The sequence below is a fragment of the Maylandia zebra genome, linkage group LG6 (genome assembly GCF_041146795.1).
Source record: "Maylandia zebra isolate NMK-2024a linkage group LG6, Mzebra_GT3a, whole genome shotgun sequence".
Lineage (NCBI taxonomy): Eukaryota > Metazoa > Chordata > Actinopteri > Cichliformes > Cichlidae > Maylandia > Maylandia zebra.
Window position 1 is genome coordinate 36,560,996 of NC_135172.1, and position 144,179 is coordinate 36,705,174.

The 144,179-nt window shown below is 41.0% G+C and overlaps 1 protein-coding gene and 1 long non-coding RNA gene across 3 annotated transcripts; one reads left to right on the plus strand and one right to left on the minus strand.

Moving 5' to 3' along the window:
• The first annotated feature begins 31,392 nt into the window (after positions 1–31,392).
• Positions 31,393–112,038, plus strand: xylt1 (xylosyltransferase I). The gene is made up of 11 exons (XM_004538933.5): positions 31,393–31,757; positions 74,544–75,120; positions 80,457–80,629; positions 80,729–80,931; positions 85,943–86,023; positions 87,258–87,474; positions 87,839–88,015; positions 93,791–94,056; positions 98,628–98,826; positions 104,389–104,722; positions 108,926–112,038. Exons 1-11 carry the CDS (start codon positions 31,479–31,481, stop codon positions 109,246–109,248), a joined length of 2,829 nt encoding a protein of 942 aa, XP_004538990.1. The 5' UTR covers positions 31,393–31,478; the 3' UTR covers positions 109,249–112,038.
• Positions 112,039–113,617: 1,579 nt separating this feature from the next.
• Positions 113,618–118,663, minus strand: LOC143419052 (uncharacterized). Of its 2 annotated transcripts, none has more exons than XR_013099027.1 (3): positions 118,518–118,663; positions 115,505–115,606; positions 113,618–113,637 (listed from the first exon to the last, which is right to left on the minus strand). It is a non-coding gene; the product is annotated as an uncharacterized LOC143419052 (long non-coding RNA). The 2 variants fall into 2 exon arrangements; XR_013099026.1 differs by lacking the exon at positions 118,518–118,663 and adding an exon at positions 117,212–118,063.
• Between the last annotated feature and the right edge of the window lie 25,516 nt (positions 118,664–144,179).

The following is a 144,179-nucleotide window of genomic DNA, read 5'->3' on the forward strand; positions in this document are numbered from 1 at the left end:
AATTTTGAATATAACACGTTGCTCCTAAAATTTATGTTTGCCAAGCTCGATTTTGCAGCAAAAGAAATCAATAGAACATACTGCGTATGTGTGTGTGTGCGTGCGTGCATGTGTGTGCATGTGTGTGTGTGTGTGTGCTCCAAAAATAACAGTCTATTGTGTTAAGTAAAAGTAGAAAAGGACAAAAGGGAGGGCAAGAGATGTGTGAGGATACTAGTGTCTGGAATCATAACTCATCTGTGTACATGCATTCATGGTGTGTGTACCCACACGCATTGCCAAAGCAAGAAAAATGAGCAATCAGCAAAACACAATCACTCACAGAGACATGTTTTCGATCTCAAAGTCTACCTCAGGAAATGAGAAGGATCTTATCTGAGTTCATCTGTTAATAAAATCTGCCTTTAAAGCCAAAAAATTAAATTTAAGCATTTACCGATAATGACTGAGGATGATTCACCGATTCACTAATTACCATTATCTTGGCATGGTGCACTGGAAATGAACAGAAACTGCTCTAATAAACCCCACGCTGCCAAATCTGCATTATATCTGCTCCTAAAATAACCTTTCCTGTGTATTTGACTTCCAGAGGCAGCACAAAGTTTGCTTTGATATTTATCATACTTGTGACAAACAAGAACAGCAAGGTATGATAAGCGGTAGATTATCGAGTTGACATCCGAGACGTCTGCTATGGTGGTGTTTGAATATTCTGGCACATTCTTACCACAGTTTTTTTTATACTCTTTTTTTATCCTCTTTTTTTTTATACTCTTTCCACATATTGTTAAGATGCAGATAATAATCCTGGTGCAGAAAAGCAGACAAGCATTGGATCAGATGTGCAGCGGGACAGCTGTGGGCACTTTCTAGGGAATTCTCCTTACATGAGTGATACATCTCCATAATCTGTGAATACCACATGGTTGCAGGATATACAGAAATCTGCAGCACGGGCCTACCGACTAAAATGAATAAATTACATGCAGCAGTCACATATTGTATGAGGTGTAGTTACAGTTACAAACAAGAAAAATATCCGCAATTAATTTTTTTCTGCTGTGTCAAAAAAAATTGGATAATGTTTTCACTTGAGCAAAAGAGGAAGTGAGTAAAAACAAAAGTATCATGATCAGCTTCTTTACAAGACAGATACGCACACAAATATGCACATGCATATATGCACAGTTGGGGCAGATATTAGCTAGAGAGAAGACTTAAACCTAAAAAACGCTTAGCACGGCCGCAGTGGAATACGTATCAGGATCATTTGAATATCTTATCTTTTTTCACCTGCAACCAGGACCAAATCTAATGCTCTGAAGCCCCACTAGGATTATTGTGCACAATTTTTATTGAATTATTTACAACATTGTAGAAGAAGAATAGGATTTTGCATAAAAACTTTTGCACCTCGGAATATATTAAAAAACAAAAGGCAGAAGAACTGAGCGTAGCGAAGCTTTGCATGGTTACGCCACGCTGCCTGTTCCTATGGAGACATCAAAGAACTTCTCATCACAGGAGGGAAAGTTTTGAAGCTTGTTAAAATTAAACGGTTGAACGGCAGTTGTTGTATCATCATATCATCATCCTCATGAAACATACACAGAGAAATGCTGTCTATGTAAGCAGGCTTCACACTGTTTACATGTATCCTGACAGATGATGGAGAAGAGTGCAGTGCTCTGACTCTACATCCTCATAATATAAAACATTCTCATAATCGAGGGTTCATAGTTATATATTTCTTTTATGTTCGTTTATGATCAGTATGTTAGTTATAAATGACGTGGAAATAACATGGAAATGTGCTATATACACTTGTCGGCCACTTCATTAGGTAAAACTGTTCAAATGCTCTTTAATGCACATTTCTAATCAGCTGAACACATGTTAACAACTCAACAACCATTTCTAGGTTTCAAAGAGAAAGGTCCAAAAAAGAGAAAACATCCAGTAAGCGGCTGGTTTTGGGGTGAAAATGCCTGTTGATGCCACAGATGTCAGAAGAGAATGGACAGACTGCTTTGAGCTCATAGGAAGGCAACAGTAACCCAACTAACTGCTCCTTACAACCAAGATATGCAAGAGAGGATCTCTGACAAGTTTGAAGTAGATGGGCAACAGCAGCACACCATACCATGTGCCAGGTGGATCACATCCCACGTCACAAAGGTTAAATCATCTCTAAACTTTTTTTTAAGCATGGCATTAAGGTCACTGTACTCAAATGGGCTCCACAGTCACCAGATCTCAATCAAATAGAGCACCTTTGGTCTGTGGTAGAAAGGGAGAGTCACGTTATGGATTTGCAGCTCGCCTGTGTGATGCTATCATACCAGTATGCCCAAAATCTGAGGAATGCTGCCAGCATCTTGTCGAATCTGTGCTGCTAATAAGTATTAAGGTAGTACTGAAGGTAAAAAGGGTTGAATCTGGTAATAACAAGGTGTACCTAATGAAGTGTCTAGTGACTGTATAGTTACACGTCCTCAGAGGAACACAATACAAATGCATTATTAATAATATACTATAAAAATAAAATATTACATACTCTGTGCACCAATATGTACAGTTTAGACATATGTACAAGCATGCTATAAGAAAAAGATACACATGACCACCAGCCACCATACAAACAATACAGTAGATATAAGCAAATACAATGTGATAGCACATTAAGCATGAATAGAAATACCCACCATTTTCGCTGACACACGCACCTGTATATGCAAATAAATCCCTCCTCCCTTGAGACTCTCCACATAAATACTTACTAGGTAGCAGATTTGCCTGGGGTTTTCGGTGCACCTTTCCTCTTAACCTTGATGTTCTCTCCAATTCCCACACATCTGCTTAACACATGTAGCCCTGAGCATTCACTTCCACCTGACAAAAGAAAAAGGAGCGATGAGAAGAGAAGGAGAGAGAAGGATTGGGGGATCAGGCGTCTCCAGAGATTGTGATTGGCATTCAGAAGCACAGCTTCCAGTCCGCGTGCCCAGCATCCCTTAGAGCTCCACCTGGCCTTCACAAGGTGTGGAGAGTGAGCTGAGAGTCCTTAGATGTACTTTATATACATCTTTAGTTTATTCCTGTCAGAACAACCTTTCGTGGATGGTATTCAGTAAGAAGTGATTTTTGTATTTTATTTTTGGTAACCTGGCCTTCAGTTACGCTGACTTTTAGTCAAGCTTACTTGTCTGGATCTTGATACATCTTGATGCTTCAATCATAGGATCAGCTAACATTTGCTATTAAGTTATAGCTTGTAAGGAAAACCACAAGTGTTGCTTAGAGGGTTTAATTGTAGCCAGGAAGAATAAGAAAACTGATATTTGAGCTAAGCCAGTTATTATTTATCGTTTGACTGTAATGTAGATAAATGTTAATAAAATATTTGTTAAATAGAAGCTATTTATGTTGAAGCTTGTATTTTGGCCAGGGCCGTCTTCTTCCTGCATGGATCCAAAGCCTGCTAAACGTGACTCTCCAATATTGTTCAGACTGCAAATGAAAATCAGAAAAACTTCTGGTGTCTTCTCTGTATATCATTTTAAGATTTTAAGAGTTTTTCTCCCCACATATCTGTCTGCTATAGATAGAAAACAGTAGTGTAAGCTCACAACTGCTAAAAAGCAAAACATGGCTAGACTTCTTTCTGGTCAGCTGTAGGTAATGAAATATGTGCCTGAACCTTAGATTCCCATTGGATGAGGAAAAAACGGCATCATATTTTAGTATGAGTAACCAAATTATTGTCATTTATTTATTTTTTCACAACGTAGACAGTTTTGTTTTGCCTCATTACTGATACCACATACTTGCTGAGGGTCTCAATTACTAACTGCAAAGAGGTATTTATTTCTGGAAGACATTAGAGACCTTAAAAGGCAAACAAGGTCATTTTTCTGATTACAGAAAAACTGATTCAGATGGAAATAGCTCAAGTTTCAGGTGGAACAATGCTGGAGTACTTCTGCCACTGTATATGTGAACAAGCTCATATGTGTGTGTGGTTGTATGTGTATGCAGGAGGATGTTATTGCTGAGGGCAGAAAATCAAAGGGAAGAGAAAACAATACAGGCTATTCTTTCCATTCTGTCCCGTGGTGGTTCTCCGAGGCCCGCTTCTCCAAAAGCCTTAATATTGTCTTCTTTATTTCTCCTTTTTTTCCATCTTCTGTAATTTCTTCTCTTTTTCTCCGTATTGCGTGTACATCCACATTTTTCTCCTCTCTGTAACTTGCTTTATGTAGAAAATGACTGTTCAGTCAGGGATATACTGCATGTAAGAGAATACTGCTTCAGCCTGTAAGTTAAGACAGTGTCTAAAGTGAAAGAAATTAATAGTGACATGCCCCCAACACACACACACACACACACACACACACACACACACACACACACACACACACACACACCTTGTACAACTCATTTAGAACATCTAGCTAGGATAACACATCCTAGGATAAATGTTCCCACTCTCAAACCACTTCACCCCAAAGTATCCTCAGTTTCTCTGTGTTTCTTATCTGACTTTGATTGAGTCCTCAGTGCATCCTTTTGCCACACTCCGGTGTAATATTACTTTTAAAAGAGCAGAACGAGGAGAGAGCCCTCACAAACAGACTAGTTCCCATCCAACCGTTTGTAGCTTCCATTAACCCGGACTATGCAGCCTCACTGGTTTCACACTACATTCCCCTTCATTCACATTAACACGCCATTGAGTCTCAAAAAGAAAAGGGTAGGATGTAATTGCCTTTTGAGCGATGTTTGTGTCATTATCTTGCTTCAAAGTCAACTACTAACAACAACCATTTAGCACCACACACTCAGAAAGCTTCAAAAGTCTCAGCTGGTAATTTGGAGCATAGATAGTGACAATCAAAGGACAGACTTTGGGTTTTAAAGAGTCAATTTCAACAGTGTTTAATGCTGATCACAGGTTCCCTGTAGAGTAAATAAATATTGGAAGGAAACTTTGGAATGCAGGATTTTTCAACAGCCTGCATAGCTTTTTAGGAATTTAATATGTCTGTTCTTTTACCATTCTGAAGTTGCTCTTAAGTTAGTTTTCCAGTCCATATAATTCTCAATTATGCATGATTTTATTTTGGGCATGTACTAGAATAGCTTTATAACATTAGATTGTGAAAACCACCGTATTCTTCCCACAATGTACCACATTTCACCCTCTGTCTGAAAGGTTCTACTGGCTTTTTTACAGCACTAATTTTAACATGGTGTTACTAATAACATAAATGAAGGTTCTGCTGGATCTAGTTATTAGTAACAGCTGTGTTTACTTGCTATTCAAGATTCAAGCCTTATCTACTCTGTATGTTCAGTGAAAATGAGGCAAAGGAATACCAATTATGTCTATTCCTATCCTTAATGCCATTGTACTGGAATAAATGAATAGAAGTAAATAAAAGCATTCACACCTGATTTTAGACAAAATAAAACATCACAGAAGACATAGCTTTCATTATAGATGTGATTAAATCAGTTTAGCTAGGGAAAGCCCTGTAGCCAAGAAAGCCCTAGCACTCTGCTCTGTATGCTGTTAGGTCTGCTTAGAATTTACAGCTAAATGTGACAGAACATCCTCAATCCATGACAATTACAGAATTAGGGAACAAAAGATAGAACAAACAGGAAGTTCAGAACCTAGAAACTCTCTGGTCCTAGAAACATAGTTGCTGTAAGTATAAGTACAGTTTTCTGAGAGCAGAACTCAGCTGTGCAGATGTCGATCAGCATCAGACCCAAATTAAGGAGAAACACTTGCAGAAGTTGCTGTGTTACACAATGCATTCACGTAATGTTGTTGCTGTTTTTTTGGAAAGTACTTGCATAATCATGACTTAATTTTCTCATGTGCTAGTAGGGAATTATTTTCAAAATATCAAAAGCTGACTTTTGAGGCAGCACTTTGAAACACAAGGTGACACAAAACACATTAAACTCCACTTGTTAACTGGTTTCTAATAGGGATCTTTAAGTATCTACAATCTTCCATTGCTTTGACCTGTGGTCATATATTCAAATCTGACGTGGTTTTAAGTCGTATATTTTTAAGAAATTAACTTAATTAGTTTAAGTTCTGAATTGTTATATTGACAGTGGTAATAAAAACCCTTAAAGGCAAGAGTATATAGGAACACTGTGGTTCCTGAAACATTATATAAATATAATTAAAAAAAAAACACCTTTTGCAGTTTATATAATTATCATTCGTGTTACAAGCATGATATACTGTACATATATCTGAGCTTATTCAGCTACAGATGTATCTGATATGAAAATGGGATTTCCATTCATCATAATGTGATACACAACACTGTAATAGCTATGTCTAAGCTAGGTTTCATTATAAGCCAAGCTGACTCCAACAGTTGCATAAACACAGCTGTTGTTTGTTTATGTTTAGAAAGGCTTGCAAGCACCAGTTGTTCTTCAATTCCAGATTCAAAGGATAACGGAATTATGTGCTCAATTTCTACTCCAAAAATCTGCCGAAGCACTGACCAGAAATAGACTGCTGTTTGTCAAATTAATGAGGGAGTCGTTTGCCAACAACAGACATGCTCAGCTGGACTCCCTTATCAAATAACCATAGTTCAACCCAAAACACAGCTTTGGTTCTACCTGGAATAAACAAAGGAATAAATCATATTCATATTCGATCGGTGTTCTGCAACAGCGTGGCGACCTGAAACTTGTCGTCCTTGTAGCCTGAGTCACGTGCTCCTATAGCATTGGCACATATGTTGCAGCATGCATATTTTAATGTATGTGTGCTAGACTGTATAGTTTGAGTGTGGTTTTGCTGTGCTTTGAATGCTAATCTGCTCAGACAACAGGACCAGCCGGGTCCAGGGGCTATGGGCTAAGGACAGAAGGACCTTGACAGCGCTGAATCTGTGTGAGTGTAAAGATGCCTCCACCCACACTGACTGGTCGGCCTCTTTCACCACATGACTGTCAAGACAATTATGATTGCTCCCATAGCGTAGAATTGGATAAATAAGGCTTGGGGGAGACAACTGGCTGAAATGTAGACAACCATCTAAAACGCAGGCTCAGAAGCAAGTTGGCCATTTTTCAAATACAAGAGGAGAGTCTTTTTTTTTCTTTTCCTTTTCCTTTTTACATTAAAGTGAAAAGACTAAGATAGAATAAAAAGACAGGAAAGCCTAATTGAGTGATGGGACAGAGAAAAAGATAGGACCTTGACAGGAGAGTCTGAGATTAAAGAGAGAGAGAGACAGATGGAGAGAGTGTAGAACAGCACACTAGTGTTATACAGTATATTGCTATTAAGGCACTGTTGAGTTAAATGCCTCCAACAGCCCCAGTCTTAATATACACACACAAGCAAATCTATACACCAACCTCTGCACTTATGCACCTGCACTCCTTTTGCTAAAAAGCCGGCTCCAGTTATTACACGATAGATCTTTGGCCCCTTGCTAGAACTCTTGCTAGAACTGAGCCACCTGGATATCAGATGAACTAAAAAACGTATCCTCCTACCGTTGTGCAACACAGTGAAAGAAATGACTCAGTCAGGGAGTTAGAACTAAGATAAAAAGAATGCACATATTTGCCAGGTCAATGTAATAGTAGCAGTCACCATCACAAAATCACATGCATCATCTCTAATAGTGCTCATTTATCACAATGCTCACTAAGGAAAGCCAACCTTATGCATGCAGTTCTCCCTGCATTGACTTATTGCTTGTTGTCAGTGTGAGAGGCAATTCGCAGACAAGATTCGTCACTGACCTCATCAAGTGCACAAAGAAAAACAAATTGTCTGAAAATGTAGCAGGTTTATCATTAGTTGACATGTGGCCTATTTTCCACCACCTCTTGTCACTCTGTAATTTGAAGCATCGACGCCGCAGTCTGCCGCACAATGCACAGAAATGTAACAGCGCTGCTCCACGGAGAGCGGGCGTTGACTTGTATCTAGACAAACAAATCGATAAGCAGTCCACTCTATTCCATTATCGGGCAGAAAAGTTAACCACCAACGCCAACAGTGGGAGCACAGCATCAGTGGAGACTAGCAAGGGGGAGGAGGAACAAAACAAAATGAATTCCCAATTTATTTCAGAGCAAACACTTACAATGGCATCTTATTGATTGAGGACAAGTTGGGTGGAAACTATTCTGTCAGTGTTTTAATGCTGAATTCAGCAGAGCTTTCCCTGCAGTGCCGCCACTACTGCTGCCAAAAATATCACATATGGCATTTAAGCTCGACCTTAGTTCCGGCTAAAGTTTAGTCCACACTTTAGATGAAACTTTGAAGGCATGTTATGTGCAAGGCTGTACTTACTGTAAATATCGGGAATTAGACTTCTCTTTCAGGACATCTGTTGTCAGTTTAATGGGGAGCATGTTAATTTTTATGTCTTTCAGATTAATTTAATTTAATCGTTCATGAATGCATTACTTATGCTAGAAGGACTCTATAAGAACAGATGTTGATGGATAATTTATCCACAATGGAAATGCTACTTCCTGGAACAACCAGAAATAAATGCTATTATTTAAATGAGTAATTCTCTAAAAATCTCTTGGAAATGCACACTGTGTGCTTGTTGTCTAAGGGAGCCTAAGGCAGTGAGGTTGTAGCCTCTGTAGGAGAGGTCATTGCTAATCACCCAAACCAGTCGGGGCATTTAATCTCTCTCACCTAAGCAGCAGAAAGTCTGGCCACTCTAAGGGCTTTTGTAGCCTGTGCGTATATTTTCCAGACTGTCTCCCTCATTATTTTCCTGCTTTCCCTCTTGCCTTTCTTTTGTTTTTTAAAAAAACAGAGTCTTGCTTCTTCAGAATCATTGCCGGTGTTACTATTTTTACCAATCTAACAAGGTTGCTTGGTCGCAGAGGACTGTGGGGAGTGGTGAAGAAAAAAATGCTCACTGTGATCGAAGGCGAATACATGGAACTTCTCTTATGCCTGCCCTTAGAGCAAATGGCCCTGGGGCTGAAAGTAGAGCCCCTGAGATGGAGAGAGACGGGAGGAAAAGAACACAGAGCAGGAGCGCTAGCTCCTGCTACTGTCTAGACGATGGTTAGTCAAACTCTTAACCTTGAAGACAGATGAAAAGAATCAGCCTGGAGCTGAGTGAATATGAAGGAAAATCACAGTTTAAATCAGACTTGTGTCCTTTCATTTGGCGAGGAAAAGTTGGAACCTTTGAACAGTTAAAAAACTAAAAGGACTAAAGACTTTGATGTAGCTACTAAGTGAAGTGGAACTTGTGTGAATTGTTCCTACCCTCTGACCATGTTAATGCCATCCAGAAGCATCAGGTGATTTAATGATTGAATTTGTAATATTTTTGTTTACACAGAGTTGTGTTATATGTTTTCTGCTTGCTTTTAACTTTTGAAATTACCCATTCCTATATAGTTCTCTGTATTTAACAAATGATATGAGCCTGAGATTAGTTTTAATTTAACTATGAGAGTTAAAAACCTCTGTGTTATACAGATACATGTAAACAGATAAACGAAGTCTAATCATGGCACTTGCCTAAAATGAGTGGAACCTCACTCTGAGAGCTCAAATATTCCCTGTGGTATGCAAGATATTTGAAGTGTGTTCTTTAATCAGTCATAGGAAGAAAAAATAAGCAATTAGTGCCCTTGTATTTACTGTGCTTTCTAATTCTTAAAATTAAATTTAGGGCTTCTACATTAGTACGAATGATTAGAATATAGGTGGATGATGTTCTGTTTAGAACTTCTACATCTAAATTCAGGTGTTTTCATGACAAGGTCTACGCCTTCAGAAAGCAAAAGCTATAAATGCCTATGTGGCTAAACTGCCCCAGGCTGGTGGCTTGCAAGGACTGAAAAGAGGAACAAATAAAAACACCTGAGAGTATCCTGCATCTGGGGAATTTTTCATGGAAGAATGGTTTACATGGGCAGAAATCTGTGCCATCAGAAACTGAATTTGAATAAGTTAAATTTGAATTTGAATTGCTCAGATTGAATCTGAATTGTAACTTGAAAAACTGCTTTTAAAAACTGAATGTGAATTAGCATGAATTAGACTAACTATTTACTTTAGCTAAAGTTATTAAGTTAGCTAAAGAGTTGGGATGCTGTGTAAGACATAAATAAAGCTAAAATACAAAGGTTTGGACATTGTTTTGCATGTTTCCCTACTGTATGGGTCTCTGCAAGTATACAGGGCTCTGAGAGGGAACAATAGGACAACTTTGGAATTCTACTAGAAACAGTCGATCATATTTGTTTGTCAAAGCTGAATCCAGGGCAACCTACGCTAAATTAGCGTTTTTAGCTAACAGCTACAATAAGCATAAAAGTTACCTTACAGCTATCATTTGTTAACATGACGCTTGTTCTTATACATGTAATACATTTATTACCAACCTGAGAGTTTATCCGCTGGTCATTCGACATGACGAATGACTTCTGAAGTCTTAATTCAGCTCAAGACGCTGTAGATTCCCATCAGTAACACTTTCTAGTAAAACTTAGTTCTATTAATCATTACTCTTGAACCGGAACCGGATGTAAGTCCCAAAAAATGAATTGTAGAACTGAAACTGAATGGTGGGAAGTGAATCTGAAATTATTCGAGAACTAAATTTTTAAAGGATAAAATACAGTTTCAAAGCAAATGAATTCATTTTCAAAATATAAAATTCAATTTCAATTTAGTGATAATCATTTTCAAACCAATAAATTGAATTTCAAATTAGGCTAATTCAAATTCAGTTTTTAAAAGCATTTATTCAAGTTACAATTCAGATTCAATCTGAGCAATTCAAATTCAAATTTAACTTGTTCAAATTCAGTTTCTGATGGCACAGATTTCTGCCCATAGGTTTAGCTCCTCTGGGCTGCACCTTGGCACAGTCCAATGTTTAGTGCTTTAGAGCAAGAAGGTCCAGGGTTTGAATGTGATGGCCATTATCTTGCTCAATGTAAGAGTTCTCTTACTTTGGTTTATTCCCACAATCTAAAGATTATTACCATGTGAATGGCTGTCTCTTTATATTAAATGGTAAATGGCCTGTATTGTAGCACTTTATTAGTCCCTAAGGACCCCAAAGCACTTTACACATCCAGTCATCCACACACACATTCACTCACGATGGCAAGCTACATTGTAGCCACCGCCACCCTGGGGTACACTGACAGAGACGAGGCTGCCGGACACTGGCGCCACCGGGCCCTCTGACCACCACCAGTAGGCAACGGGTGAAGTGTCTTGCCCAAGGACACAACGACCGAGACTGTCAAAGCCAGGGCTTGAACCGGCAACCTTCCGATTACAAGGCGAACTCCCAACTCTTGAGCCACGATCGCCCATATTAGCCCTGCGTTACACTGGTGACCTCTATATGCTCTCTTGACCAACATCAAGAGAGCTTCAGCCCTGCTAAAACCCTGAAATGGGAAAGACTATAGAAATGGACGAAGAGGAAAAAATCAGCAGGCTTATATTAGAAAATATTGGACAATTATGGAAGGGGGAAGTTGGCTGAATTTTTTGTGCACAGAAAAAATTAAAAAACAAAGAACTTATTTCTGTTGAATATATGACTAAAATGGCTCTTTTCAAAGGGAGGGATCCAAGTGAGTGAATATCTGTAGAAAGTAGGGGTGCAACGATACTCGTATCGATATTGAACTGTTCGATACAGTGCTTTCGGTTCGGTACGCATATGTATCGAACAATACAAAATTTGTAATTGATTTTATCAACTTTCCTTCCGACGATGCTGTCTGTGTTGAGCGCTCAGTGAATCTGAGTTCGACTACTCCGCCTAGGCTGCACTGTCGAGCGCAGATCCACTGAGCGCTCAACACAGACAGCATCGTCAGAAGGAAGAGAGCAGGGCAAGCTAGCGAGACAGAAGTTAAGCTCTCCTTGCAACATGGCAAATTGAACCTCCCCCACCCTCATTCAGATCTGGTGTTTGGAATTATTTTGGTTTTCATGTGACGTATGACCCTGAAGGTAAGCGCGTCATGGACTAAAGTACAACAGTATGTTGGATGTGCCACGCAATGCTCAATTACATGGGTGGGAACTAGTGTGTTAGCGCAGTTAGCTCGTTAACGTGTTGGCCGTCTAGCCCCATGCACGGGGCGATCAGGGGTAGCTCGTTAACGGAGATTTGCCGTGTTGTGGCGTTAACGTCATTTCGACGAGATTAACGCTGACAGCACTAGTGGGAACACAACTAATATGACTGCACATTTACGCCGACATCATCCTAGTGCAAAGACAAGTGGAAGCAGACAAAACAACAAGCATGCATGCTACAAACTTTACCCGAGTGATTTAGACAGCCGTTTGCACATGATTCTCCTTATGGGGACCTGATATGTTTAATATTGTGGTGAGCTCAGACAAGGTGGAGACGGAGGTGTCGTTTGGTCTTGCTTCACGTGAGGTGAGCTAGCCAGGGAGCACAGCCGTTTATTGACATCTGCAGAAGAACACTGCCGCTAGCTGACTGCTCAGCGCGGCAACCGCACAGCAACAACAACAACAACACACAGGGCGCCCTCTGATCCCGGAAGGACACACCGTCGCAGCGAGAGGGCGTCACCCGTCACTATGGCAACATAAACAAAACATAACTGTACAAACAGAACCCCGAACAGCCCTGACCCGCTACATAGCCCCCACCTAAGGGGTCAGTCGTCCCCGACGACCCCATTACCCCACACAAAGTCCTGCAAATGTCCAGGTGCCTTCTTTTGGCGCACCGGCCGGTCACGACCGGCGGGGGAAAAGTCACTCGGGTCAGAACATAGGGTGCCACCATCATCCCACTTCTGACACCAATGTGGCGAGCTCAGACAAGGAGGGGGCGGAGGTGTCGTTTGGTCTTGCTTCCCGTGAGCTAGCCAGGGAGCACAGCCGTTTATTGACATCTGCAGAAGAACACTGCCGCTAGCTAACTGCTCAGCGCGGCAACCACACAGCAACAACAACAAAAACACACAGGGCGCCCTCTGACCCCGGAATGACACACCGTCGCAGCGAGAGGGCGTCACCCGTCACTATGGCAACATAAACAAAACATAACTGTACAAACAGAACCCCGAACAGCCCTGACCCGCTACAGAAGAAGCGTATAGTATAGCTTTTATTTTTGGAAAGAGCCATTTCTCTGTAATAAACTCTCTTTTCCAAAGATGAGTGATTCCTCAATCAGGCTTGCAAAATCGCTAGCCCGACGTCCCGGGGCTAGAACACCAGGAAAAGTATTGTAGACCTGCACCAGACTGGGAAGAGTGAATCTACAATAGGCAAGCAGCTTGGTGTGAAAAAATCAACTGTGGGAGCAATCATCAGAAAATGGAAGACATACAAGACCACTGATAATCTCCCTCGATCTGGGACTCCACGCAAGATCTCATCCCGTGGGGTCAAAATGATCATGAGAACGGTGAGCAAAGATCCCAGAACCACACGGGGGGACCTGGTGAATGACCTGCAGAGAGCTGGGACCAAAGTAACAAAGGTCACCATCAGTAACACACTACAACGGCAGGGAATCAAATCCTGCAGTGCCAGACGTGTTCCGCTGCTGAAGCCAGTGCATGTCCAGGCCCGTCTGAAGTTTGCCAGAGAGCACATGGATGATACAGCAGAGGATTGGGAGAATGTCATGTGGTCAGATGAAACCAAAGTATAACTTTTTGGTATAAACTCAACTCGTCGTGTTTGGAGGAAGACGAATACTGAGTTGCATCCCAAGAACACCATACCTACTGTGAAGCATGGGGGTGGAAACATCATGCTATGGGGCTGTTTTTCTGCCAAGGGGACAGGACGACTGTCCTGCAAATGTCCAGGTGCCTTCTTTTGGCGCACCGGCCGGTCACGACCGGCGGGGGAAAAGTCACTCGGGTCAGAACATAGGGTGCCACCATCATCCCACTTCTGACACCAATGTGGCGAGCTCAGACAAGGAGGGGGCGGAGGTGTCGTTTGGTCTTGCTTCCCGTGAGCTAGCCAGGGAGCACAGCCGTTTGACATCTGCAGAAGAACACTGCCGCTAGCTAACTGCTCAGCGCGGCAACCGCACAGCAACAACACACAGGACGCCCTCTGACCCCGGAATGACACACCGTCACAGCGAGAGGGCGTCACCCGTCACTATGGCAACATAAACAAAACATAACTGTACAAACAGAACCCCGAACAGCCCTGACCCGCTACATAGCCCCCACCTAAGGGGTCAGTCGTCCCCGACGACCCCGTTACACCACACAAAGTCCTGCAAATGTCCAGGTGCCTTCTTTTGGCACACCGGCCGGTCACGACCGGCGGGGGAAAAGTCACTCGGGTCAGAACATAGGGTGCCACCATCATCCCACTTCTGACACCAATGTGGCGAGCTCAGACAAGGAGGAGACGGAGGTGTCGTTTGGTCTTGCTTCCCGTGAGCTAGCCAGGGAGCACAGCCGTTTATTGACATCTGCAGAAGAACACTGCCGCTAGCTAACTGCTCAGCGCAGCAACCGCACAGCAACAACACACAGGACGCCCTCTGACCCCGGAATGACACACCGTCGCAGTGAGAGGGCGTCACCCGTCACTATGGCAACATAAACAAAACATAACTGTACAAACAGAACCCCGAACAGCCCTGACCCGCTACATAGCCCCCACCTAAGGGGTCAGTCGTCCCCGACGACCCCATTACCCCACACAAAGTCCTGCAAATGTCCAGGTGCCTTCTTTTGGCGCACCGGCCGGTCACGACCGGCGGGGGAAAAGTCACTCGGGTCAGAACATAGGGTGCCACCATCATCCCACTTCTGACACCAATGTGGCGAGCTCAGACAAGGAGGGGGCGGAGGTGTCGTTTGGTCTTGCTTCCCGTGAGCTAGCCAGGGAGCACAGCCGTTTATTGACATCTGCAGAAGAACACTGCCGCTAGCTAACTGCTCAGCGCGGCAACCACACAGCAACAACAACAAAAACACACAGGGCGCCCTCTGACCCCGGAATGACACACCGTCGCAGCGAGAGGGCGTCACCCGTCACTATGGCAACATAAACAAAACATAACTGTACAAACAGAACCCCGAACAGCCCTGACCCGCTACATAGCCCCCACCTAAGGGGTCAGTCGTCCCCGACGACCCCATTACCCCACACAAAGTCCTGCAAATGTCCAGGTGCCTTCTTTTGGCGCACCGGCCGGTCACGACCGGTGGGGGAAAAGTCACTCGGGTCAGAACATAGGGTGCCACCATCATCCCACTTCTGACACCAATGTGGCGAGCTCAGACAAGGAGGGGGCGGAGGTGTCGTTTGGTCTTGCTTCCCGTGAGCTAGCCAGGGAGCACAGCCGTTTATTGACATCTGCAGAAGAACACTGCCGCTAGCTAACTGCTCAGCGCGGCAACCACACAGCAACAACAACAAAAACACACAGGGCGCCCTCTGACCCCGGAATGACACACCGTCGCAGCGAGAGGGCGTCACCCGTCACTATGGCAACATAAACAAAACATAACTGTACAAACAGAACCCCGAACAGCCCTGACCCGCTACAGAAGAAGCGTATAGTATAGCTTTTATTTTGGAAAGAGCCATTTCTCTGTAATAAACTCTCTTTTCCAAAGATGAGTGATTCCTCAATCAGGCTTGCAAAATCGCTAGCCCGACGTCCCGGGGCTAGAACACCAGGAAAAGTATTGTAGACCTGCACCAGACTGGGAAGAGTGAATCTACAATAGGCAAGCAGCTTGGTGTGAAAAAATCAACTGTGGGAGCAATCATCAGAAAATGGAAGACATACAAGACCACTGATAATCTCCCTCGATCTGGGACTCCACGCAAGATCTCATCCCGTGGGGTCAAAATGATCATGAGAACGGTGAGCAAAGATCCCAGAACCACACGGGGGGACCTGGTGAATGACCTGCAGAGAGCTGGGACCAAAGTAACAAAGGTCACCATCAGTAACACACTACAACGGCAGGGAATCAAATCCCACAGTGCCAGATGTGTTCCGCTGCTGAAGCCAGTGCATGTCCAGGCCCGTCTGAAGTTTGCCAGAGAGCACATGGATGATACAGAAGAGGATTGGGAGAATGGTTTCAGCTGACCACATGACAAAGTATAACTTTTTGGTATAAACTCAACTCGTCGTGTTTGGAGGAAGACGAATACTGAGTTGCATCCCAAGAACACCATACCTACTGTGAAGCATGGGGGGTGGAAACATCATGCTATGGGGCTGTTTTTCTGCCAAGGGGACAGGACGACTGGTCCGTGTTAAGGACAGAATGAATGGGGCCATGTATCGTGAGATTTTGAGCCAAAACCTCCTTCCATCAGTGAGAACTTTGAAGATGAAACGAGGCTGGGTCTTCCAACATGACAATGATCCAAAACACACCGCCCGGGCAACAAAGGAGTGGCTCCGTAAGAAGCATTTGAAAGTCCTGGAGTGGCCTAGCCAGTCTCCAGACCTCAACCTCATAGAAAATCTGTGGCGGGAGTTGAAAGTCGCTGCTCGGCGACAGCCCCAAAACATCACTGCTCTCGAAAAGATCTGCATGGAGGAATGGGCCAAAATACCAGCTACTGTGTGTGCAAACCTGGTAAAGACCTATAGTAAACGTTTGACCTCTGTTATTGCCAACAAAGGTTATGTTTTGAGTTATGTTTTGAGTTGTATTTTTGTTATTGACCAAATACTTATTTTCCACCCCAATTTACGAATAAATTCTTTACAAATCCTACCATGTGGATTCATGGATTTTTTTTTTCACATTCTGTCTCTCACAGTTGAAGTGTACCTCTGGTGCAAATTACTGACCTCTGTCATCATTTTAGGTGGGGGAACTTGCACAATCGGTGGCTGACTAAATACTTTTTTGCCCCACTGTATCTCACAGCAGAACATGCAATCAGTACTGTTCACTTGAAACAATTCTAATCTTATCTTTAGAAGACTTAGTGTCCTTCTGCTAATGGCTTTGGTGACAAATACAATGAAGAACATTTAGATACTTGATGGTTTCCCTTTTATAGACATACTCTGTCCAAAAGTCTTTGCAAGTATCTGTCATGTGAAGGCTGTGTGCAGGCAGGAAAAGGACTCAAAGGGCAGACACTCGGAGACAAAAGGTGATCTTAAATACAGCTTTAACCCTCTCAAGGCAGGCGTTGCCGATTTGCAACAGTTAAAAACTAACAACCTGATTACCCCACATACATATGTGGTACCACTGCAGGACTTGGTTGTGCATTAGCAACAAAAAGTTTAATTTGAGCCTGAGACGGTTAATGGTGAACTAACAAAACTAAGACTCCAAGGTAAACTTACACAAAAAGAACACACAGCAAGATAAGGGTAGATCACAACACGGACACAGAAACACAGGGCTTAAATACACAGAGGGAGCAATCAGGGAATGGGTAACAGGAGGGAAACACAGCTGGGGCAAATCAGGCCTAACGAGACAAAGGAAGCAAAACCAGACGCATTTACATGAAACACGGACTTTCAAAGTAAAACAGGAAACATAACACAGAGACGCGAACTTGACAAGGGGATACAGCTGACAGGGGAGACAGAGCAACTAGAGAACACGGCGACATAAACCATAAGACAGCACTCTAAGAAACCAAAGACTAGAAATGATAAATAATATAATAAACTCAAAGCCCTGGGTCACCGGCTCAGGCATCCTAACACGATCAGGTTATATGAAATCCAATATCCTCCTGTTTACATAGAGGTCACACATGGTCCAGCTGATAATCACTTCTGGCTTCCATGTCATATGAATAATCATTCTCAAAAAACAGAGAAGCGGATTCCAGTGCAGAAAAAAAAATCATTTTTTGCCTGTCAGACATGGAGATCCAGTCATATCAATTTAAATGTGGTCTGTATTATGTCAAACTAGCAAAAAAGATGAGAGAGGCTGGATTTGGGAAAGACAATTTATTTGGTGCTTTAATGAAGATGCATAGAAGCAGATTTTTCTGTAAAATGGAAAGCAAATTCACTGAGTGACTCGGGACAAACAGAATACCTTTAAGGTCATAGAATATCAATATTAATAGATGTAAAACTACAGAGAGCTGTGCTATTCCCCAAAGGTTAATGCTACTGACAGGATACATGACATAACATCCATACAGTCTGGCTAAAGATGAAAACTGTAGTTAAAGGTGCCCTTTTTCTGGTGCCTTATGGTGACAATTTGTGGCACAACTAATTACAGGATGGCATGACGGAAAGATACTGCCATGTGTTCAAATGGTATTCACATTGTGTTCCAAATGCTCAACATTGGATTTGGCTTTGCAAAACTACTTCCAGGGTACTAGTGAGCATTTTTACTGATGTGAAAACAGCTGACACAAATTATCTACTGTCATGTGCTGCTTGTGAGAATGAAAACAATGGACTACAGCCAGATCCAACTCTACCAATATTTTCTGGCGTTAATCTTGTGAGAGTAATTTACATTTTTTCAGTAGCTATTAATATTAATAGAAATGTATGATTGCTCGTGGTCTGGTAAATAATTCCGAGTGACCCTGCTCATCCTCTGACTCTTAACCATCACAACATCCTTTGAGCTGTTTAAAAAATGAAAACATTTAAACAAAAGTTTGCTTTCCAGTGTAAAAAGCCTTAGCCTCTTTTCATTTCTTGTCAAAATTGGACTCTTCCCTTCCTTCTGGGGGACTTTGTCATGTAGAGCCTGATTGTGCAATAATACTGCAGAGTGGAACTGCGCACCATTACTCTTATGACAGCTAAGCCTTCTTGAACCGCCTTTGCAGTCATATGAGGGTTTAACTTTCCATTTCTGCCCTGCAGTTTTATTGGAAAGTTTTCTTGCTCTTTCAGGTCTCTACTGCCGCAGTTCCCCTTAACTGCCATTTCTTAATGACATTTTGGACAGTGGAAATTACAAGCTAGAAGTGTTTTCATATCTTTTTATAGCTGTTCTGCTCTGTAGGCATCAATTAGCTTCATTTTCAGATCAGCAGCAAGAGGAGTTCATGGTTGTTGAGCGTTACCGCAAAGTTTGAAGAGTCAGATAAATTTTCATGCTCTGTAAATGTCATTCACTGTCAATTTTTAATGACAAGTCACCTAACCAGTGAATTAAGTGTTTTACAAATAGAATACATGTCGCGCAATTTTTCAGTTCATGAAGTAAAAGTGTATTTTTATTAATCACAGATAGACTGTGCTGCTAGTACAGCAGTACTTTTCTTTTTTTAAAATGTTTATTTATAAGATTTTAAGTTCAAAGTTACACAACGTCACACCAGACAAAGGACATAAGATTCAAAAACAATAACATTTAAGCACAGAAAAAAAAAAGAAAAACCAGAAACCAAACACACAAAAACAACAACAACAAAAAAAAACAAACAGGAAAGAAAAGGAAAAAATAAATAAATTAAAATACACCAGTTAGCCAGTACAAATCAAAAGTTCAAAAGAAACACCATTGTCCAAAGAAGATGATCTTCTGTGTGAGTTTAGACAGGGCAACAGAGAGTTCACCAAGACCAAAAGATGTGGGAAACAAGTCCAGGAAGGAATCAGGGTCCGGCAGAAGTGCAGTTTCACACAAACACAAAGTGCAGTCAAATGGGTTAAAGTTTATGTTGAATTCCCATTAATATGATTGAGAAAAGGGCCCCAGATTTTGACAAACTTAAAATGGGTGTCAGCCAAACGATAACGAACCTCTTCAATATACAAACAAGCAATCATCTCACGTAGCCAAACCCTGAACAATGGAGGAGATGGTGATTTCCAGGCTCTAAGAATAAGTCTTCTAGCTACAATCATGCCAAACATTAAGGCTTTCTGAAGAGGACGTCTGAGTGCCAATGAGGTTAGGGAGCAGCCTAGCACTGCAAGTACACCATCCGGCTCTAATTTTAAGTCATAAATCCAGTTATATATATTAAATATCTTTGCCCAGAAACTCCTGAGTGTGGCGCAAGACCAGAAAAGGTGACCAAGGGTTCCATCCATTGCTTTGCATCTATCACACAAAGACGAAATAGACGGAAAAATGCTGCATAGCTTTGTTTTAGAAAAATGCCAACGATGAAGGACCTTGAACTGTATAAGTTGTAGTCTGGCATTAACAGAGCATTCTTTAATCTTCTTCAACCCATTGGCCCACAAAGCATCTGATACGTCTACTTCCAAGTCCTTAACCCAAGCATCCTTGATGTGGTTAGTAGGTGGTATAAGTGTAAAAAGTGTAGGTAAAGTAAAGTAAATTGGCTGATTAGGTGTTTGGAAGTGGGATTTTTCAATGTCATTGGAAACACTGTGAAAAAGTAAAACAAAAAAGTGGGAAGGATAAAAATGCACCCCAACTCCACACTGATATATAGAAACACGAAGGACAAGCTGTGCTAACCTTTTCCAGCTCTCCCAAAGCAGTGGCAGCAATGAATTCGTTTTATGGATCCTTAAAAATGGTGTGTTATGTTTGTCATTTGTCATCAACTAATGTGGTCTTACAGATCACTAAAGATATATAAATTCCTGTTATATAAAGAAACAGGAATACCATAAGATTTTGCATTTTAATACAAGTTTGTATAGTTACAGTGAACTTAAAGGGGAACAGAGTCTATTCTTAATAGCAAAACAACCAAAGTAGGTGGGTCTTTTCTTTAACTATATATATAGCATGCTAAATATAAACCCTGTTGCCCAAGCAAGTCAACATTTCTCTTGGATCAAAAAATGTCTTAATGTTGGCTAGCATACACAGCATCTACCTTTGTTGCTTAGCAACAAAAAGATTTTATGGAACTGCAAAAATGATGGGCTGAACTTTTGATTTGACAGTTTTTCTTTGAAGAGGACATCGGAAACCAGAATGGTTGCTATGGTATTTACTTCACGTCTCCAAAGGCGCACAAAAATCTTGATATAACAAACACGAAAATTAGCCCAATTCCAGCAACACATGAAATCACCACTCTGATGTGCAAATATGTTTCCACATCTTTTGATGGTCTCCCACTTTAGAAGCTATGTGGCATTAATGCACTGTCTTGTAGAAATTTTCTTGTGCCCGACTTCACTTTTTCTTATCCATTTGCCCTTTTGAAGCTGTGGATTCACATTGTACTGGATGGTCTTTTTCCCTGGAGGTGATTTCAGCTTTGTACCTGATAAGAAGTGCTGTGTTCCTCCAGGGTAAGCTGTCTGATGTGAGAGAAGCTTAGTACCCTGGAATACATCCATTTCCTCAGGAAATACACTCACGTTCATACACATGAGCACACACGCCAAAGGAAACCTACAGCTCTTCACTGTAAGGAATACAACAACTTGAAATTATGGTCCAAATAAGCCAATCTCAACAGCAATCTGTACTTATTTACCACAAGCACTTCACACAAAGTAGGTTTCTACAAAGGCAATATTTTGATTCTGCCTTCAACTATATTTTCTTTTATTGTTGTTATATATGCTTTAGGATAATTCAATTCAATACAATTTTATTTTTTAAAACGCCAAATTACAACAACAGTCGCCTCAAGGCGCTCTATATTGTAAGATAGAAACTACAATAACACATACAGAGAAAAACCCAACAATCATATGACCCCCTATGAGCAAGCACTTTGGCGACAGTGGGAAGGAAAAACTCCCTTTTAACCTCCGACAGAACCAGGGTCAGGGAGGGGCGGGCGTGTGCCACAACCACTTGGGGTTAGAGATGGATGACAAGATAAAAGACAGATAAAAGTGGTAAGAACTAGTCTTGTGTTGAACAGGCAGGCACAGTGTTAAGAGACTCTGATTGGACTTATAAAATGGGTGCACAGGAAGATACTAATGGCAATGTTGCAGCCAGAAATAAATCAGCAATGAGAGATGAAATAACTGTTAGCGACACAGACTGCACAAGTCCAGAGCTAAACTGGTCTTAACTCTGGTGAAGTCTGAAATGTTTTAGATGGTTACTTATACAACCACAGTCTGGAATGGTCACTAGAGTGGCCTTTTGTCAAGTGCAAAGCAATATGAAATGTGACAGTTTTAGAGGTAAATCGGCCTTTCGGCTAAGTAGGTATGCCATTTTCTTAAAGCAGACCATCTAAAAATCTAAAAAACACTAACTAAAAATCCAACTCACATATTTTCTACACTGTAGTGTTTTTTTTGTTTTTTTTTAAAGGCACAAGTTAACTGTCTTTTTGAGAAGGATTGCCTCATCCTTTTCACAGATATTAATAATTTAAGTCCTAACTTATATGACGATATGAAAAAAAGTCCTCATCTTGTTTGGGGTAGGCTTAACATATTAGTATTTGCCTTTTCCACAAAGAAGCAACTTTCCTTAGCATTTAGATAAGAGGTCATTTCACAGTTAGGTTTCCTGTAGAAGAACGAGGGACTCTTTGACCTTGTCCTTTGTCCGATTCTGTAAATCCTCTCAGTGACCGTTTGCTAAGCTCACCCACTTAGTGTTGCAACACACATGTAATTTACAGTGAATGTGGTGCTATATTTAAACTTGGAATGTACAGTAATTAAAGAGTACACAGAGATCTAGAGAAGAAAAAAAACAACAAGACTGCATGCAGCATTGTTCATGAATTTGCAAAGTGGAGCTGTTAGTCTTTTTTAGAAAAAGAAATGCAACTGTCTTTTAACCCCTGGTTGGTTTTAATGTTTGAATGCATATATAGACAACACAGAGCTAATATTTGCAATTTAGCATTTGTGTTTCTAAGCTGTGTCTATTCACCAAAAGGATTTTATGGTGTAGTGCCTCTCTGTAACCCCTATTGCCCTTGCATTGGCAATGCAAGAGTCACGTCTGGACTAATTGTCTGCATCAAGGCATGCCTGGGTTAGCTTGGGAGATGGTTTTCACCAGACCTTATAGCCTCTTTGTCTTAATAACATTTAAAACAAAATCTGTGTTTTTAAGAGCTTTCAGGACAGTGTCCACTGTAATATTTGGAATGTGAGTTGGGTCAAGAGGAATCAGTTAATCAAATAAAGAGCAGAAAAGAGCAGCTAACATTGTTCATATCTCTGATAGGGAGCGTCTTGGATTCTATTATGCAGATACTCCCTTCCTTCCCTTTCTTTTTTGATAATATTACCAATAGCTTTATTGAATCAAATAATAAGCATAATGCTAAGCTTTTTGTTTGTAGAGGGCCATTTAGTCGGTGGGATAGCTAAAACCAAAATGAACAAAAAGCGTATCGCTTAATACTGAGCTCAAGACTGACATCACCTGAAATGTGTACCATAGACCATATGGCCATGTACCATATAGCATTTTATTACATGTTAAACAAGTAAAGTAAATTAAAATAAACCTTTATTGATTGTGAAAAATTTTTTGCAAATATAAAACTGGATTAGAAGCAAGGTGTTCTCAACTTTTTGATGATGCCATTTTCAGGCTTTGACACAGCAGTGATTACATGCGATGACACGTCTTATTCTTTTAAGCATCTTAAACATTACACGGAGAGTCTAGCAGCTTCTTCTCTCCTGTGCATACCGTGGCCTCAGCTATGTATGAACAATGTCTGCTGCTTTAGTCTCTTGTCATATCACGGTGAGAGAAAAAAGACTCCCACTGGTCCCCTGGGGCAGCTCTGTCAAGGACACCTGTCTGCTACTGTGTTTCGCTGTGTTCGACTGCACTCCAGTCAGCACGCTGGCTGATTACATAAAACACTGAGTGCAATAAAGTGTCCTACAGCAGGACGCCTAAGGCTTCACCAGTCCTGTTGTGCAGGGCCCATCCAAGTTCCTCTCCCTCCTGTCCCAGACTCACTCCACCAGCTGTCTGCTCATCTGTCCTCCTCTCTGCCTCGCTGTTATTTATTCCTCAAAAGACACAGGCGGGCTGTTTGAGAGGACAACTGCATGCTTGCTTCAATATCCCAGCAAGTTCTTCTGGTCAGTCGATGTGTGTGTGCCTGTCTGGTAGAGTGACAAAGAGGTCGGCTCTAATTAAAATCAGCATTTGTTGCCGCCGGGAATGGTAACCATCGTTGTGGCGATAGTCAGCCCACTTGGTCCCCTAAGCAACAGAGCTAATGAGACGGGAAGACATGGCTCTGCTGCCAGAGGAGCAGTGCCGCTCTCCATCTCATATTATTTTTTTCTTTTCTCTGGCTTTAATCTCTTCATATTGAGTTCATAAATGGTTTTGTTTTTCCTGCTCGCTGTCTTCCAGTGATTATAACATCATCTACCTCTCTCTTTTACTCTTTACTAATTTAGTAGACCTATAGGCACACTTGCCATGCTTTGATTATGTTTTCTATTCTCCCTTCCATTTTCTGACTTCACCCCTACTTTCCAATTACATCTATTTTCGTCCTTTAACTATTCTTCATCTGGCTCTTCTTTCATTTTGCTCTCATTTGTTGCAGTATGTGCATCTCCTCCCTCACTGCCTTTCCTTCCTCCTTCCTTGTTCTCATCTCTGTCGTAATTAACACCTTTACTTCTCTGCAGTTTGCAGCCTCTCTTCCCTCCTCCTGTCTCTCACTCCTCAACAAAGTAAGAATTAACATTTATAAGATGCTCAAATATTTTTGGAGTGCCTGCGTGCATATAAAGAGATTTTGAAATTCAGTGCAACAGTCTGCGGTCTGGACCCTTATCTCTGAAATGTCCAAGTTAATCACTTGCATGGCAATTCAAATGCTTCAAGAAATCTGTATGATCAGAACGCAGATTAGGTGTTTCAAAATGCAGAAACCTACCGAACTTTACTTTTTGACAAGGACTTCACTCAAGCTCCATTGACATTACTTTTCTTCCCATCTAACTGCATGATAGAAGCAAAACAAATTCATTTTCCTCACATTTTCCTTGAAATGGCCCGCTTCTTTTTAAAAGTCTTTCCTAAGCGAAAAGTCTTGTACAAGACAAACTTGGAGTTAAGCTGAAAATAAAGATGGAAGCCTGAGGATGGTAAGAATGTCTTATTGCCTTGTCACAGCGTTAACAGCTCACATTCTTTGTCTTGTATCAAGCTGTGGTTTGGGACTGCGTGTGCTTTGTGTCTGTGTCAGTCAAGGCATTCCTGAAGATGAAAAACTGCAGTGTGAACCTCAAAAAGATTATTTCAAACCCACTACAGCATATACTTTACTTTCCAATTCTGTGCAGGATATATTCACACAATGACTAGTGTCAGAATTTTTATCAAGAATATTTTGTCCATTCTACTTCAATTATGTTGTTTTGACTTTCATTTAGCTACCAAGTTGCCAGAAAGCTATAGCCACTGTCTGTGTCCCACGTGTCTTCTTATTTATTCACCTTGGTGTTGTGTTACTCCAAAACAAAGAAGAATGAATAGCTCTCACGAAAGACTCGATTATGAAATAAAGTCGCTAGTGATGTCTCATATATCCAAAAGCTTTCTGATCCTTAGTGCACAACCAGCACTTAGGATTTAGCCAGGGTCAAAGAAAAAATCAAAGCACTATAGAAGTACATTATTGTTTAACGACATGTTTAACTGACATGAATAACTAACCCAATTTCAATCCCAGGTCCTCAAATAAATTGATTATAATGGATGATGAATATAATTGGATACAGTTTTGTGTCATTTTTCTTTAGTGCAGAGGATAGTCTGATAATTAGTGTATTCCCTCAATATTGGGCACATTGAGTGTTGTAGGACACAGCCATGGAAATGCTGGAAAATCTTGTTCCAGCTGGGAACAGTTATTCTTTCAATATGCATTCAACATAGTATTGAAAATCAACACTAAAGCCTTGAAAAGAGCATTTAAATATCTCTTTTCAAGGCTTCCTGACCACTCAAAGCTATTTTACATGCATACACACCAATAACAGCATAGGGGGGCAATCTGGAGTTCAGTATCTTGCCCAAGGATACCTTAAAACATCAAAAAGAGGAGGTGGGGATCAAACGACTGACCTTCAAATAATTTGGCAAACCACTCTACCTCGAGAGCCCTCGTGCAACCGAGGAAGTGGATCTCATGTGCAACTTCTTGGATGTGGACAAATGGGAAGGTGTAAAGGTCTAAGTAAGTTTGACATGAGCCACAAGATTGGGTTGGAGCCAAACTGCAAGGCCTGCGGGGTGCTCCCAGGCAGCAGGGATAAGAGCCTACTAACAGTGGTTCAAGTAGGTAGGCACAAACAAGTGATGGGGTGTTGGGGGATGCTGGAGTCCACGGTAGCTCATACTCCCAGCTTACAGGACATAATGGAACTGCTGTTAAAGTAGATCCTTAATAATACAGGACACATTTAGAGGTCTCAAACAGCCCATGCCTAAGTGGGCCTGGACTGTTTTGATATATAGCACAGTAGGTTTTGGTAGACATAATGTTTTGACACAATTTTTTTAAACTCTCCGGACAGTAAACCATTTTAAATTTGCCTTTTGAAATGTTTTTAATAGTCATCCTCATTTTTCTTTAGTCGCCTAAAGCTCAATCACTTATTCAACACCACAGAGTAAACATGATAAATGCTTCAAGTAGGCAGCAGGCTATTTTTTCATTTACCAATTCTCAGGGTCTGATGTAACTGTCCCTGGTGTGTTATGTCTTGAAAAATACTCCCCACATAGCCCAGCAGCTTGCATTAAAAGCTTCAGTTTATGCTTGAATGTAAGACAGATGAAACTGGAACCGTTACATCAAATAGAGCTGTTCATTTTGAGTGATTAGACAAACTAATGGTATGGCTGCTTGAGCTTTAACATCAACAGGCTCGGTATGTTGGATCAATAGTAATTGTTGATCACGATGTCGCAGTTGTAAGCCACAACACTGTGAGGGTTTTACTTTCATCATCACTCATTCTTGTGATGTGTCTAATCAAATTTAAGTTTAATAATCAGTGTGTGAGTGGATCAAACAGCTGTATGCTATGTAAAAGGTGTTGCTTTTAGACCAAAAAACAAGACAAAGTTAGTGACTTGCTAATAAACACTGTCAAGTATTTGACCCCACCATGGCTAAAATAAGCTGAAATTAGAGGGATGCCTCCCATGGTGTAGTTGTTAGGGCATTTAAGGTTGTTGGTTCAATTCCAGCCAGAGACAAAAATCTGCCCTTAGGAATATTTTGGAAGAGGATCTAGTAGAAGTCTGCCAATTCAAACATGCAGAGCTACCTTCTGTGGTCAGCCCTTGTGGCAAGTACCTGAAAGTAGGCCCCAAATATGCTAGATTTTCTTTTTATTAGAGTTGGAAAAAAAGTATAGAAATAAGTCTGTGTAAATGTTTGCTAATGTTAGATATAACTTTTAGGCTTAACGGTGTTCTCTAGTTTTTTTCACTCTCCCTTAATGCTCAAAATTAGTGAGTTAAGGCAAGAACAGGTAGGAATATGAAGGCTAATCATGATCATAATTATGTAAGATAGCCAGGCACCTTTATCATAAAACATCTGACTGGGAAATGTGAATTTTTCAGAACTCTTCTCTTAAAGAGATGTATATCACAGCCACAGGGAAACTCAAGGCTAAACATCTAGTGGGAAATTGAAGGGATTGTCCTCTTCTTCTCTCTATAGTAAACTAACCAACAGAGAGAGCCTTGTTTTCTGAGTCACCACTGGTGGATGGACTGCAGCTTCATCTCATGGTCAGTTTGCAATACTGGGGCCAGTATACAGTCACCCACGTAAATTACAGTCTTCAGTGGACTTAATGAAATAATCTGAGAGTACATTCTGCATATAATTTAAAAATGTTACATAATATCTTTACATATATAACATGTTAAAACTATTCTCATCCCCTATATGATTTAGGGCACAGCAAGGAATTTATTGTAATGCAGGCAGGAAGTGCACATAAATGTTCTAATATAAAATAAATATGCAAAACAAAGAAATATGCATATATTATATATAGAGACCATATGTCTAATAACTTCTAAAGGAGAATGATCATTTTTAATGAAAGGTCTGTTCGTGTAAACAAAGGAAATTCAATGGCTGTGTGTCAATTAAACTAGGACGTATCAGAATTTGCATTTCCTGGGTTTGACCCAAAAGAACCAACAGAAAATGTAAAATCTAAAACAGTTTGGATGTTTTATAGTGAGTGGCCGCCCATAGGTGTGCTGTAATCCATGTTGGATGGTGTAATGAAGCCCTGATACATTCATCTCCCTGTGATTGGCTGATTGACTGAGCACATTTACTGAGTGTGGTAGCACTTCCTACGGAGCCCACTGAGCCCAGTGGGTAGGCCACTGCTGAAATTCAACACTCAATGAACTTGATTTCAAGATTAGTTTGGATTCAGCTTTAAGTTTTTGCACCCTGTTACACAGTACTCAGCCCTACTTTTGTTATTTTTTTATTTTATTGACTCATAGGTGAAGGTTTGTGACTGCTTTTAGTGATATATTGCATTTATTCTATAACAGGACCAGGTCTTAACCGTGGTAGCGTGAATGTAATCCTACTGTAGAAACGGAGCATAACCAAACTGCAGGTGTAGGTGTAGGTGAAGTATGGGGCTGTGTATCTAAGCTTTCTATCTCTGTTACTCAGAGATAGAAGAGCCAGTAGAGCTCAGGAAGCGTATTTAACACCCATCTCTGAATCACTCCGAAGAGTTCAACTGAAAGTTTGATTGGTATAAAAATATTCGCTCCTCAGAGTGGGACATGAGAGTTATTTGTGAAGCTTCCTACACAAACTCTCAGCGAGCGAATCTCCTTTTAAGTGTGAATGACATCATCAGTGCCAGATTCTTTTTCTTTTTTCTTAGTCTGAATGTAAATGGTAATTAGTAACAGTAGGTGCAGAGTTTGGTGCGGGCTTCTGGTTACTCGTCAGCATTACAGAGCTTTGGATTTTTTCATGGATTCATTTCTAAGGTGTACGTACGCCTTAAGAAATGGTTTTATGTAAGTGATTAAGTGACCTATCCAAGATGAGTCACCAGTCTGAGGAGAACTTTTTGAAATTAGGCTATGAAATTACTGAATAAGTGTGTCACTGGAGTGAAATAAACACAAACACAGTTGCTAGAGAATCAGTGACACTGTGGCGTTGTCACTGGAACTCAAATGGCAAGATTTCCTTTCTTCATATTAACCCATCATAATACCTTACCTAACTAGCTGTATCACATGTTAATTCAATTCAATTCAGTTTTATTTAACCAGCGCCAAATCACAACAACAGTAGCCTCAAGGCGCTTTATATTGTAAGGTAGGCCCTACAATGATACATACAGAGAAAAACACAATAATCATATGACCCCCTATGAGCAAGCACTTTGGCGACAGTGGGAAGGAAAAACTTCCTTTTAACAGGAAGAAACCTCCGGCAGAACCAGGCTCAGGGAGGGGCGGGGCCATCTGCTGCAACCGGTTGGGGAGAGAGATGGAAAACAGGATAAAAGACATGCTGTGGAAGAGAGCCAGAGGGGTAAAGCTAAACTATAAAGCCATTAAAGATATGTCCTTCTTTATGAAAATGCTAATCATTTGAGCATTTCAATGTCACTTCTAGTTGTTTTGAAATGTATTTAAATTCTCCTAATTTTGAAGCCATTCTGGAACAATAACAGAAACTTTTTGTGTAGTTATGTAGCAGCATTGTCTAAAAATTGACTTATAATTTAATGGTTATGTGGACATTAAAAAAAAAAAACAATATGTAAAAAAATAATAATCAGTCAAATCTGATCCGATAACAAAAAAACAAAAAAAAAGTTTAAAATGTTTGCTAATTTTGCTGTTTTAAAAGCTTTGAGTGCTTTCACTTTCAGTTTGGTTGTCTCTAGTGGTTTCTGTTTTTTTCTCATGAGTGAGATGTTAAACGCAATAAGCTGCATGTAAATTTAAGATAATAATAATAATAATAACAAACTGGTGCCATTTGCATGAATATTCGCCACCTGCTGATTGTTAGGACAGCTCCACTCTCCAAACACAGGCATTTTTCACATAAGTCATTTTGGCATGTCACAGCAGGGAAAGCACAGCTGTAAAAGAATAAAATTATTGATGACTGAATTCTATTCAGCTTCCTCAGTTCCAGGCTCCTGGTATTCTTCATGCTGGGTCACTGTTGTGACTTACTGGAACACTTGAGCCATTTTTAATGTTTTTAGCAACACCTACGCTTTTTCTACAATGGCAAGTCAAAATGCCTGCTGTGTATAAAAAGGCCTGTTGGAGGAGATATTATTACTTTCTTTCTGTCATTTATAAAAAACCTGGGAACCATGGAGCGTTTTAGAAGAGAGAAAGAAAGTGTAAGACAGAGAGAGTGGCCAAAGAGAGGTTTCCTCAGAAATACTGTACAAGTCAAAATAAAATAAACTACCAACGAACTGAAGGATGGGAAAATAGTTTCATCTTGAATCTATCAAAGGGTTTAGAAAAGCCTTGGTAAGATGGTGAATCCTGCTCTCAGTCTATTCTGAAATCGTAATTATGTTGCTGGTATGAAGGAAGAACGTTAGAGAGAGCGAGAGACTCATTAAATCCATGGCAGAAGGTGTGCTACAGTAACCAGTCAATGAGCACTTCTCTTCCACACAGTAACAATAAAAAAACAAAAAGTGGCTGTGTGGACATAATCACACAGCCAGTACTAAAAGCATAAATCTGTGCTAGACTTTATGAATTTCTAATATCGTCATAAAGTCCAAACTGTACATTTTCTTCTCGGGGCAGCCACCATCTCCAGCACTCTTCCAGATCTTACTGGGTGAAAGATTAGTGTGAACAGCAGGTGGGTCTATTGGTTAAAAGGACAGTTGACCAGATGACCAGCCCCCATAATGAAAATTATATTTCATTTTGGACTGGGGGCAAATCACCAGCTTCATTATTCAGCTGTAGCACATGGGGGAGGACAAATGTAATTTTCCTATTGGATCCCAGCTGGGCTGCAGCAAATGTAGTGCAAAGGAGATAATCTTTCTAAAACCCAGAAAGGCCCTAAAAAATTCCACTGGGGTGCATTAGATAAAAGCTGCCAGTGTCTGACAAGAACCCATTTAAGCCTTACTAATACGGCTGTTTTCTGCCCTCTAATGATAGTGACATCGGCCATTTCAAACATTTGCAGGTAGCTATTTGGTCATTACCTGAATTCCTTTAAAAGATGAAAAATGAGACTTCAGTTCCTCTCACGGACAGTGAACAGCAGAGACAGCCGTACAGATGCCGGGAGCATCCTCTGCTGCTGGAAAGCTCACCGAGTTTCACCACACGGTGGCCCTGTGTCTCCTTCTCGACGCTTCTCCTCGCCTCAGCCGCCGTAAAACCGAGACTCCCTCCCTCCTTCTCCACCACGACCTCCTCCTCCTCCTCGTCCTCCCTCTACTTCCACTCTTTCCTCCCGTCGCGCTGCGCAGAGCCACAGACGGTCCTCCAGCTCCGTGCAGCCCGGTGCGAAGATGGTCGGCGGCTTGTGTGCTCGCAGGCTGGCCCGACGGTCGCGGTCCGCGCTCATAGCTGCCCTCACGGTGCTGCTGGTGCAGACGCTGATTGTGTGGAACTTCAGCACCCTCGACTCCGGGGAAGAAAGAGAAAACGGAGGGTCAAACGTGCGGGAGAAGAGGGACCGGGTCGCGGGCAACAAAGCCGCTGGCAGCCACTATTTCCAGCACGGGGACAAGCAGCGGCAGCATCTCCCTCCGCCTGGGAGAGGGGGGTCTCGCCACACACAGCAGCCGGTAAGACAGAGGCGCTGCCGATGTATTCATATCGTATCCCCCGCGAAAAAAAGACTGTCTCGCCGGGGATGAATGGGGTTGGCAGGCAGGTCAAACATCTCCACGCACACGGCAGGGCCCAAATGAGTGTTTGAATTGTTGTCAGTAGAGCAAAGGCTGTCTCGCAAGGAAATGATAGGATGTCAGATGCAAAGCGAGCCCTTTTTTTTTACTCTACCAGTGCTGGGAGACTGGCATCCTCGGCTGGATGCTCGCTTTGGTCTGGAGCCACACTGCACCGTTTGAACGTCCGTTTAAATGAACGCACTCGTGTCCAGACTTGAGTTTGAAATGCCAAAGCTGAGTATGAAATCTGGAGTCAGCCCGCACACACGCTGCTCTCTCCAGTGTGGAATAATAGCACAGAGGGGTAAATCCTTCTCTAAATAAGGCTGTTTTAATAGCAGAGTCAGTGGCTGAGGTTGTAGCCTATACCTGTCATGCTCTGTTTGGTATTTCAAGTCAACTACAGTTGCTGCATGGCTCAGCAGCACTGTCTCAGCAGGCCAAATAGAAACATAACCTAATTTGCAAAGTAGTTTTGGAGTGTACAGAGAGCCTGTTTGTGAAAACAGGAACAGTTTTATTGGTTGTGGCAGCGTGAATCACGAAGCACAAGACAGACGTGGAGCCGAAACAAACTCCCAGACCAGCATAATGAACATCTTCAAAACAATATGAATAAATCAATAATACTAAATCAAGTTAAGTTATTGCCTGTGGGAGTGTACCCATTTACAGTCATTTAGAGAATCTAATTTCACGTTTGACTCTTTGAAAATCTTTAAAAAAAACTGGCTTCTACAAATCCAAATATTTATTTGCAGGTTCCACAAAATGACATTTTTTGCCAGAGGCTAACATACTGAACGGTTCCACAGTTCTTCCACACATCGTTTGATTAATTTTCACAACCTGATGTATCAGATTACATTCTCGAAAACCGAGCTTCTGACTGGGGTTCTTGTCAAGCAGCTAGGTTGCCCTGAAAAAGTTGGACACCGTTGTTCCTGGCAAGTGTGCAGTAGTTTCCCTTCATAAAGCTGCCAGTCATTCATGTGTAGCCCACTCCTCATCCACCATGCAACCAGTAGATAACAGGCTTTGATGTAGTTTGATACACTGTGTGACAGCCAGTCTCTCAGAGCCGTGCACTGTATCATCTGTCTCCTCCGCAGATTTTCTAGTGATTCACTCGCTTCATGTGGTGGGACACTGAGTTCCACCTGCCGGCATCTCCGCAATGCAAAGTCACGCCGAAGCAAGGTTATATTTGAGTCAGTATTCTATTTTTTGACAGAGAATCCTCTAATGAAATATCCCTGCATAACTCCTGTGTAGACAGTGGTCCTTCTTAGTGAGTTTATCTTCTAACGCTTTATGGTTTTATATCTATTTTAATGTGTTGTACATGTATGACATAAGAGTAACAGTTGGGTGTCAAGACCTTTTTTTTCCTCGCTGCTTTAAAAACAATCTGCCAGATGTATATGACTGTTAAAGCACATACAGTCAGCCTGTATCCAGTCAGTACAGCCTATGAGCGCACTTGCTCCATGCCTGTCGGATTTCTGCTTGCTCTCTCCACTTTGGTGGCCCCCCCGGATTCATAAATTCAACTGGTGCTCTCGGCCACATACACTGGTTAATCGCTGCATTTTTTTTTTCGCCTTGTGGCTGGTTTGTGTGTGTGTTTTTGTGTATGTGGCTTGGCATGGCAGAGTTGTCCAGCCTAAGGCTGATGCATAATTACCTGCTAACTGATGCTATATGAGTCACCACATCAGAGAGAGGGGATAGCAGCATTTTGATCCAGAATAGAATGAGCCACAAGCTACAGTATGACAATAGAAGAATTTCTATGTGATAACTTGTGTTGGATGGAAACATTATGCATAGCTTTGGATGTGTCATCCCAGCAGGCAGGAGCTACAGTTGTCATTAGTGGTTGTTTCCTGTCGTGTCTCTTCAGGGAAATTCTGCTCGAGAGTGTAGACATTTTCTTTTCTAGTCCAACAGACACCACGGCTTTCCTTCACAAATAACTGGATTTAATCACGAGTGATATTATGTCAGCTCTGAATTTGTCTTTTCACGCACGCTGTGGCTACCTGTTAAAGATTCATGACCAAAAAGTTCTGCACGTATTAATTAGTCTGTCTTGTTTTGCCTGACATCGGTTTATTACAAGAATTAGTATCATGATTATTATTAATAGGTGCTTATTAAGGCGGTGCTGGTGATAGATGTGAAAAACTGTTAATGTGCCAGAATTAAACCAATCTACCTTCAGCAGCAGACTGAGGAAAGCTCTGAAAAGAGTCTGGCTTCACATCTGGTCGTCAGCGGTTTCTTTCCATCTGCTGCACTAGTCATATACTATCATCATCCCCATGTGCCCAGCGGGTGTCCACCTCACACGTGTTGTAAAGAGTTTTCCCATTAGTCATGGTAAGACACGTAACATTACCACTGATGTACACTTTTTCCATTGTGCTGAGTTTTCCTAATGGTTTCCAATAGCAAATATGGCATTACAAACCATCTGGAGATGTCTTTTTACTGTTTTTTCAACATGTTTCCACAGTGTGGTGATGATATATGATGTGCTTAACCTCAAATTATTATAAATTTTATTGTAATATAAAGATATTCAATACAGAGACACATTTGGCTTTGGTGTATATCCAATTTCTTCAAAGAAGCAAAAAACAGCAGATATGTTAATCAAATTGTTTGTGATTGACAAGGCCTTGTTAGTTCTGAGTCGGAGCAAAACACAAGTTTTGCTCTCAAATTAGGGAAAAATTTTTGGGAGGAAGCTTCCGATTGCTGTCCTGTGAGCTGTATCTCTAGGTGTTCACATCCTTGGCCACACTTTGCTTGAATATCAATATTTTATTGTCATTAAAATGGATTTAAAGAGTGTCAGAATTAACATCAAGTTTAAAATGGAAACATTTTTTCTCTAGTCATGCTGGGACCAACGTTCATCTTGCCATCATGCACACCGCCTCACATGTACACCTTAGATTTGTCATATTTAGGAGCTTTGTTAAAATCCATTGTTGCTACCATCTATCCTCCAACTACCACCACCACAACCAACACTGTGTCCGTGATCACACTGCTGACTCACACTGACACACATACACACCAGCACGCTCAACAAACACCCAAAATGTTGTGTGCGTGCAGGGAAACAGTTCCCCACAAACACCCACATGCACTTAGAAATTTATAGCTACACACAGAGTGTGCGTCATTTTTTTGTTTTCAAATTTCCCTTTTTGAATGTACATATACATGTAGTGCTGTAGTTTAAAGAGCAGACAGGATAAACGATTGCATTTGTGCTAATGTTGTCTATATTTATGAGCAAATGTTCATTTTTTTTTTCCAAGAAATGTCCACTGCTTGTGCTTCTTGTGCCCCCTTTTGCTAGCAAACACTGGAAAATAATGATAAAAAGCTTTTTAAAAAGTGTAACATGAAAGAGCAGCTCAGATTTACACCACGGTGAAACAAATAATAGATTAAGATACAGCCGCTCACCTAACTGACAGTAATGTTGGCTTAAATCCCCCCAAGTGAAGCAGTAAAGAACTGGCAAGTCTGCAGAGAGAGTTAAAGATTAGACTGTGTGCTGTGTTTACATTCATCCATCCATCCATTCCATCCATTCGCTTCCGCTTATCCTTTTCAGGGTCGCGGGGGGCGCTGGAGCCTATCCCAGCTGTCATAGGGCGAGAGGCAGGGTACACCTTTTACATTCATTCACATGTTAATTGTCATTCATGCAAATTTGATTTTTGACTGTGACACTTCGGGCATGCACTGTAAATCACTGTGAAGTAATACAAAAGTGTGATTGTATTATGAGTTTAGGGTCAAAATATTCATTTGTCCTTCCCTGAAAGTCTTTTGTTCACTTTGTGATAAAAGCTGCTTGTTCACCTTCTTCCATTTTTAAATTCAGTGCTTTCTCACGTTGCCTTCCTGGCAGTATCACTTGCCCCGGCGCTACTTCATGCACCAGTCACTGTCAGTGCTGGGTTTTGTATCCTGTCAAAGCCATTTTCACAGTGGTAATTGTCAGTTAAATTGGCACTCCCCTAAAGTAAATCGTTGTAGAGTGCGAGCTATTCTGTTTTAAACAGACCTTTGAACGTACATAATTACAGTCCATGAAGATGCACTGTGTGATTTAAAAATTCAAACGTCTCAATCATTACATCAATAAAGTGTTATTTTGTTAAACCTGTAATGAGGCAAAAGTAAAGCACAGCCTGCCCGTCAGTGCATCCAACTGTGGTTGTGCTTTTACACACAGGGAGTTTCTTTTTTTAAGTGCCTTTAGTCACAGAGAGAGGTGGGAACATATTCAGATCTAAGGGAGGAAGTGTGCACCTCAGACTTGAAAGAGACACATCGAAAACCCAAGACACTTTGATGTTGAAGTGTAATTTGTATACGTGACACCGGTGCTTCTTCCAGCAACGGAAAAAACATTTTATCATTATCATAATGCAATACTCTTAAAACCCTGTCATGTTATTTCACTAAGCTGAGCCTACTAAAAGGCAAAAATGTCAGTGTCAGTGTGGCATCCTAAAACTTTGATTATGTGCTCTGTAGCATGGAGACTGAAAGTTTCATAGAATCCACAGCACAGATATTTCCCTGTTTAACACTCTTCCTAGCACACATTATGCATGTATTGGAAGCTTTTTCAGTGTAATCAGTTTGCACCATTCGCTCCCTTGTCTTCCTCTTCTCCACTGACATTGTGCAAAGGAGGAACAGCCATTTAACTATTCAACAGGTGTCACAGCATGAGAAACATACTTATCAGGAGCAGAACACAGAGAAGAATGACTCACACAGTCCTGTCAGTCATCTTGACTCTTGCTTAGGAGATGAGCATCAAGCGTGTTCCATTAATTAATTATTTAACAGTTCAAAGGGCTAACAGCATCATGAAATTAACTCACTGTCCGGTAGGTTTCTACTATAGTTTACAAAAAAAAAACCGGAATCAGCAGCAATAATTTTGATAATTGTTTAATAGATCAACAAATTTATGCAAGTGCATTTCTTTTATTTATTTTCATTTTCTCAAATTTAAGCGTAAGAATGATGTTTCTTTTGTTCTGTTGGTTGGAGATGATGGTCGATCTCCATGCAAGATGACGACGCTGACATTTTATTCAATCAAAAATTAATGAAAAATCGAACTGATGAGGTTAACGTCCGTAATGACAAGGCAGATGCTTATCAGACAAGCTTCGCAGCTTTTTCCTTAATGACTGTTTTTCTGGACAAGAGGAATGAGAATCTAAATGTTATTCTCCCGTTTACCGAAAAACTGTCAAACGTGTCACTCCAAAATCGGGCTGAATTTTGGGGAGTCCATGAGGGTTAACACCAACTGCGGTAAACCCCTAAGAACTATATACCTGTCATTGATATTTTTTTTCATATTGCATTTGCATCTGCAACTTATTAGTTAGTTAGCTAATGGGTGGCATAGTAATAACTACAACCACAGCAATGACATGAAGTCAGTGACAAAGGGGACCTGGCTTTTGCCCTAGAAAGTCCAAAACTATGGACAACCTGCCTCTTATTTATTTATTTAATTCACTTTTTATTTTTTTATTATTTCTGTATATATTATTTCTGTGAACCTTATAATCAAGTCTTTTTTTTTTAATAACAATTCAAGCCCATGCATTTTCTCAGCTGCATGAAAGCTAAATATAAACTGGATTTACTGTCAGTCCATTTCTACATGTGCTACCCAGCTATCTGTTGTTTACACAATTGCTTCCCAAGTGTTTTTATAGTACCTCAGCTAACTTTTACATTTTTTTAAAAGAAATATGGGAGTTGTTGATGTTGCATCAGGTCAAGCGCACTTAAATCCATATGTATTACAGTACACTCCATCAGGTTGTTCTTTTGCTGATAGTTCCTTTTTCCTGCAGTGCACACACAAAAAGTGTGAACTTCCTCCAAAAGCTATTTGAACTACAAAAGCTTTCTCCAGTCCTAAAGTGCTTTGTGAGTCTTTGTGTCCTGTGTAGATGCCGTTGTGTTGGTTATGTTTGTTCACTCGTTTATGCAGGTTTTCCCATAAATTTGAAAGGGATAAAGTTGAAAGAAAATCAGCTTCGGTGTCTCTCAGTGCACTCTCAGAGTAATGTGCCAACACATTAGACTCTGTATATGGATGTGTTTCTGTGTGAGATGTGCTCTGCTTGATGCCTTTGTTTGCCTCATCTGTAAAACTGCACAATCAAAGCTCATAACTACTGTTCATGGTGCTTCCGCCACGTCAACTCAAACAAAGCTCACTATTATCACTCATTACAGCTCTGCGTCAACCCGACATTTGCATACACAGAAATCACTACACACCACAACTTCAGACCAGCCAACTCTCCTGCCTCAGTGTGACATACCCCACCCCACCTCTCCGTCACCCACCCTGCCCTTCATCCTCCCATCATCCGTTGCCTGTCGTTACAGATGGTTTCATTCCCCAACTAGAGCTGGGCGATAGAACGATAACGATATGTATCGCGATATAACTTTTACTCGATAGAGAAATTAAGCTATCGCGATAGACCTCGCCGCTCTTGTCCTCTTAAAAAAAAAAAAAAGGTCAGCCAATCCAAATTAAGTAGCGCAGAGCCGAACCAATCACAGCCGCAGCGTCACGTCGCGTGACTTGTTACGTACAGCACAAGTGCCAAGCCGCACGTGTGTTTGTTTGGGAAGCAGCCAGCGCGTAATGGAGGAAATGAGTGCGCCGACTAGAAAAATCAACCGAGCGTAACCAAAGAGAAAACAGATAATGGTTCCAATGCCGGAGAGATTGTCGAACGGAAGAGCCATAGAAGTTCCGTAGTGGGAAGGTATTTCGGCTATTTCAAGTCTGACAAAAAACAGAGTAGCGTGCACTGTAAATTGTGCCGAAAGCAAGTCTGGAAATACAATAAACTGGTGCATGCGTCACACTGTGCGCCACGTTATTGTTTCGGTGAAATGAATTTCTACAATACTGTTACTGTTAATTCTACTCTCTGCAGTGTTTAAATGCTTACATATACACACAGTTACTGTCCCTCCACACATACGACTCGGTTCTGCTTCTATGCCGCAGCTTTGTTTACTTTTTCCCACCGAGGCTTCTAGACTTCTGATTGGCCAATATTTCTGCACGGTTAGGAATCTAGCGCCACCTGCTGCTTTGGCATGTTCATAGCAGCGTTTTCCTTCATTTCTGCCTTTATGTGTGGACGGGATTATTTTTTAAAACGAAAACGGAAAATCTCCGTTTTCAAAAATACCCGTGTACGTGTGGACGTAGCCTCAGTCTCTGACTGGAAGCGCTAATTCGTCATTCGGCTTTTGTCAGACTAAAGTAACTGTTAAAACTGTTTGAAAAGCTCAGCTATACAACAAGGAGAGATTGAGAATTTCCTTTTAGTTCTCAGTTTATTTGATATTGACAAAAGTTAGTCAGTTTTGTCTGTTCTTCTGTAAAACAAACTAAGATTTATTTTTAGAATTAATATTTTGTTTCTAAGTGGAATTGACAATTTAGTCTGTTTTGTTTGTTCTATTTTGAAACTTAAACGCTTTAGCGGCTGCCTTTTGTATAGTTTGCAATATTTGCCTTTATTTATCTGAAAAAGTCTCATGTTCCTTAAGTACATCTACCCTGTTGAACTTATTATGGGAAATAAATATTTAAATAAAAACAAGCTGCTGATTATTTCACATTTTACTTGTGAGCAACGGCACATTTAAATCTTACAAATATAGTTATTTGGCTTATATCGTGATAGATATCGTTATCGCCTGAAATGAAAAAAACATATCGTGATATGAAAAAATCTCATATCGCCCAGCTCTATCCCCAACACATTAATAACGCATCATCCAGATGAATAAAGCTATAAAATACGTAGCGTTGCCAATAATCCCACAGGTAAGAGGCTTAGCAGACAGCCTTAAGGGAGGGAGAGACAGAGAGACGAACTTTGGGGGGGGGGGGTGAAATTAGATTTATCTAAAATCGGGTATCCATGTTAATATTTAGCACAGAGTTTAAAGGCTGAATATAAATGCACACATACACGCACAAACACTGGTTTGGACTAGAACCTCGCCATATGGAGGGATTATTATACCAGTTTTTTGTTTTTTTTTTTAATCTTGCTGTTTTTGAGTTTCAGGGTTATCCCTTTAAAAAGAGCGTTTATTTTTTGTGTAAACAGTAAAGAGATGAATGCCACCCACTGAAAAACTCAGATTCCATATGTAAAAATGTTTTTTAACAAACAATGAACAATCAGTCTGACAAAGCTAGATGTTTGAAGCTCAGTTAAACAAAAGTAATACATATTACCATGCACAGTAATCAGAGATTAGCAAAACTCAAGCGCAGTCCTGTTGATTTTCATTTACTAACGCTTAATAAATTACAAATCTCGTGAGAGTCTTAGATGTAACTGAGAAATATTCTGCCAATTTTTTTACACGATCATGGTTGATTGGCAATTTGCTGATTAATAAAAACAGGTGTGAGCATCTCTGAAGCAGTGCTGTCTGAGAAAATAAACTCGATGATGACAGATCCTGAGGTCATAAGCGCTATCTTAGTCTTTCTGATTTGATGTTAAAAAGCCTATTTTACATTCAGCTTGAAGAAAATTGGCCATTAAAAGACTAAACGCTGTGAGAAATTATCACCCACTATTTTTTTTTAAATATAAAAATCATCTCTGCCACCGGTGCACACAAACTGTTTGAGTTCAGTTTTTGATTGATTTAACAACTCATTTCTGCAACTCTGCAGCTGGTTTCTGCTAAAACACAAACTCAAGTAATCTTTATCTTTTTTCTAAAGGAACATACAGTAAGTGATTTGCTTTCCTCCTGGTGTAGGCTGTCAAGTAGACATGATGAGAAACTGCAGGTCAGATTTTCTGTACTGGCACTCACGTCTCTTTTCTTGCTGATGTTTTGGCCTTGATGACACTGCACACTGCATATGTAGCATCTCTGTTGGATACCCTGCAGCATTCACCATGAATGAGCTTTTGCTGTGGCTCATTAAACAGTATGGAGATTGTTCCTCTTTTAACCCTAATGGTCACATCTTACTTAGGATGACAGTCTTGTCAATGAGGAAGCACATGACAGACTGTCCACTTCCCTTAAATCGTTGCAGCAACATGCAACACACTGGTCCACATGTAAAATGCAAATACATTAACATGTAATCATGCCCACACGTACTAATGACACTGACAATGAGCCAGCGCCTTGCTATTTCCTCCTCAACATGCCATACACTAATCTCCATGTACTGTGTTATTGTAGTAAGACAGAGGGAGGGAGGATGACAGAAAGAGAAAAGAGCACATGGCGGTGTGGTGAAGACACAGGGTAAAGACATGATGGCTGGGTAGAGATAGGGCTATCCGGTCTGTCAGGGAAAGCTTTTGTCCTTCCAGTCCCGTAGAGCAAGAGAAGAAGAACTGACAGCAGTGCTTTTATTCCTCTTCCTCCTCATCTTTTTTTTCTTCTTCTCACAACTGGAGCTGAATGCCAACAGCCCAGAAGACTTGTCTGCGTGATTAAGAGAGAAAGTCAGAGGGGAAAGAAAAGAGAGATAGAGACATGCAGAGAAAGAAAGACAGATATGTAAGACAGAAGAAAACTGGAAGAAGAAATGTTGGATGGAAAAAAGAAAAGATGAACGTCTCATCCCTTCTACAAATCCGATGTCGACTCAAATCCCAGCGTAATCCTCTGGGGAACCCGGTTTGGTTTGAAGGCTTGTTAGTGTAGCTTGAGTCCCACTGGCATAGACTTCTGTGGTTGGAGACCGTTTCTGGAAACTAACCTGAGCCCAAATAGTCTCCACTCCTTCAGGGTTCAGGTCTGTAATTTTTCTCTCTGTTGGTAAAATCTTAGATTTAGTGGAAATCTGGTGCCAAGACAGTGATCAGCAGGTTTTATCAACCGTAAATATATAATAAGAGCTCTGATTTGGGATTAGACTGAGGAAGATGTTTGAAAGAATAATCTCAGCTTGATGTTTCAACACAACTGACTTGGTGTGACTCCACTGGTTTACTTCTTCACTCTGACTGATAAGTTGTTCCATTAGGATATTTCTTTGTATTAACCATGGATAAAATTCTAGCATGCAAGCTCCATGCATGCAATGGGGCAGTCACCTACCTGGTTTACTTTAAATAATAAAAATGCAAGCAGGTGAATATTAAAGAACAACATCACATTATTTGCAAAATAATGCAAAAGTATGATTTAAATTCACCTATAAGTATCAGTATAATATGTATCCATTCATGTATTCTTCCCCTTGTGGGGGAGTTGTGGGGGAGCTGGAGCCTATAACAACTGTTGTAGGGCCAAAAGTAGGGTACATTCTAGACAGATAGCTAATTTGTGGCAGCGACAGAGACAGATAAGACACAAATAGAGACAGATAACCCTTCAAACCTTCATTCGATTTAGAATTACCAATTAATCTAACCCCCTGCATGTCTTTGGACTGTGGGAGAAAGCACAAGCACCCGCAAAGAATCCACGCAGAAATTGGGCGAACATGCAAACTCCACACAAAATGGATGGAAAGTACCGTCCCTACACACTGCTCCCCGGGCACCCAATGGCTGCCCACTGCTGAGTGAATGGGTTAAATGCAGAGAGGAATTTCCCCACGGGGATCAATAAAGTACACTTTCTTTTCTTTCTATGAGGCAATAGTGCACCACAACACTGTGCTTCCTACCCCAAATCAGTCTTTTTTATTTTTTTCTCTTGCTTTAAAATTTTCTTTGCTCTTGAATGCTTGACAAACAAAGACACAAACGACAGAATAAGAAACACAAAGCTAAGCAAGCCAGAGTAATTAGGACACAATTAGGGAATTAGAGAAATGAATGAGACAAAGACAGGAAGTATTATGATTAACAAAATAAAACAGGAAATGCCAAACACAGTAACAAACAGCACACTTTGAAGCAGGAAGACAGAAAACTGGAATGGCCAGAATGGTTAAAGACTAAGAAACCTGAAGGAGGAGAACTATAAAATCAACACGAGATCATAAACATAACAAAAACCGAACTAGGACTATTATTTGTGTGAGTTTTTTCTCTCCTCACGAGTGTCCCGGTTTAAGCTTGAGTTTGGTCTCCAACAGCTCCTAAGGTAAATACCATTTCCTGTTTAACTGCATTGACCAGCTAGTTATGGTTTGGCCCGTGGCAGGTTGCAGGTAGAGTCATACATTCAACAGAGCTGAAACCTGAAAACCTGCTGTGTTGGAAATCAAGTTGATTGTATCAAGCAGTCAAGAATAAAAATTGTTGAAAAATAGTCAAATATGGTGTGATGGGGGTAACTGAGTCACATTTAGTCACAAATTGGAGAACAGTCATTACAAAGCAGAGGGATTAAAAAACAGTTAAAGGCATTTGAAAAGGAGTTAAATCTAGATATGAAAGTCTGTAGTAATTAAGAACAAGAGCAAGTAACACTAAAACTTAAAATTAAAATCCACAAAGGAGTTGCTGGATAGTCAAATGTTTGGTTGAAGCCCTAGTTGTATTAATTCAACAATATTCTGAACATTATTTAGATTGCACAGAGTGGTTTAATTAATCTCTTACAAATAAATATTTAGAAAAGCAGCATTAAAGATACATTAAGGATATGTTAGATTAAAATTAATGTGCTCAGATTACACTAACATAAAGAGGTTATCTCCTGTGATAAAATCGTAAAGTGCGGCGATGTTTGAAAGAACAAATCATAATCGTGATCATGACATGTTATGCGGGAGAGTTTATTGCCAAGGTCATATTAAGTAATCCCTCACCATGAAGTCAATTGTAACAGTTCAGCTGAAGCTGCCCTTGCTGTCGGGTAGCCACTGTACAGGAAATTCTCAGGTACACTAGAGACAGCAGGGATGCACCAGTAGATGCAAACACCTACATAAAATGCCTACATGTGCATACACACTCCCACACACTCTTCAGTGTCCCTTCTGTGCTAAAGGCACGCAACAGCAGAATGCATAAAATCATTAAAATGGTCTCTGTCCTGAATCACAAAAAACACTCACACATGCAATCTGCCTCTCACAGACGTACACACCCCTACTGCATGGACACAAAGGTTTTCATCATTCTGCTTTCTCCCTTGGCTCATGCATAACATACACACGCTTTGGGAGTAAATAAAATTATAAAGCACCACCTGAATAGCTGCTCTTCAGTATTCATATTAAAGCACCGGGAACAGCCGGAGAGCTGGTACCCATTACTGAACAGGTGTTTTCTCCATCAGCAGCGCATTTAGATCCTGTCTGTCCTTCCTGCCTGCTTCCACTCTGCCGAACACTTTAAGTGCAGAGCTCATGAGATTTCGACGCAGACGCTCCCATATTTTTCACCATTCTCCTTAAATACTCGCTCAGTCTCTTCATACCACTCTTTCACTCCCCGGTCGTCCTCTCCTGCCTCCTCTTCTTCTCCCTTCTCAAGTGGGGATGTCTTACCGCACTGCTGAGTCGTTCTCTGGTCCTCCAGACGCCGCAGGCCTCCCAAATCAGCTTCAATGAGGAGCCCTGCAGAGGCTGTCGCTGCCGGGGAGAAATTGCGGTGTAATTGAGCTGCGTGATAATAATACGTTCTTCTCTCTGATTTCCTACCAGCGGTGAATCATCAACACCATCATCATCATGCCATCACATCAGCAACGCTCCGTAGACGCTTCCACACTGCCACCGCCTGAGTTGACCTGCTCTTTCACTAGACTCTCTTTCTTGTCGATTGCTCTCGTTCCACTTATTTTATTCCCATTTCCTCTCGCTTTTACTTTCCCTCACTTTGTGCTCTCCACTACTCACCCTTCTCATCTGTCTCCAGCTATACTTCCAGTTTCTGTTCTACTTCATTGGATACAGGGCCTCAGAGGTATAGAGAAATTACACTGTACAAAAAAAAACATGTATATGTGTGAGCAGGAAACAGGGGGCAAAGGAAGAGAAGTTAATTAGGAAGTGTGATTGTGCAAGCGTAATATCAAACACATTTTGGATACATACTACATAAAGCATTCATGATTCTATTTCAGTAAACAGGGAAGCTTGGTCATTTTTTCACAATAGCACTTAACAATTAGCTCAAGTGTTGCATGTTTTTCACTCTCAAGACCCAAGCTCACGTGTATGAGTTATACTTCATGTATAACGGCCTCTGTGTTTCCTGCAATGGCCGTTACAGGGAGTTTGCTAAAGGTGAAAGACTGGGTATGCCTGCATATCAAAAGAAAGGGAGAGGAAAGGTTAATCCATACACATGCACTTTGTTGTAAAGGAGAAAAAGAGAAGTTAAACGGAGGTTGAGAATTTGCCAAGGCAGGTTTTAGACTTGCGTGTGTTTGTGTTTATATCTGTGTTTGAGCAGGAGTAGAGTTTACACATGGCTTTCAGTGTTTTAAGCATCCTCAGGAGAATTGGCTTTCCATAGAGGAGAACCATTAGGAAAATCATTGACTGCTTATTGGTGTCAGCACTCTGCTAGTGTTTGTGTGTATGAGCTCAAACAGAGAACAATGCTGCTCTTTTTTCCTCTCGCATGCCCCTCCAAATAGCCAGCCTGAGATTTTCTTCTTTTTTTTCTTTGTCCTCAAGTTTCTTTGCTTAATTGCCGTGGCAACTAGGCCTACAAGAACAATTTTAGACAATTCTCAGTTTAATTGGTGTATAGATGATACCTCTTTTTTTTAGAGGTCTGGGCAGAGCTTCTGTGGGGCTTAAAAGGAAGTACACCAATCCTGGCGTATACATTGGATGGATGATTTTCAGCGTGTGACCAAGTTGGTGTGTTTATTCATATTAGGCTCGTGCACATTTGCTCCAGAGGTATATAGACTGTGCAGATATAATTTTCTTAACTGCTGAGAAAGAGATTTGGTCAAGGCAATTATATTTCAGCCAGGGCATGTCTGCTTGCTTAGCACTCAAGTCTATTTGCCTAAAAGACACAAATGACTGCAATTTAACAGCAATAGAGGGGGAGTGTAATGAGTTGGTAGCTATTTGCCTGATGTGAGTGTGTTGCTGTAAGGTACAAAGAACAATCAAAGGCATAGAACTATATTTTCCCTGGCATTATGTCCAGTGGCAGTGAGGGAGATTAATAAGCAGGATTATTAGCTTCTCTAAATTATTGTGCGTTTTTTGCTAGACCTTCTGTGAGTATTACATTGCTTTAACTGAAATTATTCCTGCACAATCCTGTTTAACCAAAAATGTCAAAATTGTCATATGTGCTAAATAGATAATAGCATGTTTATGAGTGAAGGATTTTGTTACCTCTGAATAAAGCCTGGCTTTCTGTTTCTCCCAGTATACAGTCTGCTTAATCTTTTCTTTTTATAACTCAAGAGCAAGAAAATTCACAAGCAGATCTTCCAAAAATGTCAAATATTCCTTGTAAATTGCCATCCTGGTTTTGATCATCCTTGTTTGTGTTTTGTTGGTGTTTATGGTAGTCCATGTCCACAAATGCATTATGTCATTTTCTGGGATTTGGTGCAAGGATGTTGCAAGAATGGCTCTTTGTCAGATCTTTGATGTCTAAGTCCACTTTTTTCCCCCTGCTGCCTTGACACAGGCAATTTTAAGACGAGAGCAACAAGTGAGACTTTATCTGCTACTACTTCACATGATCCCCTCTAGCATGTTCCTTATCAGCAGATGGAGGCTGCTCATTTAGGTCATGGAGATTTTAATGCTCAAATTTTCCATTATACCAAGCGCCATCTGCTAATAAGGATTGCTTAATATTGTCAAAAAGCAGCAGAATATGTAGGTAAGAGGACCTTGAAATTAAGCTGTAGTTTGAACAGGACCTCCAGGGCTGAAAAATGAATGGAAGTGCTACAGAAACTACAGTTTCTGGAGTGGCCACTTTTCGCTGGCTCAAAAAAAGTAAGGTAATCCTCTTAGATGTCCACCAATACAACATTAAAAAGTATGCTTACAACCAAGGCAGTTGTAGTTTTGCTCTCTATAGCTAATATATATATATAGCCCTTAATACCAACTGTGAAAGGAAGTACTTTTACATCTCACGCAATAAAAGTTGCAGTATTAGGTGTGTGGCCGTGACTTACAGGTAGATGCAGTGCACTGCAGTGGTTTCTGTCTTTTAGGTGCAGTTTATCCCACCTGGTGACAATGCAGTCATCAAAAAAGTGAAACCTAGTTAGGTTATTCCACCCTAATTTATGTAATTTGCATAAATGCAAAGAGTGAGTTAGCTTTCCACAACAAATGTGAGAACAAATTGCTTTTTGCAGTTTCTTCAACATAATAAAGCGACAGCATGTTATAGGTCGCTGCATTCCTCAGTTATATCTTTTTCCGTGCCCAATAGGAAGAGTAAGAACATCCCAGAGAAAGTACATGCACAGTAAATGTGGCGTGAATAAGACACGGCGGGACCACGGAGCAACGTTCAGAGTCATCTTTATTTACATCTCACCACACCACAACACCCCCAAACCCCTCAGTCCCCGTGTTTTTAACTAGGCGGGCGTGATTAAGGATGCCGTGCAGGTGCGTCCGCCCTCCCTGCACGGCACCGCAGACCACGCCCCACCACAGTAAATTATAAATGCACTGTGTGGTAAGCGTCAGAGAGATGCCCGAGATCTCACTGTTTGTTACTTGTAAGGCCTGTCAGTGTGTGCTGCATACTATATATATCATGTGCAGAAAACCTGCACCTTATTATGTTTAATGGATGAGAGTTTGTGAATTTATCATACCCCTGAGTATGCGCTCTTTAAGGGTGTATGTGGGTAGGTGGATGCAGCGTTGAACGTCAGAGGTCAGGGAAAGCTTTAGTCCTGTCTTGATATGTTCGTGTGTGTCTGTGTGTGTCTATGTGTGTGTGTTCATGTCATGCTCTGCATGTCGTCTCAGCCTCCAGCTGACTCGTGATTCAGAGGACACAGGCTGCGTGCCATGCACTGTCTTTGACCCTTTCCTATAGCAGCTGTTAATATAACGCTGCAGCTGTGTGTATATTTTTGTTGTAATGCTAGTAAATATGGTAAATGGGGCTAAATATGTATATTTGCCACACACTTGTCACAATTAGTATGTAGCCATTGTGATATGTGCATATTTTGCTGCTTTCCATATCAGTGTACAGCTGTGTGTATTTAGTGCCTGCTGGGTCACCCCAGGCACTCTACGCTCATACCAATACCCTGCTTTGGCTCCCAGGGGCCCTAGAGGATTTTTGCTGGGATATGTTGACAAATTGATACTGCCGGACTGGCTAACTGCTTCTACTGTGGTTGGCACCGGCTGCGATGTACTCTGAATACCAAGCGACCATGAGCCGTAAACACGTTCTTCTGTCGCTTTGTTTCCTACAAATACGCACATAAACAACATGACATCGCTGAGCAAACCCTGACTTTCAGATGGACCCAGCTTGCGGAAAAAGCTCCAAATCCAGACTAAAATCTGGATCAAAAACTTAATCCTCAGCTCTGGGGTATCTTATCTGACTCGCTCTGGGGTATGACTTTGGACCATTGCTCCCTTCCTCATTGCACTCTCTTTCTCTTTCCCACTCTCCCTTGTTCTCTTATTTCTCTCCAGCTTACACTCTCAAATTTTGGACAGCTGTTTCACGATGTGAAAAAGGGGGAAGAAGCTTTAATTTTGCCAATAATGCCTCAGTCTGTGCATCTGCTATGTCAGAGTGATTAGAGCAGCAGAAGCTGTCTTTACTATGATGACAAGCCCATATGGTTTCCGTATGTACTAGTAGGCATTAGGCTAGATCTGTCACTTTCTATTAGAATTTGTTTTGCATGGTAATAGAATCATTAAATCTCTCCACAATACAGTGGATAAAGGCAATGTTTGCACATTTTGGTCTTTGATATTTTTTGGCACTCTGTTCAGTCTTATCACTGTTTCTGTTCACTGTGTTTTTGTACACTTGTATACTTCTGTATGCTGGACTACTGGGAAGCACTTTGGGTCAGCTCCTGTTGTTTTTCAGTGTATTTTAAGTGACTTGATTTTGTTGGAGGGCAATAAATGCCCCAAACAACAATGCAAAGGTCTGTGGGTTAATCCAAATTATGTTTGTGTCTGCTTAGGGAGGATAGTGGCCAGTGATTTGGTCAGTAAGTGACAGATTTTTCTTTGTGCTTTTTTAGAGTTTGGAACTCTTAAATCTAATCCCCTGAACACATACAAACACCCAACACATGCATACAAAGCAGTCTTTAGATTCATAGTGTGGCTGAACCCAGTGAACCTAGGCTATCCCTGCACTCTTAAGTAAAAGTACTCGCTGCATCGCATTCACACACACATGCACACAGGAGACTCTGTGTGGCTCTTTAAACAGTTTCCTCTCGGAAAGAGGGAGTGTAGCTCCCGACTGGTTTCGGTTTGCCACACAGTGCATCACTGTAGCTGGCTAGCGGAGCCTTCGGCTTCTGGTCCTTCAGTTGTACCAAGAATCAGCTATCCCCCACCACTTGCCAAGGCTAACCACATAATTACTTGTCTGGCAGAATCTCTTCGAAATGGAGTGCAGAGACACAATTCGAGCTGCAAAGAGCTGCTTTAGCTGAACCCTCAAGCACATGAGACAACAAGGCTAGAGCTCAGCCTTTATAGCCCTCACTGTGTGGTGAAGATAGAGCAGGCTTTCTCAGCTTATCTCTCTTAGAAGGTCATGTATTAGCAATCTTTGGGCCTTGTAGCTCTGTTTCATTCTTATGGATCAGCACTGAGCGCAGTCAACAGCGTAACAGTTTGAAGTGCTCCGAGTTGTGGTAGGAAAGTCTGATTGGTGGTGGTTGGACTGTGGTAGATCAGGATGTGGCAGGCATTCCTCTAGAGGACTGTGTCTCTATATCAGAGTACCAGAATCGACCAAACAAACTCTGCAAAACGATTAAAGTATTTCTACTTAGTTAGTAATTTAAAACGTTGTTTTCATGGTAATATCAGGTGTATATTTATTTATCTGTGTGGCTGAGTGTACAGATGTCTGTGTCTTTTCGTAACTACAAGTGTGCAAGTGGATATGGAAGACTTGAATTTCCCCTGGCTACATCCCAACTCCATAACAGGAAAAGAAGCAGCAGACAAAACTAAGCCAGGAAATTCTTAAATCCAAAGTCTCACAGTGCAGTCAGTCCTTATGTTTTTTCCTGAGAGCGAGAATACAACTGTAAGGAATACAAGACCCAAAAGAACTTCCTTAGTGGGTCAACTAAATGAGTTTTTATATTTAACCTCCTAAGACCCGAACTCTTTCATGGCATGCATTTTTGATTTTTCTTTGCTATTTGGGTTGATTGGGACCTGATGAATTTAAAAACAAAGAATTACTAGATTTTTATTTTTTTTTACCGAATTTTTGTTTCTGAGAAAAATGAGATCCACATATGAGGACATTCATTTTAAATTTTGATAGAACAGTGACAGTATAATGTCCTCGTAAGCGGATATCAGGACCTTGTAGAGAAAAATTACGTATTTTGGTCCAGGCATCCCAAAATGTGATGCCAGGTCCTGGGAGGTTAATTCACCTTTCTCTGCTTGAAAATGCAGCATTTCAGTTACATTAAGTGTAGCGTGAGTGATATGACCCTGATACTCAGAAACGAGATAAGAAAGGAGTATCAAAAGGCCATCAAGCCCAAGTTGGATTTTAATATTCACAATCAACAAATCATTACTAGATCAATAATCTAATTATTCACTAGCTAGCTAGCTGGACAGAAGAGGTAAGTCCCAAACAAGTCCTCTGTCCTCCTGACTCTCAGCGTGGAATTCCATACTGACTTTTTTAAGCTTTTGGTCCATCTCTTAGCATCATGTTACACTAGCGTGTTTACTGCATTAAAAATTCTTAATGACCTCAATGGAGGGACCCATATCTGGTGTGGACATTCACAGATTGAATGTCGAAACCAGTTTAAAACTGCTTTCATGTGGTTATGATTATAACATCTCTCATCTCTTTCTTTGCAGTTCCTAATTACAGTTTATTGACTTATGTGCCATGCATCATATCACTCGACCAAAACATCAGCCGAAACATGAGTGGCAATAGACAAAACAGCCGTACACGCTACCAAAACTACTAGTGACGGTCGCATGGAGACATTTTACCACGACCTAACAGTCACCATACCAAACAGTCATCTGTCAGCGTGGTGTTTTAGGGCACTTACTCCTACTGACTGATCATTAAAGGGAATTGCAACCAGAAGAGAACTGTTTCTGTTCTGTGTTAGGCCCCTTCAGCAAAGCACTTAAGTCGCAGTGTATGTCCTGCTGCGCCACTGGAAAACGTGGTAAGGATTTTGCCTTGTCTGATGCTTTGCAGAAAAGTAATTTCCTCTTGTTTCCATTGAGGCTGGAGATAAGCCAGAACTCCTGCCACACTCAGAAACAACTTACAGATTATACAGAACATATTTTCTCTTATAGTAGAGAACAAAAAAACTCTCAGAGTACAACTACACACACACACAGAGGTGTGCATAGTGCAGGGAGCCATAGGAACTTTGTATAAGGTCTCAAGGAGACACTTATGCAAAATATGATGTCACGCCTCCACACACACTGCAGACACTAACCTACATTAACATATATAAGCACATATACAGCACAGACCATAGCCATTTTAAAGTTGACAGAAGCACTTCCACTATTTATTTCCACTAATCTTTACATTTTTTTCTAATACATAAATACCGAGAAGACATTTCTTTATTTAAACCCACTTTTTAAAAATGTATTTCCACGATTCAATTATGTATTTACCTCTGCTGTATTTACTTTTGGCAGGAGCAGGTCGGAAAACTACCGTACATCATTAGTGAGATAACCCACTGAGCAAAACTGACAAGTACGAAAAAGGAAATGAAAAGAGAGAGAATGAGAGAAGAAGCAGGCAAATGACAAATATGATGAAATAAAAAAGTTTTTCGGAATAACGCTGCGTGGGAGGAGATTTGGAGTGACCTAATTAAAATGTTGGAATCCTGAGAGGAATAAATTAAGAAAATGTCAGTTAGGCTGAGCCGGAGGAGGAGAGATTAAGAGGCGCAAGCTCATATACTGTCTGATTTCTGCTCTTCTCCTCTTTTATCACTGCTGCATGGGAACATTGGTCTTTAATGACAACACAGTGAGCTGTTGTTGTCTCAGTATTAACTGGTGGAGCGTATGGAGAGAAGTTTCAGTGGTGCATACAAAAAAGAAGGATGCTGCAGATTCAGAAGGGGTTAAGGTGTCATGAAAAAATCAACTGAATAGGCTGTAACTCATCTGATATGAGTGATGTTCTGTTCTTTAAACTTCCTGAGAAAACTCTGAAATAAAAATGAAAAGAAAGGAGACAGAATGCTACGAGCATCAAGAAAATAGTCCCACCTTGCAGTTTAAGCAGCTTACGTTTCCACATCATTACAGCACAACAGTCACCGGTCTATAAGCATCATCTAGCTACTGTCCCCACTGCCATCCAGGATACATTCCCTCTGTGAGAAAGCTCCCTCCATATGGGCCCCGCCTTTTTCTGCTGTGCTGGACAGGATGGGACCATACAGGTGTTGTTGTTGGACTGCACGGGTCGCGTCTTAGAGCAGATGACAGCGATGGTAATGTCTCGATTGTCAACACGGGGGGAGAGAGATGGCATGAACAACGAGAGGCAGCCCAAGAGGAGGAAGGGAGGAGAAGGAAGAAAGGACAGCTGGTACCAAGATTGGTGTTAGTTAAGGATGACTAAGTGACATGTTGACAAGAGGCTGATAAGCGGACTCCATGGAACAAAGATGAAAAAGGCGAGTATCAGTAAGCCTCTGATGCCAGTGTGCTTCCATAAAGTACAAGATCTTTGATTCTACTTCCCTTTGAAGTGATCCGTGGAAATAACACCATGTGGCATGCATTAATTTCAGCACTGGGTGGAAAAAAAGAGCAAGTCAGGCGCAGCATCTCTAATGCGGAGGCTTCACAATCGTCATTGACTTGCACAGCTACGGTAATTTCCATGTGCTCTGACAACATTACACCCGCGTGCATCCTCGCACTGTTTGGCCAATAAGAACTCACTTTATTTTCAATTGCAATCAATTCTGAGAGCTGGATTCGATAAAAGTTTGAACAATGCAAAACTTCTGCTCCGAAAAGGATGTTATATCTAATCTATTGGGCAATAATCGCTTGCAAATGAACAGCAGTTTCAGTTTACATTTTCAAGCAAGCTGAAATGAAAGTAAATTACCCCCCAACACTTGTGCGCCACACTCCAGCACTCAGCCCTGCACTGTGTAATCCACGCATGGAGTGTTTGCTCAGAAAGCATCTATTTCACTGCTGTGCGCCACAACAACATCACCAGGTCATTTGTTTCAATCTAACAAGAGATGGTTACAACAGTAGGAGGGTAGTTTTTTCCCCGTTCTCTCAATTTCTCCCCAAAACTCATGTCAGCTGGAGGAGGCTTTACATAATTTCTGTCATCATCACTTACCACAACCTCAAATCTCCTGTTGACTGTTAGGTGTGTGGTGCTCTGCTCAACTTTACAGCAGCAGCAGCAGGGTCGGGACTGGTAGTTATTGGTGATACTGTTACAATGGCTGTGGGGCTACACTCCACTTAAGCTGTCACGCCTGTAATAAACAGCAGATTTCAGTGTGAAGAAGCTCATCTGTGGGTGTGTGAGAGTCTGAAAGAGAAAAATGGAGGGTAAGCTGAAGTGTAACACGGCACACACAGTACCTAACAGGAAAACCGCTGTCCTGACCATTGTGGGCTCAGGTGTCATTATCCGCATCGGCCACAACAATCGATCGCTTTTATCCCGTGGAACGTGACAACCAAAACAACATGTTAGCGACAAATAAGACGAGACAAAATAAGAAAGGATATTGTCTTTACCCACAGGTTGGGTCATAACAGCACACATTTGCCGGCATGCATTTGCCAAATCAAATAGGTGTCTTTATATATGTGGTTTGTTTTTTTGAACCACCGTTTTGTCCGATCAACAACCCCTATGTGTTATTACTAGGAAATATCACAGCACTGCACTTCACTGAAGAAAGTGCACGAAAAGCTTTCATTTTATTAGCTCCTGCAGAACTTTTGAATCCACCAAACAAGGAGTTTAGATTTTGTCGTCAGACTATGCAGGGATTTATTCAAGGAACGACTGAGCCAATGGAAAGGATTTTTCAAATTCACTTTCATGTGCAGAATCTGCTTATTGTGAAGGCTCCTGCTCTGTAGGTTGATTTGGATTTACTGGGTTTATTTAATATTCTGCAATCTGTTCTGGTTCATTTTGGTGTCGGAGTGTGAGTGGGTGGTCTCGCGTGTCCCTTGCTTGTCTCTGGCGTCAGCACCTTACAACACTACACTACGTCCTTACACAATTACACTGCCGACACTGCGGATTACTACGCTTTATGTGCACCTCTTGTTTCTGATAAATATTTCATCTTTGCTAACATTTTGCATGACCCATTTTTGTCACAGACCATTAGCTGGTTTATGACATTTTGAAGACAAAGTATTGGCTTTGAGCTAAAACTTTAAAAAGGTATAAAACAGAAGAAGAATAAAAACTGTGGGCTGTTGATTCAGAGGTGTATGTGCCACGAGTGCAAAGCCCAGATGGGAGTCGTAACTATATGTCACCCGTATTACACTATCAGCTGATGAAAACAATCATAAATAAAAATGAATGCATCAGATTTGCCACAGCAATGAGATGTTGTGATTTATGAGTTACAAAGGCTCAATTGATTTTGTAATCTTATCCTGCGGAATATGTTAACATGACTGTACTTGAAAGAAGCACTTATTCACATTTTATTTAGCAGCAACGTCATACTAATGAGGCTCAATGCCGTTTGATCATAATGATGATGATGTTGTCTGGCAGAGCTCAGAAAGTTTTTCTTCCCCCCACTAATATTTTTTAATCATTTTCTCTCATTTGCACAATTCCCTGCATGTTTTTCTCTCCTGCTGTACATCTGTGTCTCATTTGTTTCTTTTTTAGTTTCCTGCTCGTGTGTTTCCCCCCCCCCCCTTTCACTTATTTTCACACACTAGCTCTGTCGCCTCAGCACTTCTCACACTGCGTGTGTCTTCTGCTCGGGGTGTGTGTGTGTGTGTGTGTGTGTGTGTGTGTGTGTGTGTGTGTGTGTGTGTGTGTGTTTCTTTTCGTAGTGACATTTCCGTGCCAGGTGTGACAAATGGCAGGCAGAGAGGAAACATTTATTCCCTGTGGTGAGCTTAATTAGCCTATCAGCTAAGCCTTGGCACCAGCTTGTTTTGAAAACCACACAAACACACACACGCAAGGATGCACACGATATCCTCAAGTAAGGATCACCAACAAGTGCACATGTAGGCATGCACACAGCACACATACAGCAGACAAATCACTTCAGTATATGAACTGCACAGATAATTGGACAGTACAATTATATGATGTCTAAATCACTGCTCCAGTCCATATTTTTCCTCTCTGACTTTACATCCAGAGGGACTCAGTTGTAGCCAACCTCATCTTTTCTCTATTAAAAGGTTAAATCATTTACAAATTATAGCTCTCTTCTAGCCATTAGCATATGGTGGGTGTGTAGAGGCCATACAAGGCCAGCAGGAAAGGCTAGAGGAGAGACAGTGAAGAAAAAGCCTGTGTGTCCCTGCTGTGTGCGAGTCAGTGCAGTTTTACATCACACATCCATCTGCGTGTATCTTTGTGTTCATATGTGTATATGTGGAAACATCTGTCCATGCCAAACTGTACAGCTGGGATGGGGGCGATGAAGAAATCCTGGTGTCCAGCAACCCCTCTGTTAAGCAAGATGGCTGTAACGCATTGCTGCTAATTACACACACACACACAAACACAAGCTCATAAATGTGCTTTCAACTAAATGAGTGGTGTCTGAGGGCTTTTCTTTGTCTCTTCTGGCCTCAATCTGTGGACAAATTACAGACATTATTGGCTGCAAAAGAGACTCCCTGTCTACCTCCATCTTTACCTCTTTCACACTGAGCCGGGCTTGGCATGTCCCTGCGCACCCCTGCTGTGGAGAAGGAAATGAGAGCCAGAAATGTTGCTGATGTGTCCTGCAAAGCGCTGGGTTTTTAGGCTTTGATGCCAGCCAGGTGGTGGAGGGGATATTAAGGTGCCCTTTAAGGGTAGAAATGGGGGAGGTGAACATTGTAATTTGACCAGATTGTGTTGCAGCTTGTTTTGGGTGTGGCCTGGTCAGGCAGCCCTGCTGTCTACACACGTCTTTTGATGTTGGGTTTAAAAGGTTTGGTGAGATTTTAGAGAGACTCCATGGTGTTTTGAGGTGGGATTAGTTTTGAAAAGTCAACACTGAGGGGAAAAGCTTACTTGTTCTCGAGAACCTTGGCAGTTAATTTAACAGTTTCCACAGAATCTGATGTTGCGTCTATGTAAATGATGCCAAAAGTGTGTTTTAAATATATGCAAAAATAGGTTGATCTTATCGGTATTAAAGGCAGTCCACTCATTCCACTCAGAGTTTGGCATGAATAAAAAGTCACATATTGGCGGGACAGGCAAAAAAAAAAAAGAGAAAATCCATCAATCCATCAAGCAGTGCTGCTTCATAGCTTACCAAAGTCGTGCTAAAACAAAAAATGTTTTGACAGATTTTGAGCGCTGTGTACCACATAAAATCGGTTCGAGGTCAGTAAGCACAACCAGAATTCATACATAAGGTGCACCGGATTATAAGGCGCACTGTCAATTTTTGAGAAAATTGAAGGATTTTAAATGCACCTATTAGTGTGGAAAATACGATATATATTTCATTCTCTTTTTTTTGAGACACCAGTTGAACACTGAGAACAGCACTCTCCCATCTCACTTTAACTTTTACTTTGATCTCTGTAAATGTGTGGAGGGCAAACAGTTTCAAAGGGAGGATCTCACAAAGACAAGCTCTGATTATGACACACAGCGGGAGTGTGATGTTATTGTCTGCTAAGAATGGCATAACTTTACAACATCTTTACAGAGCAACTTGTTTGTTGCTAGGTCAGTGTTTCAAATCTCTCTTATCTGATCTTTAATCGAGCGCAATGATGCCTCAAACTCACCATTATGTTCTGTATTTCCCATAAAATGCCAAGAAAAGTGTTATTTTAGAGAACCTTTGTGACCCTGGTAAAACTGTAGTTAAGCAGTGAAATCTCTAGATTTTATATAAGAAAAACATTCTGTTACAAATTGATGTCTTTTTTGTTTTGTTGTTTTTTTCAAAGCCATAGTGCAAAATTTTCATTCTGTAAATTCTATTATTGTGGCCTGTTGATTTTTTTTCTGTGTGTGTTTCTGATAACTGTGAAAACTGCTTAAAGGCTGAAATCACCTCTGTGCCTCAGGATTGTCTCTGTTGGACAGTGGGGCCTTCAATCATTTAGAAGTTTTAATGATCTGGGTGTCAGGCCTGAAGATCGTATCAGCCATCTGTGCTTTCGTTATTGCTAGCTTAGGTTCTTAACTCCTCACCTTCACTTTCTTCCCCTCCAACTGCTTTCCCTGTTTTGCTCTGATCTTTATCTACCTGTCATTCTGCTTGACAGATAACTTCTGGACTTCTGTGACTTTAGACAGTTATTAACTGCATTCCTCTAAAGCAGTAGATTGTTATTTAAGTCTATTTTATTACATTTTTAGAGGCGACAGCATAAACGTGTTACACATTGGCAGTGTGTCTCACAGGATCACAGCTGTTTGGAGAAAAGTCATTCGTTTGTGTGCATTTTTTGTTCAAATGCAAATCTGACGTGACTTCCAAATGAATTGATTATAATCATTTGGAAAATTATATTCAAGACGAATGTTTAACTGCTCAGCATGCAGAATGCATTAAGCAAATGTAAATGTAACAACTGAACCATTCACACTTTTGAAAAAGTAATTTTTAGAGTTTTTCTGCTTCAGTAAACATTTGTGCTGCACCCTGACAGATTTGCACCCCCAATTCTCTCAGCAGATATCCAACCAGAAACTTCCTCTGCACACGATTTCTGATTCCTGCATGACAGCACCAACTGTTTTCTGTCTGTCTGAGATGAAATCATTATAAGGGACCAGACTTAAATTATCTCCTGGGGAAATAATTGGCCCTCTTAAGGGGTCTTCATTCATACTGTAATGCAGTGGTAGGCAAATAGCAGTAAGGGAACCCAATCTAATCCTCCAAGAAAAATATTTGCCACGCAATAGTGAAGCCGTTTCTTCTTTCATCGTCTAATTCAAGACCTTTGCCTATTTTTCACAAATCTACTGTTAGTTAGCAATGTTATACCACCCAATATATAACAACAAAAATGACTCTGTAACAATAAATATAATTTCATGTTTTAAACATAATTATGAAGCTGAACAACTAACCACAACTGAAGTGAATAAATTAAGTCACCGATTATTTGTTATCTACTGCGGGAACTTGCAGTTCTTTTAGGGCGGCCTGCAGGTTTGTGCGTGTTCAGACTTCACAAACGGCCTCTGAATGACCTCTTTCAGGGCTGTTTTTTGGGTAGAATTGGTTCAACTCAGAACAAACACCATTTTTGGAAAATAAAATAAAATAAAAGGATCAAAAGCAACAGTAAGAACAGACTGCTTCTCTCGCTCTTGCCATCACAATGCAAAATTCGCCATGTAGGTGGACTAAACAAACAGGAGTGCAGAAAACACTATTTCCTCCCGTTTTAGACATTTTCATTAAGTCTTGCCGCTATCTAAAATTGACAATTTAACATGTGTCAATTCTCCCTGACCATGTAATTATTAGCTCTTGCATAACCTTGTGAGGGCCTCATATATTGATTGCTGAACAGCGATATAGACTTTTGCTTTGAGACTTGAACAGATGATGCTTTGTGTCAACTCATTTTGACCCAATGAAAAGATTGCAAATCTTTTTTCGTTGGCGGCATTAGAAAATACCAGTTTATGTCTCCTTTATAATATTTAAATAAAACATTATGATTGACACCTGAGGGAAGCCAAATAAATCTCTAAGCTTCTTTATCCCGAAGGATCGTATGATTCAGTCATCTACCTTTAGCTCAGGAAGTTGTCTAATCTCAGCTAAATGGTTTTGCATACATGGAGAGATAAATACTCTCAGCTATAACTCCTCCTTTATCTTTCCTGTAGCAATCTGTAGTTTGGCCTGTAAGAACAAGCAAGAACATTATGCATCCTAACTATCTTTTCATCACCTTTTCACTGTGAGTCTGTCAGTTCTCCAGAATTAATTTGCAATCCGGGTATAAATGGACAAGATAGGAACGTAACTTCTGTTCATAATACGCATGTTTGTTGTATTAGTGCGACCCAGGTCACTGGCAATACAGCTATACAGTAGTGCAGTTAAGATAGGTGAGGGTGTGGATAATTTCTACAGAGGCTATATAAAGTGCTAGTGGTTGTGAGTGGTGGTTCACTCCATGTTATTATTGTGTGTTTGAGGGTACAGTTGTCCATTTTGTGTGTGTGTATGTTCAGTCCATGAGTTTAACGTGGGTCAGATGTCAGGAGGCAGAGTTCAGGAGTCTGACAGCTGTGGAGAAGAAGCTGTTCCGGTACCTGGTGGTCTTAGTCCGGAGGCTCCTGTAGCGCCTCCCAGAGGGCAGGAGGGTGAAGAGTCCATGTGATGGGTGACTGGGGTCTTGTTTTTGCCATTTGCAAAATCGTTCCCCAGCAAAATATCTACTGTTATTGCATGGTCCTTGATGTAGTCATGTACCATTCTTTACATTTACACTGAGTAAAGAGGAGAACAAGTTAAAGCATGTGTGGCAAGAGATGCAGCTAAATTTATCCGTGTAATTAACAGGTGCCTTTCATCCCCATGACAACATGTGTATTAGTCACTAGATCAAAACAATTTGAACTAATACCCCGAGCTGTGATTATCTCACACAGAAAGTGTTTGTTTCATGTTTGTTAATCAGGAAGCAAAACCTATAAAGAAAATTATGAAACAGCAGGGAGAAAATTAGGCTGTGGCACAAGAAAAAGGTGATTTTTTTTTTGTTTTCTGGTGCCAATCTGTTAGCACTAATCCAGGAACCTTTTAACAGATTAACAGTGTTACACAAGGAGTATTTGTTGGTTTACTGTATGTTTCCATGAGCCTGTGCTGTTCTCATTCTGTTCTCATTGCAATAAAAGATCCCTGTTTGAATTTCAAGTTGAAGCTTACATGTTCGCTGTGTTCCCCGTGTCGGTTTTCACTATAAAAGGAGGACGCATCCACCATGACATCACACATTTTGCAGCTTCAGCATTAGCGTTTTGCTCGCCACCATGTTGGGTTTTTTGTTTTGTTTTGTTTTTTCTTAGAGCCAGCATTTGCCTCTTATGTATGGAAGGGTGAAGCGCTAATTTATCAGTTAACAGAAACTAGCTTGGTTCGAAGGCTACGTTCACAAAGTCTGCAACGCACAGATACACATATTCCCTAATTAGTGTCACGGATTGACCTAGTAAAATACTAGTATTTCCCTCACCACTTCTAGGGGGTTGCTACTTCTTAGCAAACCACAATATTAGTCAACCAGTACATGGAAATTGGTCCAAAACACGCAGACAGCACACACACAGTGGACAGAGCCAGTGGATGAGACAAGAGTCAACTCCAGCTGCCTGTCTCAGAACTGCTGTCAGTCAATGCATTTTTTGCTCCTTCTGCGTCATTTTCATTTATCAGCTCTGGAAGATGCCCCGAGGATTACTCTGGGTGCTACAGCTTTCTTCTATAGGCTAAAGACTTATATGTTATTTTAATAATAATGTGTACTTTATTAATCCTGTAGGGGATTGCTTAGTCCTCTGCATTTAACCTATTCACTCAGTGAAGCAGTGGGCAGCTACCAATCCACCACCCGGGGAGCAGTGTGTAGAGACAGTACCTTGCTCAGGGTTACCTCAGGTTTGATTTGAACCCCCGACCTTCCGATCACGGGGCAAACACTCTACCTACTGAGCAATCCCTGCACAACATGCTGTAAATAAAAGCAGTCAGAATATCAAAAAGGCGTACCATAGCAAGAAGTAAAACCGGGGAGAGTTCCTACTATAACCATTGAGTAATACTACCCCAGATGTGACTGAGCTTTCTCTGCAGAGCTATTCTGTCACCATATTTTATTCCACTGACTGCCTGGACCCTGTATAAAATACACCTCTTCTAAACGCTATAGCAGTTTGTCTTATTTCCCAGAGGCTCTTTCTCTGTATTCTGCACATTGTCTTATTTTTTGGACATATATTAAATGCATTACATCATTCATATGTGTGACATGGCCTCATACAGATAGCAGACGAGCCAAGACATGTGAATTTCTCTCTGGGATCAATAAAGTTATCCTTATTCATAAATAGTCCATCATTCTAAATATACCATAAATGTGTATGTGAGCAAGAATAGTTTTGCCCCCATGGCCCACTGGCAAACCAGGATAAAATGGGAATTTAAACCAATGTATTAGCCAAATTGCATTTTCATGTTTGTTAAAGTGAAAGAGAATCCAAATGATTATAAATTATCCTCAGTATATCTTTTCTGTATATGCAAGACTACAAGAAAGAGGCAGCAGAGTTCGTCATCTGGAAGTCTGCAATTTCACGGCAATCGATGAAAATAGTTTTTGAGATACTTCAGCATGAAACTGGTGGCTTGCCCAACCATTTGTCAGATTGACGTTGCCATTCACAGAGCCTAGCCGTGTGCATGACTAAATACATTTCTAAAAATTCTGAATATTTCTAGAAGGTTTGTCATGGTGCAATTTAGGCCTGTGCCAAATACCCTTTTTTGAGCTTTGAAGCTTCGGGAGTCATCAGTAGTGAACATTTGACGCTTGTAATGTTACTGTGAAAAAAGCATGATGAGGTGTTGCTTTTGTTGCGATTTCAGCTGTTTTTTTATGTGTAAAAAAAGTTTGAAGCAACAAAATGTTTCTTCCTGCCCCCTTTTTTTTGTCCTTTTTGGCATCTCCGATAAAAACGTCACTACCTGTTCTGTCACAAAAAGCAACAGACACAGCTCTTTAACTTAATGCACATTTGCACCCAAAAAAGTCCAGTTGGTCACCAGGGAGTTTTTGTGTTTTTCATGTTACGCAATAATGTGATTCTAGAGGCCTGTCCTGCAGAATTTGTGGTTGCATAGTGGAAGTGGAAGTGAAACCGTAATGCACGGCCTTGATATATTTGCACATCATTAGCATGTTATTCTGAAACACAAGGCACAAGAGTGAATTTGCACATGCACGCTGTATTTAACCCAATCCTTACTGTATATCACAGTCATGAAAGGGCATTGTTTACTGTAGAGCCATATCCAGTCTGACTTCTCCAGTAGGGTCACACTAGGGTCATGGTATACTGCATCACTGCTATGCCACACACAATCCTGGTATTTCAGCTGTTTTCTGACACACTCACTGCAGAGCTTACATCATAATTTCACGTGTTGCTTCCACCAGACTATTAATGCTGTAGAAAGAAAGCAAATGTCCCAGCCCTTTCCTTACCGTTCTGCTTTTTCTCTTGGTCTTTATCCTACACTACCCCCCCAACCTCTTCTATGTGTAATCTCTGTTTATCATTTCCACACCCTTCCTCCCCTTTTCTGTTATTCTTATCCCCTGGTCTCTTTGGATGGTATGTAAAATGTTTGTGAAGGGCCCTTGGTCCTTGTATCATACCTCCTTTGCATTACTATACATTAGCAGTAAGATCCCTCTGTGCTGTTGGACCATGTGGTCTCAATGCATAGAAGAGACCCTGTCATTCCTTTTAGCGGGCACCCATGATGTCACGGGGCCTTCATCTTTCACACACACACTATACACAGAGACGCAGCCCCTCCCCCACCCGCTTTTCTTCTCATCGCCGTGGTGAATGGAATTGCATGGCTGTGCAGTTCAATCACTGTCAAGTGCAAAGAAAAGGGGTCTCTTGTGCAAAATTTCATGATTCACAATTGATTAAATAGGGGTGTCATTTCATGGCTGAACAGGGAGGTGTGCAGTGGGGGGAGTAAGGCGTTTTCATGCCCTTGCAAGATATGGCTCAGAAATGATGGGGCCTATTCAAAGCTGGAGATGTAAAGTTCTGGGGGTTTATTCACAGAGGAAAATAAGAGGTTGGTATAAGAGAGAGAAAGGGTAAAGAGACACAGTGGGAGAATTGCCAGTATCTTCTAACAGCCTGTTAAAGGACTTTCATGCTCTTGTGAGATATGGGCCTAATATACTGTATATAAGCTGTGTGATTTAGATTCCTGTTGTCATGTGTAAATTGCAAACATTCACCCATCTGCGAGGTAGAGGAGGACAGGGGACAAAACGATGATGATGGTTTTAAAGGACTGAGCATAGTTAGACACCAGACAGTCAGACATTCATGATCAATATGTGAAGAGCAAATTTTGAGCATTAATTCAAGTATTTTACACCAATTCTTAAGTAAATGCAGTCATTAACATTTAAGGATTGTTTAATTTGAGGATGAAAATCAGAAGATGACTGCCTGGCTTCACCAAATGCTTTGTTTCCTCCTTTGAGATGCTGTGCCAGGCCTTTACTGCAGTCACCTCCAGCTGCTGCTTCCTTTTGCATTTAGCGTTTCATGTAATACCTGAAAAACATATTGTACTGGGTTGAGATCAGATCAGAAGAATAGCCCATTTCTTCGCCTTGAGAAACTCTTGGGCTTCTTTTATGCTTTGTCTCATTATCATTTGCAGTGTGAAACGCTGCCCAACCAGTTTTGCAGAGTACACTCCTGTACACTTCAGAATTGACTTTGCTACTTCTGTCAGCAGTCACATCATCAATAAACGCAGCCTTACATACCCATGCCAACAGGGATGTGGTATGCTTGGGATCATGACCTCTTTTTCTCCTTCTCCATACTTTAATTTCCTGTTATTCTGGATAAAAGATAAACTTTGTTTCAAACTTGCTCATACCTTTATTAATTCTCTCTGTCTTTGTGTGTCTTTCACTTGCAGTGACCTCTATTTGGAGCTCATATTTAAAAAATTATGATAAAAAGCTAAAAATACAAATTCAACAGTTTGAATCAACTTCCGACACTATGTCTGCTTCATTTGTCCTGAAATAACAAAGGAATAGCCCTCACCTGCTCATGAAACGGTTTGCCCACTTAATTTTGAGCCTGTTAAAATAGAGAGGACTATAATATTAATTATATTGGTTGCGATTCCTAAAAGGTTAATGGTTAATTTTTGTAAAACCCATGAAAGCTTTTTGCAGCTGGAAGTCTATTCTTCCGTGAAACTGGATTGGTATACAGAGGCAAAATCGGAAAAAGGTGGAAAAGGTCTTTGTCCAAATTATGGACCCAACTCTAAATGTTTGACTCAAATATTTCCAAGCTATCAGAATTGACATGAGGAAATATACAAACTTGAGGGACAAATATATTTGTCAAGAAACAGCAAATAGTGGGGACACAAGAGGGGAAAATACTCCCGGCATTTTATTTATTTCTATCAGCTTGCATCAGGTCAAGACCACAATGTAATTACCACATAATGCACAAGCACAAGCATAAATGCTAGCAATGGTGTCAGCCACTTGCATAGGTTATGTCACATGGTATACAAAGTTTCCCTGAAGAAGTCTAAATCAGTGCTTATTCATCTTATATTGAGCTGTAATGCAGCCATTGAGTCCATCCTCTAATTGACACAAGCCGTCATAGCTCCCTTGTCGCCCCTCTTTAATCAGCCTGTCTTTTCATTGGCTGTCCCTCAGTAAAATGTTTGCTCATGGCCAACGCTAAGTGGCTGAGATAACCATATCGATAATGTCCACTCTCACTAGCATTATACAGTCAGAAGTAGCAACCTTAAAAAAACATGTTTCTTTGTGTCATTTTTTACGACATTTACTAAAATATTTGTAACTTTTTATATTTAAAACACAATTATAAATGTCAAATCTAAATTTTAGATCTAAATATTATATTTAAATCCAGCGATTTAGCTGAAAACATCGGAAGAGCCATTTTGTCGGCCATCCAAAGGTTCAGCAGTAGTGCACCCTAAGCAGCTGCAGTCTCCACAATCGCTGCAGCACATGTCCAGCTAAATCACTGGACATGTTGGTAGGCAAGAAGTGAAGCAGCTCATGGCGGTGAGAAGTGACCGTCAGGGGAGAGCAGACACACAACCTGACCACTAGCGGCTATCAGGTATAAGTATAAGTATACAGGTATAAGTGGTTAAGAACAAAGCAGCCATCGAACAAAGAACAAAAGAACAGTATAGGTCAGAAATACCATAAAGGGGCATATAAGTACAGTAAGGTGACCTATCATATAAAAGTTAAAAAAAAAAAAAAAAAGTATGCACATACAATCTAGCTACATCAATTGAAAAGCTGCATCAAAAATTCAAGTAAGGTGTGAGCTTTATTTAAGTCTAATGAAGCCTTCCACAGCAGGACTTCATTTTTAAAGCCAGGAAAAATCAGAGTAATTTTCAAGAAGCGACATTTGTGAATGAAAGATTTTGCAACTATAAATAAGTTGTTAATCCCAAATTCTATTTTTTTTTCTCTTTGTAGGCTAAATCTAATTACTTGAAAGGTTAGAGAAGGGCAGTCAATATTTTTGGAGGTTAACCAGTACTGAAAATCATCACAAAAAGATGTGGAACTTTCACATGAATAAAAAAGATGCTCTGTAGTCTCTATATCAGTATTGCAGAAATTTCATGCGTTCGTATCTATATTGAATTTCTTGTGAAGATAGTCATTGGACGGCATTTACAATTTTAAAGTAATTTTCTTTTGCTTTAGGTGGAATTGGAAAAGAAAGATACTTAGTCAAAATTAGCGGCACACTTTAGTACCGGAGGTTTACATAAAGCTTTTATTTTGATATTTCCGTTGACCCGTACCATAAATTTGCATGTTAGCTAAATATTTAGTTTACCGTAACATTTAGATTTAACATTTAGATTTAAATATAATATTTAGATTTAACATTTACAATTGTGCTTGTAAATGTTTGTAAATATTTTAATAAATGTTGTAGAAAAATGACTCGAAAAAACACGTTTTTGTAAGATTTTGAGCTAAATGTGGAAAAATGTTGCCGTTAATTTCAGCGTGTTTCAGTTTACAAACAGTGCCCCATAGCTTAAACCTATTTTGTCCCAGATATTTTAATCACAATGACTACCAGCTTAGAACAACCTGTCTTAAGTGTGGCATTGTCACATTTAATAACGAGTTACTGTAAGATTTTTTTTTGACTTCATAATCCCATAGATAGTTAGCTGGTTTTACAAGTTATCTCATGTTTGCATTCACTGTTTAGTCTACATAGTTTTTTGCCACATTTTGACTAGTTGTGTGATGCTAGCTGTTGGTTTGGGAAGCATTGCTATCTCAGTGTTACATTTTTGAAGAAGCCTCAACTCGAGTAAGGGAGCAGTGCGAGGATTTCAGGGTAATGGGCCGTAGTTGCTGACCCAAAAAAACATTGTCTTACATTGTCATTTAAAAAAAAAACAATGACTGTACAATAACTGGTGCGTTTTCCTCTTTTCAAAGTCTTGATTTAGTAATGCTAATGGTTTAGTAAGCTATTTTTTGCTGTTTGCCATGCATTGAAATATTTTGGTGGAAATTAATTTGCAAATTGCACTTTTCTTTTTTCTTTTTACAGTTCTTTCTGCTATACATAAAAACTGAAACACTCCCAGCATTACTCTCAGTACTCTGCCGGGCTCTTGCTCCTCCACAGACACAAACACAGGCAGTCCTCAGGACAAATGTGACTTGCACTGAACAAGGCTCACATGTGACTGGTGTGCACATGTGTGTGTTCAGACATCTGTGTGTACAGTACTGTGTGGTGCGTGTGTGTGTTTTTATTAATCCATCTGTGTAAGCTTCTGAGCTTCCAAGTAAAGATTTTTAACAGGAGAAGGCAAACCAAACCTTATGAGACTCAGGCGTGCCAGCCTTATTTTTGCCTCATGCTTTGGGGATTTTAGCTCTAACATTGTTCTCGGTATGAATTTCATTGTTGCTGTACACAGTCAGAATAAATCTTTAGGGTTATTTAAGGCTATCTCTCAACTCTATTTCTCTTTAATCCACTTTAGGAAGAAAGTATGAGAAAAGAAAAATGTTGATATAAAAACAGTTTTTTATAATTTTTCAAATGTCGAAGTCACCTAAGGTCATTTTCACAGCATTGAGTGGATTCTAAATTATACTGTGTCCATTAAGTGACTCATTTACATTTTAAACATTTATCTGATGTTGTTATCCAGAGTGACTAATAGTAAATGCAAGAGATGAATTAGCTTAAATTCCTCGATTTCAAATGCCCAAAACAACAAGCAATAAGGATTTTAATGGTGCAGAGTGTAAGCCAGGAATACAAATCTATAGTAATACATGAAGTAAGAAACAGAGAACAGCAAATGATTTCCCGCATTGCAGGAGGAAGGTGATTAAACAGCAAGGTGGGTTTATTGAACATGGCTGAATATGGTGGATAAAGGCCAAAAACACCCAACTGACAAAGAGACAGGAGGGGGATTGGCCGTTAAACTTTTCTGTCATGTTTTATTGACACAACCTTTGTCTTGTCCTCTTCATTTTTAGATAATACTGTTAGATGACCGATAATTCAGCTCATATGTTTATCCACAACAAAACTGCAGAGTTGGTTGAGAATATCGACACTATCCTACGTTAGATAGAAAAAAAGACATCCTGCAGGTGATTAGTTTAGCTCTGCAGAGCTGTGCAGGTCTGGAAAGAGAAGACAGCATTTATTGAAGTATATTAAACAATATGTTTGACCTGCTTACAAATCTGGGACTTTAAGTATTTGCAGGTACCTTTGTTAACTTCCCACGCTGTGATTGGTCCCCCAGGATCACACTGTCATCACAGTGATCCTCTGTGAATTCCTGAGGTGTCTAAAAGATAGAATTCAGTGCAGACGACCTGAACTGGTGTTTTCAGTAATTGTAGACAAACCAAAGATTTTCAGACAAAGAACCTGGCAATGATTATGAATCATGGTGGTTTGCTATTGTTTTGCTTTTTCAGAAGCTTGCGGTCACTGTTCCAACAATGAATTCTGCGTCATATCAAAGACTGCTTAAAGATTATATGAAGCCATGTGTCCGAAGTCTGAAATGGAACCAGAAGAGGGCCTTTCACCGGAATAATGATCCGCACGCAAGCAAATCCACAAAGGAATGGCTCTAAAAGAAGATATGAAGGGTTATGGAATGGATTAGGCGAAGCCTGAGATTTGAATCCCATTAAAATGTTGTGGGAGATTTGAAATAGGCAGCACATGTAAGAAAAGCCACAAACATCTTGTAACTGGAGGAATTTAGCATGGAAGAGTGGTCGAACACTAAGCAGATGTCAGAGAACGGTGCACAGTTATGCGAAACACCTAAATGAAGTTATTACTGCTGAAAGAGTGGAAAAAAGCTATATATTGGGCTTATAAAAATCCACCGTGGAGTAATGGCATGATTTGATTCTTTATATATATAAAGCAATCAAAGGACACAGTTCTTTGAGTGGGCTGAGTATTGTGGATACACAAGAGGGGCTCTGTGGAAACTATTGTAAGGGATCATAATACAAGTACTGTTATGGAATGCAAACATATTGCGAAGTAAGCAAAAGTATTTTTTAATTCCACTGCGGCCTTAAAGAAACCCCCTGGAGAGTCCCCCAGAGTTAATACGTTTCTTTATGTGTATCTTGATGGCGAGCTTCTCATGCAAAGCTTTCCTGTCCTAATTTTTTTTTTAGAAATAGAAACTTGTCTCTTCCTTCTGTCTGTGGTTTCAAGTGGAGAAGTCTGTGCTTTTTGTCTCCTTGCCTAGCTTAAATTCATGCATTCAAATATAGCCAGTAAAATCATATAATTATATTACAAACATGTCCATCAGGAAGGAGCAGGAAGTCTACTGCAGTGAGTTCACCTCTGCCCTCGTGTTCCGAATACCCACAAGGTTCAGCCTCCGGATCATTACATCTGGAAAATATTTAACATTTACTCAGCTGTTTTACATGTATTTCTGCTTTCTTTTCAACTAGAGCAAACTTCCTTCCCTTCTCTGAAAGCTCACATCATTTTTTTTAGATGTTTGTAACACATTTGCACTCACATACAAAGACACAGTCTGCTTCCGATACTTTTGCTCCAGGGACTTGTGCGCACGTCAAACCCGAACTATTCATTAGGAGCTGCTGCTAATCACGCGTAAACTTGTGACCAGCATCTTCCAGTTTTAGCCTCCGGGAAAGAAGAGTGTTGAAGGGGAAATAACAAAGAGAAAGGTACTGGACAGAATACACTGAACATCTTTTGGGATACAAACAAGTAAAACTGCCACATGAGATTTTTTTTTTCTCAAGTAAAACATCAGAAAATATCTCTTTGTAAAATGTGACTGTTCTCATTGTGGGTTAAACTACATTTTAGACCCTTTGAAAGATTTCAGACACTTTGTTTTGAATTGAAGGTCAACCTTCTTTGCTACTTTATAAAGAAAAAGCTTCTTTTCTTACCCCCTCCACAGCTAATAAGCTATGATGAGTAAAATCTCTAAGAAGCATTTAGGTTGTCCCCACTCTACCCTGCGTGACTCTCCACGCTCTGTCCTGAGGTGTTTGAGCAGCTGTGAACTAAGTCTGTCAGTATATCAGTCTCCCGTGTCATGCCAGATGCCACATCTTGCTCAGAGTATTGCAGGGATTCAGTTCAGGTAATTAATCTGAGCTCGTTAACCACATGGAGGGCAGGTCGTAGCAGAAGTTGGCTTATAAGCTGTTTAGTTGACATAGCAGCCACTCACTCACGCATGGGCAGTACTGTACTTCTTAAAAACCTCAACTGCGTGTTTATGTACATTTTGCCCACAAAGCTGTCAATACACCAGCTTGTGTTGACAGAGCGCAGCTTCCTGGCACACACAGGAGCTTGTCTCAGCTCAGGCACCATAGGAATGATGTCTTTTAAAAGAAGCGGGCTGGGAGGGTGGGGTGAAACTAGGGCTGCCACGATTTGTCGACTAGTCACGATTACGTCGACTATCAAAATCGTCGACGACTGATTTAATAGTCGACGCGTCGTTTGAAGCTTTGTAAGATCACAAAAGACGCAGGAATAAGTGGCAGGATTTAAGAGTGTAATAACGGACTGAAACAGAAGATGGCAGCATTGCATGTACAAGGATGTCAGCTACCGTTAAACCCTGAAGAAGAAGAAGAAGAAGAAGCAGCTGTGTCCCAGAATTCATAGCGCGGCCCAGCGCAGTTTCCAACAATGGCGGCAGTTAGTTAGTTTTAATGTTACTCTTATTATTCTTTCTGGGTCACAAAATAAACGTTTAACATATTTTCAGGCGAGAATGTAGCTGTGTAAACCTCAAATATCTGCTCAGTTTATCAGGACACCACATATTTTCAAAAGCGCTCCGACGTTTTCGGAGACATCTGTTACCCACTAGCTCGTTAGCGAGCCGGGGGCTAGGCTCACTAGCGCCGTGAGAACACCGGACTCCCCGCAAATCGTTTTCAAACCCACCGCCGTCTTTCGCGACTCAGGTTAAATATATATGAGTCACTTAGATAACTTAAAATGTTATTGTTTGGCTTTTTTTTTTAGTATTTTATTTGTTCCTGAGTAAATCAGTTTGTCTGAGATTAAAGTTATAGTTTTTACACAGCTGAATAAACGTCAAGCAGACAACTGATTATCAGAAGTGTGAGATGCTCCAGAATATACTCCAGTGTCCTGTTATATTTTAGATAGCAAGGAGTTTATTAAACTTCACCGAAACAATCTGCAAATTTCATTAAAATTTAATAAACTATCATCTTGTCTTTATTTTTAGTTAGCACAGACCTTAAACACTTAAAGCTGTAAGCTAATGATAGTTATATAAGAGCAGATGCTGCTGGTGCAATAAGCTGTAGTTTTACGTCCAATGGATGATGATCTGATTAGTCGACTAATCGCAAAAATAATCGGTGACTAGTCGACTATCAAAATAATTGTTTGTGGCAGCCCTAGGTGAAACTGATATGTGCTGCTACCTTGCTCTTCTTCACATCTACCGTGAGGCTGCAACAGCAAATGATGGCATTAGGGAGGTGGGGAGGGTGTGGAGCAGATGAACTGCTTTCCCTCCCAGAGCAAGTGATGATACGGCAGAGGGGAGGAGGACAGGGGAGAAGCTGGACAGGTGCTGAGAGAGAGATATGTGCTTTTTTTCTTCTGCTGCATGGGAGATTGCAGGGAATGGAGAGAAAAGGAGAGAGAAAGAGAGCAAAAAAGGACAGGTGAAATATTTCCCCCTGTGGCAGAGGAAATGAGGGAAAGTGGAAAGGGCCAGCTCTGTATTGAGAAATGGACTAAGCCATCCCCAGAGGGGGTTCTGAAATTCCCAGCTCCACAAGGCTTTCTCTAAATGTACCCACTAGTGATAGATGATTTTTACGTTTACCCCCTCTGCTTTTGCCTCAGTCCTCAGCAGAGCTCAGGAAGCTCACTGTCTGCAAGTGTGTGTGTGTGTTCACGGGCCTGCGCAACCACCTCACTGCATGCCAGACAATCCTGGCTTCGCTTCCCCGACATTCCCAAGGAGCAGAAAACATATCCCCTGTAACAATCGATAGCTCCCCCCAGCTCCCCGCCCCATCTGCAGCCTAACGCAGCTCTGTCTCCAATGGCCGCCACCGCTATTAATTCTGTGCCCCTCCGCTTCCTGCTTAGTGCCTGGTCCCTGAGATTAAAGAGCAGCGCAGCTACTGGAGTCCTTTACTCACAGGAGGAGGGAGAGGGGGAGGGAGAAGGGAGCCCAGTGTAAAGATTGTTTTGCTAGCTTACAAACACCACTCATTTCTACTTTAGACCACACGGGACCAACCGTGTGGGGCTCTTTGCAGTGTCAGTTAATTGCAGGAAATCTAAACCTGTGATCTTCTTCCCATCCCTTTAAGTGTGTGTGTGTGTGTGTGTGTGTGGGGGGGGGGGGGGGGGGGCAGTTATGGGAGGTAAAAGAGTTAATAGTTTAAATAGAGTAATCCTATGCTAAAAACTAATGCCACACATTTGCTCAAATGTGATGATTTGCTGTGTTTGTCTACATGTTTGCAAACTGAATATATTTGGCTTTTGGAGTGTGGATGCTTCCACACCTGACTCTTGCTGATTCGGCTGTTTGTCTTTATTATTCTCAATTCGAAAGAACTTTAAAGGTTGCTTCTTCTTTTTTTTTCTTGATGCTACAAGACAAAGCTCTGATTAAATAATGGAAGAAATCAATCAATGAATGCCAACTGTTGAGCTCGATTTGAAAAGTTCCCCCACACAATTATTAAATAGGAGTTTTCTTTGTGAAGCTTAGCACAGATTAGCTTTGATCAGTAACTTCCTGGATCCACTGAAACGGAAATCACCTAAGAAACAACAATTTTCATAATAGTAGTTTAAAAAAATCACGCAGCTAGTATTTGGACTAAATCAGATGATCAGCTGAAGTTTCTTACTTTGCCTCTGCTCACTCAAACGTTATTCCAATTTAACCGTGTCCCTCATCTTCTCATGTCTTTCACTGTAGGAGTCAGAGTGGGAGTATCCCCAGGGCAAACATATGCTGCCTCCACTTTGCTTGCACACTCAAGTCTACATTTCTTTTTTTTAATCACAAGAAGCTTGCCCAGTCTCCCATAATCATGAGTGCACACATACTCATTCTACCTCTGCAAACAGCCAGTGACTTGCACTGCATGGATTAGCCTTCTAAAGCATTCCCTTTGAAACTCTGCAAGTAAGGATTTCTTTTTAGGTGATCACTGGCCTAAGCAGCTGTTACACGCAGGATTAGCAGGTTCTGCCATTCAGACAAACATGTTCTGTTTAAACTGGCAGGGCGAAGGAGGTAGAGAAAGACAAGGAGGAGAGGAGAATGGGCGAGGTTACCGGAAGGAGCGGGGATGAAGTTGAGAATAATAACAGGGAAGCAAGAGAGTGGTAGTAAAGGAGGTGTGAGAGACGTGAAATGGGGAACAGATGATGAGAGAAGTGGACCGATATGTGGAGCAGAAGGGATGAGAGGTGAACGGAGCAGAGCAGAAGTGTGGAATCGGGATGTGTGAAGAGAAGTGTGAAGGGCAGGACAGGGGGAAGAGGCAAAGATTTCAGGAGAGGAGAGGCAGAAAGCTTCAATTCAGTGTTGTTAGAATCAAATCTCTGCCAAGGAAGAAGCTTAAAAGGAGCTGATGATAAGCACGTTGTCTTCGCCTTGTTTTCACCCAGGTTTTTGTTTTTTGTCTCACCTGTATAATATCAGCCCTCCTTCTGACTCTCTGAGTGTGAAAGTGTGTCATCCAGCCACCTCTGTAATTGCGCTTCTACAAGGTGTTTACAGAGAGAGAAGGTTGATGGGCTGATAACGGGCCTTGCTTTAGGGCCGGAAAGACATTTCCATGCCGAGCCGCCGGCTCACAATGGCTTCTCGCTTGCTTCTCTCACTTCACCTCCTTCTTTTCTGTCTCACATACATCTTATTGCGCCCACCCCACCCTCCACCTCCCCAGCAATCTTTTCTCTTTTCTGTGTCTGTAAATGGAGAAACACATCTGGGATCTCTGCTGTTCTGAGCTTTATATTTTCACGGCTGCTATTGTCATTTCTTTCCCCCTCGCTTTTTTCCCCCCTCTCTTGTGTGCCTAGCAAGGGGGATGACAGTGGCGTGGCAGGCAGGCAGCTTTCTTAGTTTTTCATTTGAAGCATCACAGCACATTTCACTGGAACGCGCCGGCTCTTCCCAGGAGAAGAACTCATGCCTGGTGTCAGTGCTCCTTCCTTGCACTCCCCACTATCAGTCATTACCCTTTTTCCTCTTTCTGCTGTGCCCCTCTTTTCGCTTTCAGGCTATTCTACTAGAAAGATACTGAAATTGTACGTTCAGACATGTGCAAACACTATTTGGTAAATGTAGACAAGTTCAGCTTTTCCAGTCAGATGCCACGACGCTACAATTTCTTGGGATTCTCATGTGGCTCCAGTGAAAAAACTGTACACATGTGCGCACACACATACACAAACTGACAGTCATATTTTGGCTCTTTATCCCTACTTGGTAATCTGTTTACGGAGTGCTGGGCCCATTTGAGGGAGAATTTAATTGAAACCGGGGCTAATCTGATGATGGCACAGAGCAGCAGCGCCCTCGGCCCTGCTTCACCTCCAGTTAGGTTGCACCTTGTAGCCCTCACACATAATACCTTGCTACTTCATTTCATGCCTCACGGTTCAATGCAGTGCTGCCCACTCTTACATGCCACATTGATTGTTAATCCAACACTTGATATGCGCTGTTTTCACTCAATTCTGATCTTGTTTTCCTTGTTTATGTCCCCCTTTTCTTCTTCTTATCCCCCCTCCCTCCTCCTTACCCGTTGCTTCCCTTGTCTTTCTCCTTCCTATCTATGTCCAGGATGGATATTACTCCCACCGCCCAAAAGAGAAAAGTAGAGTCGACAGCAACAATGAGAACTCTGTGCCCAAAGACTTTGAAAATATAGACAATAGTAACTTTGGTGCACGCTCACAGCCGCACCGACAGCCTGCAGGGGCCATCAGCAGTAAGCAGCAGCGGGAGCATCTGCAGGAGAAGGCCCACGCCCAGCAGCAGGCCTGGCGGGACAGCTCCCCCGGTCTGGGCCGCAGCTCAAATGAGGTTCTGCCATTAGGCCACCAGCCACTGGCAGTTGGCAACAACGCCTCTTATCCAGTTGGTGGAGGACCGCAGCAGCGCTACCATGCCTCGCAAGCGCAGCAGACCCAGTCACAGCACAGACATCAGCATCCCCACAGGAAGCAAGCAACTGCAGCAACTCTGGAGGTGACCTACGACCAGCCACCTAAGTGTGAGATCAGTGGAAAGGAAGCCATTTCAGCTCTGTCTCGAGCCAAAAGCAAGGAGTGTCGGCAGCAGATCGCTGAGGTGTACTGCAGACACAAGGAGGGGCAGTTAATGCCTGAGAAGGTCACTCGCTACTGCCCAATTGAGGGTAAGTTTTTCATTTTGATTGAAAGAACTGATTGTTTGATTTTAGTGAAAGGGGAGTCGTGCCAAGCTGGCACAGTCACAACTGTCAAACGTCCCCTTTTTCCACTATATCTGTTTGGAGCTCTTAAAAAGCTGCTTTCCAGATCTGAAATACTTCTTTTTTAACATTTCATTTTTATGACTAAATATACACTAATCATGACCTTGAAATAGGTACATATCAAGAAGTTATTGAGACTGTGACACTCAAAAATGTAACTAGTCTCTTTCAAGAGTTCTGTGTGGATTTGACTGACTGGCAGCATAAGCAAACAACCCCACAACACATATGTATTGTAATTGTTGCTAAACTCAAGCCCCCAGTCAATCCAACCAACTTAATATCAGTTATAAACACGAGGACAATAAAAGAAATCAGGAAATCTCAGATATAAAATAATCAGGGACATTTATCACTTTGTAGATAACCCAATTTATTGCAGTAAGTAGTCTGAATGAAAAAAATGGGTTTCCAGGATGTTCAACACCTCGCAGTTTAATTATTTACCTGGGATGTATACTTTTATATTAAAACTGCTTTAGGTTTAAGTAAACAAAAAAAAAATCTGATTTACTTTAAAGGATGAAGGACATTTATTCTCGCCATCATACTGTAAAATACACCAGAACCAATCAAATCAAACAGCTCTATGACATATAGAAATGTATTAGATGGTGAGTGGGAACTGCTCTTATTCTTTGAGTATTTCTAAATCTCAAATTTAAGGACTACTCAAATAAATTCAAAGTCAGATAAGTGATCGAGTTTGAGCTGATTTTAGGGCTGTTCGATATAACGATATATATCGGATGACGATATAAAAACGTCTATCGTTTCATTTTACGCTATCGTTTGTTTCGTGCTGTTGCAAAATAAACTGTTTACGGCAATATTTTGTCATCGTTTTGATGGTCACTGTAGTGGCTATATTCATTTCCTAAAGTTCTCTCCTTCTCTTATATTTAATATAACCACACTACAGACGGACAAGCGCCTGTTTTTATGTATTGTCGTTAGCAACAACGACGGTAAAACCATCACGTGTCCGCTTGTTTATTTTCCACGTAAGCCTTTCACAATAAAGCTCAAGATCCTGTTGAGACTTTTCAAAATAAACCGAATCACGTGAAAGAGCAGATTATTTACGGATGAGAATGAAAAAAGAGCCGTCAGGTGCTAAAAAATAGACCTTAGAGTCAAACGTTAGAACAGGCTTTTCCCCGCAGCACGCCGTGTAATAAATACTCACAAAGAAAACGGCGGCTGTTACAACTTATGTCTAGAAATGTGTAGTTTAATGCATTGGTAAAACACTCGACTCCAGATACACTATGCCCAGCTGGAAACACTTCACATACCTGAGATTCACAGAATTTACAGAAAATGTTACATTTTTGTGATTTATATGGTTATCGGACGATAGATGTTTTATATCGGGATATGAGATTTTGGTCATATCGCACAGCCCTAGCTGATTTGTCTAGCAAACAGACTTTACTTTTTTATTATTTTAAAATATACCAACAAAGCTTGGTATAAAGGGTGTAGTCTGACAGACATGGATGGTCAAATAGTTCCTGCTCTTGTAATTGCAATTTCTCATCAAAAGCAAGAGCTGTCCTTTTTGCTGATGTCTGTGTAATTGGTGAAGTAAATTTGTTGGAGGAAATTGAGATGCTGCCTGTATTTGATTCAAATTGGTTTTCCATTTTCATTTGTTTTTTCAAGCTGGCCACAAAACATAGGTTCCCCTTGGTTTTGCACACACACACAGACACACACACAATTTTTCCTAAGAGTTTATAGACATCTGCAGTCTGGTTGTAGATTCTGTAAACAAAATCTGTTGCGGCTGCAGCCTTCAGTGAGCACCACGCATCAGCGGCCATGTTTAAGTGAACATCACATACACACCATCACATGTGCCCGCATGGGAGTGGACTGAATACAGCATGGACAGCAGGGGAGGAGGAGAAAGCTATTCAATACCTTGTCTGTCAGGCACCTTCCCAGCCCTCGTTCATGTTTTATAACTTGAAGAGGCACGTATCTAACTGTAGCTACTTTTGTGCATGTCCCGTCCCAGGAGCAGGAGAATGTGCCTCCGCCTGAGCTTGTGTCATCGCACACAGCAGCTCACCATCTCACTCAAACTGATAGTTTGATCAAAAGAGACATAGATATTGAAAAGGGCTTTCCCCTGGTGGCAGGGCTGTGACAATACGACGACAAAATTAAATCACTTTTCTTTCTCTCTGTCTGCCAGCCTGCTGCCTGCCAATGTGTTATTCACAATTCGAGTCCTAATCTCGTTAGCCCAAAATTGTCCAATTTGATTTAATGTGCATTCTGTCCTTGAGGCCTTTGCTAAATTAGCAGTTGTGTCAGTTCTTTATTTGCATCATTGAATACAGGAGGAATGTGTTCACGCTCTTAGCTTCCCGTGTGTAAACTTTTTCTAATAATGATGTTACCCGGCTACATTGCTCCAGCAGGGAAAGCAACTGGCAGCTGATGCATCATAACAATCGAGTGATATCATAATGGCTTTGTAGTGAGAACGATTCCATACTTAAACATGCTATAATGAATGTTTTTGAAGGGAAAGCTCTGTAATGTGAATGAGCTCCAAATGAATCCTGTAAGTGCCAGAGCTGCACTGTGTGTAACAGAACCTTTATGTGTGTTTGTGTGCGTGTGTACATATTAATTTGGAGAGGATTTGTCAGAATTTGAATATAAATTAGTTATTTTTAAAAATAACCTGAGTAAACATATCAAACGTGGTCCAGTTCCCGAGGGAAAAGGGAAAATACTTAATGTATTTATATAAATAAAATCCGTCAGTGTGGTTTATATCCACAAACCTTGCTTTGTGGCTTGTTTCAAGCAGCTGGCACTATCCCTGAGACATTTTTAAATGCAATTTGGTACAATCCCTTTGGGATATAGCTCGGCTCTTGTTATAAGTCCTCATATAAGCAGTTAAGAAGGGGTGGGTAAGAACTCCAAAGTTATACGAGATGATGGAGGAAGAGAGTGGGGTGATAGCAGATGAGGGAAGGGCAGTTTAAAAGATTGATGATGAAGGAAAAGATGATGAAGAGTGATGAGTTGAAGAGGAGGCCTTCTGTTTTCTTCTTTTTTTTTTCTTCCTTTCTTTACAGCGAGTGCTGTGGTGGCTGCAGGTACATAGTGTGATTTTTAAAAACTCGACACGTGAAGCTCTTCTGCGGATAAGCACACGTTTGACAAGTCTGACAGCAAAATTTAAGCACACACACACACACACACACACACACACAGCCATGCTCATTAGTTCAGCTAGCTAGCATGGCACACACTCTCAAAGTGCTTTGTGAAGCGACTGGCCAATTATCCGTGTGCAAAGCAAACCAGTGAACCTTCTTAGCTGGCCACCAATTACTGTTCAATCTGATACGGCCCACAGCAGATTTTCCCCTGAGCAGTCACTCACACACACACACACACACACACACACACACACAAACGCACGCACGCACGGAGACAGAGAGAAACAGCAGCAAGAAAGATGTGTGAGTGAATGACAGGAGCCATGGCCAATTGGAGCTAAGGGAGCATATCATTACCTTGACCCTTGTTGTCAACCCTTAAACACAGCCATATTGGACACCTGGCCTTAAATTTGAATGAATAAGATTAGCTGGAAAAGAGGGACTTCTTAACCCTGTTTCTAAAGAGTATACATGTCAGACACAGTAATTAAAGGACCTCATAGCCAGATGCAGGCAGGAGCCAGGATGGGCTTTTTCTTTTTCTTTTTTTTAGGAAAACCTTACCCCAGGGGAAAGAACAACCCCCAGTATTCCCTCAGCCTCCTCTGCTTCTATAGCAAATACAGGCTCTTGGGAACTGAAGTCCCAAATTATAGTCATTAATCTCCTTAAGACACGTTCTGTGAACAAACATGTCTCGAAAGCTGCGTGTATGCATTTGCTGTAATAACTGAAGATTCAAAACAAACAATGTGTGTAAATGTTGGGGGGCTTGACAGTGTAGAACAGCTTGAAGGAAGGTTTTTTTTTTTTAAAAAGATAATTTTTTAAAGTGGTTTTTTTTTTAGTGGTTAAAGGCAGTAAGAAACCACACAGTGGAGCTATGTGAGGTTAACAACGACTTTCCAGAGATTGCTGGAATTGTTCTGTTTGAAAGTGGCCTGGCTGGCCACAAGCAGGGCTGTGTTTGTTTGCACGCTTATTGTTGTCATTTGTGCAAAATCCCATTCATCTTTTGGGAGTTTCGCTTTAGAGGAATGGTGGCATATTGTCAAACGATGCTCCACCCTGAAAACCCGAAAATCCCAGTGGATTCGCTCGTAGGATTCCTGTCAAGGGGAGGATAGTCGTTAGAGTGGTTATTGTCTGGCTGAAAACTGTCATAGTTCCAATTTAATTACATAATAAATGGATGAATGGCTTTGTGGTCCTTTTGTTGTGTGGCTGAATTAGCTTTCTAACATTTCTGTTCTTTTTTCACTCACTTGTCAGTACCACAGATCTGACCTAGCTTTCTTGTAGATGTGCATATTTTGACTCTAATCCTAACCTAGTGGTATCAAAATGTGTGATTTTAGCCCTGTGATCATTTTTCCTGGCAATCAAAAACTTTTTATTTTCAAAAACTAACTAAATAAATGCCTTTTGTTCTACATTTAAAGGTTAGAGTTAGGTGAAGTGTTATTGCTCATGTCTAATAAGAACACAAACCTCAGAGGGTTATGGCTAAAACTGTCTAAAATATGCATATGTACAAGAAAGCTATAACTCGGTCAGTGTTTTCTTCTTACTCTTACTGTATATCTTCATATTTACAAGAAAAAACAGTCTTTCTCTATCAGGAAAACCGTTACTCAGTGAGCATTCACTTGTGACATAGCCGTTTAATTATTTTGAATATGCTAATCATTACAGAAACTTGTACTCGCTGTGTTGCTTAGCAACCTTGTTATATAGCTATTTCCTTGAATTGTTTAATAAGAGAATGACATTTAATTATCATTACTATTTATAATCATTATGCTTTGCATTTCTTCATCCTCTGAAGATACGTACAGGTGCTCCCCATCGTGTACTGACTGATACACTGTTTGCACGGCCTCTCACAGCTTCCATGAAATAACAGATTTGATTTAGTAATTAAACATGTAAACAACCCACGAATATATCACTGATGAAGGATCCATGCAGTCTTGTGTGAATTAAAAGTGCAACAGATTTATAGGAACGTGAAGACATGGTGTCTTTTTACATGCATAGGTAAAGCCAACGTGAATATCCAGTGGGATGAGGACTCGGCTGAGAGCTTTCCATCAAAACCAGTGAGAATAGCGTTCGTACTGGTGGTTCATGGACGAGCCTCTCGCCAATTCCAACGTCTCTTCAAAGCCATCTACCACGCCTCTCACTACTACTACATACATGTCGACCAGGTAAGGCGCAGATGGCCATTTTCTTTCATTTCCAATAAGTGAAGCTTCTAAAATGTATGTGTACCGTTAGTCCATGTTTGATCAATCTCTTTGTTTCAGCGCTCTAACTACCTGCACAGGCAGGTACAGGCCTTGGCTACCCAGTATCCCAATGTGAGGGTGACTCCATGGCGCATGGCCACCATCTGGGGTGGAGCCAGTTTGCTGACCATGTATCTTCGCAGTATGGCTGACCTGCTGGCCATGAGAGACTGGAGCTGGGATTTCTTTATCAATCTCAGTGCTGCCGACTACCCCATAAGGTAACAGCAGAGGACCTAATAATTAAGGCACCTCAATAAAGAAAGATGTGAGATGTTTGAAGGAAAAGTAGTTACTCCTAGTGACTCCGTAAAGAATTGTCCTGCAAGGAAAACTGCAAAAGGTGCAAGCATCCACTGAAGGTCAGAAATCTGTGCGCTTGGTTTTCTCTTTAGGAAGCCATGCACCACAGTAGTAGTTCACAGCCAATATGGAAGAAATTCAATACACAGTAGTCTGAGCTCTTGTGGTTAACTGTGAGCTTTAAATACAGAGTCACTCCAAAGCAAACAAATCAATGGAGCCGAACCTCTACTTTCTCCGACAGCATTCATTCACACCTTCCACATCTTCCAAGTGCCTGCTTCAGCGGTGAACTGATTGCAGTTTAATTGCCAAGGGTCAGTGCCTAGTGACTCTCCAGGCCTGTTGTGCACTGTATAGTCTAAAAGTCATCTTTTTACTCAAAAACCTCCCACTTAAGAAGCTGCAAAATGTAATTAAAAGCTACAAAGTCTCTGTGAACTAGAAGTGAAGTCAGGGAAGTAGCCTACTGGAAGAGAAATTTCATGACTTTTAAGTTTTTTTTAATGTGAGTTTATAGTCCTTCTGGGAGTTGAGGGTCTGCTGGGTTTTTGATGTAGCTCTGCAGCAGCCAATTAAAATCCTCCTATTAAGGAGCGAGTTATCTTTTCTGCACAGCCAGATGTCCACCAGTTGAATTTAGACAAGCTGTAATGGCCAGTGGGTGAAAGGAAGCTGGGTGTGATGTCTCTACAGCTGGAGCCAAGACGCTGAAACAAATGTGGATTTTGTTCATGGGTGGGTTCAGTCTTGTTGAGTTAGTCAGTTTCACCATATCGATGAATGCTGCTGACATGCTGTCCATGTGCGTTTGCCTTTTCGTGCGCGTCTATGTTTCTGCACCACTTTGTGCAAGCCTGACTTTCTGTCTTGCCGTCTGGATAGTTCGGTGTGTCTCAGCACCTGCCTGTACGCAGTTGTGTGTGTTAGGCTCTCTGTGTGTCTGTCAATGCATGATTAAAGGTATTTGCGAGTGTGCGTGCTGTTTTCTTCCCATCTTTTGTCTGCTCATTTGCATTAGGGTGATGTTGTTGAGAAAAGGGCTGACGTTGGAGGTTTTAAGCCCCATCTGTTGGGAGACGAAACGATTGATGGAGCGAAAGAAGGAGCCGAGAGGCAGAAATTGCAGGGAGTGGCGGAGGAACAAGAATAAGTTAGAGAAAGGAAACAAGACGAAACGGCATGATTTGGATCCATGCGATATAAAATTATGTAAACTGAGTTGTATCTTTGCTTAGTAAGTGCATTTGTAACCACAGCTTGGATTTGACTAAGTCTATGCAGTGCCCATCTACAGAGTTAAACTTGCAAATATAAACCTTTAAGTGGCACGGCTGGGTCCCAGTCAGAGAGTGAGTGCTGCTCAAGTGTCTTCAAGCAACAAAGTGAAGCCCATTCAGCTGTTTTTTTTTTTTTCTTTTTTTATGACCAGACAATCCCTTCTCATCTCTTTAGGAAGGAGATCCGGAAAAGAGAGCCGCTCTTCCTTAGGAATAAACACATCAGCATTACATTATCATTATGGACTTAGGTTACTAGCGCAGAAAAACATGTTGGAATAAGCAGATGTCTCCCTCCTGTGCAATGGCAAACCAATACAGCCACATGAGTTAATTCATCACAACCCATAACCCATTACACAAATTGATTCTATTAAATGTATCCAAGGAAAACTCAACCATCTGCTCTAAAATTTCCTTAAGATGCAAAAACTTTGGTCACACATTTTTTTCCCATATTGATCGCACTGTGTTTTTGCAGGCAGGAATGTCAGGGGCTCCCCTGCCCTGTGCTGCTCTGACTATAGCTGTTGTTATCAGTGGGACTGGAGACAAGCATTATTTCCCCTCTAATTCCCTCATAATGTCTGTCCTGCCGCATGGATGGCTCTCAAAGGCAATCCCACAGCCCCTCACACCAGCAGAGGGTCTGTGTGTCCAGGGGGAGATATACCGTGTGGATGTGTGTTTGTGTTTGCCTATGTGTGTCTGTCTGTCTGTGTGTGTGTGTGCATGTCCAGAGAGGCCAGAGGATGAGTTACACGCTTGCTTTGTCAGAGAATACAGTCCCCTTTCCCAGCTTTTATCTACACACTCTCCCTGCTTTTTACCTCTTTTCTTTAAAGCCTCTTTCATAGACTTTACAGCAGCTTTTAAGCAGACTGAGCTTTGTGAGGCAATGACTGGCTGCAGGCATCATATCTTCTAATCTCTTTCGCTTTGTCATCCACGGCTGAAAAAAAAGTGCAGCATCTCATACTTTACCATTGCTCATTAGGTGATAGGTGTCATTTCCTGCTGCGAGAAGAAAATAGAACATTAGCCCATTTACAACAACACCAACCCTTTCAAGATCCTGCTGAAAACATCTAGTTCTTTTATTTGCTGAAGTTTTGTAAGCTTCTACAGGCCAGATCCACGTATGAAGGATCCATGCAGTCTTGTGTGAATTAAATGCAACAGACTTACAGGAATTTATCTGTTAACATGCAGAGTAAAAAGACACTCTGCGTGCATTCAAACTGTTTCAGCTGTTGCATTCAGCCATCCCCTCTTGAGCTGCATATTAAAAATGTTGGATTTAAAACAACACATAATAAATATAACAGTATGATCACAGCTGTCATACAGTGGCATAATAATTAAGTTTAATTGGCCCTTTTATTTAAAAGGTGCATATTTTTTCAGTGACAGGTGGGGTCAAAACTAACAGCGCTCTGTGTGTGTGTGTGTGTGTGTGTGTGTGTGTGTGTGTGTGTGTGTGTGTGTGTCTGTGTGTGTGTGTGTGTGTGTGTGTGCAGAGCAGCCACAGGGCCGAAAGTAAGCAAACTAGACCCAGTGGACAGGGTGACCACTCAGGTGGCAAATCTGGAGGTTGACATGAATTCCCTGTGTAGTGTGCATGTCTACAAGCATTTGTTCGTCTGTGAATTTGCATTGCATTGTCACTTGTAGTCACAGTAGCAGATACACAACGCGTAAGCATTTGTTTGTGTGTGTGTGCGGAGTTGAGACGGCGAGGACTGCATGCGTCTGTACAGCACATCATCAGTTAGGGTTTATGGCTCAGGACCTCCTGAGATAAGCCCCCCAGGCTGTGAAATTGCTCCTTGAAGAGAAAATGACATTAATATGCGCTTGTCCCTCCCCCCACTGATCCTTGAGCCTCCCTGATCTTTTAGAAAGGCAAGCCAAGCCATCATGAAAGGCTCCACCGCAGATGAAATGTTAGAACCACTGACTGGGGCATAGCCTGTGGAGCAAAGCTTTTAGCCTGTCTGGCCTGTATATGAGGAACTAGACTGCTCTACAATGTAAGAGCAGCATGAAGTCATTCATCAAAATCATGGATAGCACAATCTTTTGTATAATCCTAAATAGCTTTAACAGCTTGAAGGAACTCAGAGACTGATCCTGGGAGCAGCTGAGGCCTTTTCTTCTAATTGATTGATATGTGACTTTAAGCCCTCAACTATTTCCTCATTACAGTAAAATTCCCCTCCGCTTGAAAATGTGTTTTCATTGTTGTTACATCACTTAAATGTTCGAGCACCATTGTGCTGAACTGGACACAGGAATGCTGTCTAACATGAATCTTCTGAAGGGTAAAGTTTGCAGTTACAAATACTTTGCGATGTGAAAACTCTGACTCTCCAGTGAAAATAACAATGCCTAATAAGTTGCATATTGCATATTTTGCGATTTTATGTGTCATTAAAAGTGTGTGGAGATGATCAATAAATAAGACCTTGATAATACAGCTGATCTGCTAAACTGGGACTGTGGGTGTAGTCGATCAAATATAATTGTTATTGGTATTACATAAATCACATTTTTTCCCCTTTTTTCCATGTGACCAACTAGAGAACTGTAACACATATACTGAATGTTTTTTATGTGAGGCAAGCAGTCAGCAGAAAAGAATTACGTGTTCATGATGAATCACAACAATCACAATCATTTTCCATGCCTTTAAAGTTACCATGAAACACAAATGATCGTTTTTCCCTTTGTAATGTGACGCATTTCAGAATGAGACTGAATTTATGGGAAAGGGCATTTAAATCCGATCACATGTGTAGAAAAACTCACATTAGTCACCTCCGTGTCTGGTCCAGAATGGTTTCTCTTAATATATCATATTTAAGCTGCAGCACCCGTGAACTAATAACCAAAAGAAAAAAATACAGTTATGTCCGTAACTGTAAAAGATGTAATTTTGTTCAACTTCCTCTTGTACTGGAGCAATTGTGTATATAAGAATATGGAAAATGAGTGTTGTGTGTCTATAAAACAAAGAAATAAAACAAAATATCAAAATGTGGAATTATTTCTTCACTTGAAATTAAAATGGCACAAGTGAAAAAAATCGCTTACTCAGAGGCCCTGGCTCTACTCTGCATCTGTTTCATGCCTCCTGCCTAAACCAACAAGTTTTACTTTTCAGAGGCGCCCTGGGGGGACAGGGGCATAACTTTGTAGATTTCCTATAGAATCTTTTCAAATTAAAAGCCACCGCTTTGTTTTGAGGGGATAAAAATACTCAGTGACCTCGTACTGTAACTGGTTATGGCCACAATGATGCTTCTGACCTCCGTGAGGGTTAAAAGATTTAAAAGGTTTGATGACTCTGCTCCGAAATAAAATGCAAAAGCTTCTTTACTTCTTCTATGGTGCAGGACACCATAAATATCTATACAGGATTTCCTGAGCACTGATTTAATGTCTACTGCAAAGTTAAATTCAAGATGTGTAATCAGAATTGTGAAAACAAAAAGAAGTCAGTGCTATCATGTGTTTTTCATTTGTTAAAAGATAGTTTGCATAATTCTCCTCCAAAACTGATATTTGTGCTTCAAAATCAGTGTTTCCAGCTGGATGCTACCACATGTTCCTAGTCATAAGTAAATCATTATCTGTTATGTTTCAGGACCAATGACCAGCTGGTGGCCTTCCTGTCTAAATACAGATACATGAACTTCATCAAGTCCCACGGCAGGGACAATGCAAGGTGAGATGCAAATTCTGAAACGTAATTTTAATTTCTCCACAGCAGCCCACCCTCTCCCTTACTCTCTGGCTAGCTCCGTCTGTGTTTCTCTCACACACATACAGCACCTATGTGCACGCCCGACGCGCTCCTGCCAGCATGGTGTGGTCACTGAATCATAATACAATTAGCTCCCATCTGTGGCTTCATTAATTAACCTTCTTGGTGGGGTGAGCCAGAGAGGTGGCTGCCAGAACGTTTGTCTCTGCTGACGCCACCCTGCCTGCCCCCCCCCCCCCCCCCCCCCCTAGCTTTCAGCCACATCACACCCCGCTGGCAAACCAGTCATCACCAAACACTGTGGGCAAAAATACCCCATAGCACATGGAAAAAAAATGTCCTGCATGAGTCAGCATGAGTCAGCACTACCTTTTTGTGTTTGCAGTCAGTATTTTATCAGTGCTGTATGATAAGAGTGCAGCTGTTTTGTTCCTCGTTTAACCCTTTATTAACAATTTGAGTGTGTCTGTGTGCCACAAGTTCACCCACTGTCACCTTTCAGAAGGTGAGTGTGTGTGTGTATGGGTGATGTCACCACATTTATAAAGTCCTTTATAGCCGAGCTATTATGACAGTCTTCACCTGGGGCACTTTCTTGGGCGACCGTGGCTCAGGGGGTTGGGAAGCACATCTGTAACCAGAAGGTCGCCGGAAGGTCGCCTGTCCTGGTCGTTGTGTCCTTGGGCAAGACACTTTACCCTACCGCCTACTGGTGATGGCCAGAGGGGCCGATGGCGCGATATGGCAGCCTCGCTTCTGTCAGTCTGCCCCAGGGCAGCTGTGGCTACAACCGTAGCTTGCCTCCACCAGTGAGTGAATGAATAGTGCAATTGTAAAGCGCTTTGAGTGCCTTGAAAAGCGCTATATAAATCCAATCCATTATTATTATTAATTTTTCCAACTTTATTAAATACTAAGATTTTATTTTTAAAGAGAAAGTGAGACTTTCTAAGTTTTGTGTCCTTCCTACAGGAAGACGGTTGCTCTTTGCTATAAATGAGCAGAGCTTTAAAAAAATCTGTTTACAAGAAAGAAATTGGAGGAAAATATAAATATGCTGATGCAACAGTAACTGACCTTTCTGAGCTTGTTTTTATGTAAATGATATCTCAAAAAAAGAAAAGAGGACTTCACAACAACAAGCTCTCACATAGTCACTGATATTACCAAAAGGTTGTTCCCGTGTGCTTGCTAGGTTCATCCGTAAGCAAGGTTTGGATCGTCTGTTCTATGAATGCGACACCCACATGTGGAGGCTGGGTGACCGTAAAATCCCAGAAGGCATCTCTGTGGATGGTGGGTCCGACTGGTTTCTTCTAAACCGCCTGTTCGTGGAATATGTTATCAACTCCAAGGACAATTTGGTCACTAACATGAAGCGCTTCTACGCCTACACTCTGCTTCCTGCTGAGGTAACACACACTGACAGAAGCTGCTCTCACAGGTTCGAGTGTCTCTTAATCTTTGACTGACAGGTAAACACTGCTTTGGACTTGCACCGTGTCATATATAGAAAAGTTTATTCTGTTCTCGTTTCATTGCCTGGAAAAGAATTTGACAGCAGAAATAAGATGAGAACTGAATGATCTCTGTGGGGAAATTGAATGTTTATCACGAGCTACTGTGAATCTCCTTTCTCTGCTCCTACTCTATTTCCTCTTGTGAATTGGATGGTGTAAAAAATAAAAGGTATACAATTTTCTAATTTCGTCTTTTTGTCTTTGCTCTCCGCCTCCCCCTCCCTCTCCCTATTCATTTCTGTTTCTCATTTTCCAGTCATTCTTTCACACTGTGCTGGAGAACAGCGCCCACTGTGAGAGCATGGTCGACAACAACCTGCGCATAACAAACTGGAACCGTAAACTGGGATGCAAATGTCAGTACAAGCACATTGTAGACTGGTGTGGATGCTCTCCTAATGACTTCAAGCCAGCAGACTTCCATCGCTTCCAGGTAGTAACGATACACAAAATACATTTAAACAAAAGCTCTTTTGTGATCATTCAACAATAACTGTTAAAGGAGTAATTTGTAGAAAGGATTCTCAATAACAAAATGTTTAATCTTTTTAAGGCTGGGCCTTTGTTTTTTCATTTTTAAAGACAGTGTTTAAACATTGGTAAAAACAAATAATAAAAGGCTTAACATAGCAGTCTCCTTATTTGCATCGTAGCTAATTTTCAGTATCACTTAAGAATAAGGCGGGGTCAGTCTTTGGACCAATCACATTTGAACAAGACATGTTTGCATATAGTTGAACAGATGGTGTAGAGAGCCAAAATGCAAGATTGAAACCATCACCTATCAGTTTTATTTTTTTAAATAGCTGTTTAAAATATATATTTACTGAGCTGCAGGCTGAATATGAAGCCCTGACATTTTTTGCTAATGTCTCCAGAGGTTAAGTAAGTGTTTGCAGATTGCTTAAAACCAGAAATCATACATCAAAATGACATACTTGACGTGCAGTTACAACATATCTATGGCATAGATTTAACGAGTGAGCATTTCAGGTACAGTAGTGTCTTATGTTTTTGCATAAGATTGCTAATCACAAAGTGCCTAAAGATACAATTTAGAATTTGTTCTTTGCTAACTTTTCTAACGGACTGCAACTTAGGAAAAAAAAACACCAGCAATGAGAAAAACGCTGCAAAACACAATGGAAATAGAACAAACAAAAACGGAAATAGGAAAAACGAAAACATAAATAGGAAAAACGAAAAAAGAAATAGGAAAAAACAGGTTTCCAAAAGCATGAGGGAAGTGTTTCTGGGGAGACAATAACCTGACGGACCAGTTGCAGGAACCAAAACATGCTAAGAATAGCACTGGGAGACACTTAAAAGAAGTGGAGGATCAATCAGTTTTGTGAAGAAAGAAAAGATGAGAGGTAAGTGTGTTAGCCTAACTAATAACCTAAAAATCTGCCATCAGTATTATATGAATCATGAGATTAAAGCACACTTACCTAACATATTTTGGTTCCTGCAACTGGTCCGTCGGGTTATTGTCTCCCCAGAAACACGTCCCTTGTGCTTTTGGAAATCATTTTTTTCCCTTTTCTGTTTTCGTTTTTCCTATTTCCGTTGTGTTTTGTGTGCTTTTGCAGCGTTTTTCTTATTCAAGTCAAGTCAAGTCATCTTTATTTATATAGCACATTTAAAAGACATCAAGTGTGGGCCAAAGTGCTGAACAGAGGGATAATATAATAAAAAGAATTAAAATAGATAAGATGAAAACATTATAGAAAACATTGTAAGACATCCATATATGTTTATGTTTATTTTTGCTGGTGTTTTCTTAAGTTGCAGTCCATTTGGCCTCTCAGGGCCACTGTACTTTTCTGTTGTGTTCAGACACAACACTGGCTAATCATTAAGTTAGGTCCCTTTTTTGTTCTCCAATTATTTATAGAACAGTGTTAAGTTCCTTAATAAAAAAAAATCATTACTCTGAAAATGCTCAGGTAAAAAGGAGTGAAAGTGAGTGGAAAAAGCAGCCAGAAAGTTTAGCTCCTTGGAGGGTAGCTCAGGAGTTGTGCACAGTCCTGTACTAAGTTAACTATTAGCACTTCTTAATTAAAAAGTCTACCTTCTTGTCCAGATATGGTTACTTCCAGCCCAAACCCAGATGCTAGGCACAGTGCTAAAACTGAGGCTTTACAGATGTCATTCTGTAAACATTTAAATTTTCTGTGTTTGATTTAACTTAGAAATAAGGGAGTCAGCAAGTTGAAGCAAGACTAATAGGTTTTAAATCCATGAGAAGGGCCAGAGAAAAACTGATGCTCCATTTTCTTTTTTTGTTCACTTTGGATTTTTTTTATTTTTTTATTTTTTTTTTATTTCTTTTAAGGAGGAGGAGGGAAAAAAGGATTACAGTCAAAAAACGACTGTACAGCAAAGACAGAATAACATTGTTGTGGCTTTTCCTCATCATAAGCATGAGTTGGCAGTATTTATGCAAAAACTCTTAGAGGCACAGCAGTGGGCTAATGGCTCTGCACTACAGATTAAAATATCATAGAAAATATAGTGCAGAGAAACGTCTGCATTGTCCATTAAACTATATGACCATATATATGAAAACAAACTACCCTATCATAAAACTACAATACGAACAAACATAAAATGCAGTGAAAATGGAAAGAATTACGTGGCAGACAAGATGCAACTTCCACAGTTTAAAAAAAAAATCAAGCTAACAAAAAGTGCAGTTCCTCTAATGGCCACTTGAGGCTGACACCAAAAAGCAACTCGGTGTTAAAATGTTCAGCCTATCACCAGAAATAGACGTTTACACGCTGGTGTTGATTTACTACTACTTCTCTACCTTCTTGTCCAAATATGGTCACTTCTACCTCCAACAAACCACAATGGTGATAGCCACAGTACTAAAACTGAGCCTTTACAAACTAATGGGTGGCATCACCATAGCAACGTCAACTTTTTATGCCCAGTCTTTTGTTGTCAACCTGCTAATTTAGCTTTAAAGTAAAGTTAAGAATTAGAACAAGGCCTTAATATGAATACAAAGGCATGTATCAAGTGACTTTCTTTTGCTGGTCATGTAATTTTAGTCTAATAACTTTCGCCAGATGTCACAAAAGAGGGCGAGATGGGAAATTCTGCAGCTACAACAGGCCGCCAACCTGGGTGGTTGTGTTTAGTTATGAGGTGAGGAAAGTGAGGCATGTTAGTGTATATGACGCAGTGCAGTCGACTTTCCAGCCTGAACTAGCTCACAGGCTTTGCGCCATAAAGTGTAATAGAGCAGGTTTCTGTTTATCACATGATTTATCACATATGCAGTGTCTTCAGTCCAGCAAAAGCCAGTATTGTTCATTCTTAAAGAAAAGTCAAGAGCAAGAGCTCGTATAATTTTGACATTTATTACTGTTTCATTCGTGGGAAATTTGTAATATTCCCCACAGCTATTAACACGATTGCCTTTAGCTTCCAGCCAAATGCTATAGGCAGGAATGAAAGGATTTGCAAAAATGGAAATTCCAGCTGTCCTTTTATCCCATGTTAAGGAAAAGCTGCTGCTTAAGAAGAAAAAAAGTATTTAATAAGCAAAACTGGCAAAAGGCCAGGGGGAAAGACTATGCAGCGGATCCTCATCAGAGATGTCAATCAGACACACCTTCAAACATACAAAAATGAATGTTAAAAACAGCACTACTTTCAGCAGACGGTCGCAGCACATCAGTATGTTGCAGGAAATCAGCAGCAGTCAATCCTTAAATTCTTTGCTCACAAGGTCTGTCCTCTCAACCTCAGCATCCAATGTATTCCCACAGCTTTCACAGTCGATATGTGCAAAATTATGTCTCAATTAGTATGACCCTGAAAGGAAAAAAATGGTAGGAATAATTAGATCTTCTCAGCCTTGGGTCTGTGATTAAGGAGACAGTTAGCTAGCCTTTCAAACTGAAAGTGAATGAGTGGCAGTGACTCAAGAGCCCCAGAGAAAGTCAGCGTCACACTTTTAATGCGCTCCTAAAATCTTAAAGCTGAATTACAAAGTGAATACAAATGTTCTGCCTCAGCAGAATATCACTTTAAGTCGTATCCTTCAAGAACGGTGAGTCATTTCATCTCTCCTCTTCGTTATATACCAGTCGGCGCACGGAGCTCAGTTCTCCCTTCGCCAAAGCTGTCTGCCGCATGTCTAGCCTCAGTCTCAGTTTAGTGCCAACCCTTTACCCTTGGCACTGCCGCTGGGTCTGGTTGGCACCTTGGTATCAGTGAAGTCCAATCCTGGGAAAAAAGACTTTCCAGAAGCAAGCCAGAGCTTGGGATTACTAGGACTTAATTTACCGTAAAGTAATCTCTTTGAGACGGTACAGCCAAGTATAGAAAACTTTCATTTGTTTTCCAGATCAGAACAATTTTTTAAAGTCAGTACAGCTGTCAATTTCCTACCATAGTTACTTTAAACTGTACTCATTAGAGGAGGAGTTTTATTAAGGAAGATTGGTGTAATGTGCCTTTTCTCTTTGTGCGTCTTTGTTTAGTAATGTGTTTAGAATGGGTACATTTTGGGAAGAATGTGAGAAAGACAGGCTGTGACAGGCTGCTGCTTTCAGATGATTCCACAGAGGGCATATCAGAACACCCACAAGCTCTAGGACTGTCTGGGAACTAAAACCCACTCCTTTGCATTTCCTTTGATATCTCGAGCCAATCTCTGAGTGTTAGGGCAACATCTGGTACTTTGCCACGCCACACAAGCATCCAACAGTTTCTGTGAGAAAAAAGCACATCTCTCAGAAATGTGCCACAGCGTGATTTGGTCTCCTTTTTTAGCAAGTAGCACCGATGTGTTTGGTGCCGGTTGAATAGTTTGGTGTCTAGGACTTAAAAGATGTCTTTGTGTGGAAGCCAGGCTGTGAAGGTGGCAGATTTCGTGATGCACCATCAGCTGCATAACCAACAGCGTGGCAGGGACAAATACAACGTGGCTTGAGTGGATGATTCTAGGCAGAGCGATTAATGCAAAGAACTGATAAGGAAAAAGACAAATAATGGATAACTAAAGAAAAGCATGCAAATGTTTATAGGGTATAGCTTCGTGTCTAGTTCTTGCTTTTCTTTGTCTACTAGTATTGACTGTAGTTACTATAATGAAGCTGTCTGATACTGATACCCTAAGTGACTTACAAGTCCAGTGATGCACCCAAAGTCCTTCTATCAATAGCAATTGCACCATAATGTGATTAACCTTTAAACATCTGTGTTATTGGCGTGCAGGTGGATTTGCTTGTTCTGCCTCACAAGTTTCAGAATTTGTAGGATCATCTGCTGATGTGAAGTGACGTGCACAGGAGCAGCGTGAGGTTTTCTACGGGTTTTATGTCAGTGTTTTTAGTGATTATTTGTCCATTAATCATATGCATTAATAAATAAGGCGTTAATATAACATGTTTTCTAGTTTCTTTTGTTCTTATAAGCAGCTGTGTGATTATTTTACACATCAAAGTCTGTTTACAGGTCTGGATTTGTACTAAATTACCAATCATGTGAAAACTGTTTTTATAAAGCTGTGTTACTGCAGGGGGAAAAAATTTAAATTATGTCAATGTCAATAAAGAAAGGAATTTACCAGAATACTGTGTGGCAGCTTGAGGCCAATGACTTGAGGCTACATTAGCTGCTACAAGGCTACGCAGTCAAATTTCCAGCCAACTGGCAGCAGAGCTTCATTGTGGGTAACATAAGCGCCAGAGCCGATGAGGAAGAAAAGACTATATTTGTGGTTTGACATTTTTGTCTATGGTGATTTTGTGGTGTTAAATTAATGGGATAATCTTTTAAGCTCATCTAAACCCTCCAGTTTATCTTAACATCCCTGGTGGGGCAATGACCAGGATGCTGGGAACCGCTAAAGTACAGGACACCATTTGTACTGCAAAAGAATGAAATAGAGAGATAGTCTTGGGAGAGAGTATATTTGATTTAATACATAATAATTAATTCACAAACCCATATGGTAATGATTTCCCTATTTTTATCTGCTACTTTCACTCACTTTTATACTACCTCCTATCTAATTCTCTTTCCTGCCCACATGTCACTTCCTCACATATCTCACACATCGCATTTGTTCGGCTGACGTCCTGGCGCACAACCATTTCTTAATCTTCTCCTTTTTTTCTTCTCTTTATCTCATCCGTCTTTGCTTTGCTCTCCCCCCACCTTCCTACGCTCTCTCTGCCTGCAGCAAACAGTGCGGCCCACCTTCTTTGCCAGGAAGTTCGAAGCCAGCGTTAACCAGGAGATAGTGAACCAGCTGGATGCCTACCTGTTTGGACCATTTCCCCAGGGGTCGCTGGCATTGAACTCATACTGGGAGAACGTGTACGACGAGCCAGATGGCGTGGCCAGCCTGTCCGACACGCAGCTAACGTACTACCATGCTTTCTCACGACTGGGCCTGGCCAGGGCTGCCGCCTCGCTGCAGGGGAACCCAAAGGATCACAGCTGCAGGTTAGTTTAGTGAAGATGTGCACAATGCACAATCCCCGCAGACGTCCATGTATGCATGCTAATAGTTCTCAGGCCCTTGATCTTCTGTCCAGCCACACCCACACGCACTTATTATCATTATTATTACGCCGCACCTGCACCTACATCCACAGGTGCATTCAAGTTTGCTTTTGCTGTCAAAAGCAAGCCATACACGTAGTATACGAAACCACAACATAGAGTATACAAAAGCCTTTTGTTTGTCTGCTGATGCATTATCTCACATAGATCACATGTCATGGAAATAAGATAACAATGAACAGTACCAGTCAGCAACTGGGAACTCTGGGTAATGCTATTCATCTTGTAACACAATATGACACTCAATTTATCCGTCAGATAATGACGCTATATAGGTCATAACATTGAAAGCTGGCCTTTATGCTAGGGTATAATTAGTGGAAATGCATGAATTCCAGAGTGCTGTTAACATACAGTGTGTGGTTAAATTAAAAGGGAAAACCACAGTATGCGTTCATATTTAACAGGCAAATGGAACATTTCAGCTTCATGTCTTTTAGTAGGATTTTTAATAGCATATGCTTTCATCAGTTTAGTTTATTTGCACAGTGATGAGACCTGTATGCAAAAGAGTCACAAATTCAGTATGCTAATGTGGAACAGAAAGGGGAAGCGTAAACTGCTAATTTGCGTACATGCGACACAAGGCCCCATGTATCTCAGTGCATCCAGGAAACAAACGCCTACAACATCTTAATGATGTCAGCAAACATTAACACAGCTTGGCCCCACATGACCAGGAACAAAAAAACATAATAGAAAACAGCATGAAGGCAGGCTGTTTGAACAGCGTATGGTGGCAAAAGGCGATATGATCTGTCGTGGCTTTTGTTGGGAGTCATCCAAGCTGCCAGTCTGTGTTTCCTCTCATGAAACTTTCAAAAGTCATCAGGTGTCTTCGAAGGCAGTTTCAGTTGCAGTTTATAGAGTAAGTCAAGAAGGCAACTCTCGCCCTATGACAGCTGGGATAGGCTCCAGCGCCCCCCGCGACCCTGAAAAGGATAAGCGGAAGCGAATGGATGGATGATGGATGGATGGAAGAAGGCAACACGAATGCCATTACCTCAGCTGGCGCGCGCTGCATGTGAGCTGAGATAGTTTGCTCCTCACAAGCAAGTCCCCACTATAGCAAGGCGTCCGATGCCCCGCTGCATTGTGGGTGTTCTGTGAAATCTAGTAGGTAAAGCCAGGCAGTGAAAGAAGGCATGGTTTCAAAGTCAAACTTCAAAACCATCTCGCGGCGACAGCTCTTGTTATTCAAACACTGTGCATCTGTTAAAATAGAGAGCTAGAGCACGGGACAGGTGTGCGTGTGTGTGTGTCTGCACGAACGAGAGAAAGTAGAGGCTTCAAACACACAACTTATATTAGTTTCCAATCACTGAGAGGGCAGAGGTCATAGATTAAGAAAACAGAAAGAAATGCTTTAAATATCTGCATGTGTGTGTGTAGTGTGGGTTTGTTTGTGTTTAGGTAAGCGCCTCATAATTGATGCTGTTAATGTGTCTGTTAACATACATGGTAAATAGACTGTTTGTCATATAGCGCTTTTCTACTCTATCTCAGCCCTCAAAGCATTTTACACAACTTGCCTCATTCGCCCATTCATACAAGCACTTTTCTTTTTCTATGTCCTTTCTATGCAAGTGCTTTCTATCTAACACGCACACACATTAATAGTCCACTGGATGCATCAGAGAGCAACTTGTGATTAGTATATATTGTTGATTAGCAGATGGCATGAGTTGTCAAACCTTTTTCCTTCATGCCCCACTAGAGAAGACAGAAAAGTTTATACCCAACACCCCACAGTTTTTAGCCATCATTAACAATAACAAGGGATCCAGGTTGAAATTATACTGCAATAAAGGTCAGTACAATAGCATCGGTAAAGTGTTTATTTTCCCTAAAATAAAAATCTATTCACTCAGCTTATTCGACTACTTGTACCTGCATTTAAATAATTGATAGCTTAGAGAAAACGAGTGATTACGCTGGTATGTGGGGTTCTTTCTTGAATTACCACAAGCACAACAGACGGTTTTCTTTACAGTAACCGCTGGTGTGTTTTTTCCACAGTGAGTGACAGGATTAGAAAAAAGTAAACCTGGAATCTTACCCAACATTAGTCCCAGGTTGTACCTTTCATGTATTAGCATTGCATTAGAGGCATGACAACACCTCTACCTGGCTATCTTTGAAAAACGCAGTAGGTTTTTTAACCACACTAAACCACTTTGAGGTAATCCCGGAATCCTCACAGCACCTTTTCACCACTGGGAAGATATATGTTTTTTAAATTAAATATGTCTGCTGTACAGTAAATACAAAACATGTAACAAAGTCTTGAAGGTATATACCTGACGATATTAGAATATTGATAATCTGTCTGCATTTTATGTACAAAACTGTGTTAAATGCAACAATGTGCATTTATCCACTTTGATTACTAAAGACAGCAATAGAAATATTGAAAAAAATATTCTTTGTTTAGCACATTAAATATGTTAAATGTGTTAAATGTGTTTCACTTTGATTTTTATGTAGTGATAACACATCAGAGAGGCAGGCTGGGCCTAAAGAACATGTACATGATATGCTGTGTGAAATGTTATGATGTGATATTTTAGTCTCATAATGTGGTCTTAATTTTCCATAGCGTCATATGATGTCATAACTTAGTGCTTGGTCTCACAGTCCTCGCTTGTCTTTTGTGTTTTACGTCACATAAGTGTTTCCAGCTGAATCGCTTGCTTGTGATTTTTGTAATTCCACCACTCTGTGGTTTATTAACGTAATAATTAAACACACAATGTGTGTGCTGGCACTCTGCAAGGCCTGCCTGGAGCTGTCCTGTTTAAGTTTTATTGATCTGTAATTTAGTTCGTGAGCTGAGTAATTAAAGCTGATCACGTTTTTGCTTAAAGCGAGCCCCAGCAAAGCTCACATTTGAAAATATATCTTTTTCAAGTGTCGGTGTGATGTCTCGAGTCTGCTCACATATGGTGTGCGTGTGTGAATGTGTTTGTGTGTGTGTGGCCACGTGTTTTGCATGCATTTCAAATTCAGATGTGCTACCAACAGATGGATGGGTCAACTTCATTGTGAGACCTGAGCAGCAGAGAGAGAGAAAAATGGACACAGAGAGTGATTTGGCTCTTTTAGCAGCCTGCTGTGACTCAATTGGAGAGATTGTGGAGTAAAAGCCTGAATGGAGCTTCTGTGCAGGCTACGCCCTTGCCCCCTGCTCTCTGCTTCTCACACTGGCAGCCACGTCTCTTTTGGGAAAGATGGGACAGAAAGCAGAATGAAGGAAGAAGAGCGATGAGGGGAAGGGAGGAAAAAGCAGGTGTGAAAATGTAGAAGAGGAGAAAAAGAGAAAGACTCGGGGAAAAGGAGCTGGAGTGGAGGGAGTGTGCAAGGCTATTCTTGTGAGTGTAAATATTTGCTGTTCTGCTTGTCAGGGTAGCATTTACCAGGACGGGTTGACTCCTGGTCCTTTACTGGAATACTGATGAGGCCATAGGCACAGGGGAGCAGGGAGAAACAGTGCGTGGATGTGCGTTTGTGTGTGTTAAGCTGTGCAACCAAAAAGGAGGAATAAAGAGGAGTTTAAGGAAGCAGAAGGATGAGAAATCTGGGCGAGAAGGACTCAGGACGTGTGCAGAGAGCAGCTGCAGCGTGCTCCCCAGCAGTGCCTGCCCTGGCCCCTTTTTTGTTTTTCCAGAAGTCACTCCGGCTGGCTGCCCTGAGGGCAGACCCTCTGTCACGTATGAAGCGACACACACAAATAAACAACAGACTAATCAGAGGGGCAAGACCTTTATTCAGCTTCAGCTGACTGGATGACCCAGTTCAACTTTGTTCAGCTGTCTTGTAATGCTTTAGTTGGGTTTTGTTCGTGTGTGTGTGTGTGTGTGTGTGTGTGTGTGTGTGTGTGTGCGCGCGCGCATCTGTGACTAATCTGAATATGCTGCCAATGCAGCCCATGACTATTCTGTAATTTTCAGACCACTGTGGTGCCGCCTGTCACGTGCCTTCTTAATGCCATCCCTTCCACTTCAGAGCACATGTTAAAGCAACCAGCACATTGTAGCACAAGAAACTTTGTTGTTTACTCAGAAGTTCATATCTGATCTGAGATCTACTGCAGCAGCAGTCATGAACCCACAAAGTGTGGACACAGCAACTCGCAAGCAGTGCGGTTTGGGAATTATCTGCCTAGTTGACACATGTCTTTTACCAATTGGATTTCTGTTAAAGGTCATTGAATTAATGTCGGCCGTGTCACACAATCACACAGCACATTGACTCTCCACTAACCTTCACGGGAAGCATTCATTAGCATCCAGCCACATTAGCATGTCCAAGGCCCCCCAGACCTTATCCACATGAATCTTGATATTCTCCTCTCCTTACAGTATCAGCTCTGAAAAGCAGCACCGTCAAGTAGGTAGGTCAGAAGGTATCGGGTTTGCTAATGGATTCTCATTTTCTCAACGCTCCATCAGGTATTTCCCCATGGGCCACCCAGTATCAGTGCATCTCTACTTCCAGTCAGACCAGTTCCAGGGCTATCTGGTCAAGCACCATGCTACTAACCTGGCAACAAGCAAGCTGGAGACCATGGAGACCTGGGTGGCACCCACAAAGAACTTCAAGTTAACCACTCCTCCTACGAGCACATTCAGCAGGTTGCAGTTCGCAGAGGTGAGTCAGCATATTAGTCTGCATGCCCTTGCATTCATTTTTAATTTGAATTCGCTTGTTTGGCGTGAGTCACAAAACAATCAGTCAGCTGCTGCCAATGTCAGAAAATGAGTTCCATTAAAACTCTGAGCAGCACACAGCAAAAACACACTCCTCAGCATATAATTAGAGGTGAGATATACAGCTCATTGCCATGGTGACCTCATATATCGCCCTTGCCAAGACTCATAGCAGCGCATCTCCACACAATTAAACTGGTGCCTGTAATGGCCTTGTAAAATGTAAATTGATTGAATTCATCCCAGTTTACAGGGATGAGCGCTTCATGTGCTGCTTATTTGTTGTTTCCTAATAGAACGTCTTCTCACCTTCACACTGGAATGCTTCCCTTGATTGTCTTGTTATGTTAATGTGTGTTTCTGTTTACCACAACGCCTGTTTAGGATACAGCCGCTCGGCTGTGATGTGACAGCCACAGAGTGTCTTTTTAAAAAGGACAAAATTAACTGAGTGAATGCAAATTGACCTTTTTCTCTGCTTTTATCGTGCAGAGCTTTAGTAGGAGGCAGAAATGTCAACAAATTTGCGAACAAATTTGTTTGTGCCCGCGGACAATGCTCGTGCACCTGGATACACTTTGACCACGTTCGACCTTTTGCGGCGCTCTCATTCTGAACACGAAGGGATGCAGACGCCCGGCCGACGTGTGGCTCCCTCTTGCTAAGCCCTGTTTGTCTGTCTAACCTATGAAACCGTGAGTGACAGAGAAGTGATGTGAGCTGTGGCTTTTATCTGAATGCTCAGCCTGAGAAAACATTCTCTGTCTAGCACTGTGTAGTGGCTGTCAGTCAATCAGTTTGTCCATCTGTCATTCAAAATACAAGACGACAGCACGGCGTAGCTGCAGCAGCGCACTGCCTTTTCTCAAATTTGTAGATATGGACCATTATGCTATAGCTATATACTGGGGTTTGCTAGATAAACCATATGGTTGGCTTAACAATGGTTTCCTTGTCCTCCTTTGGATATAAAGAAAGACAGATATGTCTTTTCACTCCCCTGTTGCTGCCTTTATAGGCCTTTTTTACAGCACTTTAGTACAGGACCGCTTAAAACCTGCACATTAAAAACCAGTATTTCACCTCAAGTCAGATTTGACATTGAGAGGCATTTTAAGCTGTGCATAAATCCTACAGCACCATGACTAACTTTAACTGAAGATTACGTCCTCATTCCACCACAGTCTAGATAATTTATGTGGACATACATGGGAGGAAAAAAGAGTAGCAACATATTATGATGTAATGTAACAGAATACAATGTAGAAAAGCAAGAGTAATGCTTCTGACAAAGTGTATGCATTTTTGAGCATTTTAGCTTGAAACAGCTGGGACCTTTCTTTGTGGAGCGCTTCCCATTCTCTCCATTATTCCCGTTACGTCCCAAAGACATGTAGGTGTTTAGTTAGCTGATAGACTTTAAACTCATTGTAGATGTGAGTGGACAGATGTCTGTGTCACTCCTGCAATAGACTGGCAGCTTGTCCAGATGTCCACAGCAAGAAGGTGGACATCTGGTGTGGAGTTTGCATGTGCTTCCTTTGTTTGCGTGGGTTTCATCCGGCCTCATCCCACTCTGCTTTTTCTTCCACACATGAAATTTGGACAATGATGTAACTACCTTTAAATTTACTGGACTGGTACATGGACTATTCTCACAATAGCACAAATCATTTATTGTCCCATTCGTGTCAGATGTTTGCATTTTTCTTTTTTTGGATAACGTCTAGAAACGTTTAGCTCCAGAAAAACATGTCCAAGAATAACTCCAGTTTGTGCTTTTATAACAGAAATTGTCTTGTTTTCTCTTGTTTTCTACTCATTGCATCACTGTGCATGTTTATTAGGGTCCTTCCATCTTGCCTCGGTAGCGTAATGTGTGCCCCCGGAGAGTCCTCTGGTGCTGCTAGTAGACACCTGTATTTGATTACCACTCCAAAAAGTGTCCCTAATAAGCCTGCAAATGCAGCCTCAAGGGGCATTTGTGCCCTATGTTTTTAAGCAGGCCCAGATGTAGAGTGGGACTGTCCATGACCTTGCTTGATAAAACTGACCAGACTTATTTAATGGAAGTGTCAAACTATAGGCACCGACTGCCCGATGACATGGAGAAGAGGTTTACAGGGTTACTGGGTCACAGAGAAAAAATGAACTGTAGCTGGATTATGAAATAGAGTGTTTTATGCGTTCTGTTAAGTCAGGTACAGAGCATGAAACAAGTAATACAGGTAATAATGGTGAACAATGAATTTGGGAAAAGTAATCCAGGTTATTATCAAGTTTTTTTTATTTTTGTTTTTTGTCAGGTCAACAGCAGACGATAAATGAGGGCTAAATGTTTCAAACGTAGCAGAGGCTGTTAGTAATTGCTGGTTAAGAGCGGAAAATCTGAATAAATGGTCCAATTGGGTGGAAAGTGTGAGTGAACAGACTGGTAGAAAAATGTAGTAATTGGACAAAGAGCGTAGAGCCACAATGAGGTTGCCAGATCAGCATTTGTTCCACCTAAGCGTGTTCTTCTAAGTACAGCTATAAGCGAAAGAAGGTCGTGAGCCCCTGACTTGGTTAGCACTCATAAGCCTTGATTGAGTGTTGGTCTTAAGCCAAAGCTTATAGGGTAGGAGCACCAAGGGACAGGTTGAGTGTGGAGGTCATCGTAAGCTATAGGCTGAAGTAGGCAGGAAGTTAATCCCTGTTCGACCTATTTTCATACTCGAAGGAAGAGTTTTCTGGTACTGGTTCCATCTCTTATCCACAGATATACCTTGAACGTCATCACCAGGAGAGAAATATGTTAGTGGAAAACAATAATTGCAGTCTTTAAAACAATAAAATGAATGTAGTTAAAATGTTCCAGCCAACTTTTGCTATTGTTAAAACACTGCCATGTCTTTGCAAAAAGACCTCAAGTGTTCTGTATAAATAAACAGCAGATCAGTTTATACACCAAGCAGTCACAACATTAAAACAAGCCTAATGTTAAGTAGTTCTGGCTTGTAGTGTGGTGTCTGGCCTCGGGATGTTGGCAAAGGATCGTCCATGTTCCGGCACATCCAACTGATGCTGTATTGGATTAATATCTGGGGAGTTTGAAGGCCGTGAGGCCTTGTTTGTGTTACTGAGCAGTTTTTGTGATGCGTTAGGGTGTATTCGTCCTCCTAGAAGAGTTTGTTTGGATTGCAAAACTGTTTTTGTGGGTGGTACGTGTTAAAGTTACATCTCAATACTTTTTTTTTTTTTTTACACTTTTGTGGTAAAAATGGCCTTCTGTCCAGTATTTCTGTTGTAACCAGGATAGACCCTGACCTTTGGTCATGAGGCCAGACAGCAGTCAGGCAAGTTGCCTGTGCATCTTATTAACTTGGTACAGAAGTCTGTGGAAGGAGACTGCCCACTCGTCTGACCTGAAACGGCTTAGAAAAAAATGCAACTTGGAATGCAGATGTGCATATTTTATATTGCGCATAGTAGATGCTCAATAAACTGCAAGAACTAGAAGCAGGTCTCAGAGGGTTCCCCTCTAGGCACGTGAACACTGTCACAATCTTCTTCTTACAGCTCAGTTTAGACAGCCATCTGCAAGTTTCCTGGTAGTGGAAAACAGTGTTATTTCTCTCCAACTGCTCCTTTTAACTTCCTCCTGGGGCCTTGAAGGAGAGTGTTGCTAGCCATATGAGCGTTAGTGTGCATTAGCGAATCAGTATTGAATAAAGTAATGAGCTACAGAGGTGCAGGACAAGAGAGCTGATTAGTAATTTAAGGGGCAAGGTCCAAGGGGCAGATATGGCAGAGGTCAGTCCAATAATTGAGAGGAAAGTGAGGTGTGTTTTAACTGATGACAAAACACACACTGTTTCTGTGCGTGTCTCATTTATGCAAGTGGTGTCTATTTATACTGTACATGGTAATCGCAGTTCTCAGAGGACCTAATGCAGAGTCAATTCCAGTCAGGCATTGATCGTCCGGCTGGGTGAGGCTGTGTTAATCAGCTACTATTGTAAGGATGAGCGCTTCTTAAAGCCGCCATCCCTCTCACATTTCTGCAAACACCCTAGACATCTTTTATTGTCAGAGCCTGTGTGTGTGTGTGTGTGTGTGTGTGTGTGTGTGTGTGTGTGTGTGTGTGTGTGTGTGTGTGTGTGTCTCCCTCTCTATCACTCTGTCTCACAGTTTTGCAATTTAGATTACTTTTTTAAGTTGACCACAGCAAAGATATTAAACACAATTACTGTAATTGTGTTCCTATTGTTATGATTTGTCTGTCTTACCGCTGGATCTCGTTTGTTCTTTCTTATTGCGGGATGTTTTGTAGCGGGACTTTTGGCAAAATATAAGTTAGAAAGACATAACCAATAACCTGCAAACATGTGTATTCTAAATGTTAATTATGTAAGCTTAGAGGACATTATAATCTTAAAGTGGCTCATTGTTCCATTGGCAGCCCTCCAGTGTTTTGCAGGCTGGCAGCTTCTGCAGCCAGAGGCACTGTATGTCTCCTAACTCGCCAAAGATATATTTGACTTACTGCTACAGTTTGTTAAATTTATTTATCTCAAAATTCACGCAAAGAAAAGCGCTTTCTCTGATTTTGTGGAAGCATTGAAACCCAGTTTTTATTGAGCTTTTCTCCCTAGATGCTTTTTTTATCCGTCAAAAAGCTGCAGTTCCCTGTCTCTGCATATAATCTGTCTTCCTCTATTTGAGATTTTTTACTTATTTAGGGTTTTAATAATCTCCACTGTTGTTTCTGTTTGAGACAAATAGTGTTCACACTGGTGTTGGTGTTCACTGCCTTCTGATTTTGTCTTTGTGTGAAACGGGAGTGCGTTTGGTTTTCACCCCTTTGAGATATCTTTTTTCAGCATGACTCCTTAGCCTCATAGAGTCAGTCATAATAGCAAAACTGTAGCCAAATTTACTTAAAAGTGCTTGTCAGAAGAATCAGACTTGTCAGCTTTTGCAGATTAAAATAGTATATAACAGCTGTGTTGAGAGTAGGGCTGAAGTGCAGGGCTTTTAAATAAAAAATGCATACTTTAAATGACTCCCTATGATAACATAGTTGAGATATCACTCAACTAGTTGATATATTGACAACAGGTTACAGAATTCGGTGGCCATTATATCAAAATGTTTTGTTTTTTAAATAAAGACTCAATCTGTAATTAGCTTTTTCATCATTCTGTGAGCAACAGTGATGGTGTGTCATTACTGCAAAACAGCACAGGAGCACTATGAAAGGGAGTTGGTTACCTCGCTGCAGCCTCACACCTGCAGTGAGAGGCTGCACATTACTCCCTGCAATATTTTAAACTGTCCAGAAAAGTTGAAAAAGGTCGTTGCCTTTTGCATTTTTATGAATAACAAACCATTTCCCCCACTTAAATGTTTTTAATGTGTTGCAGCAGCTCCTGTGCGTTTTTGCTGTAATCTCTCTGCTTGTCTTTGTTCTCACCCCAGCCTATCACCAACTCACGTGCCTATTCTTTCTCTTCTGGGGCAGATCGGGACAGAATGGGATGCCAAAGAACGCATTTTCAGAAACTTTGGCGGCCTAATGGGTCCCATGGATGAGACGGTGGGCATGCAGAAGTGGGTTAAAGGGCCGAATGTCACCGTCACGGTTGTGTGGATCGACCCTACCAACGTCATCGCAGCCACTTATGACATTTTGATTGATGCAAGCGCCGAGTTTACCCACTATCGCCCACCGCTCAACCAGCCTCTGCGGCCCGGTGTGTGGAACGTCCGCATCCTGCATCACTGGAGTCCTGTAGCGGAGATGCGCTTCCTCATTGCCCCGTTGGCTTATAACAAACACCAGCCCATACGACAAGGTGAGAAAGAGATTCAAGTTGTCTCTGTGGTAGAAGGCTCATGTATAAGTAGCACTTGCCATTTGTTTCAGCTTTAGCATAAAATTACTATTGATTGTGTTATTTGCAAAAGTAGCCTTACTAAGCATATTGCACTGATGTGCTATTCCTCAACAAAAGATGACCATTCATCAAAAAAAAAATACAAAGGGTGTTTTTCTAAATGTCAAACATTTCTCTGCTCGTGGAGGTTTAGTGGAAGCTCTGCAATTACTTTATGGACCTTGAAAGTGCAATTCAATACAGCACCACAGTTTGTGATGCATATAATATTGAGTCTTTGTGAAACCGTGTCATAAAAAAGACTTGGGTAGTAATTTTGTGGTGTGTTTTCTGGGTTTTCTGTCATTATACTGTCATACTTTACTTTATGTTTCAAAGGACATCTGTAGTTGCTTGGCGATGAACATTTTATGAAGTCGACGTACCGAGTCTCAGAGAGCCCTAAAAGTCCAATTTTAGTCAGGAGTTTGGCTCTTTTGTGGAACCTCCTTACACTTATTTATGCATCCATGGAAGGCCAGAGGTGAAGAGACCAGAAGCAACATGTTCATACCGAACAAAGCAGGCATCAGTCACAACAGATTGAGTCATACGCAGTACGACAGGCAGAATTGCTGTGGAAGTGGCTTGTAAAGGGGCTTATACATGTGGAACAATCACAGGCAGATTAAAGCAAGGTTAATAGGCAGCCTTACATGAGATCTGCCAATTGGATGCGTGAAAGTGTAGAAATCAGCTGATATAAGCTGGCTTTAAGAATATGGTCCACGAAGCTCATTGTGCTTTTAAAATAATAATAATAATCAAGCAGAACTGATGAGATCACTTTGATAAAAATCAGTCTTCATGAATTTTCTTAAGTGTCCTTTTTTTAAATTTCTGCAGTGATTCCCACATGACAATATCAGCTCAAAGGACTGAATGGGATCAGTTTTATATCGCACTCTTTACACAACAGGTCACGTCTAAAAGAAGCGATTGCTGATTTAGGTGTTTCGAAATGTCTGCACAGGCACGCACACAAATGCACACAGCCTTGCATTTGCAGCGATGCCCTTTCTAATCAAGCCTCTGGGCCTCGGTAGACCCTGGTTATTTGTCATCAAGTCAACCCTAATAACCCAGCGAGCTGCTCATACATACTAAGCAGAGTGTTAAACAACAGTGCACTTAGCCCTCCGAAAACAGTGACACAATTAAATCAATCAGTCAGCATGGATAAGGGGCAGCACTGCAGTCTTGTAATCCATAAGCAGCCAAGTTGCTTTGAAAGTCACATGAGAGCTGAGACGCCAGCTTTGGCATAATCATGTCTTTCACTGTTTAATAATTTCACTGAGCTTTTTAATGATAAAGGGGAACAGCACATGGCATTTTTTATTTTTCACCTGAATCTCTGTGGCACACTGGCTACAAGAATAAGAGGAATATTAATAAAAAATGGTGATATTATAAATATCACGGTTAGATGTTTTTTTTTAAATCACTGTGCATTATGCAGTTATGTTTCTACTGATGTATGGATAGAAAGGGCTGCTGCGTGAGCTCAGTCTTTTTGTCCAAAACAAAGGGCCTTCTTACAGTTACACACTGAACCTCTGTTACAGTGCATCAAGAAATAGTAAATACCACAATGCTCCCAGGTATTTTGAATTTTGGATTTTTTTTTTTCTTTCCTTAAAGTAACATTGAAACATTGTATTTGTTGTATTTTTAACCTAAAAAAATCTATTTAATATTTTTTCTAAATCTGCAGTTTCTGTTTCTATTTTTAAAAGCACTTATTTTAAGAATCTATTATAAGTGAGACATGAAACAGAACAGACAAAGCTATGTTAATGGTCAACACAGGTTTTTAGGTTTTTGTTTTTTTCAATACATTTAGCTTATTAAAACTTAAATATAGGATTCGGTAATAAAGTAACCATTGATTCCAGCTATCAGGTAAGTGTAAGATAGTAAAAAGTAAAATATACAGTCAATGCAGTGAAGCAGAAATATTCAGTACGATACAAAGATTACACTTGCACTTGAATAAATGTGTCTAATATTGCAAGCCAGCTATACACATTAAGTTGGGCTGGGAGCTGAAAGAGCTCTCTCAGAAGGATCGAGCACTTTTTAAACTCTGATTAGATACTTTAAAGCGGGGAACCATGAAAATTTTGGTTTAAAGTAAAATATCCATGGACATCAAAGAAAAGCTGCTTTAATTTTTCTGCTATAGCCGTACTTTGTGGCAGGACACAGCTTACTGTAACTTTTACTGTAATTTGTAGCAGACTAAAGATTAATATAAAGATTGTGGTAAAGCTGACATTTTTGAATCACTTCACTTACATTCTCATTTCCTCTTATACAACATTCAATTCAATTCAATTTTCTTTATATAGCGCCAAATCACAACAGTCGCCTCGAGGTGCTTTATATTATAAGGTAGACCCTACAATAATACATACAGAGAAAAACCCAACAATCATATGACCCCCTATGAGCAAGCACTTTGGCGACAGTGGGAAGGAAAAACTCCCTTTTAACAAGAAGAAACCTCCAGCAGAACCAGGCTCAGGGAGGGGCGGGGCCATCTGCTATGACTGGTTGGGGAGAGAGAAGGAAAACAGGATAAAGACATGCTGTGGAAGAGAGACAGAGGTTAATAACAAGTACGATTCAATGCAGAGAGGTCTATTAACACATAGTGAGTGAGAAAGGTGACTGAAAAGGAAAAACTCAATGCATCATGGGAATCTCCCAGCAGCCTACACCTATTGCAGCATAACTGAGGGAGGATTCAGGGTCACCTGGTCCAGCCCTAACTATATGCTTTAGCAAAAAGGAAAGTTTTAAGCCTAATCTTAAAAGTAGAGATAGTGTCTGTCTGCTCAATTCAAACTGGAAGCTGGTTCCACAGAAGAGGGGCCTGAAAACTGAAGGCTCTGCCTCCCATTCTACTTTTAAATACTCGAGGAACAACAAGTACGCCTGCAGTGCGAGAGCAAAGTGCTCTAATGGGGTGATATGGTACTACAAGGTCATGTGTTTACATCGAGTCTGCTACAGATAAACATGTCAGCTGTGAAACTGCAAGCAGAAATTCAGTGCATCAATATGCTGTAAATATGAAATATTATTAGTTAGTGTTGGACGTGGGGAGCGATGTGGGGCATCTCTTTAGCTTACTTTGGATCTGGACATTTGTCTTTAACTGATGCATCACCCGAAGTGGCTGACGGAAAATAAAGTTGTCTTTAAAATTTATAACGTAAGGCTACATAATTATTAGACCCGCTAAGTTAATAATGTTTGTGTTTAATTTATAGTTATTATGTAATAATCTTGTTTTTGTTTTTCTTGATGTGTGTTGTAATGTGTTCTTTGGTTATTAGCTATTTCATGAGTCCACATATAATTTATTGCCATGGCTGACATCAGGTTTCCCTCCTAAATGGTGTGCCAGTCAAACTTTACGATGTGGCCTTCCATGCGCAAAGAGAGCGAGCAGCAGACGCATGCATATACAAAAACTCTACACAGATGCATGACTTCATACTGCACGCTGCTGCCACAAAGCTGGCTGGCATTGGTTGGCCACTGCCATGTCAGACTGCATCTTTCTGTCATCAGTGTGCAAAAAGTGCTGAAGTCTGCTAACATCTGGATGAGAGGAAGCTTGTGTTAGAAGGGATGGCTAGCACCCCAGTTAGAGTGGCAGTGAGGAATTTAAAGCTTCACTGGAGCTCAGGGTGGAGAGGGTGTTTTAAGGAGAAGTTCTGTCTATGTTTACCATCTTCCTTCAGCGCATAACCGTCATGGGAAGAAAGGATGACTTCATGTCTTGAATATTTCTCACTGTTTCCAGAAAGTCAGCACTGCAGTAGCCTAACAAACCACATCAAAAGAGAAGATTTAGAGGGTCCAGTTGTAAAAAAAAAAAAAAATCAATGCAAGCATCCAATTTACACTTTTAAGATAATAAGAAAGAAAGTCACATTCACTTCTTTGATATTGTACTTTTTCCCTTTTCCCCCTTTTCTCCATGCCCAACTTTTTCCCCCTTCTGCAATCCAATCTGCATTTTTGACCACTGACTACCACCTTTTTTGTTCACTGTCTATAACTTCTTTGTCTGCTCTCTCTTTCTTGCTTCCCACAAACCTCCAGAGGATACTCTGAAGCTCCACAATGGGCCAGCTAAGAATAGCTACATGGAGCAGAGTTTCCACGGCCTCAACCCGGTGCTCAACATCCCTGTCAGTCTGAGTTACGTGGAGCAGGCCAAGAGGAACGCGGCCCTGACCGGCCCTGAGCTCGAGCGTTGGATAGACAGCCTGGTGGGCGAGTTGTGGGAGGCAGCTGACGTCTGTGCTGTGGGCCCTACGGCCTGTCCTGTCATGCAGGCGTGCCCCAAGAGCCCGTGGAGCTCCATGAGCCCAGACCCCAAATCTCAGCTGGGAGCACCTCGTGCCAATGGTCGTATCAGGTAGCAGCAAGGCCTCCAGCTGGACAGGAGGTCGTGGCACTGTTTATCTTTATTTATTTGAGGTGTTTGTTGCAGATGACAGGGGGGTGAGTGTTCTCCATCTCTCGCGGAAGATGTTGAAATCAAAAGAAAAAGTGGATTTTGGGGGGACAGAAAGCGCAGGGGAACATTTTCCTCCCACAATATTCCTTTTTTAGGGGATTATGCTGGCTTTGCTTTCAGTTTCTCTGTGTATTTATTTTTCTTCTCACGGCTGAGTTTTACTGTGATCAAACATTGCAATTTTTAAGCATTTATTTGGCTGCTGAGTGAATTATAAAGTCAGCTTTTAATGCCTCGCACAGGGCACATGGGTCAAGTGAGTGCGGGCTATCGACACTACTAGCAGACCAGGTTCTGCTGCGATAAGGCCTTAGTATTAAGACATACACAAGAAGATAGCTGGGTACTGAATTAAATGTGCCTACTTAGAGTTTATGTCAGCACCAACAAAATGACACAGTGTGTGAGTATTCACATATCCCCAGTTGAACAGATTATTTTGTGCCCACTCAAACATATCGTCAGTAAAAGCAAATTTCTCATTTTTAAGTTTCTTAAGTTTGTACATGAGTAGAACAACTCAAAACGTAGTTCATATCAGTGCCTGATTAGATTGTTGAACGTTTTGTTGCTTGGCTAAATCTTCACAAGTCACATTTTGTTGTAAAACTGCAAAAAACAGAGAAGAAAACAAGTACAGTCACTTTCTCAGAGTAATTGGAGGCTACGGGGTTCTATTAGGAATTTCATGTAGACATTTTAGTGTTAAAAATGTACTAAATTCATAAATGCTTCTTTTGTCATAGTTGTACGATAGCATTTTGAGATTTAGCATTTCCACGGTGCAGTTTTCCACACAAACAAAACACCCAGAGGACAGAACGAGAGCTGTTCTTTTATTTTTTAACCAACTTGCCTCAAACTTGAAACAAAACTATGTCACATTAACCTTAAACGTATTGTCCTGGTTTTACGTGTTGCCTTCTTTTTCTTTATTCCAGTTATTTGAACACCACTTTATGTTGTACATAATTCTACACTAAGTCTCAAAAATGGTGTGGATGGAGGGGGGTGGGGGCGGGGAGGTCCATGAAGTCGCTATTTATTTATAAGTTTCTATAAATACTGATATTTTTAGTCAGTGACTAAATAACTGCAACGCTGCCTTGGCAGCTCGATAAATATTTTTTTGTAAAGAAAGCTGCCTTTATTTACAAAGGCCAACACCCCAAACTTATACTGTACCTTTTTATGGCCCGCACCTATGTGTTAGTCAGTGTTGTCCTGTCTGAATAGATCTTCTTGTCTTGGGTTTCTTACGTGGCCGTTTGCCAAGTGCATCACAAGAGAAAGCCACTCTGACCTGTAAGGTAAAAGGTCAGCTGCCTAACAACCTGAGCAAAAAACAGAAAAGCTGAACAAAAGCAGTCTTCACTAGCGAACACACTGGACGTTGTTTGTAGGAGAAACTGTGCTTTTTTTGGTGTTTAATGGTCGCCGTCGGTTTCAGAATGGTTTGAGTGGTAGTGATCTTCATGCTGTGACAATAATGTACAATTTCAAGTGAATATCATATTGTATCTCTTGATTATAAAGTGACTAATTTATTGGATCGGGTCTGTCGCGCCTTTGCAACCCTATTTACATTTAAAGTACTTTTTCTCTCATCAAGACAATCTCTGGACATTTGAGACAACCTAATTACACTAAGTATGGCACTGTACCACAATAAGAGGTGCGGTCACATATTTGTTTTAACTTGAAATAAGTTTCCTCTGAAGCCAATTAGGTTTTCAATCTGTGATTGTCAACATTGTTTAGTCATCACATGAGCTAAATGAGTGCTTTTGAACAGGCTAATTAGCAGACATTGCTGTTCATTAATGTCAAGTTCACCTTGCCTCTCTGTCAGATGTGTGTATTACGATTGCTATCTCTCCTTCCTCTCAAATCTGCATCGTTTCCGGGGTTAGGTTGTAAAGGGCGGCTTTGTTTTCCACTTTCTAGTGCCATCATGCTCTGTACAATTACATCACACAGTACATTATGATGTAAGCTCAATGACCGTTTTGGAAAAAGTGAAATAATTCAATGTAACTAAATGTGAAAGTCCTATTTTGTAACAAAAATGAATAACAAATGAAGAGGATGTACATAGGTATTTTGTATCGAAATAATGTTTAAAGGGTATTGTACGTGTAAATACAGATGTGGTAAAATGACATTGAAAGTGTTGATAATTGGGCACAAATAGTGAATTGATGGTGTTTATTGATCAAAGTACATAACCTGTTTCAGTGTTTTTGGACAGCTGTGACAACGACCTTGTCCTATTTGCCTCTCAGAGAAAATCACATGCCAGATTGTTGTTGTTCTTACTGGAATGTATTGTTGAGCAACTGTTGCACAAATTTCTCTGACTGACGTTTCCCCGTCGTTCTGATTTTTTCTTTTGTTTTTTCGGGGAGGCTCTGTGTGCCTTAGCTGACTTTTAGAACCTTCTCTGTCCATTGAAATAAAATCCTTATTTTGCTGTTTGTTTTGAACTTATGTGAAGAATACCATGAGTCTGTCAAGTGATTCACTGGTACTGCAACACCAAAATGATGTCTGCTGTTGTATATATCATCAGGCCTTCTGTCATTATCAGCTTTTACTTCTTCCCTTTCAGGGATTTGTTTTGTTGTACTTGACTCGCTTGTTTTACTTTTCTCCAACTGCTTTTTGGAAATAAAATTCTATGGAAAAACAACTCACGGCTCTGTGCTGCTGCAGTGATATATACTATGAAGAATATGGAGGCTGATAACAAAACACTAAGCCACTGACGCATGTTCACACTGTTACTCTATTGTTGCTTATTAAATAGTGTACTTTTGCAGCTCCAGTCGGTTGTACTGGGAATGCAAGGACTCCCCATTCAGCGGTTTAATTTTATTTTACTGTTTATTTATGCGGTTTTAGTGTTGTATGTCAGAACACTAGTCTTTACAACTAAGACACACCAATCAACATGTGATTTAAATTGACATTAAAACTGCACTTATTGAAAGATTAATATTGTTAACTGCACAAATAACGTAACGTTCAATGCTCACACAGAATTACAAGTATATGATAGTTCTTCTCAACTCTGGAACATGTTTTTCTTTCAGCTCAGCGTTTGGGTTATGCAGCTTCACTGTTTTGGTTAAGCCATGTCATCTCTCACCAGCACTGCTGCCATTATAGACTGTACGTAAAAGATGGTCTTTGTCATGTAACTTCATCTTCCTGTTTTGTATTTTGAAGTCTCAATTATAGCATTTTGACTACCCCACGTTGGGTTTTTGGTTTTTTTGTTTGTTGGGCCCAGGAGTGATCATATTTGGCCAAGAGGGCAGGGTGGTAAATTATGTACCAACATTAGCAAACTTCAAGAATTAAAATAAAAAACAATTAAAATCCAAAAACGTCATTATGTTGCCAAGCTCCCGTTTAATGACACCACTTAGTGGAGTGACCAACAGTGTTGGGATTTTTACTCACAAAAAGTGTATTATTTCACTTAATTACTAACTTTACTAATAAAGTAATACTGTTTACTGCTCGGTACACTACTACTACTACTTCAGTATGTCCTGAGATGTGGTTTCACATACTTAAGTTAACAGTGTAAACCTAGGCTGCAGGCCTCACACTGATATGAAAAACTACTGTAATGAAGAGCGCACTCACAACATGTTTCTTTCAGTTTTTTAGTTTAGTGCAAAGCTGACAGCAGCCTAACGAGCACAGCAATTAAACCACCTATTCTACTGCAGAAATAGGTACAGGAAGGGGTTAACCAGAATGATCCAGAAAGGTGTTTCATCTATTCAATTCAGTTTTATTTATATAGCGTCAAATCACAACAACAGTCACCTCAAGGCGTTTTATATTGTAAGGTAGACCCTACAATAATACATACAGAGAAAAAAGCCCAACGATCATATAACCCCCATTGAGCAAGCACTTTGGCGACAGTGGGAAGGAAAATCTCCCTTTTAAAAGGAAGAAACCTCCAGCAGAACCAGGCTCGGAGGGGAGGGGCGGGGCCATTGGGGGCAGGGATAGCTCAGTAGGTAAAGTGGTCGCCCCATGATCGGAAGGTCGGCGGTTCGAATCCACTTAACGGCTACCCTGAGGTACCCGTGAGCAAGGTACCGTCCCTACACACTGCTCCCCGGGCGCCTGCTTAGTGGGCTGCCCACTGCTTCACTGAGTGAATGGGTCAAATGCAGAGAAAAACAAGTAATTTCCCCATGGGGATCAATAAAGTATCCATTATTATTATTATTATTATTATTATTATCTGCTGCGACTGGTTGGGCTGAGAGAAGGAAGACGGGATGAAAGACATGCTGTGGAATCTCCTTGAATTACTTAGCAATTAATGCAGACGCAAAAAGTTTGCATTTCAGCATCTAACTAGCACTACAGAATAGGTTAAACCATCAGCAAAGTAACATTTTACGTGGCTCATAATTTCAAATGCAGCTTTTTAAACAGCTCAATAAATATCCCAAAAAACACAAACTGCACAGTATGTGTTCATTCATCTCTAAACATTAACATGAACTAAGATTTAATGTTTTTCTGAAACTGTACTAATCAGTTTAGTGCAGGCTGAATTTGTCATTTTGCAGTTTTCTGAGACAGTATGTTGGATGCAGAGAGAGATTAGATTCATTCACTGAATTATGTATTAGTGTTTCCCAACAACTGGATATGAGGAGGTTGCAGTGCTACCGCATTTAATGCTAATCACTAGAGCTGGGCGATAGAACGATAACGATATGTATCGCGATATAACTTTTACTCGATAGAGAAATTAAGCTATCGCGATAGACCTCGCCGCTCTTGTCCTCTTAAAAAAAAAAAAAAAAAAAGGTCAGCCAATCCAAATTAAGTAGCGCAGAGCCGAACCAATCACAGCCGCAGCGTCACGTCGCGTGACTTGTTACGTACAGCACAAGTGCCAAGCTGCACGTGTGTTTGTTTGGGAAGCAGCCAGCGGGTAATGGAGGAAATGAGTGTGCCGACTAGAAAAATCAACCGAGCGTGACCGAAGAGAAAACAGATGATGGTTCCAATGCCGGAGAGATTGTCGAACGGAAGAGCCATAGAAGTTCCGTAGTGGGAAGGTATTTCGGCTATTTCAAGTCTGACAAAAAACAGAGTAGCGTGCACTGTAAATTGTGCCGAAAGCAAGTCTGGAAATACAATAAACTGGTGCATGCGTCACACTGTGCGCCACGTTATTGTTTCGGTGAAATGAATTTCTACAATACTTTTACTGTTAATTGTACTCTCTGCAGTGTTTAAATGCTTACATATACACACAGTCCACACATACGACTCTGTTCTGCTTCTATGCCCCAGCTTTGTTTCCTTTTTCCCACCGAGGCTTCTAGACTTCTGATTGGCCAACATTTCTGCACGGTTAGGAATCTAGCGCCACCTGCTGCTTTGGCATGTTCATAGCAGCGTTTTCTTTCATTTCTCCCTTTATGTGTGGACGGGATTATTTTTAAAACGAAAACGGAAAATCTCCGTTTTCAAAAATACCCGTGTACGTGTGGACGTAGCCTCAGTCTCTGACTGGAAGCGCTAATTCGTCATTTGGCTTTTGTCAGACTAAAGTAACTGTTAAAACTGTTTGAAAAGCTAAGCTATACAACAAGGAGAGATTGAGAATTTCCTTTTAGTTCTCAGTTTATTTGATATTGACAAAAGTTAGTCAGTTTTGTCTGTTCTTCTGTAACACAAACTAAGATTTATTTTTAGAATTAATATTTTGTTTCTAAGTGGAATTGACAATTTAGTCTGTTTCGTTTGTTCTATTTTGAAACTTAAACGCTTTAGCCGCTGCCTTTTGTGTAGTTTGCAATATTTGCCTTTATCTATCTGAAAAAGTCTCATGTTCCTTAAGTACATCTACCCTGTCGAACTTATTATGGGAAATAAATATTTAAATAAAAACAAGCTGCTGATTATTTCACATTTTACTTGTGAGCAACGGCACATTTAAATCTTACAAATATAGTTATTTGGCTCATATCGTGATAGATATCGTTATCGCCTGAAATGAAAAAAACATATCGTGATATGAAAAAATCTCATATCGCCCAGCTCTACTAATCACTACCTGTGTTGCATTTTGAAAATCCTGCTTCAGCTGCTTAGCAGTCATATACCTCGCTTGAATATCATTCTCAGTCCTGGGGTCTTCACTGTTAGCTCTGTGAAGCTGGAGGGTGTAGAAAAAGGGTTAGCAGTCGTCCGTGTCTATATTTCCACTGTAAAAGATGTAGATTAATATATTATTTTCACTTTCATTTACATGAACAGAAGTCAAATAATGGCATCTGCATTAAGTACAATGATGTGTGTTACAGAAAAGGTAATGTGATCTCAGCTCTAACATGTCTTTAAGTCTATGGGCATTGATTTACTATTGGAGGCAGTCTCAAGTGGCCCCTCGAGTAACTACAGTTTTTGGTGCTTCAGTGTTGGCTTCATTTTCCACTCCTGGAGCTAGCCCCTTGGTTGCCACCTGTTAAGACCAGCTGTTTTCAGCTAAAAGCTCTGATAAGCCCATTCTACCTTACTTTCTCAGAACCAGACAGCAGGCGGACAAATTTAGTAACAGGCTGGTGAACATGGTGGAGCACTTAGCCGCTAAAGAGCCAAGTATTTCCCTCAAGGGTTGATGGAGAAAAACTGAAGCTTAAAGCTGAAGCTGACAGTAATTAATACACTTTAAAGGGTCCAGAAAGGGAGCTTCAGAAACATCGTGTGCTGAATGTGTAAATTTGAATTGTTTTGTATGTTAGTAAAACAACTGATAAAAGCATATTTAATGATGAAATAAAAACAATAATGGATACAAATGTAATAACTCCGAATTGAGGGGTACAATCAATTTCAAAAGACTATCCTACTAAATATCACTTGAGAGTGGTTCACTGCAGATAAATCTGTATGTGCTTCACAGTTGGAAATCATTTGGGACATTAACACACACTTCATGCCATAAGTATTTTCCTCAGTCAAACCGAGGAGGTTGAATTGTTAACTGTGGGTACATGTAGTTGCTCCCATATGTTTTCCCCCAAATTAGCTTCAACAATTGTTCTCACACGGATTTTCTAAGCCCACACCCACAGCACAGCATAGCTCTGTGAGCTATGTGGCTACAGGGAAAGTTTTAGTATGTTGAATTAATATTGGCTTCAGTTTACACATTGTGCCCATGAATACCAATACAGCTGTATGCAACGGGGCAAGGCAGACCTGGAAAAACTGCACACTTTTTAAATGAAAATAAGCAAATCTACACAACTAAATAAAACAAAACATCCTTTTATTGGTGTGCTCTTGCGGTTTATTTTATGAACTTTAATTTCACAAAAATAAAACACACTCTAGAGTCAAAACTTGAGGTCTTTACTGTGTTGTGAAGAAATGTCATTAGGAATTGTCAGCTGATGAATTTGCTGACTGTTTGAACCTTGTGGTAACATTTACATCCCTTGAGCAAGTACATGTCGATGTGAGAAAAAGAAAAAAAAAAAGGTTGTGCCTGCAAAGCAGAAAGGCTGTAAAAAGATCTCAGGGCCCTTCCAGCTGGCAGTTAAAGCAAAGTGGGGAAGTAAAGACAAGATCTGTAAGACTTAGAAAACTGCCTGCCTGTGGTGAGCTTATTCACAATCAGCAAATATACTGTTGCGTCCAAAAGTACTTAATCTCCAATTTAACAAATTATAGCATTTTACAAATGATATGCACTTAAACTCTAAGTAAAAACAAAGATGAAAGATGTACATCTAGACCTTAATAGTTGATAATACCCATTACTGCTTTAATGACAGTCAAAAACCTTATAATCCTTGTTAGCTCACCGTGGCTCAAAAGTTGGGAGTTTGCCTTGTAATCGGAAGGTTGCCGGTTCGAGCCCCGGCTCCGACAGTCTCGGTCGTTGTGTCCTTGGGCAAGACACTTCACCCATTGCCTACTGGTGGTGGTCAGAGGGCCCGGTGGTGCCAGTGTCCGGCAGCCTCGCCTCTGTCAGTGCGCCCCAGGGTGGCTGTGGCTACAATGTAGCTTGCCATCACCAGTGTGTGACTGGGGTGGATGACTGAATGTGTAAAGCACTTTGAGGTCCTTAGGGACTAGTAAAGCGCTATACAAATACAGACCATTTACACTGGTCTTGGGTTCCTCTTTGTTCATGTCAATACAGGAGGATGAAGGACATTATACCACTGACTGACCCCCAAACATGCCTGAAATCCAATAGAAGACCTCTGTAACATTATGTTTTGGTCCATTCGACTCACCAGGTTAGACTGTTCAGCTCAACCCTCAACTGGAACAAGATTCCCAAGACGTTGTTGTGTCATTAGGAGCATGCTCTGACATTGTCAGACATGCATACAAGCACTTAGGGGCCAAGCAGACTACTGAGTAGTCATTTTGAGTTTCTGCAGTAAAATTCCAGCAAAGTGGATGAGCCTGCTTCATCACTTTTTTACTGTCTTTAAATTCAGCTCTCTGTAGGTTGATCATTTTAATTTCAAACGATGTGCATTACCCACTCCATATAGATTTCCAGCATGATTCTTTTTTGCACTAATATATGATGTGTTTTCAGAGCATTACTTTATTTTTTTGAGCAGTATATTTTCTATGTTCTATTGTGAATAAAACATGGGTTTAAAAGATTTTCAAATTGCTGCCTTTTTAAAAATTGACATTTCTTTTCATATTTATTTGCAGTTTAACATACTTCCAATACGGAGCATGAAATTGATGTGTTGCACACAGAGTTTATAGCTATTGCTAATTTTCAACTCTTGTACGGTGGCCCTGAGAGGCCAAACGGACTGCAACTTAAGAAGACACCAGCAATGAGAAAAACGCTGCAAAAGCACACAAAACACAATGGAGATAGGAAAAAAGAAAAAGGAAATACGAAAAAACAGATTTCCAGAAGCACAAGGGAAGTATTTCTGGGGAGACAATGACCCGACGGACCAGTTGCAGGAACCAAAACATGCTAAGAATTGCACTGGGAGACACTTAAAAGAAGTGGAGGATCTATCGGTTTTGTGAGGAAAGAAAAGATGAGAGGTACGTGTGTTAGCCTAACTATTAGCCTAAAAATCCGTCATCAGTATTATATGAATCATGATAAAACACACCTACCATGTTTTGGGTTCCTGCAGCTGGTCCCTCGGGTTATTGTCTCCCCAGAAACACTTCGTTTGTGTTTTTTCCTACTTCCGTTGTGTTTTGTATGCTTTTGCAGGGTCTTTCTTATTGCTGGTGTTTGGCCTCTCAGGGCCAACGTACCCTTGTCCTTTGCTGTAGTGATGGGTCGTTCGCGAACGAAATGGCTCTTAGAGCCGGTTCTTTGACGTGAACGACGCGAGCCGGCTCCTTATCGCGAGCCGTCACGTGGGTTTTTTTTTTTCTTCTTTCTCTCAGCCTCTCTCTCGCACTTTTTTCCCGCTTCACTCTGCACGCGGGCCTTGTGCTTTACGCTGGGCAGAGGGGGGAGGGGCGGTAGTTACACTCAGTAGCACAGGAACAGAGCCAGAGAGAGAGAAAGAGAGGCAGGGACAACAACATTAGAAAGGTATAGTAATCATCCACAACTATTTTCGGTTGCAGATGATAAAGGATTGAGAAAGTTTATTCATGCAGGTCCATATGACAGAGAATATGCATGTTCTTTTAGTTTTCATATTATAATTTATATTTAATTGTGTTGTGGTTTGCAGTGTTTTGTGTTCTTTTCACTTTAAATTTGTGAAAGGAAAAAGCTGAAAATTTAAATAGTTAAAACTTGAAATGTGAATAGTTGATTTTTGTATTATATGATTTATTTATTACATTTTATGTGGAGTGAATAAATAAAAGTATATTTACGGTGGCCCCTAGAGACAAAGCACATACAAACTTCAAATCACGTACGAACTCTGAAGCATGTACAAACTCCAAAACACGTAAAAACACGTACAAACTCCAAAACACGTAAAAACTCCAAAACATGTAAAAACACGTACAAACTCCGAAGCACGTAAAAACTCAGAAGCATATAAAAACTCAGAAGCACATAAAAACTCAAAACACGTACAAAAGACAACAGAAGTGCTCCAGGATGCTGGGCGCAGTGTTGAGCCTTTGTTATCTTGTGGCTACACAAGCCAGCAAGTACCAACGACCGGATTTGGTGTGTGGTAATAACAGGTAAATGAACTTTTTTTTAAATTATTTGAATATATATATGAGTGCCTGTGTATAAATACACAAACAATACACACATGCTTTCAATTGTGTAATTTAAGTGATCTAGTAGCTCTGCTTTGGAAGTTCAGTTCATGCTAGAAATGTGTTTTGGAGTTTGTACGTGTTTTGTCTCTAGGGGCCACCGCATATATTTATATATAAACATATATAAATAAAACCACTTGTTTTTACGTTAGTAATTCCTTTTGTGCATAATTTTATATTATTGTTAATAATAAATTAATTAAAGCAACAAAACAACCTGAAGAGCCGGTTCGGAGCCGAAAGAGCCGGCTCTTTTTAGTGAGCCGAACCGAAAGAGCCGGATCTCTAAAAAGAGCCGGAAATCCCATCACTACTTTGCTGGGCTTTAACACAAACAGCATTACAACACAGTGCATTGTGTCAGTTACCTAAAATCATAATACACTATCACTACAAAATTACAAAGAATTCAGTGTAAAATATAGTGTAAAAAAAGGGAAAGGGAGAAAAAAAAAGAAAAGAAAATTATTTTTAAAAGTATGGATACTAAAAATATAATATGATTATCTAAAATGACTACAGCTCTGATTTACCTTTAACCAACAATTACTGTGAAAGATTTCATATCTGTGATCAATTTGATTTCAGTTGGACGTGTGTTCCATAGATGACAAGCCTTCATAGAAAATGCCGCTTGCCCTAATTTAGATCTCTGATATAGTATTGTACAGTTGTACATGCTCATACTATTGCGCTCTATGTATCTAGAAAGACTCTCTGGGGCCAGATTGCGTGAGCATTTGAAAACTAATTTAAGAAAACACAAATAAAACTCTCAAGACTAAAGTAGTACAAAATATTTAATTTGCATACAGGATCCCAACCCTCTGATGATGAGATTAAATCAAACTATGTGGTATTTAAATACTGCAGAAGAAGATATATTTTAGGTGAAGAAACAAATAGAAATTTATGTACAAATTAAACTTTAAGAAATCTAACTTAATTTAACTTAACTAGCACTGAATCCTTTATGTTTTCTCTTCATTTTCTATGTCATTGATTTTGTTCTTACTATTCCAGATTAACTTTAATATAAGTATTTGTAAGACCTGGAAACGATAGATGAAAGAAACTGTCCATTAATTTACATCACATTCTTAAGAGAAAACATTATATGTATTTACGTCATCGTCGTAATATTTGCCAAAACTTTTGCGTCATTCATATGATGCAGAGTAACAGTCATTCTGCCAGCAGCATTGAAAAACAAAAGCAGAAGCCTGTCAGTAGATAAAGAAACCGATGTGTATGTGCGTGTGTGTGTGCGCGCGCGTGTGTATCCCCTGGAGGCTTTCCAACATAAGGCAGTACTGTCCAGTGTTTGACAGGCGTTGATCAAAGGAACAGTGCCAACAGATCCTATTTACTGTCCCGTAAGATAGATTAGGTCCACTGGGACACGCAGTCTAATTAGTCCACACTTACAGTGTTGTACGTTTATGTGTGTGGAGGTGTGCACATGCTACTGAGTAATAAAGTACTAAAGTCACAAAAATATAGCACGCAGGTTTACATCCATGTGTGGGTGTGATGTTTAACATGGATGTGAAGTGTCGCTGCTGAATTCACAGGCAGCAAGGCAAGCAGTATTATGTTTGTTCGACTATGATGTGAAACACTAAAAGCTATCCTGCTGGTGTTGAGAGGAAATGACTCGGATTAATAGCACATAAACATTTTGATGATCATTTTAAGCTTTTAACTCTAGCTCAGTGACACACGCTGCTTGATTAACAAGCATCTCTTTACGCACAGAGCCTGTAATAACAGTGATGGAAGACATCTTTCTCACTTTGGTAACATCTGCACGAGAAGAGCAGAAGAAGCCTTTTTGTGAATACATTTGAGCCACATATAAAGATCACTTTCGATGCACGATGTGTACATTTTATTCTTAAAACCACATTTGTATTAAGTGATAACACATGTTTTGTGCCAATCTGAAAGGACAAAGGCTGTTTTTCACTGCAAACAAAAATTTAATTTTCACTAGATTGGTAGAAGAACATGTTTTCATTGTTGTCTGCATATCTCTTAAATGTTAACTGATTTATTGATCTTAACAGGAAGCATTTACTGAGCTGATACTTTCTGCTTTATAGATTATTCCTCTGTTCCACGAGCCCTCGGTGTTGTTGTAAAAACTATTAAAAACACATCAGTGAGTCACACTGCTGCAAAGCATGGCTTGTTCCTTCATAACAACGAATATGGGTGCTGTAGTATTTTCCTGTAGCCCTTCTGTCATAAAATATACATCAACCCACAATTGAAAATAGTCTTTAATAAATTCCAGTTTTATGCAAAAAGCAAACACGCACACAAAAATTGCTGTACCCAGCTGCAAAATGATTAAACATGGGCCAAAACAAAATGAATGTTAATTAGTGTCTCTATGTGGTTGTTGGGAGTAACAAAAATATAAAGTATCAACAGCTATATTCCCATTGTTGACTGCACAAGTGACTCATGAAAAAATATTTTTGTGATGAGTAGTTTGCTGCTTTGGTCTCATAATTATTGCCTTACAAATACTTCAAGAAATGTGTGTTTTAACAGTGAGGCACAGAAACTTAGAATATTTGAACATGAGTGCATTCGAGAAATTCATGTATTGATGACCCATGTGGAAGAACATGATCCCAGCGGTGGTAGGATTTAGGACAGGCACCCTCAGGAGTTTAAATGCTGGTGGTGGTGAAGATAAAGATTGAGACTTGAATAGAGCCCTGGCTGAGGTGTCTGAGGTGGAGACGGGGAGGAGGTGGGTTGCACAAAGGAGGGTCTGAAAGGGAGAATGATGGAGAGCAGAGATTTAAACGATGGGAAGAGGAGGCTGATTGGCTCAAAGAAGGTGGGTGAGAAGATGATTGGACTAGAGAAATGATGTTGGTATTGAGATTGACAGCGTGGAAAGCAGGCAGATGAGACATTGCAGATCATAGTTATTGAACTTGTGCATAAGCTTCTGTCATGGCTGCACTGGCAGACCATGGGGATGTGGGGAAAGAGGACCCAAACGCTGGACTCTTCAATACAGACAGTACATTTATTTACAGTAAGGTAAATAATCACACAACAATAAATCCCCGTGCACCCCAGACTCCTGTGCCGTGTCTTCCTCCCAGTGTCCCTGCTCCTTGTCCTCGCTTCCAAGTGTCCGTGCATCCCGTGCTTGCTGCCCTCTTATTTCCATGATCTTCCTGTGAAATCACAGAAACAGACGTTAGACACTCTTAATGTAACCAGCTCACACTCTCTGAATAACTATCTGGAAAACTGACGGGAATTCTCATGCAACAATTCAGCATCGATGGGAGCGCAGCCACACTGCTAAGTAGCTCCCCTGACAATCCTGATCAGCTACAGGTGTGCATGATCATCCTCCTCAGGTGTGGCCAGCCTGTCAACGGGTCACACCCACCAGGCCTGACAATGCCTGTAAACTGGTCCTCCGGAACACACACACACCCACACCCACGCGCAAACACCTATACACACAAACCTGGAAATGAGGGACACAAGCGCCACACACCAGCAAATATGCACAATTCCACAACCTGCTCAAGAACCCTGGGTTTGCACACCCAGGTCCCTGACAGCTTCATGTTAAAAGTGCAGTGAATTCTCTTATCACCATAAACATTTTAAAGTTTCTTTTAATAGGAAAGTATGGGCACACTGTTGTAGATCTAAATTAATTTGGAAGTGTAGTCACTGGACTGCAGCAGTAAACTCATGTGTGCTGCCTGTGTTGCTGTCTTCACGCTCTTTTTACTTATAAATTCCTCTGTTGCAGCTGATTTGCCCTCATCTCTCTTTTGGTGTTATCTTCTTTCTGTCACCTGCAGAGTATGACATTTTGAATTTCAAGCACAGTATGTGCTCATTGCCTCTGATTAATATCCTTAAATAAAATGCAATTAGAGTCACTAACTGGCCATCTAATAGTAAGATACTCAATGATTGATTTAAACTCTCATCCCTCATCGTCCATCTGTGCAGCCGGCAGATCTGAGATACTTAGCGTCAAGATTTCACATCCAAGACTGCTTTGCAGTCAAACTCGTCTTTAAATAAGGCCAATATCCTCAGCGTTTACTGAATCTGAAATACGGCGTATGATGAGTATAAATTTGATTTTGAAAACCAGAACAAAGGAAAACAATGTTCATTTGAATATTTTTTGCAAATGCACTAAGGAATAAGCACAAGTTTAAATGAAAACCTGTTATCTGAAAGAGACATAAAAGATTGTTTTATGTTTTTTAACTGTTTCACTGATCCCAAACAAATTGAGTTTAATATTACAGTGAAACTTAAAACAGTCATCTTCAGAGAGGTTTGAACTCATTCCACTGGCACTCTGCTCTGCTTGATGCTCGATTTCAAAAAGCCGCTTTGCATTTAGAAACAATGAAGACTTTAGCAGTAAAGTTTGCAGCCATCTAACCATAAAACTCACTGCCAAGTCAAGTGTCAGTCCAAGAAAGCATCAAGTGGCCATCTGGTCACTATTGCCAGTAAGTCTGCAAATACACAGATGGCTGTTTTTATGCTTTTCCATATAATTTAGGGCTTCTCTCTTTTGAAAAGCACATTAGAGAAGTACTTAATACTGAAACTTGCCTTTTGCTGAGGTAAGGTTTGCTGTTTCTTTGTTTCTTCTACTGTCCAAATCTTAAAGCTAACTTAGGAAAATCACACATTAGGTCTGTCAACAATTGGCAGTCCCTTTGTAAGTACACTCATGCATACCAATTACAGGCTGAGCTTGGGATGTGTCCCGCTATGTACCTCAATGAACCCAGAGCCGCACAGTATTCCAGGCTTATGAAATAACCACACAACTCTGAAGACTGAATATAACTTGGGATTTTGGTCTGTCGTGTAAATTTAACTCTCAAAGAAAGCGGGTGCAACAGATGCACAGAAGCAAGAGCTTGCTTACAGTGCACGCTGTATTTTTGCAGTTATATGTAATTCAATTCAATTCAGTTTTCTTGATATAGTGCCAAATCACAGCAACAGTCGCCCCAAGGCGCTTTATATTGTAAGGTAGACCCTACAATAATACATACAGAGAAAAAAGCCCAACGATCATATGACCCCCTATGAGCAAGCACTTTGGCGACAGTGGGAAGGAAAAACTCCCTTTTAACAGGAAGAAACCTCCAGCAGGACCAGGCTCAGGGAGGGGCGACGGGTTGGGGTAAGAGAAGGAAGACGGGATAAAAGACATAAAAGACAGTATATATATGAGATCTTTTTACTTTAAAACGACAAAAAAAAGGAAAAATACACTATTTACAGTAAAATAAAATGTTATTCTACTCTGTTGATGTTCAAGATTTGTAGGAACCAATTTCCCATCACTCTCACTCTACAGGACAGTGTCCATGTAACCATAACAAGAAGCTCAAACATGACAAATGTGTTGTTAGCTAGCTTCTTTTGGTGGTGGTTGTAGTCAATAGAAGTCATATAGTACAGTATGAACAGCTACTAAGAACCATCCTACTAAAAAGTACATCCCATCAAAAGATGTTGGCTTTTATGTCATAATTAGATAAGCAAACATCTTATCAGCTTTGATCAGCTTTGCTTTCCTGATAGAAGAAGTATACAGGGTGGGCCATTTATATGGATACACCGTAATAACATGGGAATGGTTGGTGATATTAAAGTCCTGTTTGTGGCACATTAGTATATGTCAGGGGGCAAACTCCTCAAAATGGGTGGTGACCATGGTGGCCATTTAAAAGTCGGCCATCTTGGATACAACTTTTGGTTTTTCAATAGTAAGAGGGCCATGTGACACATCAAACTTATTGGTAATGTCACAAGGAAAACAATGGTGTGCTTGGTTTTAACGTAACTTTATTCTTTCATGAGTTATTTACAAGTTTCTGACCACTTATAAAATGTGTTCAATGTGCTGCCCATTGTGTTGGATTGTCAATGCAACCCTCTTCTCCCACTCTTCACACACTGATAACAACACCGCAGGAGAAATGCCAGCACAGGCATCCAGTATCCGTAGTTTTAGGTGCTGCACATCTCGTATCTTCACACCATAAACAATTGCCTTCAGATGACCCCAAAGATAAAGTCTAAGGGGGTCATTCAACTGGCCCACGACGACCAATCCACTTTCCAGGAAACTGTTCATCTAGGAATGCTCAGACCTGGCACCCATAATGTGGTGGTGCACCATCTTGCTGGAAAAACTCAGGGAACGTGCCAGCTTCAGTGCATAAAGAGGGAAACACATCATCATGTAGCAATTTCAAATATCCAGTGGCCTTGAGGTTTCCATTGATGAAGAATGGACCCACTATCGTTGTACCCCATATACAACACCAAACCATCACTTTTGTTGGTCCAACAGTCTTGGAGGGATCCATCCAATGTGGGTTAGTGTCAGACTAACCCACATGGTTTTGTTTGTTAACTTCACCATTCACATAAAAGTTTGCCTCATCACTGAACAAAATCTTCTGCATGAACTGAGGGTCCTGTTCCAATTTTTGTTTTGCCCATTCTGCAAATTCTGTGCGCCGATCTGGGTCATCCTCGTTGAGATGCTGCAGTAGCAGTAGCAGTGTTGGCAAATCCAACACTGAACCAGTTTCACGAAACTTAGCAAGCTGTTTGCTAACTGTAGCATGGGAGATGGGTGGTCTCGTAGGGTGTCTTGCACTGAAATCTGCTGCAATGACCTGGTTACTGCGTTCACCAGATATCAACACAATTTCGATCGGCTCCTCACGTGTTAACCTCTTCGACATGTCAATGGCTGTGAACAAAGAGAAACTTGTAAATAACTCATGAAAAAATAAAGTTACGTTAAAACCAAGCACACCATTGTTTTTCTTGTGACATTACCAATAAGTTTGATGTGTCACATGGCCCTCTTCCTATTGAAAAACCAAAAGTTGTATCCAAGATGGCCGACTTCTAAATGGCCACCATGGTCACCACCCATCTTGAGGAGTTTGCCCCTCACATATACTAATGTGCCACAAACAGGACTTTAATATCACCAACCATTCCCATGTTATTACGGTGTATCCATATAAATGGCCCACCCTGTAGATAAAGAAGACAGGGAAAATAGTTTATCTGGTAATTCCTTCAGCAAATATATGAAGAAATTACCTCCTGTGAAAGTACAATATCATCCATGTAGTGTTACTATCCAATCATGAAATTATTAATCTGCAGTGTGCAATTTTCCATTTCATTTATTTTTCCATTTCTATATGTATCAAAATGCAAGACTATTTACTTGCTCACTGTCACAGTCTTCAGGAGTTTTTGTTTTGTTGACACTACATTTATCACCCAACCACCACCACCACCCCCTGTATCCACTTTCCCTTTCCAGGACATTGTTGATACATCTGCAGCCTTGAAATGTATTCAGTTTAAAGAATTTGTTACAGCTCGAGTGTGCATGTATTCTTTCATCAGCTACACTGAATATGCAATGAACCTCACCTACTTTCTCCTTGCATGTTTGTTATGGTCCAACCCCACTGTTATGCCTTTATGAACAATTCCTTGCTGCATCGTTCACCCGCACAGCTCAAAATGTTGCTTCTTTGTGAATTTCAAAAATCCACGCCAAGGCCAGAATCAAGCTGAAAACTGGGATGGGGCAACTACCGTTTCAAACCACCATCATCAGCCACTAAAAGTTTTAAACAAATGGAAATAGTTAGACTTTGATCACAAGCTGCCTAGTAACAGTGCTTATCTTACCAGTGGACAAAATAATGATGTTAACTTTCAGTTTCGGCATGATCCAGATATTCTTTGGAAAACAGCAAACTTTTAGCTGCACGTCAGAAAAAAATTCCTTAACAGTCGACTTCGATTTGAAGCACCTCCTCACCATACAGCTCCAAGTTAAACCACCAAGCCAATATATATCCTAACAGGCAGAAAGAAGGCAGTACATGCTTATGAGTCGAGTGGGTGCTAAATAATTCAGTAACAGCTTCCAGACAGTGAGAAAGGGCGAGCGAGTGCAGGGGATGCAGCGGGGCTTGGTGCTAGACGCTATGGGAGCAGCAGTGAGGGGCGACAGGTTGGTGCTGGTGTTACATGAGGAAGTGTCTAAAAACATCAGCAATAGGACGAATAACAACACCTGGAATGTAAAGAGCAAGAAGGGATCCATTGGGTCTGTACTTATACACCTGCTGGTACAAGGTGTTGGTGAGCATTAGAGAGGCAGGAGGAGACAGGCTTTTCCTCTCACAGACAACATGACTCGAGGCAAAAACCCCAGCAGAGAATAATGCGAGCTCATACCTCAGATTCATAAATCTGTGAAAGGAGAAGAAGAATGTTTGCTGTACATCACGCAGAAATGAAATCAAACAAAACAAACAAACAAAAAGAAAAGTGTGAAGGTTGATGAATGCTAGACAGAGATCCTCTGAAAGTCTGCTTGAAAAAGTGCAAGTAAATGTAATTTATTATTCTTGCTGGCTGGTTTAGTGCTGAACCCAAAATCATATATAAACTGCAGCAAACACAAGTCAAAATCCGCCTGCATCCTTTTCCATTCTTCAACCAGAACCAGCCCTGCGTGCCAGAAGGTTCATCTGTGCTACAAAGTTGACCAACTTACCATGTTGAGAAAACCACTGCTGTCTCAGAGATACATGCAAAGCAACCTTTGGCACCAATGCTGCGACACAGCAGCTGCAGTACTGGATGCCAAAAGACTACAGCTCAGCTCGTGTTTTGCTTTTACACTTCTTGCTTTTACTCACTGTTCAGTCTCATTTTCACTTGTGGTTTGGTTCTGTTTAAACTCTAAATTGCTCGGTTAGGTTTTGGAAAATATGATTTTGGTTATAAAATGCCTGTTAGAAATTTTAATCACCCACACTGAAAAATTAATGGCCAAACAGTGTGAAGAAATGTGGTAACAAGGGCTCCATATGTCACCTTATGAGCATGAGCACTGGCTTAGATGATACATTGGTAACTCACAGTGGTCCACTGAGGTCACCTGACCTTTCAAGTAAAACAGTGAATGCCTGTTCTTTCATCCTGTCCTCTTTTTAAATCCCGGTGTTGTTAGTCTGAATTTTATGCTTCATACTGTTTCGTACACCAGTCATGGAAAGGAAATACTTGTGCCTCATTTTCCAGTCAGTCCACTGGACAGTAGCTGTTTTGTGCTGTGTTATGATCTATTATATTATCTGTTATATCTGGGTTTCTTCCAAAAGGGGAAAAAATTCAATAATAATGAAAGCTAAACTGGGAGCCCATTAAAACATACATAATGACTTCATACTTTTCAAAAAAATTAAAACTGCTCAAAATTAGAGAGAAATTAGAAAACTACATTCCTGCTGACTGATTTTGATATAACAGGGTACTGTTAAGGTTCAAATATTGAGGAAGGAGAGTACAAACAACCATTGGTCCAGAAGAGCGTGGTCAAACAATTGATTTTTGCTCCACAGTACTCTATATCCACGATTCACGGTTGATTTACTATGTGTTTTAACATACTTGTCTATATCTGATGCATTCACCAGACAGCCCCTTTTCACAAGTCTTGGAAGAACGATGGGCACTATAAACACAATGTATGCATGTTGTTGCTTAAAACTTCAATTCAGCTCAATTCAATTTCGTTTTATTTATATAATGCCAAATCACAACAGCAGTTGGCTCAAGGCGCTTTACATTGTTGGTAAAGACACTACAATAATACAAGGAAACATCAAACGACCCCCTTTGAGCAAGCAATTGGCAACAGTGGGAAGGAAAAACTCCTTTTTAACTTGAAAAAGCCTCCAGCAGAATGAAGCTCAGTGAGGGACCGCCATCTGTCGCAACCAGCTGGAGGTGGTGGGAGGAAGACAGAATAAAAGACACACTGTGACAGACTGATCTTCTTGATAGCTTTTTCAATAATATAAATGCTTTTCCCAACTTGTTATCAGGTTGTTACACTATTGCTAATATGTAATTTTTTAACTGACCTATAGTTAAAAAATGTTACATATTAGCAGTAACTACATATAATTCATTATAAATCACTCTACACCAATGTCAAAAAAGGAAATGTAAGCAAATAATAATAATGATGATGATGATAGTACACAATATGTGAATTTGCACAATTAATCAAATTTCTTATTTATTTTCTGTCTTTCTTATTCAAATAATTAGTATCACACTATATGAATGACTCAGTTTGATGAGGCTATAATTGCGATGCTATTATTACATTATTAGGCTGTAGACCGTATATAAATAAATTTATATGTGGTTCAAGGACTATACTGGCTGCTTTTTAAATCTTTTTTTTTTTTTTAAGACAATAACAACATATACGGCTCAATTTTAGCTAAAGTGGGCTAAAAGAGTAAATCAACACAGTTTAGTTTTTCTTCATTACAAAGAAATTCTGCTTTGGTAAAGAAACGCGTCAGCAGGACTCTTTGGGCTCACGCTTTCAAAAGCAAATACAGTGAAACCCCGACTTACGAATACCCCATTTAACGAGAAATTCAAGTTACGAAGGCACTTAACGACAATATTTCTGCCCTTGTTACGGCAAAATGCCCGCGTAACGAAATCCGCTGGCTCTGATTGGCTGAGCCCAAAATGCCTACAATGCCCACAATGCCTTCCGAATCATGTGACAACCCCCTTGGCTTTTGTAGTAGTGATGTGCGATACCACTGATTTCCTTTCCAATCCGATACCAAGTAAAATTCAGGGTGGTATCGATGATACTGATCCGATACCGATACTTTGTAAAAACACGTTTTATTTATTGCATCTCAAATTATAGCGTCATAATGATTACAGGACATCAGATTACTTGTTCTTATCACTTAATAATACAGAATTCATCATATAGAAATAAAAAAAAACCTGAAGCTGTGCGCTATTTGAACACCTTGCCTGCCTGCAGCACTAAAGGACTCCATGAGAGACGTTTGTCTTGCCCTAGCAGCACCTGTCCCTGTCCTCCTCTTCAGTTCGCCTCAACATACGCTCGTCATATTCTGTGATATTATTTACTCTGAGGTGTTTGACAAATTTGTGGTGTTGCCACAACACCTCACTTTCTTGCCACATGTATCGCAAACCACGTTTGTGGATGTAAAATACATCCGCACATGACTCCAGTTACGCTCAGCCATTGTTGTGAGTGCGCACGCCAAGGGGCTGCGCCACATTTATACAGCCATATTTCGCACATGACTATGAAAGGCAGAAGAGGAAGTAGTTCCTTCCAATGTAGACAATCTGAATGAAATAGGTTCTTCCCACTGTGTTCCTGTTAATGATAAACTACAAATTTACCCTAAATTACTAAAGTATCGATATTTTAATGTGAGAATCGATTCTAGAACATAAATGACTGGCATCGGAGGAATCGATATTTCACATCACTATTTCGTAGTTGTGCTTCACTGTCCCACTTGAACGACGTATTGTTGGTGCAGTTAGCAATTAGCCTATAGCCTATCGTTCACTCAAAAGGGGCGATGGGTGCTTTGATTTACAAAAATTTTCGACTTACGAAAGACCCTCGGGAACAATTTAATTTCACAAGTCGGGGTTCTACTGCCGGGAAAGGAGAGTTCGTCCGTTAGTCGAACCTCGGATACAGGAGGAACAATACGGTTTTCGTCCTGGTCGCGGAACACTGGACCAGCTCTTTATCCTCTCCAGGATACTTGAGGGTGCATGGGAGTTTGCCCAACCAGTCTACATGTGTTTTGTGGACTTGGAGAAGGCATTCGACCGTGTCCCTCGGGGTGTCCTGTGGGAGGTGTTGCGGGAATGTGGGGTGTCTGGCCCATTGCTACGGGCCATTCGATCCCTATACAACCGTTGCAAGAGCTTGGTTCGCATTGCCGGCAATAAGTCGGACTCGTTCCCGGTGGGTGATGGGCTCCGCCAGGGCTGCCCTTTGTCTCCGGTTCTGTTCATAATTTTTATGGACAGGATTTCTAGGCGCAGCCAAGTGGCGGAGGGCTTTCGCTTTGGTGGCCTCAGAATCTCATCTCTGATTTTTGCAGATGATGTGGTTCTGTTGGCTTCATCGGGTGAGGGCCTCCAGCTCGCACTGGAACGGTTCGCAGCCGAGTGTGAAGCAGCGGGAATGAGGATCAGCACCTCCAAATCTGAGGCCATGGTTCTCAGCCGGAAAAGGGTGGAGTGCCCACTCCGGGTCGGGGATGAGTTCCTGCCCCAAGTGGAGGAGTTCAAGTATCTCGGGGTCTTGTTCGCGAGTGATGGGAGAAGGGAGCCGGAGATCGACAGACGGATTGGGGCTGCAGCTGCAGTAATGCGGACGCTGCACCGGTCCGTCGTGGTGAAGAGGGAGCTGAGTGTAAAAGCGAAGCTCTCAATTTACCGGTCAATCTACGTCCCTACCCTCACCTATGGCCACGAGCTGTGGGTAGTGACCGAAAGAACGAGATCGCGGATACAAGCGGCAGAAATGAGCTTCCTCCGAAGGGTGGCTGGCCTCTCCCTTAGAGATAGGGTGAGAAGTTCGGCCATCCGGGAGGGGCTCAGAGTAGAGCAGCTGCTGCTCCACATCGAAAGGAGCCAGCTGAGGTGGTTCGGGCATCTGACAAGGATGCCCCCTGGGCGCCTCCTGGGTGAGGTGTTCCAGGCATGTCCCACCGGCAGTAGATGCCCACCGCCTCTTTGCTTAGGCTGCTGCCCCCGCAACCCGGCCCCGGACAAAGCGGATGAAGATGGATGGATGGATGGAGGGTTCTACTGTATGTAAAATTACAGAAAAAAACTGCTTATACCTCATTAGTCCAGAAATGTAAATCTACTAATTCAAAGAAAATGTGTTTGACTGTAAAAAAAAAAAGAAAGAAAGAAAGAAAGAAAGAAACCCTAAATTTCTACTGTAAAAAAACACAAAAACAAGAATTTAATGTAATGAAAAAAAGAAAATGTTTTTAAACCCACAAGAATTTCTATCATTTAACGATTTCTTTCCAATTTTTACATTTTCCAGAGACATCCACTGGGCTGGATTGGGCACTTTGGTCATGTGTTTGACACATACACGTCCCATTTAACCCTGTATTTTGAGTTTTAAAGACAACTTGCAATATAGCAGCTAATCTTAATTAGCAACCAGCTGATTTAATTTAACATGGTTCATATCAGTTCATAGCTGTAATTACCCAAGATTTGAGATTGTGGTTACAGGCCAGCTGTTACAGGCCTTTGTTCATTAAGTCTACATGTCACAGGAAAAGAAGATGTTGTGTAAGCCATATCTTATAAAAACAACACAACACAATACTGAAAAGAACAAATACACCTGAAAGGAGGCTTGTTAAAATAAATTGATACGCCTACAGAAAACAGACAGGAAGAGGTTGTTTTTTTAACAGCTCCCGTCCTGAAACAAAACAGTTATTTTTCCCCAGCCTACACTATGTCGAATTAACATACTAGAATTATTCACTCCCAGTCTAACACAGCCATTGATTCACTCAGAGCAAAGAGCCCGAGGTCAATTTTAAAATGCTGATCAGCTGCACCTTAGAGTTAAGATGTACAGTGGAAATAAGTCAGCAAGAGGGGAGTGGATGGAGACTGAGAAGGAGCTAGAACGGTAGAGACAGAAAGAAACAGGAAAGAGTGTGTATGTGTGTGAGAAGAGTGAAACAACTGAGAAAGAGACAGAGACAAGAAGACAGCTCCCAGCAGAACTCTAAAACAACAGCGCGTCTTGCTGACGGATGATACGCAGAGGCCGGCTGACCAGTCAAGCAAGCAGTCCATTCCCTCCTGAACAACCTGTCACAGAATGGGATCCACATCAGCAGCACATGAGAGGAGAGGATAAAGCAAAAAGTAGAGGATAGGAAGGTCAAAATAGGGCAGAAAGAAGTGCAAGAGGAATAGGTGAGAATCGAGATGATGGCACAATAAGGGAAATACACAAATCGGGCGGGGAAGAAAGATGAGAAGGAAGGAGGCAAAGTGAATCACAGAGGAGGCCATGGAGATTTGAAAAGGGCAGTTAAGCCATCTTTCTCAATTATTCATTCAGAAATCAATACAGCCTCTGTGCAGTAGAGATGAGAGGTTAAAGAAAGAACATCAGAAGAAAGGAGCTGGGTGAATTTCCAGAGATTTACTTTTTAATTTGTTCAATTATTTAGCTTTGGATGCATGGAAAATTTGGAAAATTCCTATGAATGTTGTGACCTGTGAGGTCAATTGTCCTCTCTGTTGGTTTACAGCAAATCTAAGGTTAAGAATGAAATGCTGTTGGAGAAATGTGTTCTCAAATGACCTGCCTGGCTTAGGGAAGAGGTTGTAAAAAAGAAAATGGCTGTAAAAATAACAATAAAAATACACCATGAATTTACCTTCCAGGGTTCACTCATGGTCTTTTATTTGTTAAATTGTAAGACTGCTGACTGGCATAACAAGAAAAATAACTCATAAGTGAGGGTATTAGCCTTTTGTTTGTGATCAGATCAAGCCATTACACCCTGTGACTCATGGGGTCCTTACAGCCTCCTCTCCAAAGTTTTCCTTTGTGTGCAATGGCTAGGGGGATCGAGGGATATATCTCTTAAATGTCATGAAGACTGATGGCGGGTGTGTTTAAGTGTGGTGACATTACTGCCTCTATACTCTCCCTCTTCCTAAGTCAGGCTTGTCTGCTTTCTGCACTGACATTTTGCCAACCATGTTTACGTGGAACTTGCCGGCCAAAATGTCACTCCAAGATTTATAGCTGTGAACATTGACCGGTGGAGCAGAAAGAAGGTGTGTGCAACCAGGTAGAGAAAGGCAGAGAACAAATTAATCTGAGCAATCACCGGGTCTCCATCTTCGTCTTTTTCCTTTTATAATGTCCATTGCCTCCTCTTTTCTTTGATGTCCACTATCATCTCTTCTGTTCTGTGAAATTCTCTTGCCCTCCCAGAAATGTGTTTGCTGAAAATAACTGATTCTCCTTTTGGTTCAACTTTTCTTGTTTTGTATACGTGTTAATATTTTTGATTTAATAGAGAGAAATTAGCATTTTACGTTTTACCATGGTGGTTTTTTTGTGCTTTCAGATTTTGCAGTAATACCATTTGTTTCTTCTAAATATTAAGGTTGGTCATGAACATCGACAATTTGAACGTTGAATAAATTACATACGCTCCCTTGTTTACCAGGTCCTATCTAGTTGTATGCATCGCAATGCATGTTGTGTCACTGGTCCTCTTCTACACTTCCGTTGCATCACATCTTGAAGCTGCCAACCACCATTAAACAACAAAAGAACAGTACCAAAAGACACCAATGCTAAAAAATGCTGAGGTCTGGATTTGGACCGATCCAATGCAGCACCTTGATACTTTTCCTTTTTCAGCTACTCTGTTGTGGATGGTCTGTTTGGGATTGTTGTCTTGTTGCATAACCCAGTTTGAGCCAAGCTTTAGCTGTCAGATAGATGGACTCACATTTGACTCTACAGTGCTGTATGCAGAGAACTTCATGGTCAACTTAATGACTGCAAAGTTCCCAGGGCCTGTGGCTGCAAAATAAACTTCAAATCATTAAAGGCTTGCAGTTTGTTCAGATGCAACTTTGCAAACTGAAACCATGCTGCTGTGTTCCTTTTAGAGAGGAGAGGTTTTCTTCTGGCAACCCTTCCAGTCAAGCAGTACTTGCTCATTCTTTTTCTAATTGTACAGTCATAAACGTTAACATTTAACGTGCAGTTGTAATGAGTTGTACTGTAACTCTCTGTTTTTTTGTAGTTTTCCTCTTTTGGTAGGACATCCACTCATGGGAAGATTGTTGCATTGTGAAAAGACAATACCAGACCAAGAAATCACCAACACTTCTGTTTTTATCAAGGAGGTCACACTAGCTGATGATCAGTTAATCAAGTACAGTCGGTTGGGAGCACCTGGTACATGGAAACAGCAAGTGTGTCTTTACTTTTTCACAGGACTCTAATCAGTGTTTTTTCAGATGAGTGTAAAAGATGGATGTAGTTTCTAGGTTTGTAGAAGGGAAGACGATGTCAAAGTGCCTTAAACTACCATTCTTTCTAATGACCACTTGGGGGCAGCTCCCCTGGTTGCGGAATATAGTCTGATTGTAAAGAAGTTTATTGGAAAGCAACCCTACATTCTCCTTCTTTTATGGCTTTAGTAAACACATTCCTGAAGATTTTATGGTCACTGAATACAACATGATGTTCGTTTTCTAAATTATGCTTCCATGAGAATCAAAAAAGAGGACAAAGCAAATTGGGTTTTACCTTGTGACTGATTAGTTAAAATTGTTTGAGTATCAGACAGTTTCTAACTTCAGTCCACACCTCGTTTGCAAAATCCTGTTTTAAAACACCAAGATGGTGATGCACAACCAATGACATCATCTTTTGTAGTTATTTCTCATTTCAGTCACATGATGGTTGCAGGTTAGCACCTATAGTTTTCCATTGTTCTTTTTCCCCCCCTCATAATTACGCCAAAAAAACCATCCTGTTTTTACACAGCAGTTTATAGTTCAACAGGGAACGATTACATGATACTGGATGGATGTGCTAGTTTTTCAGCCAGCTTTTGTTATTTTAAAACTCTCAGATACTCCATCATTGCAAAGGTAAGAGCTTGTAGGATAGCATATTGTTGGTCAGTAGTATTGATTAATTATTACACAACAAGCCCCCGGGCCCCAACTTCTCACTTGAATGTTTTTGAGTTTGCGTTGGTGGTATTTGATTCTCTTCAAGGTAATTTGTTCCTTTTCTATTCTCTGTTTTATTTTGAAACATTTTTACCCAATTTGTGTTCATTCTTTATCTGCTTTTGACACTTTTGTGTCACTTTTTATTTAATGTTTAGGCTTTATTGTGATTTTACATCTCTTTGTAGAAATATGCTTTTGGTGTCATAGCAGTCCTTTTGCCCTTGTTTGCATTGTTTTGCATATATTGTTGTTGTTATAAAATGTTTTTCATCTCTTCTGTCTCTCTGCATCTCTTAATGGTTCTTCTATAATAAATACAATGAATAAATGAAATACTTCCAAACACTGACGTTTTTACTATTGCAATCAGTTCTTTTATCTTTATTCTTCTTTATTTTGCAATAAAACAATTTCAAAAGGCAGTTTATCTCCTGTCCTACCATATTTAGGGCTTTATCACTTGTTCTTCCTGATGTTTATGTTGTTTCAGATTCTCCCTTTTCCCTTTTTCTTCTTTTCTGCTATTTTCGTATGGTCCTATTGAAAATGTTAAAAGGAAAGTTGTGATGACTACATATCACATATCACAGTTTCTCCCAGGCCTAAATCCTCCCCTGGGGAGAAACATACACCACATGACAAGAATATTTAAAGCTTACCAGCTTATATGTTAGCGGTAAGATTTCGCTTTTGCTTTTTCTTCTCGTTAAATGACTCTTAACATTCCTGGCGTGCAAACGTAGAATCAGCCAAAAGAGGATAATTATAGGGGAAAATGTGAGTGAATTCACAATAGAAAAAGAAAGAATGTGTAAGAGCTGAACTTCTTGCATACATTCAGGATCGTATGACGTGCTGTGCACAAAGTTATATGATACAGTCCTAGTGGGACCGGGTGGTGGTGTCCTCTGAGGCAAGAAGTCACATCTTAAGGGCATTGTTTCGCTTCCTTTATGGGCTACGTGAAAAATGTCCTATCTGCCCTGCTTTGGCTCTAAACGCTGTATGTGACCCACATAAAACAGTCAAAAGGAACAAGGGCCCCATCCTATGTGCTCACTGTTTGTACACACATCATATGTCATGCTGCACTGAGTGTCATCATTGCATGGTGGGGAAATCAACTTCCTCTGTGGGAGAAGCTCTCTGTATAATGTGCTGGATGCATCATCCCTCAGCCTCTGCGCCAACCTCAAACCACCACAATCTCTCAGTGTGAAGAAGTGATCTGTCATGCAGGCAAGGTGGCACACTGAATCCCACTAAAACATGTACTGTGAATGATTTCTTTATGTAATGGACCACATCTCACTGACACTATGTGTGACCGTTTGCTCTAAATATAATTACAATGTACCAGCACTTGCTATATCAATGCATTCTTGCATCTGTTTTTCAAAAACCCCTCCTGTCATTAACAGCCCTGGAAATATCATTTCTCACATCTACCCAGAGAATGCACAGGAAGCACAAAGTTTTCATCCGAGTGACTTCCTTCTGGTGTAATATAAACTGACAGACACCCATTATCCTTTGTCACAGCTGCCACCACACTGTGCTCCACTGGTGCTTGAATGCACACACTAATCATATGTTAAATGAGTAACAAGTAGGTTGCAATTGATTCTCTATAGATATAATGTTGTTAAGCTTTGGTCTTTAGCTCTGTATATTATCGTGGTCCCCTCCATCTATTGCCACGTTATTGTGGTGGGGGGGTTTTGTGTTTCCTGTGATCTCAGAGTTCATGTTATTGGGGGCAATTTGCCCCTGGTAGGGTTTCCTAAGGCAAATTGGTCCTGGGTTATGAGCCAGATGAAGACTGATTCAGAAAATCTATGATGACCAAAGATCAAGTGATCAGTTTACCCAGGACATGTTTATTAGGGTTCCACCCTGGAGCAAGGCACGGGGTAGGGGGCTCAAGACCATGGGACCTGGCTTGCCTGAGACTGAAGGGGCTACATGAGTCACACTCATAAAGCTTTGGTGCCTTGTGGATTAGGCAATAGCCAGAAGTGGAAGTGATAGTGGTGAAATAGACAGCTTTCAAAACTTTATGTGGCTGGTGAAGATTCTGAGCTAGTACATAGCATAGTGTCTCTAAAGCTCTAAGTAATGACCGAAAGACTGAGATCACATATACCAACAAGATACAGTTAGTCTTCCTTGAACAGCTCTGAAACCACGTTCCTGGAGAGGGGGTGGACCCTGTTCCACGCTGGAGTTGTAATATGTGAAAGTCAGCAGGTAGGGGTGTATACTTGTATCCCTACAGGTTTGGTGCATGTACATTGGGGTTTTCCCAAGTGAACAAAGATTTGCTTCCCTGGCCTTTGGGTCAGGGAGCGAATCCTAACTGAAATTTGTGCATATGTATCAAAGAGAGTATCCAGCTTTCCATGAGCGACTGGGCACGGTGCTGGAAAATGCTCCACCTTGGGGCTCCATTGTCCACCATGACTTTAGTGCTCACATGAGCAACAACATTTGGAGGAGTGTGACTGAGAGGAATGACCTGTTCAGTCTGAACCAGTTCTGTTATTGAACCGCTGTGCAAAGCACAGTCTGTCCATAATAAAATCCATGTCTGAACATAAGAGCATAAGAGCAGTTGGCACCAGGTTGCAGATTGATGATTGATTTTGTAATTATTCATCAGATCTGCTGACACATAGCTGAGCTGTCAACTGATCCCCAACTGGTGGTGGCAGAGAAAAATGTTGGATATGCCTAATGTACCCAAAACATATCATGTGGATGTGCTGGGAGCACCTGGTAGAGCCCCCAGTCAATGGCATCTTAAATTATCACTCATCATTCAGGCAGGACCTCAACAGCATTTCAAGAGAGGCTGGAGATACTGAGTGGATCTCCTCAAACCCACTGACACGCCTTCTCTAATGGAAGCAGAGTGGACCATGTTTAGCAGTTCCATTAGTGAGGCACCTGCACGGAGCTGCCAGAGGTGAAGGGAGCTGTCAGGCTGTCAGACCACAGAGCAAGACGTCCGGTCAGTCTCAAAGCAATTCTGGAAAACCTTCAAGTAAGTCAAGAAAGGTAAGTAGTGCTCTACTCACAGGGAATACGGTGTGGAGTCAACTAAAGATACAGTCAGATCCTCAAGGTGTCCCTTCTACTTTGAGAATCTCCTCATTGAAGCAGAGTCTGGAGATGAAGAGTACAATTTGCTTCGTCTTGATGCATGCTCAATCACCCAGGTAAGTAAATCTCCAAAAGTTGATTCTGTTCATCTGGACGTAGCTGATAGGTTTGTAGCTTGAACCCATCCGCTGGAACGTTGAAGACAATATAATTACACTGCAAAGCAAGACACAAGTAGGCAAGCTTCTTCATGTTTCTCGTGCACGGGAGAGAACCGGACAGACGCCGTTCCTTCGCTTGACCCCAGTTGCTCTCGTCCGTTCTCCCGTACCACTGTTCTTTTATTGAGGTTACATGAATATGCATAAGTTCATTAACATATGACGTCTACATACACACAAAGAGTACCTTGCCTGTGTGTGTGTGTGTGTGTGTGTGTGTGTGTGTGTGTGTGTGTGTGTGTGTGTGTGTGTGTGTGTGTGTGTGTGTGTGTGTGTGCGGACTGCTGATCAAAGGGTCAAACATCCTTGGTCAGGAAGAGGGTAGCCTCCCCCTCACCCTAGATGGTTCATCCTAGATAACACGGTGAGGAAGTCCTGCAGTTCATCTAAACAAAGAGCACTTAGACTAGAACAGACGCAACTACGTTAATCCTACCATAAAACAATAAGACACGGTATGACCTCTCATGCTCCCAAAGTGCTGTCTAATACACACAAAGTTTGCAGACTATCAAGGATCAAAACCTCTACCAATCTACAACTAATTACAAAACTCTAAGCATATATAAGTAAATATTTCTAAGCATAAATGACAATCAACAATACAAATCTAACAGTAGCGTTTTGTGGGAGAAACATTTCGTCACTCATCCAAGTGACTTCTTCAGTCTCAGCTGACTGCAGGTTTCCCCAATCTTATAAACAGCACATTTGCATAATGACTGAACCCAGCCCACTGGAGGAACAATGGGCTAGGAGGTCAGTTCCTTAATCTTAATTATGCAAATTCTCATGACCATTGATCAACAACCACTGACCAAAACCCACTGATCAATGGCCATGAGTACTATTCACAGGGAGTTGGGGAATGGCTGCAATCACAGTATTGTAAGATGGCGAAAGATGTACCCTTAGGCCCCCTCCTCGATTCAGAGATGATCTTTTCCTTTTCACGTAAATGGCCTCCTTCTTCTCCCCGCTTAAACCAGCGTTCCTCCCTGTCGATGATGTGTACATCCTCATCATTGAAAGAGTGTCCACTGGCCTGTAGGTGTAAATAGACTGCAGAGTCCTGGCCTGACGAGGTATCTCTTCTGTGTTGTGCCATCCGTTTCGCCAGAGGTTGTTTGGTTTCCCCGATGTACAGGGAGTGCAGAATTATTAGGCAAATGAGTATTTTGTCCACATCATCCTCTTCATGCATGTTGTCTTACTCCAAGCTGTATAGGCTTGAAAGCCTACTACCAATTAAGCATATTAGGTGATGTGCATCTCTGTAATGAGAAGGGGTGTGGTCTAATGACATCAACACCCTATATCAGGTGTGCATAATTATTAGGCAACTTCCTTTCCTTTGGCAAAACGGGTCAAAAGAAGGACTTGACAGGCTCAGAAAAGTCAAAAATAGTGAGATATCTTGCAGAGGGATGCAGCAGTCTCAAAATTGCAAAGCTTCTGAAGCGTGATCATCGAACAATCGAGCGTTTCATTCAAAATAGTCAACAGGGTCACAAGAAGCGTGTGGAAAAACCAAGGCGCAAAATAACTGCCCATGAACTGAGAAAAGTCAAGCGTGCAGCTGCCAAGGTGCCACTTGCCACCAGTTTGGCCATATTTCAGAGCTGCAACATCACTGGAGTGCCCAAAAGCACAAGGTGTGCAATACTCAGAGACATGGCCAAGGTAAGAAAGGCTGAAAGACGACCACCACTGAACAAGACACACAAGCTGAAACGTCAAGACTGGGCCAAGAAATATCTCAAGACTGGTTTTTCTAAGGTTTTATGGACTGATGAAATGAGAGTGAGTCTTGATGGGCCAGATGGATGGGCCCGTGGCTGGATTGGTAAAGGGCAGAGAGCTCCAGTCCGACTCAGACGCCAGCAAGGTAGAGGTGGAGTACTGGTTTGGGCTGGTATCATCAAAGATGAGCTTGTGGGGCCTTTTCGGGTTGAGGATGGAGTCAAGCTCAACTCCCAGTCCTACTGCCAGTTTCTGGAAGACACCTTCTTCAAGCAGTGGTACAGGAAGAAGTCTGCATCCTTCAAGAGAAACATGATTTTCATGCAGGACAATGCTCCATCACACGCGTCCAAGTACTCCACAGCGTGGCTGGCAAGAAAGGGTATAAAAGAAGAAAAACTAATGACATGGCCTCCTTGTTCACCTGATCTGAACCCCATTGAGAACCTGTGGTCCATCATCAAATGTGAGATTTACAAGGAGGGAAAACAGTACACCTCTCTGAACAGTGTCTGGGAGGCTGTGGTTGCTGCTGCACGCAATGTTGATGGTGAACAGATCAAAACACTGACAGAATCCATGGATGGCAGGCTTTTGAGTGTCCTTGCAAAGAAAGGTGGCTATATTGGTCGCTGATTTGTTTTTGTTTTGTTTTTGAATGTCAGAAATGTATATTTGTGAATGTGGAGATGTTATATTGGTTTCACTGGTAAAAATAAATAATTGAAATGGGTATATATTTGTTTTTTGTTAAGTTGCCTAATAATTATGCACAGTAATAGTCACCTGCACACACAGATATCCCCCTAAAATTGCTAAAATTAAAAACAAACTAAAAACTACTTCCAAAAACATTCAGCTTTGATATTAATGAGTTTTTTGGGTTCATTGAGAACATGGTTGTTGTTCAATAATAAAATTATTCCTCAAAAATACAACTTGCCTAATAATTCTGCTCTCCCTGTATAAATCCTGGCAATGCTCCTGGCACTTAACAGTGTGCACTTTGCTAATCACTTGGAATGAGATCACTGATGTAGTTAGAGAAAATAATTCATCTATTAGTCAAACCTCAGATTCAGGAGGAACAATGTGTTTCCAATTCATTCATTTGGTCCCTGTAAAAACACAGTCAGAGCTTGGTCTGTATTTATGACAGTAAGTCATATCCTCTTCATAGTTTTTACAGAAAAAAAATCCTTGGCATAGTGGAGCACTTCCACAATCTCATCTTTGCTTTGTTGTGGATGATGTGGTTCTGTTGGCTTCATCGGGTGGTGACCTGCAGCTCATGGACCAGTTTTCACCTGACTGTGAAGTGGTGGGAATGATGATTAACAACTCCAAGTCTGAGGGCTCCCAGCCAGAAAAGGGTGCAGTACCCATTCAGAGTTCAGGACGAGGGAAGAGTGGAATGCAAGACTGACACTGAATTGATGCAGCATCAGCAGCAATATGGATGTTGGATAATGTTGTGGCGACAGGAGAGCTGGTCGATCTACGTTCCTTTCCTCACCTGTGGACATTAGCTCTGAGTTGTGGCTGGGTAGAAGGCTGGCTGGGCTCTCCCTTAGAGATAGGGTGAAGATCTTGGTCATTTGGAAGGAACTTGGAGTATAGCCTCTACTTCCACCTCAAAGCCACTTAAGTTGGCTTTAGTGTTGATTGTTTCACATCGTTTGTTCCTCTTTTGAGGATTCTACTCCGACTTCTGATTAGGATGCCGCCTCCTAGGTGAGGTGCTTTGGACAAACCCAGGAAACGGTGGAGAGATTATATCTTTGGCTGGCTTGGGAACACTTTGGGATGCCCTTGGTTGAGGTGTAAGAGGTGACTGAGGAGAGAGAGGTCTGAGCTTCTTTGCTTAAATTGGTGTTCCCACAACCCAAAACCAGATAAGCATCAGAAACTAGATGATGGATATTATCGTGTTGTCTCATTGTTCATCTGATTTGGCCCGTAAAATGTTTTTTCTTTTTCTCTTTCAGTGTTTTAAAAGCAAGTCTTTGAATGCATTGCATTTGCATTGCAGTTGCACAGAAATATAATACACAGTACATCACACTTACATTTTTAAAATTTTATCAAAATTAATGCTAGGCAGGGAGCTAAATCAATAAATCTTACACAGACATTTGTGAACGATGCTTTCAAGCAATTACCCGGTGGAGCTTTATGTGAGAAAACACACGTGTGATGAAAATTTAAAAAGCTCTATGAAAGTCTGTATAATATCCAGTTGAGCCAATGTGTGAACAGGTCCAATGGATTCACAGCAAGGAGTGTGACTGGGAGGATTGGGCACTGTGTCCTGCCTCCTCCCACTCCACTCAGGCCATTCCCTTGCTTGAACTTGCTTGAAGGCATCTGACACTGACTGTGTCCTACTGTCTTTATGCCACAAAATGTCACACAATGTCAAAACCTGATTCACTCAATATTATCCAGACTTAATGTGCGACACAAGGATGCTGTTTTACACACGGTATACAACTGCTATTTTTTACTATACTGTGATACGTATGCACGTTTTGCTGATAGGGCTTCTAACCTGATTTTTAAATAAAAAATCTTTACCTGAAATAGAGCAGTATGTTATATGCTATCACCTCTATGTAGTGATTATATTTCCTATTTTTCCTACAGGCTCCATTACCTATAAATGCAGTCTTGTCCTTGCGCTGACACAATTCAACCCATTGCAGAAACCTTG

Excerpts from the sequence above, each read along its gene's own strand:
- xylt1 (XM_004538933.5), top strand. The coding sequence starts at position 31,479 with ATGGTCGGCGGCTTGTGTGCTCGCAGGCTGGCCCGACGGTCGCGGTCC. Across the intron at positions 75,121-80,456 it reads TCGCTACTGCCCAATTGAGG|GTAAAGCCAACGTGAATATC; the intron begins GTAAGTTTTTCA and ends TTACATGCATAG. Across the intron at positions 94,057-98,627 it reads CCAAAGGATCACAGCTGCAG|GTATTTCCCCATGGGCCACC; the intron begins GTTAGTTTAGTG and ends ACGCTCCATCAG.